Source organism: Manihot esculenta, chromosome 14, assembly GCF_001659605.2.
Source record: "Manihot esculenta cultivar AM560-2 chromosome 14, M.esculenta_v8, whole genome shotgun sequence".
Lineage (NCBI taxonomy): Eukaryota > Viridiplantae > Streptophyta > Magnoliopsida > Malpighiales > Euphorbiaceae > Manihot > Manihot esculenta.
Genome location: NC_035174.2, coordinates 9,975,571 through 10,115,073, shown reverse-complemented (window position 1 = coordinate 10,115,073; position 139,503 = coordinate 9,975,571). Strand labels below are relative to the sequence as shown.

Sequence of the window (139,503 nt, the reverse complement as noted above, 5' to 3'; positions counted from 1 at the left end):
GATAAAAAGAGGGCACCTGAAGAACTTCGTGAAGAAACCGGAAGGACAGAGACCCCAGCCTAATCCGGCAACCCAAGTGCCGAGGAAAGTGGGAGCAGTGAATGATGGGTCCAGTGGGACCATTAACATGATTGTGGGGGGAACAGGAGGTCGGATGAGCCGTAGAGGAAAGAAGAGGAGTCGAGAGGGGGAAGGCAGTGGCGCCGAGGTCATGCAGGTCGTCGAGCACTCTCCAGTGGCCATCGCTTTCTCTCCGGAGGATGCTCAATGTGTTCAAATGCCCCATGATGATGCCCTTGTCATTGAAGTCGTCATCCACAACTATCGGGTGAAGAAGATCCTAGTGGATGACGGGAGTAAGGTCAACCTGCTGCCCTACCGGGTCTTCCAGCATATGGGAATCCCTGAAGAGCAGTTGGTCCGGGATCAGGCACCGGTCAAAGGAATCGGAGGAGTCCCAGTACCTGTGGAAGGGAAGGTGAAGCTGGCTCTCACCCTAGGAGAAGCGCCGAGGACTCGCACTCATTATGCGGTGTTCTTGGTGGTCAAACTCCCTCTAAGCTACAACGCGATATTGGGAAGACCTGCACTATTTGACTTCGAGGCAGTCACCAGCATTAGATACATGGCCATGAAATTCCCAATAGAAGCAGGAGTGGGTGTAGTCAGGGGCAGCCAGGAAGAGGCGAGGGCAGTATACTTGGCTACCGTGGCAGAACCGAGTTCAGCCGGAGAAAAGCTATGTAATACCCGGCTAGACTCCGGTATCGAAATTCCTACCGTCCGGTGGAATCTCGGGTGTCGGAGACCTCTAGAAAGGTAAAACTATGTTTTCATAAAATGTTTTAATGTGTTTTATGTTTTAAGCATGAAAGAAAATGAGTTTTTGCATGAAAACAACCTTGGAGGAAAACTCAGGTTCGGCCGCCGAACCTCAGGTTCGGCCGCTGAACATGCATGCACTTCGGGAGTGCTTTAGGCCCCCGAAAGCATAAGTGAGGGAAGTCCAGGTTCGGCCGCCGAACCTCAGGTTCGGCCGCCGAACATGGCATGCATGCGGAGGCACTTTTGGCTCCCGTACGTGGCCTGGCCAGCCACCTATAAAGGGGTCCCTTAGCCGAAAACGGGCGAGCTTTTCTCCCCATTTTCGGCCAAGGTGAGCTCTCCGCCATCCCTCGCCGGTTTTGAGTTCCTTCCTTCAAATCTTTCTCGATTTTCATTAGTTTTACCCTTGTTTTGAAGGTTTTGAACATTTGAGCAAGTTTTGGAGCTTGGAGGTTCAAGGAACTCTCTCTCTCCCATTTTCCGAGCTAGGGTCATTCTCCTCTCGATCTTCAAGAGGTAAGGGTCGATCTTGAGCTTATGGCATGTTTTAAGTAAGTTTTAAGTAGATCTATGGGGTAGAATGCATGTTTAGCTTATGGTTAGGTTTATGGGTTCATGTTATGTTTTTGGTCAATGTGGATGTTTGATGTGTTGTAGATGGGGTTTAAGATAGTTTGAAGCCCCTAGGAACTTGTATGCTTGAGTATGTATGTTGTAGATTAGGAAAAATGCATGTTGGATGGTTTTGGGAGGCAAATGTGCATGAGGAACCAAGTTTCTGCCCTTTGGCAGAAACCAGGTTCGGCAGCCGAAGGACTTTCGGCCGCCGAACCTGCCTGGGAGGCCAGCCTTTCGGCTGTCGAAGCCTGCCCCCGAAAGAGGACTTTCGTCTCTGGAGGGCAGTTTCGGCCGCCGAAAGTGCCGCCGAACATGCATGAGTTTCGTCTCTGTCTGGGAGTTTCGGCCGCCGAAGGTGCCGCCAAACCTGCCTGACTTTCGGCTCTGGAGGGACTTTCAACCGCTGAACCTGCCGCCGAAAGTGCCCTGTTCAGCCTTCCTTTGCATGTTTTGCATGAGTGTTTTGAGGTGTTCTAGGGAGTTTTTGAGGGATGTTTTTAGAGTTATGTTCTAGTTGTTTGGTCCCTCATTTGTATCCACCTGTGTAGGTTCGGACCCGAGGAACCGAGGACCCCAGCAGTGAATCAGCTGCTTCAGTCATTGTCAGAGCTAGTTGAGGTGAGTAGAATAAACACTTATGTTTTAAAGCAAATCAATATAGATTTGAACATGTTCATGCATCACGAATGCTATGTGATATTCTAGGTTGTTGCATTAGAATTCATGAATATGTTGCATTGCATAATTTGATGATGATGTGGATGGTTATTGGATGATCCTTAGTCCTCGATATGATGCGATGTGATATGATACGGTATGGTACGGAAGTCCAGGTTGTACCCATTCTACGTCCCTGGCACTATGTAAGAGAAAGTCCAGGTTGTACCCATTCTACGTCCCTGGCACATTGGAATGTTATGTTATGTTATGTTATGTTATGTTAAGAGAAAGACCGGTTGACCCATTCTACGTCCCGGCACTTTGGAATGTAGAGGACTCTTGGTGACAATACCATCCGTGATGTGATTTGTCTGTGATGTGTTGCATTCCATTATAGCATATGATTTAAATGTTTTATTATTCTGCTCACTGGGCTCTAGTAGCTCACCCCTTTTCCCTAATCCCCCAGGGTTGTAGGTACAGGCTAGACAGAGAAGTCAAGGTGAATGAAGTCTTGAGTTGTAATAGTTAGAATGTGGACATGACAAACTGTAAAATGATGTAAAGTTATGAATAGTTATGTTATGTAAATATTGATTATGAGATTGAGGTTTAGAAGTTGTGCTTGACCGAGTTGCATGATAATCCCTCTTGTAAGCATGATCTATGTTTAAAATGTTTTTGTTCCACAAAGCTTGTGTATGATGAGATGCCCCATTGGAGTATTTGATGAGAGCTCCAGTGTGGGGTTTATGTTTATGTTTATGTTTATGCATATGTTTATGTGCATGCTCAGGTTGAGCTTGATAAAAGAAAAGAAAAGTTCAAATTTTTATGTATGTTCTTGATCATGTATGGGATTAAACATGTTTACAGGTTGTATGTCAGGCTTGCTACGGGTCTCGGCGGCCTTAAGCCGACCTGGATCCTAGCGCCGATAACGGTCCGATTTTCGGGTCGTTACAAGCTAGGCCCAGAGATACTAGAGGTCAGGGATGAAGAGAAAGAGACCAGAACAGAGCCGGTCGGAGAGCTAGAGACTTTTCCTTTATCAGAAGCAGAGACAGATAAGGTCTTCAGTCTCAATGCTGGCCTCACTGAAGAACAAAAAACTGAAGTCATGGCCCTGATCCGAGGTCACGCATTGAGCGTCGCCTGGAAGCCTTCAGACATGCCCGGAATTGATCCCGAGGTGATGACCCATAAGCTGAACGTCCTCCCCGAAGCCAGGCCGGTGAAGCAGAAGAAGAGGGTGGTAGGAAGGGAGAAGCAATAAGCCACCAGGGAGGAAGTACAAAAGTTAGAAGAGGCAAGCTTTATTAGGGAAGTCATGTACCCGCAGTGGTTAGCTAATCATGTATTAGTCAAAAAAGCCAATGGCAAATATAGGATGTGCACAGATTTTACTGATCTGAATCAGGCCTGTCCTAAAGATTGTTATCCCCTCCCTGATATTAATAAAATGGTCGACTCCACGGCTGGTTTCGATTACATGTCTTTTTTGGATACTATGTCTGGCTATCATCAAATCCCAATGGACAGGTTGGATGAAGAAAAGACCTCGTTCATAACAGAAGATGAGACCTACTGCTATAAAGCCATGCCCTTCGGGCTAAAAAACGCCGGGGCAACATACCAAAGACTGAAGAACAAAATCTTTAAAAATCAGATCGGCAGAAACGTAGAAGTTTATGTAGATGATATGGTAGTCAAAAGCCTAACTTTTCAGCATCACATGGCAGATCTGAGGGAGGTATTCGAGGTGTTAGAACAATACAGAATGAGGCTGAACCCAGCGAAATGTGCCTTCTTCATCAGGGGAGGAAAGTTCCTGGGATACATGGTGAGTGGAAAAGGCATCGAGCCCAATCTAGAGAAAGTAGAGGCTATACTGAATATGCCACAGCCAACCTGTGTAAGGGACGTCCAGAGACTGACTGGGAGAGTAGTGGCGTTAAATCGCTTTATGTCAAGATCGGCGGAGAAATGCTTGCCATTCTTCAAGAAGTTGAGGAAAGTGCTTCGAATGGACAGAAGACTGCCAAGAAGCTTTCAAAGAGCTCAAAAGCTATCTCAGCTCGCCTCACGTGCTTAGTAGCCCCTTAAAAGGAGAAGAACTTCTAATATACCTGGCAGCCTTTGAACAAGAAGTCAGTGCAGTATTGGTAAGGGTAGAAGAAGGAGAGCAAAAGCCTGTTTTCTACGTCAGTAAGGTGCTTAAAGATGCCGAGGTCAGATATTTGAATATTGAAAAGATGGCATACGCTCTACTGCTCGCAGTCCGGAAGTTCAGGGTTTATCTGAAAAGCCACCAGGGGGTAGTAATGACAGACCAACCCCTGAAGAAGATTCTTCATAGGCCGGAAACATCAGGTTGGATGTTGGCTTGGTCCGTTGAGATTAGCCCTTACTGCCTAAAGTATCGACCTCGGACTGCCATAAAATCTCAGGCCCTTGCTGACTTCATAGCAAAGTGCACATTCAGTGAAGAGCGGGGAGAGTCATCGTCAGAAGCATCGAGGAATGGGAGAGAAGGAGAGCCCTTCCAGGAATTCAACTAGAAGTTGTATGTAGATGGAGCATCGGGCGCTGGGGGCAGCAGTGCAGGAATAATGCTTAAAGGACCTGAAGAATTTAAGATCTGCTACGCCCTACGCCTAGAATTCAAGGCCTCCAATAACGTGGCAGAGTATGAAGCTCTAATAAATGGGATGTTATTGGCAATGGAGGTAGGGGCAACCGACCTTGAAGTGAATAGTGACTCCCAGCTGGTGATCAATCAGATAACTAGAGCGTATCAGGCCAGAGACCCAACCATGCAGAGTTACCTGGCAAAGGTAAAAGCCATAGAAGCCGAGCTCAGAGGTCGGGGAATCACCATCAAGTACCAAAGAATACATCGGGAGGAGAATGAGGAAGTGGACCTACTTAGTCGGTTGTCCAAGGAAGAACTAGAACAGCTCCCTGATGAAGTATACATACAGCATGTCAGCACGCCCGCTTTTAATAAAACAGCCACTGTGTTGCAGGTAGAACAAAGCCAGACCTGGATGACCCCATACCTGGAATATCTGGAGACGGGGAAACTCCCTGAAGACAAGGATGAAGCAAGAAAGATAGCAGCTCGTGCTGCTAATTACCAAGCAGTAAGGGGGACCCTGTATAGAAGGGGGAAATCCAGCCCATGGCTCCTGTGTGTGAGCCCGGAGGAGGCAATAAAGGTGATGGAAGAAATACACAAGGGGATGTGTGGAGCTCACAAAGGAGCAGGAACGCTGGCCAATAAAATATTCAGGCAAGGGTACTATTGGCCCACTGTTAAAAAAGAAGCAGAAGAGTTTGTCCAAAAATGTGACGTATGCCAGAGGTTTGCCAACACCATCAATGTCCCAGCCACTCCTCAGTCCAGCATATCCAGCCCGTGGCCGTTCTCACAATGGGGAATAGACATCCTGGGACCATTTCCTAAAACCACGGGGCAGAAAAAGTTTGTAGTGGTGACTGTGGAGTACTTTTCGAAATGGCCAGAGGCGGAGGCAATCCCCACAATCACAGCCCGCAAGATGATAGACTTTGTATGGGGAAACATCATTTGCAGATTTGGCATACCGAGGGTGCTCATCTCAGATAACGGCAGGCAATTTGACTGCAACGCCTTCAGGGCATTTACGACAAACATGGGCATATGGCACAAGTTCTCTTCAGTGGCCCATCCTCAGACCAATGGTCAAACAGAGGTTACCAACAGAGCTATCCTCCAAGGATTAAAGAAACGGCTGGATGGGGCAAAGGCGAACTGGGCGGAAGAGCTCAACAGTATCCTGTGGGCACTCCGAACTACCCCTAGAGCGTCCACTAAAGAAACGCTTTTTGCACTTGCTTTTGGCACAGAGGCCGTAGTCCCAGTCGAGCTGCAAGTCCCCACTCATCGAGTCCAATTTGCTAACGAGAACACTAACAACGACAAGTTAAGGAACAACTTGGACGCTCTCGAAGAAATTAGGGAGGAAGCTCAAGTCCGAACTGCTGCTTATCAACAACGGGCAGCCCATTATTACAACCAAAGGGTTAGGGAAAGAAGTCTAAAGGTGGGGGACCTGGCCCTAAGAAACTTGGAGGCTACGGGAAAAAGAGTGGCAGTGGGCAAGTGGGCACCGACCTGGGAGGGCCCATTCAGGATAGCAAAAGTGGTCAGGCCAGGAGTATACCGAATTGAAGATATGCAGGGAAACCCTGAGCCCCACGCCTGGAATATCCAGCACCTGAAGAGGTACTTCCCCTGAAATATTTATAAAGAAAAGCATTGTACTCTGAAAAACATGAATAAATAAAATAATACCATTCCTTACACAATGAGATTATCTCTATTATTGTGAATAATAATTCTCCGTGGAAAAGAAAGAACAGAGCTCAGAAGACCTCCTTGAGGCATAGAGACCTCCTAGAGGCAGAAGACCGGGATCCCCAAGAACTCCCGGGTTCAAGACCGGGATCCCCAAAATCTCCCGGATTCAAGTCCAGGATCCCCAATGTAACGACCCGGAAACCGATACTCATCTGTAACGGCCCGATCCGCTACCGGCGCTAGGATCCAGATCGGCTTAAGGCCGCCGGGACCCGTAGCAAGCCAAACATACTTCCTATCACCTGGTCAAATCCCATATATGATCAAAACTTTAACATAAAAACTTAAACATCTGATGTACATATCGAGCCTGACCTGTATGCGACATAACTGAAAACATAAAGAAACCCCCTACTAGAGCCCTCATCAAAACTCTAGCTGCGTCAACATAACATACATCAAGCCGGAGACACATCCAAAGAACTAGAACCTAACCTGTGCATGCATCAAACCACAAACATAAGACCTCTACTAGGGTCCTCAACAACTCTAGCATGGTAAACAGCACATGCCACAAGTTTAGTTCAACCACAACTCAACATCTAACATAACATACATCATGTATTAAAAAGGGACTAACCAAGTCTTAGGGCCAAGCACAGTACTAATCCATAAACATAACTTTACATTACAATCTCTTACAAAATATTATATCAATTTACAATACATGTCCACACTAAAAGTACTAATCTAATACTATTACATAAGCAAAACCTTTACTCTTGAGACTTCCCGAACGACCTCAAACCTGCAACACTGGGGTTAGGGGAGAGGGGTGAGCTAAAGAGCCCAATGAGTAGAAACAAAGAAAACAGTTCATTAATTACATGCTTTCATGAAATGCGTCACAGCACAACTAAATCATATCACGGATTGGACCCAACCACCAACATTCCTTCCAGTCTCAGTATGCCCGGCCCGGCCGGGTCTTACAACCTTCGTATGCCTGGCCCGGCCAGGTCTTACAACAACTGTATGTGTATGCCTGGCCCGGCCAGGTCTTACAACATCTCTAGGACTAGTGGGGTCGTCCTTGGTCCAATCTCCATCAACAGTAAATAATGCAATGCTTCATATTCGTGTAACTAGTGCAATCAACCTATTACATATAAACATGATGCATGAGCATGCTTTAGGCATTTGATTTCTTTAAAATAAAAGATTAAGTTAGTTCTACTCACCTCTGGCAGACGCTGGACTGACTCCGCAACAGCTAACACTGATGGCCTCCTCGATCCCTCGGGTTCAATCCTACACAGGTGGACTCGAATGAGGTGCCAACACACTCTAAACAACTCATAAACAACTCCCCAAAAACCCTCTAAAACATCACTTAAACATGCATAGAAAACAACCATGAAAAGGCTGGACAGGGCACTTTCGGCGGCACCTTTGGCGGCCGAACCCTCTCTCCAGAGACGAAACTCGGGCACTTTCGGCGGCCGAATCCTTCCTTCGGCGGCCGAAAGTCTGCTTTCAAGCCAAAACTCAACTTTCGGAGGCAAGGTTAGGCGGCCAAACCATGCATCCAAAGGCAGGTTCGGCGGCCGAAACCACCTTCGGCGGCCGAACCTGAGTTCTTCCCAGAAGGGTAGAACTCAGCTTTCATATGCACAACAGCCTCCAAACCTTCCAAAACCCCCAAAACAAGCACCCATCCTCCTAAAACATGCATTAACTATTCTACAACATGCAACCAAGCACTTAGGGGTCTCAAACTATCCTAAACCCCAACAACATTACATTTATCATGTAAAAACACACATTTACATAAAGGGTAACATAAACCGAAAACAACCAAAATCCTCACATACTCTCTCCCCATCATGCATACTCACTCCCACATGCATAGACTAGCTTAAACCTCCTACAAATCATCACATAAACATATATTTGCATAAAAACCCACATAAAGCCTAACATGCATATCTACCCATACTTAACCATTAAAACCTCTTAAAACTTACTTAAAACTTCATGAAACGTAAAAAAAAGCATAGATCCACACTTACCTCTTGAAGATCGAGGGTTTGTGCGAGCTCTAACTTGGAGATGGGAGAAACTAACTCCTTGGGTCTCCAAGTTTCCAAAACTTGATCTAAGCTTGAAAACTCTTCAAAACAGCCATAAAACTCATGAAAACATGAAGGAGATGAAGAAAAACATGAAAACGGCCAAGGGAGGACAAAAACTCACTTGAGCTCGAGAATGGGGAGAAAACTCGCCCATTTCCGATCTGAAGGCCCTTTATAAGTGGCCTGTTGAACCACCTTCGGCAGCCTAACGTGCCCCCTAAACTCATGCATGTTCGGCGGCCAAACTTGAGGTTCGGCGGCCGAACCTTGGCTCGTTCAAACAAAGCTTTCGAAGGTCAAAAGCGCTCCCAAAACCTTCCCATGTTCGGCGGCCGAACTTCACTTTCGGCGGCCGAACCTGGCAAATGCCTCCTTGTTCTTTTCTTTTCAAAACTCAATTCTTTTTCATTTAAAACCATGAAATCAGTAAAAACCTTTTAGAAAACACATTTTACTCCTCTAGAAGCCTCTGGCATCTTCAGAATTCTAGATTCCAATGGAGATTCCGCCGGAAGGTAGGGATTCCGATGCCGGAATCTAGCCGGGTATTACACCCAAGATCTCCTGGCTCAACAAGACCGGGATCCCCAAGATCTCCCGGAATTACAAGTCCAGGATCCCCAAGATCTCCTGGCAATGAAGACCCTGAGACATAAAGACCTCAGAGGTAGAAGATCGGGATCCCCAAGATCTCCCGGAATTACAAGTCCAGGATCCCCAAGATCTCATGGCAATGAAGACCCTGAGACATAAAGACCTCAGAGGTAGCAAACCGGGATCCCCAAGATCTCCCAGAATTATAAGTCCAGGATCCTCAAGATCTCCTGGCAATAAAGACCCTGATACATAGAGACCTCAGAGGTACAAGGCCGGCAGATCGCAAAGATCTCCCGGAGCGAAACGGCCGACGAAGATCTTAAAGATCTCTCGGAGCAAAAACGGCCGGTGAAGATCTCAAAGATCTCCCGGAGCAAAAATGGCCGGCGAAGATCTCAAAGATCTTCCGGAGCAACAAAGACCGGAATCCCCAAAGATCCTCCGATGTCACATGCTCACAGCCTCGAGAATTGACCGCTAGCACTAAACCAACTCAACTAGCCCAGAGAGAGGTCTAAACAGTAAAGAACCCGCAAAACGCTCGAGGGTAGGCAGCCCGGAAAACACTCAGGGGTAAAAAAGAAAGGTTAAAACTGAACAAACAAGCAGTCAGACGGAAACATAGCCCATATAAGGCTCGACAAGAAAACAAAAAATTAAGTCCGACTTCACAAAAGAGCTCGGGGCACCAAAGTGAAAAAAAGCAAAATTCCTAACTCCCGAGCTCGCAATACAAGAAGCATCACAGGCTATAGGCATAAAAGCCTAAGCAAAGGGCAAAGAACCGAGCTCCCAGCTCGGATAGACTCGCAACATGAAACACTCAGGTAGAATGAAGCTAAGTATGGAGGAAATAATAGAGAACCGAGCTCCCTCTATGAAAAGGCCCATAAATGCAGGAACACATAAGAGGATAAACGAAGGCAAAGGACCGTGCTTACAGCTCGAGTTAGTTTGCAATGAACAAACATTTAGCAAGAATAACCCTAGAAGAAGGGAACGACAAAAAGCCGAGCTCTCCATCCCAGTGGAGCACACAACCCAGAATGACAAATGGTCACTTCAGGGCGTCGACAGCAGAAAGAAAGGTAAAATCGTCTGAAATAAAGCCACGCAGTTACGAATGAAGTCTAGAGATTTACCCCCTCACCACTCATGTAATGAACTCTGAGGAGGTAAAGGGGCAATCCGGGGTCAACCCGGGGAGAAATCCAATGGCGTGAGCAGATGAGACATGAGACCCTAGCTTCAGTTCCTATCAAACCAGAACTAAAAGCAAAAAGGCCAGCCGTGCTCGTCACCTTAAAAGGTACACGATCTAACTTACTATTATTAAGCGAAGGCTATATGCCCGAGCTCATAGTAATGAAGTAATAAGAGAAAAAAATGAGAATGTCCTTACCGAAATCATAAAACTCGCGAGTCGAGAGTTCAGTCCACTGTTAAAAACAGAACTCGTGAGTGCGGCTAACCCAGCTCGGAAAGAGCTTACGGATAAGAACGCCTTGTGAAATTAGAAAAGTTTATGAGTCAGAGACTAAGTCCCTGGCTAAATTTTCAGCCTTGATTAGCTGAGAGACAAGGAATGAAAGACAATGTAGTCAATTCCTTACAAAGTTTATTAAGCACAGCTTAAGTATTTATTATCAAATCTTTAAATGAAGCTGAAATAGCAAGCAAAGTAAATAAAAATGAAATTTCATTAAAGGAAAATGAAGATTTACAGCCTAATCATCTATAACTATTGAAGGAAAAATTGTCTTTAGGGGTTCCACATTCCTAGGAGTTTCGCTATTTACATTACCATCATTTACATTGCTATCCTCTACACTACCATTTGCATTACTGCTTACGGGAGGTCTGGCACCCTCCTGCTCAAAACCTCCAGCACCCACAAAAGGTATGATCTCCAGCTCCTGAGGCCCAGCATCTTCGGGGGCCCTATCGTCCTCCTCTCCTAGCTCGGTATCCTCGTTAGGGGGCCCAGCTGAAGTGTGAGAAATTCCTTTGGGCAAAGGCAGATCATGCTCCCCATATAGCACGTCTTCGCCATCGGAGTCCACCTCAGCAGCTCGGAGTTTTGCTAGAGGGGTAGAAAGAGCAAGTCTGGAATCTCTTAAACCCTTGTTGAAACCATACACAAACATGCGAAAGCCTTTGTGCCAAATAGTGATCTTCATCTCATCAGAGGCTTTGTACTCCGCAAGTCGTGCCTGGCAAGCCTCAGCTATCTCTGTCTTATACTCAGAAGAATCTTTGTAAGCTTGAAGACGAGTTTCACAGGCCTGCTCAATCTCCTTCTTCAACTCCGCTGACTCCTTGAATTCCCGCAGGCGCTCCTCACACTCCAGCTGAATCATATCTTCAGCCAGCTTAGCATCCTCAAGCAGGGCTGAGCACCTCTTCTTCAGAGCCTCGACCTCTTGGCAGAGATATTGATTTTGGAGTTTTGTTGCCTCAGCTTCCAAGGTCAGACCTTTAAAATTTTCAGCCTGCTTGGCCAGCTCCTGCTCGAGGACCACTACCCGAGCTAGGGCTTCCTCTCTCTGAGCCACCACGACCTCGTGTTGGGACTGGGCTGCCTCAGAATCTGCCTTCAAGGTCTCATACTGGTGGCGGACTTCATCTCTCTCCCTCTGGACCTCTTCCAGAGAAGATAGTTGTTTCAGGGCTTCTTTACAACGAATATCTGCTTCAGCTGCCCTCTCATCCGCCCTTTTGACAGCATCCAGGGCATATGTCAGCTCTGCCTGTAAGGACTTGGAATGCTCCTGAGCTGCGGCTAGATTGCTTCGGGCGTCACTGGTGGCAGACAGGTTTTCTTCCAAACGTGCCTCCTCGACCCGGCGATCCATTGACTCCCGGAGAGCATGGTCGCGAGCGTCTACCTCCATAAAGAGGCCCATCACCTAGCAAAGAGAGAAAGCTGTCAGAACAAAGAAACGAAGAAAACTAAAGTATAGACAGAAGTCAGAAAGGACGACTTACCATAAGAAGCATCTCCCTGATAGTATCTCCTAGCTCCCCCCGGGAGCGAGATCGGAACGCTGCCTGCTCTCGAGTGGAGCTGGCCAGAAGGCCAGTGAGAGCCATCAAGCGAGGGTCTGAGGCTTCCGTGACCCCACCGAACATCTGCTCCTGGATTAACTCAGATACCACGCTTGCCGGGGACTGATGAGTGATGTCCTCTGCATTCAGGATGTCGTTATCCGGTGCAGACAGCAGGGGCACCACAGAAGCCTTCTCTTTTCCAATAGCAGGCAGGGCCGGAGCTGGCCTCTGGGAAGCATGAGATCTCTTAGGAATGGGGGCAGGTGCTCTAGAAGGAGGAGGGCATTTACTCTCGACCTCCTCCACTGTGGCCTCCTCATCAACTGGACTGGGCCTTACTCCTTCGATGACAGGGGAGTCTTCAGTAACGGCCCCCTGAATATCTCCCCCTGCCGGGCTGGTCTCTTTCTTGCCTACAGGGACGTTGACGTCGGCAGGGTGTGTCCCAGGCACCTCCTCAGAAATACCCCCGGAAGGCACAACTAAATCCTTCCTCTCCAGCTCGACGTCCTCAACAGGCCCGGCAGCGACCTGGGGAGTCCCCTCCGTCCTCGGAACTACAATTTGCGTAGATTCTGGAGCCTGGGAAGATTGAATGGCCGAGCTCGGCCTGCTACGGCTGGATGGCCTTGAAGATTTGGTACCTCGGGAGCTCGGCTTAAAAGCTCGGAAAGAAGCTCGGGCAGGAGGTCGGCTAACCGTCCTGGAAGAAATAACCCGGGCCACCTCAGCAGTAGCCTCTGAGATGCGTTGCCCAGCTCAGAGGGCATCCAGCGCGGCGTTTATGCTCTCTCTAGACAGAACTAAGTTCTTCGGAGGCTTAATTTGGTCCATCTTGGAGTCAGAAGCTGCAAAAAATAAAATCAAAACAGGATTAGCATATGCCCAGTAGAAATCACAAAGAAAAGGCAAAACGGCTGGGCAAGGTACAATACCCGCATCTTGGATATCCCTAAGATTACAGGCAAACATACACTTCTCGACGTCGTACTTCTTGTCAACAGAAGTCAATCGAAGGTACCCGACCTGTTCGGTAAGTTTTGAGAAAGTCGAAGGAAAACAGGGAATAAAGAAGAGCAAAAGTTTTGAGAAAGTCGAAGAATTTGAAATTTGAAACAGTAGCGAGATGAAAAGATGTTTTAAGGCAGACTGTACCTAGGCGGCACGGTCATAATGATCCTCGGTATTTACCCTCTCATCAGTCGGGCAATAACTGATGAGAAAGTAAAGGGGCAATTGATGACCGCTGGATTTCTCCACCCCGGACTAGGGACAGACCCATATCGTGAGCCCATCATTTGGGGGTCCAAGGCCTCCCCCGTGAGACTGGTCCAGCTCGTCCCTCTCCAGATCAGACTCCAATCAGTTTCCTCAATCAGGCCGGCCTAACCTCTTAGGCCCGATGAACAGATCCTTCTTGGGCTCAGCCCATGACTTATCTTCCGGTCCAGTCCGAAATCAGGAGGGAAACCCACTTGTCCGTCATGTGGGTCCATACGCATGTTCGTCCGGGGAGAATCAGGGGTCGTTACGCATGGGATAGAGATCTGATTCCCTCGTACGTCCGTATCAACGTAGCAGGGACAGGTGGTCCAATGATATACGTTCTGTTGACACGTCACTAGCAGACAAAAGAAAACATATAAAATGAGAAATACTCTCCTCTAGGTCTAGACTTTTTCCAGTTTTACAGTACCCATTGTAAAACCCTATTTTCTGGATCTCAGATCATCAACATTCAAAGTGCATATATATTAAATTAATAAAAAATAAAAAATTAAATAAATTTTTAAAAAAATCTCATTTTTACAATTATTTTATTCAGTATTTATTTTTTTAAGGAGATTTACAATTTAATTCCTGAATATTGCCATTATTAACAAGTCAGTCCCTGTATTTTTAAAAATCTATTAAAACGTTCTTATATTTTGTCTTTATCAATGAAATAGTCCTTCCGTCTATTTTTGCTGTTAAAAATATAATAAAAGACTAAATTATCCCCGTTCTTTTCCTCCTCCTCCTCTTCCTTTTTTTTCTTCATCAATTTTTCCTCCTCCTTTTGCTTCTGCTTCTTCTTCTGCTTTTGCTTCTTTTCCTTCTTTTTATGCTTCTTCTTCTCCTTCTTCTCTTTCTTCTTTTTTTTTTTCTTTTTTTTCTTCTTCTTCTTCTCCTTCTCCTTCATCATCTTTTTTTTTTTTTTTTTTGAGGAGGAGGAGGAGGGGCTATTTCATTGACGGAAGAAATGATAAGGACGTTTTAATAGATGTGAAAAAAGATAGAGACTATTTCGTTAACAAAAAGAAACGACAAAGACATTTTAATAGATATGAGAAAATATAAGAACGTTTTAATAGATTTCTGAAAATATAGGGAGGGACGATTTCGTTCATGGAAAGAAACGATGAGAAGGGACTATTTCATTGACGGAAAAAAAGATAACGACATTTTAATAGATATGAGAAAAGATAGGGACTATTTCATTGACGGAAAAAAATGATAAAAATGTTTTAATAGATATGAAAAAAGATAAAAATGTTTTAATAAATTTTTTAAAATGTAGAAACTAATTTGTTAATAATAGTAATATCTAATGACTAAATATGGAGTTTTATTTAAGGATAAAATTAGATTTTAAAAATTTTACCTTTCCTCTTTTATTTAATTTTAATGAAAAAAATAGAAAAAACTGTTTTATTGACAGAAAGAAAAGATAATAACCGTATAGAGAATAATCACAATATTCATAAATTAAATTATAATTTTTTTTTTATCGTCAACGATCAGCACAGACAAATTAATGGAAGGTTAGTGGAAAAATTTTGACTGATAAGGCCTGCTACTAATTTTGATATAAAATCTCCTGTACCTAATTTTCCCATCTTAAATACTGTTAAATTCACAGCAATTTAAGCCATAATTTCAGCACCAACGGCCATGGAGATTATCTTCCTTTTCTTATGTTTAGCTTCTGTGGTCCTTATCCTTGCTGTTGGTCTCTTTGCTTTCAAGCGCCGATCTAACGATGACGCCGAGAACCTGCCGCCAGGGAGTCTGGGATGGCCTGTAGTAGGGGAAACTCTGGAATTCTTGTTTGGGAACCCAGAAAAGTTTGTTTTTCACAGGATGAAGAAGTACTCACCTGATATTTTTAAGACAAAGATTCTTGGAGAGAAAACAGTTGTCATATGTGGTCGTAATGGGCACAAATTTCTCTTCTCCAATGAGCAGAAGCTTTTCACTGCATTTCGTCCTCATTCCATGCAGAAGCTCTTTCGATCATATCAAGCTACTGCTGCTGCCCCTATTCAGATTTCTCGTGAAGCAGAGTCCAAAATACTAAGGTCTCCAGGATTCTTGAAGCCTGAGGCTCTCGTGAGGTACTTGGGGGAAATGGATTCCATCACACAGCAGCAAATGAAAACTTATTGGGAGGGTAGAGATGAAGTCAAGGTCTTTCCTCTTGCAAAGACTCTAACTCTGTCTCTTGCCTGTCGATTTTTCTTGGGCACAAATGATCCTGAGCGAATAGCTAGGCTTGTTAGTAATTTTGACGATATAACACTGGGTATGCATTCTATTCCTGTAAATTTCCCTGGAACCATTTTTTACAGAGCTAGCAGGGCTGCAGATGCAATAAGAAAGGAACTCAAAACAATAATTGCTGAGAAGAAGGCAGCGATTGCCACAGGAACTCCGACGCAGGACATACTGTCCTACATGATCGTGGTCACTGACCCTTCTGGTAAGCACATGCCGGAGGCGGAGATTGCTGACAAAATTATGGGTTTGCTAGTTGCAGGATACAGTACAGTGGCTACTGCTATGACTTTCTTCATGAAATACGTTGGAGAGAGGCCTGACATTTATGCTAAGGTCCTAGCAGGTAAAAAGAAACTAACTTCACTCCTTTTTTTTAAAGTACTGCTAGTGCTGGGTGCTGGAACAATTAATTATTATATTGTAAAATGCAGAGCAAAAGGAGGTTTCATCAGCTAAAGAGGAAGGCAAGCTTCTGGATTGGGATGATATTCAGAAGATGAAATACTCTTGGAATGTATTGTATGAAGTGATGAGGCTCACACCTCCACTCCAAGGAACTTTCAGAGAGGCCTTGACTGATTTCACATATGCTGGTTACACTATTCCCAGGGGATGGAAGGTAACTTGTCCGAATTCATGCTATTTGATAGTATAATATATTCGAAAGATCAAAATCTAACCGTTGTAATGACTTTGTTTTTGCTTGGTATTTGAAGGTATATTGGACGGTGAGTACAACAAACAAGAATTCAGAGTACTTCAAAGACGCTGAAAGATTTGAGCCGTCAAGATATGAAGATGAGAAAGCATTTCCTCCATTCACATTTATGCCATTTGGAGGTGGACCTCGAATGTGTCCGGGAAAAGAGTATGCTCGGTTAGCAGTGTTGACCTTTGTCCATAATGTGGTCAAGAGGTTTAAATGGGAGTTGGTTTCTTCCAATGAAAAGATTATAGGTGACATGATGCCAACTCCTGAAAAGGGTTTTCCAATTCGCCTTCTACCCCACTAGAGTAAAAATCTTTTCTAGTCTTGCTTGCAATGTTAAATTGTTTTGGGTACCGAGTAATAGTTCTAGCCGTGGTTTGTTACTTTTTTTTTTTAAAAAAAATTAACTCTCTTAATCTACAGTGATCCGTTCGAGCCCAATATCAAATTGAACTGGATTTTCATCAAATTTAAGAATATTTTTTAATAATTTATTTATGATTCGAATCGACATTATAGCTATTAAGTTTTGGATATTCAGATTATAACTGAACTCATATTTGGAAGATCAAGTCATAATCCCGCCAAAATTCAATACACTGGTCTGACCTCCGGTCCAGACTTTGCTCGAATAAACTAAAAAGGGCAAAAATTAGATTTGAGTGAAAAAAGTCCAACTCAATTGACTTGATGGATTTATGGGATAATAGACCCGTAAACATTTAAAATTGTGTTAATAAAACACTAAAAAGAATTAAACGATTGTCTAGTAATAAAAAAAAAACAGTACATCTATATTTACAGTCTCACATGACAATAATAAAATATACATGTTCAAAATAACGGTTACTATGTCGTTACAAAATAAAAAGAAAAAAATATAAAAAAGACATAAATCAACCAGAATAATATTATCAAAATACACCTTAAAATTATTTTTTATTGAATCTCAGAACATCAATAAAAAATAAATTTTAGTCCCGTTAGCCATTAATTAAAATTTATAAGTTTACATATACTTTTCCTTTCTTTAATTGAAAAAAAAGAAAGCAAAACAGTGATTTATGAAAGTGCTATTTATGGAGTGGACTAGACTCACCCACTTGAAAACTTGAACTCTTGAACCGAACTAAATCCAATTCTAAATCATCTTGAACATAATTCTGTTGGACTTGGACGTGCTTAAGGCCAATCCGACTTCGGTTTATTTCCTTTTTCAGTCCTGAATCGTAGGTTTTAAAATGGATCGAACCAATGGCCAGGTCTATACCAGTGTAACTATTAATGAGAATTAATCTTTGTGATGATTAGGTTGTCAATTATATTAGTTTATGTGACAATAATATTGTCATGAACCATTTAAATTCAGATGACTATTAATTTGACAACACTGAGTTATATGTGATAATTATTTTGCCCTGATAATAATTGTTATTAATATATGATTAAATACGTATTTAAATTTTTATATTATTTAAAATTAATTTATTCAAAACTTATATCTGTACAAATTGTAGAAATTTATTTAAATTCCTCGTTTCAAATATGACTTGTAGAAAATTAAAAATGGCCATTTATTGTCTTCAACCGTTTAAATCATATTGGGCATTGGTGTAATTAGCTCAGCTATTTTGATAATTTAAAATTGAAAATGAATAAAATGAATTCATATTTTTTAAATAAATAAAAATTAAATTTAAAGTATAGCTGAATAAATAAATGATTACATTCTGTATATGCACCGAACAGATAATATTTTATCTTGATGATAGATGACTTATTTTCAGCTTAACATATATTTATAATGTTTTTAGGACAACGCTTGATATACACACGGTTTTTGGGGCGTATGTAGGTGGTCACTCTTTGGGTAATTCTGCAAATGTGTATAACCAGTATTTTATTAGCTTTTGGACCAATATTATCATAATAGAGTCTAAAATGCCAACATTACTTTTAAATTATTATTATTTTATTTTATTACATCTGAGATGTCAACAATATCTACAATGAGCATTTTAGAAATGTATGCAGATTTTATTTTTCATATTTATAATTTTTGGATTCATTATTCAGCTTCAGTTTATTTTATATTAATTGAATTAAATTATATTTATTCAGCTGATCTATTTTAGCTAAATATTTAGTACTATTAACTATTCAAATTTTATCTTTTTTCCTTTATTATTTATTTATCCGCTTACTAAGTACTCACCTTTATACTTTTAATATTACATATTCTTTTTGGTGATCTACTTCTAGCGGTCTACATCTTCTAGTTTTGTCCTTTCTTCCACTTCGTCCGCTCAGAGTCTAGTAGAGGTCAAACCAATTCTAAATTTCTTTTGTAACTTTTTGTAATTTTGAAAGATAATATATAAATTGTATATTCAAAGTGCTGAATGTATTTTGTTTGGTATAAATATATTATATAATTGATTAGACCATCTATCAGTCATCTGTTTTATATTTAATATTTTAAAATTATAGCAGGTTATACGTGTATATATATATCAAGTGAAATTCTGTCAGTTTTTTGAATTATATCCATCTCTATATATTAGAAAATGGGTGTGATAATTTTTGGTATCACAATAGTATGAAATTCACCTGTCTGCTTGGACGTGGAAAACGTTCCACATCTGCGATTTACAGCAAATCGAAATTATATATAATAGATAATACGAAACTACTAAATAATTTGGATTAACTATTTTGGACTAAGTAAAAAGTGGGTTTAAAAGTTATTTAGAACAGTTTGGACTGAGTTGTTTCAATTGGTATCAAAGTACTCTGGATCAGACAAATTGTGTAGAGTTAGTGGTGCTGTGAGGAAAGGGCTATCCGTGTAAAACGAGAGTTAGTGGAGCTGCGAGGAAAGGGCTATCCGTGTAAAACGAGGTGGAGCCGCCGAAATACTAGCGAATCACAATGCTCAAATGTTCAGTCCTGATTTAGTAATTGTATTTAATTTAATTGCAACGAGTACGTTACAAATTTAGCAAAAAATAATTCATATTGGCGGTTTACGACAAATCGAAATTGTATATAATAATTAGAATTACATATAATAGCTAATACAAAATTATTGAATAATTTGAGTTAATTATTTTAAATCAAGTGAAAAGTGAATCAAAAATTATTTGGATCAGTTTGGACCTAACAGTTTCAAAGTAATTTTTAATAATTTATTTTTTTACTTAAAATATTAAATAACAAATATTATTTTCTAAATTATTGCTGAACATAGGCTTGAGTTGGATTTGTATAACTACATAAATTTTTTTTATTTATATTCATTTAATTATATATATGTTTATTACATTAAATTATTTAATTAATTATTAAATATATACTAATTATTTTTTTATTAAAGTATATTAAATAAATTTACTTCATAAACTAGCACTACTAGATTTTTATGCATGATTTGTCACCAATTTTTGAGCCTGTCCAGTCATACTAAATAACTTGTTATAAAATTTTTTTATCAGATATGCAAACCTAAGGCTATAGAATAACCATACACATGTTAGATGTATATATTGGGAGATATTATTTATTCACTCACTCAAACTTCTTGAATTAAATTTCCAATAAATTACTAATTCATCTAGATTTTGATTCAATTATCTTGTAAATTATATTTTAATATTAAAATAATTCTTACCTAAATTCAGCTCATCATAGATTCAAATCCTTCATATAAAATTATATGAAATTCATATATTTGTACTGTATTTATAATATATATACCAAGTTTAATAATAAAATTAAAAAATTTTTAGGTGAACCTGATTCTCTATGAACTTAAAATATATGAAAGTTGATTTATGTAATTTTTTCATGATCGGACCCACTTGTCTATGTTTTTTATTCATAGTAGACTAATTCCCCTCAAGTATTTCCTGTCAAAATTGCAAATCAGGAAACCAATTTGCTTGTAGAAGCTATATAAACCAATCTCTCAAAATTCCTTGTTTCATATCTTCAATTAAATTACTCTTCTAGCTTTAATCATGGAATTTTTTCTCACCCCTTGGATATTATTCATCACTCTCATTGTTGCCTTTCTTCCATATTTTCTTGTCTTTGCATTTAAGCTTCAATCTAGCGGGGACAAAACCCTCCCTCCAGGGAGCATGGGATGGCCAATCATGGGTGAAACAATCGAGTTTCTGTTTGGCAACCCAGAAAATTTTGTCTTCAAAAGGATGAAGAAATACTCTCCTCACATCTTCAAGACTAAGATTCTTGGAGAAAAAACTGCTGTGATATGCGGTCCAAAGGGACACAAATTTCTTTTCTCCAACGAGCAGAAGCTTTTTACTGTGTTTCGTCCTCATTCCATGCAGAAGCTCTTCCGTTCTTACCAAGCTAAAGCTCCTGCTCCAAGTGAACCTGAGGCTAAGATTCTCCGGTCACCGTCGTTCTTGAAGCCAGAGGCGTTAGTGAGATACTTGGAGAAAATGGATTCCATCACACAGCAACAAATGCAAAGCTATTGGGAGGGAAAAGATACTGTCAAGGTCTCTCCTCTTGCCAAGACGCTAACTTTGTCCCTGGCTTGTCGCTTCTTCTTGGGCACTGATGATCCTGAGAGAATTGCAAAGCTTGTGAGGAACTTCGATGATATAACTGTTGGGATGCATTCTATTACTGTGAATTTCCCTGGAACCATCTTCCACAGAGCCAAAAAAGCTGCGGCGGCAATCCGCAAGGAGTTAATCGCCGTAATTAAGGAGAAGAGAGCTGCTATATCTATATCAGGATCACCTTTGCAAGACATTCTTTCGCATATGATCGTCGCCAGTGATACTTCCGGCAAACACATGACGGAGGCTGAGATTTCAGACAAGATGATGGGTTTACTAACTGCAGGATATAGCACCATCGCTACTGCGATTACTTTCTTCATGAAATATGTTGGCGAGAGACCTGATATATACAAAAAGATTCTTGATGGTAAATTTCTTCTCATCTACCCAATTCCAAAGCATTCTCTTTTTTTCTTTTTCTAGAATCGATTGGATCTCACAGTTATGGAAACGACTCTAGCGAAAGCTTATGCATGTTTCTGACATGAAAAAACTAAACCCTGCAGAGCAAATGGGAGTGGCCTCTGCAAAGAAAGATGGGGAGCTATTGCAGTGGGAAGATATACAGAAGATGAAGTATTCATGGAATGTGGTTTATGAAGTGATGAGACTCACACCTCCACTTCAAGGAACTTTCAGGGAGGCCATAGCTGACTTTACATATGCAGGCTACACAATTCCAAAGGGATGGAAGGTAAATGTTTACATCCTTAATTTCCTTTTCCAATGATCAAATTAATCAACTCCATATTAAATTAAAGCTCACGTATTAAGCACTAATAGGCTCTAACTCATTGGTATTGAAAGATTTTGAGTTCGAACTCTAATAACCAATTATATATATAAAAAAGATTACTTGTTAAGTAAGAAAATAACTGCTTGTTTGCTTACTTAAATGAAGAAAGACAAGTAGCTTGCTTGCTTGAAACTAAACTTGATTATTATATATCTTAATAACTTTCTTGGATTTTCTTGGAAAACTGCAGATATATTGGACAGTGAGCACAACAAACAAGAACCCAGAATACTTCCCAAATCCTGAAAGATTTGATCCATCAAGATATGAAGATGAGAATGAAATTCCACCATTTACATTTGTGCCCTTTGGAGGAGGACCTAGAATGTGCCCTGGAAAAGAGTATGCTAGATTAGCAATTCTAACATTTATCCACAATGTGATGAAAAGGTTCAAATGGGAATTGGAGTTTCCAAAAGAAAGAGTGATTGGGGACATGATGCCGATCCCTGAAAATGGCCTGCCTGTTCGCCTCGCAACACTCTAGAGTGGAGGGGCCATATCAGCCACCTTTCACTGCTAAAGAAAATATAAAAGGTTACATATAAGAAGATGGGTTTGGCTTTTCTCCTACAAGTCAAGCTTGATCCCTGTGTGTTGAATTCATTGATGTCCAGTGGATTCATATGCTCCCACAAATCTTCTTTTAAGGCATTTAATTATGTAATTATAGTGCTTGTAATAATTGAATGTAACCTTTCTTTTACATGTGATTAAAAGTAATAAACTTGTTAATTATTATATTTAATATCCATTATAAACCGAGTAAAATTTACTTAAATAATTTTTAAATTTATTTTTTATTTAATTTAAAATAATTAATTAAATTATTTAATAATTATTAAGCTGCCTATATATATTCAAATTATATCTTTCTTATAATCCTACTAAATTGAATTGAATACGATTGTTAAATCAGAACCAAACTCTCGGATATTGTTGTTAGTTAATGCTTCGTCTCACAAGTAGCTCTTTCTTAACTAGCTTACTAGTTTCATGCAAAATTTTTTTTATTAAGGTGATTTTGATATAAATTACATAAATAATCATGCTAGTTTAAATAATTTTGAACTCATCCATCCTACGTTGACTAAGGATAGGAAATAATTTTAACATATGTATAGTAAACTTAGCAATTACTAAATAATTTAAATTAATTAATTTGAATCCGATGAAAAATATATTAAAAGTTATTTAAATTAATTTAAATATAATTATTACAATTGGTGTTAGAGTTAAACTAATGGTTCTGTAAAAAAATTAAGAGCTGCTTGGAGTAAAATTGCACCTTGAGGCATGATCAAATCATAATATTTGCAAAATGCAAAGTAAAAGTTGAAAGGGATTTATAATAGACAGCACAAAATTACTAAATGATTTGAATTAAATTTTTAGCATAATTTTTATATATAATTTTTTTAAAAAATTAATAATACAACTATTTAAAAATATAATAATTTTATTATAATTAACGATCATATTAAATAAATATTTATCATACAATAATTTTATTCAATATTTTTTTATAATTTTGAGTTGATTTTTATTGTGACGGTATAATTTTATTTATTTCAATTTCACTGTGAAATCATATAAATTTTTTATAATTAAGTTGGTTTCAAGTGATTTTATTGGGGAGAATATTCTAGAATCTAACGTGGCATTCAGTTTAGGATTAAATTTGCAAGGTTTAAAAAAAATTGTATAACTTATATACGCCATGTTTGAATTTTGGTGAGCTTTCTTACAGGAGTCCAATAAAGATTATTAAACGTAACAAATTGTCTCCATCACTATAAATCTTAGTTCGAAAGAAAATATAAAAGTAACAAAAGAAATGTATAATAAAATTCAATTGAATTACCAAGTTGTAATATATTAATTTTATAAAGTCAGTGAATTTGTCGTAAAATTTAAGATAAAATCTCTACTATACTGTTTTTTAATGTGCAAATAATTTATATTAAGTACGGTAAAGCGTGCAAGTTACATCAACAACAGGCTAAAGCCATATACAACAAGAAGTCCAACCCATCAGACAAGATTTAAGGTCTATTAGGCCGAAACAAGGGCAAGAATAGAAAGCCCATAGAAGCCCACCTACTTAAAGCAGTATGGAAACTGCCTCAAATAGCCAGCACTATTGGTAGCCCTTTGTAGCAGTCGAAGAAAGGAGAGGCAAAAGCAGTCAAATCTCCTTGCATGTCTAGGAAACCAAGACATCAAAGGCACAATAATTGAGAACCCAGGTTCCACAGCCAAATCGTCTCATGGGAAGTCACCGAAGGAGAGCCATTAAAGACATCATTCAACACAAAATTGAAGGAGAATGCCATGAACAATAATTTCTCTTTCAAATGTCTTTCAATCAATAATGGACTAACATTAAGTAAAATCTAATACCATAATAGTTTCAGTCTGTCACAACTATGAAACAGCTGTTAAAAATTAATCTATGCTTTAGTGTCAATTCATCACTTTTCAATTGAACAAAATAAGTTCAAGCACTACTCTTGATTTCCGTAAAAATTTACTCGTAACTTATGAGGTTAAAAATTATATAAAATATTTTTAAATATATTAATATTATAAACATAATATTATTTTATAGACAATACTATAGAGTGGATTATTTGAAGTTGATTTTTATAGTAATAATTAAACGTGAAAATTTAAAATTAATTAATTTTCATTTAATGGTTCTTAAATCATTTCAAGATTATATATAAAATTTTAAATTTCAATGAAAATTAAATAATAAAAACTAATAACAGAATTCCCTCAGAGCCCTCCTCCGAAGAGGCAAAAATATAGATATAAACACACACCCTCTTAATGTAACATCATCATCATCTTCATTCTAAAGGAATATAAATAATTTTTAAAGAGAAAAGTGCAAAAAAATAATAAAATAATTTATAGAGGTTTAGATATATAAAGTGTATGTTAACAAGTATCGTTCATACTAAAGCAAAATTTAATTTATTTGGCTATATTATATACGATTATTTTTATCATGATTATTAGGGTAAAAAACAATTTAAATATAAAATTTGATATAATGATAGAAATAATAACGATACTTAAAATAAAATAAACGAGTTCATTATATAATATAAAAATAAATTAATTATTTTTTATAAAAGGTGTTATGTGGTGAGAAATAAAAAAAAAAAAGAAAAGAAAAAAAATAAGAACAGAGAAGGAGCCTCAGTCGATGTTAATGAAATCGTTGAGAGCAACGAAACAGAGGAGCCATGAATTGTGGGAAGGAAAAATAGCGTCGAGTGAGAGGCTTGTCGGGGTTCAATTGGAAGACCGAGGAGAAATGGCTTGTCGTCAGGTTTCTGTTAAAGTACAGGTGATGGAAGAGAAATGCTCATCATCCGGCCTTCAACCTAGAGTTGTTTGGTCAGATTGAAAGAAAGAGGGGGAGATCTGAGAGAAAGGAGAAAAGGGGTAGTGTTGCTGTAGGAACTGGGAAGAGCGGTTGAAGATGAAACAATTAACTGCCAATCAAATTAAATCAGTTCAATTTAATTTTAATTTAAACCTGTTATCACCGATGTACTTATGTGTACCAACAAATCTCAAATTGCTATCCAAATTCAACATGAAAATGAATAATCTAATAACAAAAATCATATACCATATACAACTCCGCAATTGAAACTCAGCATATTTCTACCTCCAAAGAATTTTCTCCCAAATTTAAATTAGTCCAAAAATGCTTCTAAAGATCCAGACTAGCTGCTGATTTAGACTGCAATATCATTTTAATTACACTTTAATAATGTAATAGTTTTAACATGTTATGAGAACTTTTTATTTATTTATTTATTTTTATGCTAAAAGAATGCTTTTAGATTAATAATTTGGTATTTACAAGGTGCAAGACCAGTCCATCAAATCCCAGAAATTACCACTTTAATTTAGCCGAAAACAGATCAAAGTTCAATTAAAACGCCTTTTTCGCCAAATTATCATATGTGCTAATATATCTTATGATTAAACCCTCATCACTTGGCCAACATAACAATAGTACTACTACAACACGACAAAATCCTAGACTAAAATAGGACACAAAGTTCAATCCTAGTGAATTCAAAATAGAAGTTGCAGAGCACAAAGGCAAAACCCAATAAAGACTTCACCACCTGAGAGAACCCTTTTACAAACTTTATCGGAGAACTTTCACAGCTCAACTGCAGCAATCCTGAAACAAAAGTAAAAATGATTATGGTTTTCAAATTGGTAAAAGTTTACTTATGAACACATGGCAAACAAACATATTAAAGCAATTTTTACACTTAGATGCACCAATATTGCTGAATAAAGCACAATTTGAAAATACATGTCCAATCCTGCATCCTAAACAAGGCAAACGAAGTTCAGACAAAAAAAAAAAAAAAAAGACAAACGAAGCAAGTCCTTGGACACGCAAACCTTAAATGAAGCCGTAATTTCAAATGGTCCAATTTGCCAAAATCTAAATGGAAACAGCAATCCATTGGCAAATGCAGGCAGTATACAAGAAAATAATAACAGTGTCTTTGCAATATAGATATCTCAAGAAGCTTCAGTATGACTAATTATGATCCACGAGTGTATAAACTCAATTTCAGTCGGATCCACTAACATGCCTAATAGAGAGAAAGTCAATCCTAAGGGTTACTTCAAAGCATTTTGGCTTAACAGACATCTAGAAATGATAACCCCAACATATAATACTCAACACATTTAAAATGTTAAAATACAACATCACGTAGCAAATTCTTTACACCACCTCCCCATTCTCTATTCTTTGTCATCATCATTTGTGATAAGCTACAATAATACAAATACAAATAGCTAAAACTAAATATATTGGCTCAACCATAGCAGTCAGACACATGAATAACCTGCATAGTTGGTTCATTAATCAAACACAAAAAGCAGATAAATTGGGACATGTAGCTATCACAGTTGATGAATAAGAGAAACAGCATTAAGGGTAACAGTCAGCCCGTTTCCCCCATAAGCATCCTGTTGACAGATACCAAAAATAGCTTATAAGATGCATGACTATTAGGTGCCCAAGATTTGAGCCAGGAAAGGGATCAGGTTTATATGATGATCTAGCAGATGGGCAGGCTTGGGTTGAGTTACCTAATATTGGATGAGAATTTACATCCCTACGCTTATTGATTATCTTAATCAGGTCCACATCAGACTGAATTTTGTTCAGGTGTAACATTATTCCCCCAAAATTATTTTGGACTTGGATTTGCCTTGCCAAGTCTTCTTGCCCCAACTTCACCTTATTGTTGTGAACATATTGCTATATGATTTATTTGTAATCGATAGGAGAGAAACTCTGCAGAAGAACATGAGGTCAAGCAAAGCAACTATACACTGCCATGGAACACAACATTTGCATCTGGTAGCTAGTTCACAAATGTTGTTCTCATTCCTATTTCCAATGCATTCTCCTATGCATCCGCATACTTGTTTAAGAAAGTCCAAGCACCAAATAAGACTTCCTTTATTTTTTACCCTTCTTACAGGAAGAATATAGCTTTTAAGATGGCTTTTAAGGCAAGGGTGGAGCAATCCTGTGATAGGAGAGAAGGGACTCCACATCTGTGAAACTTCATAGTGATAAGAGAGAATCAAAGTTTTAACTTCAATTTGGTTAAGTTACCTTAGTTCCTCAAGTTTGGTATTGCTAAGGGATAATACAGTGAAAAGAACATGGAGATAATTAGAAAAGAATGCATCCACTAAAAAGAAGTATTCCCTTCCTTTCCATTTAGCTTTCCTTTCCTTTTGCCCACGCACAACAAAGCCAAAAGCATCACCCACTCTTCAGTCTCTCACATAAAGCCCAATTTGGGTTGCCCTGTCAAAGACTAAAATATAACTAAATACACATTTTCCTAGCTTCAACAGAAATGGAAGTAGATAGTACTTATAACTTTGTTACTTCATGTTTGTAAGTGCTTTCATCCTTCCTGATTGACTTTACTATATGCAGTACTTATAACTTTGTTACTGCGTCTTTGTAAGTGCTTTCATGCTTCCCGATTGACTTTACCATATGCTATAGATTAAAACTCTTTGTTGCATAGAATGATGTTGATCTGAAATGTGTTTTTTTTATAATTTCTTCGCTAAAGTTAATTGATTCAACGATGTTGTTGTTTTTAAAATTTCTAATTCTAATGCATGTTATCCTTTACAAACAACATCTGCAATTAAAATATCCTTATTTAGCATATATTCCTCTTATATATATTTTATATTGAATCATAAAAATGTCCCTGGGTAGTACCATTATCAATAAGTTGATCTCTATATTTTCAGAAACTCAATAAAACGTCCCTAAGTTTCGATTCCTTCACACGCTTTTGTCTTTTCATCCATTAGCTGTTAATACTCAAGGAAAAGACCAAATTAACATTATAGAAAAGGGAAGTTTAGTATATGTTTAAAAATAAATGGATGAAAGTGATAATAATGCAAAAATTCAAAGGCTAAATAGCCCTCTATTTTGAAATTTGACAAATGACATATGCTGAAATATACTTAGGAAATGGATGAAAGGACTAGAGTGTTTAACAGAATCAAAACTAAGGATGTTTTACTGAGCTTTTTAAAATATACGGATCAACTTATTCATAAGCCTAGGCCTGGCCATGGTTTGCTTCAGACCATGAACCAGCCCTGCCATAGGCATACTTAGGATCGGACCTGTCAACCAGTTTCGGTTCCTCAATGAACCAAGATCGCCTAATAGGGGGGTTAGTTCCAGACCCCTCCCCCACCCCCCACCCCCTGAACCAGGATTGGAAAAGGCCAGTTCGAACCAGAACCAACCCAATTTAAACGTTTTTTTCCTTTTTAATTTGTATTGGTTGATTTGGTTCCTATAATTTTTTTTTTTACTATACATAAAGAAAATGATGCATCATAAATCAAAATTTATGTATTCTAACATATAAAATATTAATATTGTTATAGTTTTAAAAAAATTCAAATCAGGGTCAAATTGGAACAGAACTCCCCAGTAACCATTTTTGGACGGTTACCATTTTCAAACTGAAATCATTTGGAACCCAGAAAGCCTACGAGCTGGCAATTCTAGCCTGAAATCAGACCAAAACTACCAGTGTCCAAGCCCACATAAGAATAGTACTTCTTTTCAATTTAAAACTCTAATTTGACCCATGAAAAGTTGGCCATTGAAGAATTTTCATGAAGAAGCAACATATAGATTATGGTGGTTAGCTGCTAAGGAAATTTTTAGTATGAAATATCATCTAGTAACATAAAATTTCTATATGAAACACTTTATCCTAACAAGTGATGAGCATGGGCAAATGAAAGAGTGATAATTACCTTTCTATCAGCAACTAAAACACTAGTCACAGGGATGTGACACAAACATCAAATATTTTAACTAGAATTCATATCCTGTAGATGCTCTATAAGATCCAAAATGGCAATGTTCAATAGGTGATAATTTTACTTATCTCAATTCTCAAATGATTGCTAAACTAGAACAAATGAAACAAAATATGAAAACGGGCACAGAAAGTAGAATGCAACAATAACTTTCCGTAACCTATAATTTTTTGAAAGCTGCTTCATTTTTGTTTTTATTTTTGAGGGAGGGGGAGTTCGACTAACTAAAGATACATCAACTAAACCCATATTCATCAAAACTACATAATATATGGAACTTATATGTTTTTCTATTTCAAATGGAAAATAAAATGTGTGATTTTTAAATGTAGTAATTGCCACATCTAGAAATAAAAAAAAATGTATTGGTATTAGACTGTAGGTCTACACATAAACAAAGATCAATTAAGCTAGTCACTGATGGTTTAATATATTTTTTGGTATTCATACGACACGAGAAAATCAACTTCAAGGTTCACATAGACGGAACGTGATTGTCCATTCCAGTGTGGCACCAAAGACCATGTCATATGCAATAGTAAGCAAAATTTTCCTCTAAAAGGAATAACAATTAGCAAAGAAAGGGGCAACTCAAACAAGTTACCGAACAAAATAATGCAACATCCCAAACATAAAAATAGGCCATACCTAATCATTGTTGCTGCTGATTCTGCTGCTGCTGTTGGGGATTGAGAGGAGGTGGCATACCAGGACGAGGAGGTCCATAAACAGGAACACCACCAGCTGGAGGAGGCATCCCAGGACGAGGAGGAGGTGGCGCTTGCATTCCAGGTCTTGGAGCAGGAGGAGGAGGCCCCCTCATCATTGGTGCCTGTGGCTGGGGAGGCATTCCCATTGGTCTTTGGGCAAATTGTGGCGGCATTGGGTACCCCTGTTGTGGTGGCCTAGCGGCAAACTGAGGTGGAACCGGTGGAGGTGGACCCCGACCCATTGGAGGCGCTTGACCAGGATAACCAGGAGGAGGCATTTGGCCAGGCGGCCGTATGACAGGCGCGGTACCACCAGGTGGAGCCGCAGCTGGAGGGTAAGTCATAGGCGGAGCAGAAAGTTGTGGGACTGGAGGACGCGAGAGCTGTGGCTGCATCATGCCAGGTGCAGGCCCACCAACGCCACGGATAGGACCTGCAAGGCCAGGCTGGGCCTGAACGACAGGAGCAGTGGGAATCCCACGGCCAGCTGCGCGACCAATGCCAGGGCCAGGAACGGCAGTAGCAGAAACAGCCTTAGCGCGAGACTCTTCAGGAGGAGGAGGGCCCTCGACAGTCATGGAAATAACCTCTTCGCCACGGAGGAGAACGAGGCCAAGTGTACGGCGATCTTCCCGCTCCTCGTTGTTCTTTTTGCCCTTAGCAGGTGGAAGCTTGCGAAACTCCTCGCAATCTCCAAGGACGAGATTCATGTGGCGGTCGAAGGCCATAAACTTTCCGACTAGCTGCCGGCCGTCCTGGATGGTGACCCGCATCCTATAGTTGATATATTGGAGCATCTTGGAGCTCTTCGACATCGACATTTTGCGAATCTAGGGTTTTTCAGGTTCCTCTGATCTGTGAATTGTTTGATTTCTAGTCCAGATACTACCGTCTTGAGAAGGAACAAATTGGACTCGATGTAGAGGGAAAGGGGAGAGAGTGTGGGTTTTAGGTTTGGAAGGGTTTTATTAGGGCATGCGCGGCAACGAGAGGGAGAAAAGACAGAGTGGCGGACTTCTGTTCGCACTGTGGACAGCTCTTCTCAAAGCCGTTGATTTCTGAATGGCTGAAGGTTCGATTTCAGGACAATTTTGTATTTTCCAACTACATTAGATTTAAATCGAAATATTTGATTTGATAATTTTTTTTTGAATAAAGATTTGATAAATTTATATAGACAAATAAAAATTAAATTAAATTCCTAATAAATATAAATGTAAAATTAAGCATTAAACTATTTAACTAGATTTTCATCTAATGCTTTTTTGTGGATCATTATAGCTCATTCAAAGATATTATCAAAACCTCTTGATCTCTATATTTAATTTATAACACAAATAATTTATTAAATATTGGTATTATTTTTTTCATTTATATGTTATTTATTAAATAAGTAATTATCCGAATCAATATGGCAAAAAAAAAAAAGAAAACTCTTCTTTATTTGTCTACATATTTATTTCGTTCACATGTTTTTGAAAATTAATTATTTAGTTCACATTTAAAATCATTCTAATTAAGACGTCTCTTAATTTTTCTAAAATAAATATTTTAGTCATTTTGTGACATAAAATATTAATAAAAAATATTAATTACTATAAATATTTAAAATAATAAAAATTAAATAATACATAAAAATTAAAATTATATGAATTTTAATATAAACCGACTAATATTTTATTTTATAAAAAGAGTACATAGCTGAATTTTATAACAGGACTAAATAGATAATTTTAGCAAATATGATAACCTATATTAATTAATCCATTTTTTTTAAAAACAAAAGAAGTAAAACGGGCTATGATTTATCCCTGTTGGGCCTGTGGGAGTCCATTCCATGCTTTGCTCAACAAGAAGTCGAACCCAGTCGTAAAGACCATCTTAACATTTTCATTTCCCAGTGAGAACTGAGAATAGTCTGATATCTGAATCTGCAGATCTACAAAAAACTACTTTGAACGGAGCAATGGCAGCCCCAGATCACCTCTTCAGTCTTCGAAACAATTTTTACTTGGGAGCTTACCAGGCTGCCATCAACAACAGCGACCTCCCCAATCTCTCCCCCGACGACGCCGTTGAGCGTGACTGCCTCGTCTACCGCTCTTATATTGCTCTCGGCAGCTACCAGGTCTTTGGATTTATTCATTTTAAATTTCACTCTAATTTCTTTTTTTTTTTTTGCTTTTCAAAATTGATGAATAAATATATTGTGATTAATTTTTGTAGCTGGTGATCAATGAAATCGACAATTCGGCTGCCACTCCTCTCCAGGCGGTGAAATTGCTCGCCTTGTATCTCTCTAGCCCTGCAAACAAGGTTTAGTTCAATCGATCCACATGCATTTTTTATTGGAAAAATTAATTTGTCAATTCGATGATTTGTTGAGGCTGCTGCTTGTTTATTGGCTTTAAGTGCGAGATCTGAGTTTGATTTGGTTTTCCTTTGATTGAAAAAAACTAGTGGTCTTTGGTTTGGTTGGCGAGTAGGTCCTGAAATTCGAATTGGACGCTCCGAATTTGAGTAGCACAAAGCTTCACTGTTTCTGAAATTTTCTTCTATTGGATTTACGATCTATGGGTTGATTTTTCTTTGCTTCGTTTTGGCAGTGTTTGGTGTGTTATTTGGTATGCATTTGAATTGCGTTGCTTTGATTACGAACTGAGGTTTGCATAAACATTTCCATTGGGAATGTTAAGTTTTCATTCCACAATTATGTGATTTTAATAGTACTATTTTTCCACAGAAAATGAAGTTCAGTCTTGCACCTTGAAAGCAGTATATATGTATTTTTATTAATTTGGAAACTTTAAAGATATACAGTATTTACAATTGACTAAATGTTTCTGAAATTTTCAGGAATCCACAATTTCAAGCTTGAAAGAGTGGCTGGCGGATTCAGCCATTGGAAACAATGCTATTTTGAGGCTGATTGCTGGAACCATATTCATGCATGAAGAGGACTATAATGAGGCCTTAAAACACACAAATGCTGGAGGAACCATGGAATTGTAAGTATATTTGATTTGGGTATTATATTAGCTTTTCTAGATGCTTGTTCATTCTTTGAAGTGCTTATATTGAAACAGTTATATCTTGTCATTGTTAGTTTTCTTTTTGTCCGCAATGATTTATCCTTTTGTAATTTGACTTTTGAGTTGGAACAAAGGTAAATCAATTCTTGGATTAAACCTCTATCCCAAGCTGACTACTATGTATTTACTAATGGTATTTGTCTCTTTATACTTGTAGTTTTGCCAATTTAAGGAGAGGTAGTTTTATTTGGTCCACCTTGAACTTTTAACTACAATCTTTTAAAGATTTTTCTCATAAATAACAGTAGTATATTTTCATGTTATTTTATTATCATCTATAATAATGGAGTGATAGATGAGGATGTAATTTATAGGATCAAAACATAACGGATGAAATGGAGGAGTGTGAACGGTGTGATATGCAGCTGTAGGGTCCCTCACAAATGGAAAGGCAAGTTATATAAAGTTACCAACAAGCTACATGTGACTGAAATGTGATGGGATAAAATTAGAAATACCACGTCAGTTGTGGATTGCATGTAATGACATTAAAATGAGAGAGGACTGATTAATATTCAAATTCTGTATAGGGTATCAAGTGCCTCGTACTAAAGTGTGATAAGTTAGTAAATGGGGAGACCTAACATGATATGGAGGGAAGTAATATAAAATAAGTTACAATTTCGGATATTTGTGCGAAATTGAGTTCTAACAGAGCTAAATTACAAAAAGAATGCATATAACCAACTCTAACTAGTTTGGAATTAAGGCTTAGATGTTGTTGTTATTATTTGATAACAAAAATATTTGAAATTCAAATTCCTTATCATATTAGCCATATAGGATACACAAACGCACGATATTCCTGTTTTCAAGTAAGACATGTAGTTTCACTTTTGACAATTTCACTTATCAGGTAAAAGTTTTTCTTTGCTGAGTGATGGTGTTTTCATGCTATGTATTATCTTCAAATTAGTAGAATTTCTATCACCTATTTCATCTTTTACATACCAAGGGAACCAATAAACTAGAACTAGATTACTGGTGTAATCACTTATTGGTAGCTTTGGTGATCAAGGGAGTGTCAGAGTGAGATGGGAAAAAAAAGAATTAGGCATTTAGGGGGCAAGATATTGAGAGTGCAATTACAGAACAGAGTGGAAAGTAATAAGAAGAAAAGAAAATGGATCTGGTCTACATATTATTTTTCAAATAATGACAATTGCAGAATTGAACCTGATCAAAGATTTCAATGGATTTGGAGATTTGTATAATTTTTTGCATTCTTGATTTGAATCATTTTGGATCTGAATCATGGATCAAGCAATGCCAATAAGTACGATGTCAACTAGGAATTCTTTGCACATATACCATTCTACTGATCAAGCCTCAGTCTCTATGATACTTTTTGTAGAATCAAAGTAAACAGAATTTTGTTTATTGGCAACTGGCAAATTATCTAAAATTCTAGAAGATCAATGCATCTGATGAAAACAATAAAGATTTTATGAATAACTTAGATGCTTTTGACTTATGTAAAGCATGTCACGGTGGGATGGCACAATATTTAGGAACATTTTTTTTCTCAAACAAAACTTTTGGCTGGGTTCTAGCCATGTTTGGAATAGATAAACTTTTCTAAGAAGATTTTGAGCCTGGACATGAAAAATCCATGCAGTAATCTGGAAAGTGAGCTGTCAGTGCGTATATTTTGAATACTGAAACATGCTGTTTTGTTTGTCCAGGCATGCTTTGAATGTACAAATATTCCTTAAGATGCACAGGTCAGATTATGCAGAGAAGCAGCTGAGGTACATGCAGCAGATTGACGAGGACCACACACTAACTCAACTTGCAAATGCATGGTTGAATCTGGCAGTTGTATGTGGAATTGTTTAATTTATTATGAACACAAAAAGCAATTGGCGGTATTCTAATCATGTATTAATTTTGTGAATCAGGGGGGTTCAAAGATACAGGAAGCATATCTCATCTTCCAAGATTTCTCAGAGAAGTATCCAATGACGAGCTTGATCTTGAATGGGAAGGCTGTTTGTTGCATGCACATGGGAAACTTTGATGAAGCTGAAACATTGTTGCTTGAAGCATTAAACAAGGCAAGTTAAAAGTAGTGAACTGTGAACATCTCTCTCCCCCTCTCCCCCCCCCCCCTCTCTCTTTCTCCTTTGTTGATGTTAATATGTTATAACTGGTAGTCCTATGTCCTGTTTGTTTACTTATCAATTAGAAGTTCACAGCTTTCCCGAAATTTATATATGACTATAGCATATGCATATGCATGTGTTACTTGTTTGCATAAAGTGTGAACAATGCAGATTGCATACTATTGTCAATTTGCTCGATATGCTTTGTTAAAATTGTGCTTGAACTCTGTTTTTTCTGGACTGTTTTTAAGTTCTTTCGTCAATTTGTTTCTTCCCTACTTATCTCAAAAACTTTGATTCAACATATGGAACACTGGTTGGCATTTGTTGACTAAAGTCGTCTAGATCATGCAAGTGACTAGGTTATATTTTGCAATTGGCACAGGATGCAAAGGATCCAGAGACTTTGGCTGATCTGGTAGTATGCAGTCTTCACCTTGGTAAACCTTCTTCACGTTATCTCAGGTAACAATCCTTTCGTGTACTTTTTTCTTCATCCCTTTTTTGTGCGTTCATGTGTCATAAGAATTCTTCTATAAGCTAAAAAACCTTTCCTTAATGATTGTGCAAAACGTGAAATAACTGATAACTTCATTTGCAATATTACAATGTGCTTGTGTTTCTGTGGAAGCTAGAAAAGGTTGTTATTTTTGCCTTTGGTGCTGACTAGTGATAAGTATTTTTCTGATATTAGCAAATAGAAAAATCAATGCTGATTATTTTGCTGCAATTGGCATGCCAGTAGTTAGTCATCTATTCACATGTGACTGAAAGGAGTATGGAGGTTACTCCATTTTTATTGTTCAAAATATGTGTATGAAGACACCTTGTCATTTTAATTTACATAAAATGCGGTGCAACTTTTAGTTTTTGACATTTTTTATTTCACAAGTTTATAGGGTTTGATACTTCTGTCCATAGGGAAGTTGGGAAATTCTTGTACTTTTTATACTGAATCAATGAATCAACCTATAAGTGTATCAAACAGAGTTCATTTCCAGCTGGTGACTGAATATGACACTGTTATTTATTAGTTTTTCCTTGTCAGTCTATTGGTCTTAACTCTTAAATAGCACAATGGGTGCGATTGTCGATGATGTTGGATTATATTTTCCTATCTCTTTATACATACATACATACATATTTCCCATCTCTTTATATCTATATATATATGTTGTGATTTTTTAAGCACTTTTTGCCCCTTGAAACTCAATGCCAAGTGGGCCTACATCTACATGCAGTGGCGGAAATATTGTAAATGAGGGTCAATATTGACCCCTCATTTATTTGAAATGCTCCCCATATGTGTGGTTTTATGAATTAACCCCTTCTAAATTTAGTTATCGCCCTCTTCTCATTTTTTTTTCTGGAGAATATATTTGTATAATGAGAAATCAATTGGTCCCTCTAATTCTTACTTATATTATAGAAAAAAAAGGATTTAATGTGATTAGTTATGATGTAATTTTTTATAGTTCTGTGGGTATTAGACCTTATTGAGTACAATTGCAAGAACATTTTCTTTTGTAATATTTTGTTACATTTTTTACATGTTGACTCTGACAATTTTTTATTTTTCTTGATTCATAATTGTCTTCTACATGTCACTTTCTTGTTCTCATCTGGAATAAGATCAATGACATTTTCCCCCTCTGTGCGACTTTTTAATCCTGTTAATTGCAGCAATACTGCAGCCTGGAGGATTCTTGACAGTCCTCTTTTGTCTCATTTGCATATCTGTTGGCTCCGGCTAGTTTAGCTTCTTTGTGTATAGAGCAATTTGCTTGATCCTTGTGCCTGATCTGCCAAAACAAGAAATATTATTTGAACTGAAAAATCTTTTGGCTATCTGTTTTTATGTAGTGCTGAGAGCTTACACAAAAGCATCCTTGTTCCTCATAAATTAAAGGTTTATAAGTGGTTTCGGAACCCATGTTAGAGATATATGGGCATGAATTCTCATGAAAATGGTTGAAAACAGAAAGGATAATCATTGGAATAACTTTACTCTTCTTTTCCCCAAAGTTTACGAGGCAAGCTAACCTTAAAGCATAGAAAGTAACATTATGGTTGCTAGTTTTTTTTTTTTAAATAATATTTGAGTTAGGCCAATGGTATTTTTTTGCATCCTCATCAAACACAACATTAACCCAATTCTGAAATTTAAGCTGAAATAAGAAAAGAGCAAGGGAACCTTGTTACTGATTAAGGTGAGGTTACTGCTCATATTGAAAGCATAGCTGGATTCTTTACTATCTTGGTTACCAGGGATTTTGAGCTTTTACCTGAGGTTTATTGGGAAGTACTCGGTACTATGAACTCGACTATTTTCTTTTCAATGGAAGTAAAGTTTAGCATGCAGGACCTACATGTTTTGGTTTGCAACTAATTGAGCAGATGATAGCTTCTCATTTGTTGTCACTTTAATGTGTGTGTTGAAGTTCCAGGTATTAGTAAATGACTGTACATAATGATTGTTTTGCAGTCAATTGAAACTTTCTCATCCAGATCACATGCTTGTTAAACGTGCATCGTCTGCTGAAGAGAACTTTGAAAGAGCAGTCCAATCAGTTGCTTGATGTGCAGTTGATTTTCGGTAACTGGGTGGATGGTGTTGTCTCATATTTGTTAAAGCTATCTTCTCGTTTTTTTTTTTGGTGGGGTGGGGTGGTGTAGCCTACCAGAATACAATATCATTGGAGCTCAAGTCATATTAGTGATGGCGTTTCCCAAATATTTTTGATAAAAACAATTGAGATATTGTACGTTCTAGTGATCTCATTATGAATTTTAGTGTTCTTTAATATATTTTAAGGAGATATTCTTCCCTTTTGAATGTAATTGAAATGATGCCTTTTCTCATCTTCTAAATTTTGTTATCTTCCCCTTGGCTTATGCGAATTAATCGTTGTTCGTGCTATTGGAATGGATGATTTGCTTGTATTTGCCTTTCTGATGGATTTCCTAAATTCCCCAATTCTTTCAGAAGCATATGATTATTTTTCTCATTTTTTTTTTCTTAATAATTGAGACATTGAAGAATAATATAGAAAGGCATTTTTCTCACCTTTGGTGAATGGACCGGACATTGAAGAGCACACAAAATGCCACTTAGGAGATTAATTTTAATTTTTTTTTTAATGAAATTTGATTTTATTTATGTTCCATTTGAAGAAAGAACGATTTCAAAAAAATCAATTATTTAATTGCTGAATTTTTTTATTGAACATTTGATATTGTTGCAAATGAAATTGGAATGATATCTGAAGTGGCTAGTATATTTTTCAAAACTTTTAGAAAGTATTTTTGATAAAATAATTTTCTTTTTTAAATAGGTGTATACAATTACACGCTCAAAAACAAAATGGAGGAAGTATCTGAATATCTAAATTCCATATAAATTGAAGTGGATCTAAGCATTTTTCAGAAAATGCTCTTTCAATATATTTTTGTGCCCGGGACCATCAAATTGTTCAAGGTGAATTGGTATCGTTTTCTTTCCAAAATTATTTATTTAGCACAAATCACTTAATTAAAATATTTTTATTTTTTTTAAATTTTTTTTTAAAAAAAATAAAAATTAGAGAATAGAACCTGAAATCTCTCAAATTTATTTAGATGCACTTACTACGAGATTAAGTGTGTGAGTGCTCCAAATTAATATTTATACAGTTTAATCTTATAATTTTATTTTATATATTATATAGTCCATATAATTTTAAGTATTTGTATTATTTAGTTTTTGACATGTTAAAAGATTATTATTTTATAAAATAAGGAAGAATTTTTATGAAGTAATTTGAAAATAAAAATTAAACAGCTAATTTCGACGTAATACAGAAAAAATAGTGATTTTAAAATTTACCCAAATGTCAATAATGGACCTTGAACTTGTGAACTCCATATTTTAATAAGTCCTTGTTACTTCAACCAAAAAAAAAAAACTTCAATAACTAAAATAGTAATTGCAAATATTAAGTTTTTTTAATGAAATCCTAAAATTAGCTAGTGAACCATTCAAAGTGAACTAAATTAGAATTAACTTGTGCATATTTTTTATTTAACTTAATAAATTTATTAATTAACTCTCTAATTTATTAAAACTATATATATTTATTAATTTATTTTCTGGCTTATAATAAAAAAATTCAATTTTTATTGTATAATTTTATAATAATTTATTTAAATTTCTTTTTTCACAAAATGAATCATACTAAATAAAGGGTTATAAAGAAGCCTCTCTAGTAACTGAAATGCAGGGTCAGAATTGCCAAAAAGAATAAATAAATACATTAACTTTGTTCTTCAACATGAGCACAAAATCAAATAGAAGCTATACCTGCACCTCAGCAATGGGGCATCATATTATTAAGCTATTATGGTTTCAATACATATAATGAATTGGCTACTCCTACAACTATATATTAGACACTGAAAAAAAATTTTGTTTGAAACCCCTCTTCTCCAAGATAGTAGAAGCAGAGCTCAGAGTAGCTGCTACTGCTTCATGGGGTCTAGTTAAATTTCTGCACTGAACTTCTCTCAATGTTTCAAGCAGCCATTACCAAAGACGATCCATATCCGTTCCTATGCGACTTTTGCCATCTCCATGCAGTATGTAAGCTCTGCTGAAGATCAGTGTGTTGTGCTGTCCAGTTCAGCTCAAGCCTGATCTTTGTTGGGTCACTATAAACTTCAGCATAGTCCCCAGGTCGGCGAGGTAAGTAGTCGACCTTGATGTTAACGCCGGTTGCCTTCTTACATGCCTCTACAAATTCCTTGACAGAACTACCTGATGATGGGAACCAGAGAACAGTAAACAAACCAATAAAGGGAAGAAAATAAATAAAAATTTGGTGTTCAAACTGTTTACCACACCTTTTCCGGTTCCAACATTGTAGATACCAACTTTACCAGGCATTGCCTTTTCAAGGGCTTTCACATGAGCATCGACAAGATCTGTAACGTCAATATAATCTCGAATACAAGTACCATCATGAGTCTTGTAGTCTGTTCCTTTAACCTGCAAATGAATTGGAACACTAGATTAATAAATTTTGGTATTTCATGTATCAGAAAAAATTGCAGAACAAGGATGGATTATTGCATTCGTTTTCAAAAACAACTGCTTGCTCATATGTATAAGCAGGTAGACATTGGAAGAAGTTCCAGAGGTGTGAAGCCACACCAAATATTTTGCCATGAAATAATTTGGCAAGAAAGTTGCAATATTAATCTAAAAGGAAGAAGTCAAGGGAATATAAACAGCTACCTTCAAGCCAGGAATAATATTGCGAGCTGCATCGAAACATGCACCAGAAATTCTTCCATGCTCTCGCAGTTCAGGTCTAGGAGCCTCACCTAGTCTGCCCTCTGGATCTGAACCAATCACATTGAAGTATCTGGAAGCCGTACAAAGAAAGAAGCATCAATAAGATTTTTTTTTTTTTTTTGAAAAAAAAGGAAGAGTGGCAATTCCTTATTATCAAATTTTCAAACCCCAACCCCAAGTTAAGACAGTGCACTTATGAGAGAGAGAAAGAGAGCTATTTAACTTCAAATTATCAAAAATAAGCTCAAAATACCATCTTTTCACTTAAGTTTAAAAATAAGATGGAGAACATGTATGGGTCCCCATCAGCTATTTTACTAGCACTAATAGCCATCTGGCATTGTGTTTGCATTACACAGGTTGGCCTGCACATGCTCCTGTTCTGCAAGACAGCAGAGAGCTGCTTTGCAAAAAGCTGCAGTTGGCAAAATAAAAGGCCAAATACAGTATAAGCTATCTAAAGTGAATACCTTTCCAGAACGTTGTGAGAGGAATCAAACTCTATAATAACTTGATTAGCTAAATCATGATTAAAAAAATGAAAATTGGTTGTAGAGTTAAAACTAAATGAATAATTAAAAAACAAATCATGTCTTGAAGTTATCAGTTATCCTGATTTCAAAAATTTGATGTAGTCTCTGAATGGTGAGAACTTCTGCCAAATCCAGGTTTTGATAATAAAAGCAGAACAGTGGTTGACATTAGACATACTCGTTCATAATGCCATGAATATATATGTGTATGGTTTTACAGTGACCTGGCTGTGTGGCCAAAAAGTGAACTGTGGGAGGTGAAAGCCACCCGGCTAGTTTTAAAGGCTCAAGGGTATAAAATAGAATATATTGAGAAACCAACCTTAGTATCATAACTGCCATGTGAGAATTTTTAGAAAAATCCAGGATGATATCCTCTGCCATCTTCTTGGCTTTTCCATATGGATTAATTGGGACCTGATATGATGGAGGAATATAGATCAGTCATCTCACAATAAAATTCCATGTTCAGTCTAAGCATGTGAGAATAGAACTTTCTAGACATAAATTAAGAACTAAAAAAAATTAAGAATTCAGACTACCAAACAAGTAAATCATACTGCCTAGTCACAGATAATCAAGTTTCACAGCCACAACCTGTGGAGTGTCTTCAGTAATGGGCATCTTCTCAGGCTCCCCATATGTTGCACAAGTACTTGAATATATCAGAGTCTTCACTTCATGTGCAGCCATTGACTCCAGGACTACCAAGGTATTTGATGTAATGTTGTGATAGTACCTTTGTTACAAGAAAAAGAATATCGTAATTAAGGATAGACTATTCTATATTAAGTTTAGATAATAAAACAGCGTTGTTTCATTTCAATATTATTCAAAACCACATGAGAATGCCCTACAGTAGCTCTCAAGGTTACAGTTCGATGTCCATAATATCATATCAAAAGCAATTTTCTATGTTCTATAGCTTCTGATGGATTTTCCTGTGATTCCCAGAGTAAGGGAAAATGTATATGCAAAATTCAGAAAGAGAAAATCTCCTTCAACTTGGGTTTCCATAACTCATGTAGAATGTTTACTAATATACTTGTAGTTACTGATATTAGACAAAATGGAGAAAATCTTAAAGTTACTATTCCCCCATCACCATCAAATCATTGGCAAAGGTTCTTACATTCAAACTTCAGTATTTAGTTGTCCAACCAAATACTAATGTGAAACTAAGTTTCGGGGCACCTTATTAAGTCATTCATTATTGCTAACATCACCGCATGCTAACCAACGCACAAATTGCCGCAAGCCAAAAGATAATGCCTTCTACCTCCAATTTCAACAGAAATTTTCAAAGACAAATTCAAACCACGAACAAAACTTACTTAAGAGGATCCATTGTGCTTTCCCCAACATATGCAACAGCCGCAAAGTGCATCACAGCATCAAATGCATTTTCAGAGAATATTTTGTTAACCTGAGAAATTTTAGTGAAGGAAACAAATTGCTGCATTCAAGTTCAGACATCCACACACCCAAAAAAATATCTTTATGAATGGCAAAACAAGGATACAGCTTTTGCATCCCCCAAGTCAGCGTATATGAACTGAAGCCTCCCAGGTTCTGGAAATAATTCTTGTAGAACTTTGACAGCACCAATATTTCCCCGTGAGAGGTTATCCTGTCAAAAATTAAAAGCCTTTTTCATTAACAGATCCATAGCATAACAAATTAGCATTGAAGAGCTATAAAAGATACAAAGCAGAACTTTTACGTTGCACCAAACAAACATACCACTATGGTTACCCTGTAACCGTCCTTTAAAAGCCGCATTGCAGCATGTGAACCTATGTAGCCAGCACCACCAGTCACAAGCACATGAGTCACTCCTTCTTCATGCAAGGAGAACTGGAAAAGACCCACCAAAAAATGATGAAACATATTACGGAATTATCATAGAACTCCAATAAAAATTACCATGATAGCTAATTGCAACAAAACACGAGGGAAAATGGAAAACTAGATAAACTTCTTACTTGATATGCAACCAAGTTTCACTTCATTTTTCAACATTTCCCCAATATTTACAATGACCCAGGTTATCAATATATTATAAATAAAAAACCCATACCACCATTCCTCAATGATTCAAGTTAATAAATTAGGAAAAACAATCCATATTTTGACACACAGTTGGACTTGAAATTAGAAATCTTCCAAATAATTTTGTAATACAGCCATGTACATTTGTGCATGTGGCCATATGCTTGTTAAAAGAATAGATGAACTGCCATCAAGTGGGCAACACAAATAATAACCTAAGCAATAGGAGCACCCTGCACATCTCATGGACTAATAAGGCTGCTCAATGTTTAAAACGGCAAATCTGCAACCTCAAGCAATAGCAGAAAACAGGCACAATTCAATGAAAAAACAAAACTGGATTGTCATCTGATTTTCTATGCTGATGCCAATTCTATAAGAACAGAGTACCTAGTTAACAGATGAAAGTTGAACATAGAGTCCACGAATTACCAGGCTTGGAGCATTGAACGTTTGGGATTGTTTGAGCATAATAATGCATAAGGCTGTGAGGGCAGCAGCCAAAAGGATCTTCCCCATATGATTACCCTTCCTTTTAGGGTCTGCATAATCCAGGCCTGCAAAAGGAGAGATACGATACTCAAAATTCAATCCTAAAACCAACTTAGGTTTTCACCTAACTGGAGCAATTGATTCAAAATCAACAAAGTCCACAATGCAATCAAATGCTAACCAGTAAATCTTATAACAGCAAAAAGCCAAGAGAAGCATATTAATTTCAAAAGGTAGAAGAAAACAGACCTCCAAGTGGCATCGATCTGTTGGACCTCGGCTGATTTCTGGTCCTGCCAAAATTAAGCATTTGGGAGTTTCTCTACCTTCAACAGGATTTGAAACTACACTTCTGTAACAATGATCAATTAAGAATTCCCCCAAAATTTTGCCTTTTCTGCTCCAATCTTCTGCAACGAAAATCATGCAATAAAAAATCACCAATTCTGAAATAGATTTGAAAAAATAAGAACAAAAGAGAGAGAACATTTTTTTAATTAAAAAAATACAAATATGAAAAGGTAAATCAAAACCAAAAGAAAGTCTGGCTGGGCCCTATATCAAAGCAATGTATAAAACAACAGAAAGGCAAAAAGTTGAAATACTAGAAAGTATTAAAATTTTACAACAGAATTTGAGGGGAAAATAAAGAACCCGAAATTCAAATTATAATAATGAGAGAGAGAAATAAAGAAAGAGATGAAGTCGTGGAGAGGGAAGGAGAGTTTGAAGATCCAAAGAGATCACAAAAGCATTCAGAGAGCAAAAAAATCCAAGCTAAAATTTTGGCCAATATAATTACTTGTCAGGGCATGTCTGCCCAGAGAAAAAAAAAATGCAAGCAATCAGATTTTTAGCAAACAAATAAAACCCAGTAGAAGAAGAAGAAGAAAACAAAACCCAAATTTGAAAAATCAAAATTCCCAAGATCCAAACCACCCATCTGAAAATAACACTGGCAACCCACCCAGAAGAGCAATGAGAATGGCAAAGATTGAGAGCTCTCTATTCCTCTAAATATAGAAGGACAGGGAAGCTTGAAATGTCAAAATAAAAAAGTTTCCCATATAAAGAAACGCATTAGTTGCCAAAACAAAGCACCTGAAAAAAAGCAGGACAATTATCGCACTTGCAGATAAGAAAAAAACAGAAAAACAAATAATTCTTCAAGAATCACAAGATCCATACTTGCCATTTATACAAACAAAGCCATGCAGAGCACCCATCACAGAAACGCACATAAATACACACACAATACAGAACCCATAATCCAAAACTAAAAATAAAAAATACCCGTGACGATCGGAAATGTAGAGGGAGGGAAAATGAAAGAAATTTAAAGAATTTTACAGCGAGAGAGAGAGAGAGAGAGCACGTACGTAGGACAACCTAAAAACGACAGGACGAGGTCCCCTGTTGTCATGAGAGGGTACGGTTGAATATGAAGAAGGAAGAGAGAGAGAGAGTAGTAATAGGCGACGAAGTCTCTGTGCGCCCATTTTGTCAAGCGCGGAAGGGAAGAGGAAGGAAAATAATTTTCTTTTTGGACTTACTTTTTATTTTTTATTTCTATTTTTATTTTTGCCGGAGTCAGTCAATCATCATCTGAGCCGTCTTAGAGGCTAGAGCGACTAATGCGGGGATTGGTCCTCTGTGCTGTCACGAATTGCATATCGCCACGTTGCCCTCTTTCTTTTACTTTTCTTGAACTTGGTGGGTTCCACATGCTAAAAGTAGAGAACAATATTAGATACATCGCATCACTAAAATTGATTTTTTATTTCTATATTATTTGAAATTAATTCATTATTCGTTTTTAAAAAGAAATTAATTAATTGTTTTTCTAAAAAATAATTCATTAAAAATTTAATTATAATTAAAACTTATTAAATACTTAAATTTTTAAATTAATTATATTATCGATAGCTGCAATAATGATTAAAAATTTCTTTAACTGTATACTCTTATTTTTTTAAAAAATAATAGAATATTGTAAAGAAGACAAATTGATTCATACGATGTCATTCAAATTAAAGTATATGTCCCTTAAAACTTAATATATGTCCATTGGTAAAGAAATTGCCACGTGGCTATTTTCCTTTTGAAACTTTTCGCATAATAAAATACAAATTATTTTATATTTTATAATAAAAATTAATGATATTTTTTATTATTTAATATATTTAGAAATAATAAATGAGAAAACCTTAAAATTTTAATCACTTTTTACACTTTAAAAAAAAAAAACAATTGATCACTCTCTTTTTTATTTATATTAATATTTTATCGACATCTTTATATTATTTAAAAATAATAATTTACATTATTCATTTAATTTTTATTCACTTTATATTATTATGATAAATGAATCTTTTTTATTAATTTTATAATTATAATTATCTTTAATATAAAATTTTGTTGAAACAATAAATTTATTATCAATAATAATATCGTTTGAATTAAATATTAATAAATGGTTTCAATAATCATTTAAAAATAAATTATATTATAATTAATTTATATTAATTATAATATAAAAAATATAAAATAAAAGGAGTTTTTATTTTAAAAATAATTATTATAATTATATTAATTTATAGGTGAAATAAAAAAATATAATAAATTGAATTAATGCAATTAGTAATAAAGTGTTTTTGGGAAATTATGATTGATATACTATAGAAAATCCAACTAATTACTCATTCTCACGCAACCCTATGGTGGTGTTACGCTCAAGTCAACTAAAAAAGCTGAAAGCTACAAATGATAAAAATTACTTTTATATTTAAAAGAAAAGAAGAGGAAACTAAGAAGAAAAGGGCGCTTGTTTAGGGTTTTCGTTTCATTTTACAGAGTCGTGCTTTCTTTTGCCTCTCAATAAAGAAAGCTTATCCCTTATCAGCAGTGGATTTCGTTTTAACAGCTTTCCGTTGTGATTTTATATTTTTATTTCTTTTTATTCCAGATGTGTTAGTTGAGAATTTAAATTTAAATTTTATTTTTATTTTTTAAGTGTATATACAGAATTTTAAGATAACGATTAAATTTTATATTTGTATTTAAAAAGTATTTAATTAGTTTGATTTAAAATTAAATCGAATTAAATTAAATAAATTGAAAATTAAAATTTAAAATTTTAATATTAATGAAAATTAAACGAATTGATTTTGATTAAAAATTAAATTGAATCGAATTAATTTAATTCGATTTAATTCAATTCAATTTGATCAATTTAAATTTTTAATAATTTTTTTATTTTTTATACTTTATTTTTAATATTTTAAAATTTAATTATAATATTTTAATTTTAATATTATTTAATTTATTTATATTATTAAAAATAATATATTATTATTATTAATTGATTCGATTTAATTTTTTTAATTTTTTTATTAAAATTAAATTGAACTGAAATAATTAAAATTTTTAAAATTAAAAATTGAATCAAATCAAAATAAATAAAAAATTAAATTAAATTTTAAATTAATTCAGTTCGATCAATTTTTTAAGTTTAAATTAAATATTGCTCACTTCTATTAGACTGAAAATATCGTAGATCAGTCTCAGAGATAGTCGACGGTGAGTTATTGTTAGTCATAGGAGTCTTCTTTGTGCATATGGTGTGTTAGGTTCTGTTTCTCTATCATTTGCTGCTAAACATTAAGTTAACTTTATGGGTTTTGGAGTTTTTCTTTCCGCCTTGGTTGCTGTTTTATATTATTTTTTAAGCTTTCATGTCTTTTGGGCGACGTCCTTGATCGGAAATGGCCTTCATTTCTCTGCTTTGTGCGCCCGTTGGTGGCCAGCGGTGGATGAAACGGTGAGAGTTGGCTTTTTCTAATTCTTTGGTGCAGAGAGTAGGCTTTTTAATTTAAACTCTATAAACACTATGTGGTCTTGTAATTCTGTTCATTATTAGGCTTTTAATGTAAATGGATTTACATTTGTAAAAAAAAAAATTTAGTTTTATAGTGCTATTTTTTATATTAATTTTGAAAATATAATTAATATAATATATTTTATACTACATTTCATAGTATTATTTTTCATTATTAATTTATTATTGTCCTATTATTAAATTATTACTAAAAATAATAAATTTTATTTTAACACATTAAATAAAAGTAATTTAATGAACAATGCACCGTAACATTCTTGTTAAAAAAACAATGTACTAAAATGAATAGATATAAGATCAATATTAATTATTAGCTTGTGTTGTGTTGTGTTCCAAAATTCAACATTGGAGGCTACGAAAATAGCTTCGGCGAGAAGCTTGAAAGACAATAGATTCTCGAAAGAGTTGACTTTTTTTTAAGGTACTATTAGTTGACTTTTTTTGGAAAGGTACAATTAATTTACTTAATAAGTAAATTAAGTTATAGTAACCTTTCAAGAAGTCTTATGTATATTTATATATTATTTGAACAATATAAATATTGATTTAGTTAAAATAAAATTATGTTTCTATTGGATAATTTATAAAAAAAAGAAAGCGATTTGATTAACGCTTATAGTAGCCATTCTGACTTTCAAGAGTAATTATGTAAAAATGCGTACCTTAATATCTATGTTTATCAATTTTTATACCGTAAGAAAGTAAAGTTGGTTATCAAATTTTTTGAAAATTCGACTAGTACCGGTTAGTAGATAGGGGACACTACAATTATAGGTGTAATGAAAATTTGTTTAATTGTATTTTCTAATGGTAACTGTGAAGTCTCACCTTATAGTTGAGAGGGCGAATCTTGATGAAAAGTCGAGACATATAGCGTCCAAGTCTTCTTTTCTGTGTTTTATCTGATCAAACCCTGCCACTCAACTTTGTCTTCAAGTGACAACTTATAACTTACTTTGAACGATTATTGTTTTATATCAAAGGTCCCCGTAGGTCTTTGATTTTTTATATTCAAAAATGACAGTTGTCTTCACGATTTCAGTCACGTAGCACGTCTAAATTAGTCTCCTATATTTGTATAGCTTGCTTTTGATTATAAATAATAACTGCCTGGTTCATCGAACTATATTCAAAGTTTGTCGTTGAAACCATCGTATAAAAGCCCTTTTTCTCCTTCAAATATCACCTTTACTCTTATTTGACTTTATGCTTTAGAAAATACTTTACCACTCTTCTTTTTCCATTCATACTTCCTTGCAAGGTAACTCTTACTTACTTTCCCTTTTATAAAAGTAAACACGAATTTTTTCTCCTCTTCTTCTTCTACCTTTGGTAGAAGTTTCACCTTAAGTTTCGACTGTTCCATGCGCACTCCTGCTTCTATCGTTCCACTAAGGGCAGTCTATGAGAATGAAAGCATCCTAGTTAACGATATAATGAGTGTCAAAACTATAAAAAATAATCTATTAAAAACCAACAAATATGAATTACTTACAGGGAGAATATGATCAAATCTACAAGGGATTGATATTAAAAATTTCCAAACATGACTAGAAAAATAAATAATAAAAATAAAATGGGGTTTTGATGATCAATTAAAATAAAGATTAAAACAATAAAATCAATGTAAATAAGTTCTAATTGAAGTTTATGATCTATTTCAGTTTGAGAATCGATCATTGAAATAAAAATATCTTTATTCATTTCAATAAATTTGTTATAGTTATGGAATACGCTACACATAATTAATCTCTCATTAGATTTAAATTAATTAGAAACATTCGCTAATTAATCTTAACAAATCGCCCAAAGAACGTCTTTGAGATTTTATTTATCAACTGTCTTCAGAATTAGAGAAATTTAATTCTAACCAACAAACGAAACCGCATTGTGAGTTCAAGTTAGATTATTTAATTTTTTAGTAGATTATACTAATTGTTACTTATTAAATAATCTAAGCAATTACAGATTTTAAGCATTTAAATTAATAATATATTACTTTAAATTATAAAAAATGGATCCTATTAATAAAATAACAAAACAATAATAATATTAATAACTAAATTTACATAAATATTGGAAAAATAAAAGATGAACAACTGTGTTTAAATCTTAAAATTTATGTATAAACTGAAATTTTATCCTAATTTCAACTAGAAATAAAGAGTTTAGCCACTCATGATAGTTTTTAAAGAAAATATAAAAGATAAAAGAGAATTCAAGATGACAACTAGAAATAAAGAGTTTAGCCACTCATGATAGTTTTCAAAAAAAATATAAAAGGTAAAAGAGAATTCAAGATGAAGACTCAATGCGGACGAAAAGATATTTCGACTGTTATCAATAATGGACTTATATAGGTATTTAACCCTAGTAAAGCCTTTTTAGAAATAGAAATTTTTCTTTATTTTGAATTAAGAATTATTCTTTTAATTTATTTATTCTATGGATAAAACTCATTAATTTACAGGGAATATGGTATTACACTAAAAAAAAAGAAAACGCGTAAATCTTTAACTATTTTTTTTTTGTTATATATCTTTTACGGTTTTATAATATATAAGAGAGATTTAGTACTAAAAGCGCCAAGTATTTTGGTTAAAATCATTTCATCGATTTTGAAATGTTACTTGATATGATTAAAAAAAATCAATTTATTTTATATGCTATCATGCCTTTTTTATATATTTTTTTAATGGGGAAACATTAATAATGGGGAAATTTGTTCTCTTTCCATATAGATATTATAAGGCTGGTTGTCTTTGCCATAAGGTCAGGCTGTAAGGAATAATAATATTATAAGAAAAAAAAATGCTTTATTTGATTATATATATATATAATATTCATACTTGAAAGCATGTTGTGGGTATCCAACTTGATGGTGATTATTGGTCTTTAGCCAATTGAGAGAGGGTTTAGCTGTGGAAGCATCATCCAATCAAAACCCACATGCTTTGACCTTTCTATTATACTATAATCATAGGTAGAGCCAACTCTAATCCACCGTTTTGAATGATTTATTTTATAAGAATAAATTTTTATAAAAATTATATATGATTTTTTTTAAAAAAATTAATTATTTTATTTAAAATAAGAAAAATAAATTGAAATTAAATTTATGTAAAATTTTTTATTTCAAGTAGAGAATAAGAATTAATTAAGTTGCTTCAAATTATAAAAGGAGGTAGCTACCCAAAGACTAAAGGAGAGACTGAATTCTCAAGATACTTACATTTCTAAAAAGGTAAAGCAAGTAAAAGAAATATTATTTAATCTAAAATTTATTAATTAATTTTGTAATTTTAAAAAATATATTAATTAATTTATCTATTAATTTTATTGTTAAATATTAAAAAGTCTTTAATAATAATAATGTACAATTTTAATTTTAATTAAAATAAAGTTTTAAATAAAAAAATCAAGGTTTTTAATTTCAAATAAAAATTATAAAAATAAAATAAACAAACTGAATTCTGGCATATTTTTAATTAGTTAAATGAAATTGTTGTTTCTTGTTTTTTTTTTTTAAATTTTTTTTTTTGTGGGTACATGTTGACCTGCTTAATTCCAACAACAAGAAGTGTTGTGTTGTCCAGCCGGCAGCCGCCCCTTAATGCTTTGGACCTTGAAATTTCAGTCCCCAAACTTTTTTATTATTATCATATCATATTTTTAATATTTTAAATGCCAAAAAAAATTTCAATAAAATTATTTTTCATAAAGAAACAATTAAATCATTTTTAAAAAAATTACTTTTTAAAATTTCAAATATTATTAATATAAATTTATTTAAATCATTTTATTTTTAACCTTACAAGCCATTTCCTTCAATTTGATAATATTATCAATACCACGTATATAAATTTATTAATATTCTTTTATTTAAAAAAAAAAAAGGAAAAAAATAAAAAAGAGAGGGTATTTTCTATTTTGAACAAACAAGCCCTAATTTTAATTTTAGCGTTAACAGGCTTATTTATCAGTCATTGGGTGGGCCCATCTAGTTAGGCTTGGACTTCTATGTCCCCTACTCTCTCAAATCTAATTATTATAAATAATAAATGTGTGATATATTACGTGGCATTTTCTATTTTCATTGTGATTTATTTTTATAATTTCTAGATTTTTTTATTGATAATTATCTAAAATTAACTATTTAAATTCATTAGAGTAATTAAATGAGTTTGGTTTTTTTAAAATAATTTAATAAAACTAAACTATTTTCTTAAACTTCGAATTAAATAAAAAATAAAATTAAGAAAAAAATTATTTTTTATTTAAATCATATTAAAATTTAATAGTATATATTTTCCCATTTTTGAAGGGTATGGTGCGAAGGAGAGGGATGGATTGAAATTTGATGCCATAATTAATGTGCTGCAAGAACAGCTGACGTTTGCACCCAATCCCAAATTTTCTATTTACATTCCCATTGCCGTCTTCACCGACAAAATATTAGCTCACTGCTATTTTGACAAATAAAAAAATAAAAAAATATCTCTTATTATATTATTTTTTTTAAGTACTAACTAATAAAAATTATGAAATTTTGAAAGAAGATATAAAATTTATAATTTTATTTTTGTTCATATATAAAATAAAAATTCGTCTTAAAGAATATTAATTAAGATACTTTTACTTTTTATTGACAGTAAAAGTTAAATTGAAATGGGTAGGGAGATGAAAGTGTATGACTATTAAAATTTTTAAAATATTTTTATCTGTTTTTTAAAATATAATAATAATAATAATAGTAATATATATAGAGATGTAAATAATATTTTTAATTTTAATTTTGAATTTTTTTTTTTTAAATGTCCTCAGTGCATCACTTTCCAGGTGGAAACAGCAAAAGCAGCGGAGGGAAAGAGAAAAGAAGGGATCCAAACGTCTCCTTTGTATGGATTCCTTATTACAAATTGTGACTTCGACAAATCATATACATCATAAACAATGTTGGGTTGCTCACGATCGCTTTTCCATGGACCACCCACCTACTCCTTTTAGATATTCAATTTTATAAAATAAAAAATTATTATTTAATTTCTATAATAGAAAAGAATTATTAATTTTAAAAAAATATATTAGAATATTCTTTTAACACTTTAAAAATCTATTAAATAATTTTTTTATTAATTTTAACCATTAAATATTATAAAAAAATTTAAAATATTTTTAATATAAAGAAATTACTTAATAATTTTTTTTAAAAAAATTAAAGATTAATTAATAAAAATTTTTAAAATTATAAAAATTAAATAATAAAATATGTAATAATAAAATTAATAAAAAAATTAATTAATAGATTTTTTAAAATATTAGGATCATATTAATATATTTTTTAAAATTAATGAGTTAATTAGTAAATTTTTTTATAGAAAGTAAATATTTTTTTTATAAAATATAAAATAATCCATAAATTACAATTTTATATTATTATTAAAATAGTCTTTAAAGTTCAATCATTTATAAATTTATGAAATAGAAAATTAAAAAAATAAAAGACAAAAACCATCCTCTGAAACTTCAATCACATTAATTGCTTGAATTTGGACATGAGAAGCATAAACAAGAGAGAAGGTTGCTACAGTTCCATGAAAGAAATTAAAATTCAATATGAGTTGAATATTTGTTTTCCTTATCTGGAAAGGAATCTGAGTTTTTGATTTCTCTCATTAATGAAGCTATCTATTAATAAACCTAGCATTTAATGGAGTATGGCAAATTAGCATTGTCCATTGCTATCTTAATTTGCTTCTCTGGATTTTGCATATGAGAAAAATGAACCATACTTTTTATGGATCTAATTAATTGAATGATTTTCAACGATTAAAATTTATTTAAAATAAAAAATTCCACAAAAATTCATTTCAATTCAATTTTTTTTTTTATCAAATTAATAAAATTTTTTTGAACAACGAGAAAATGTTACACAACGCTTCCACAGAAGGTGTAATTTGATATTTGCTACAGTAATGAGTATGAAAAATTTGTTTCATTTAAAGATCAAGAAGTTGTTTAAGATTGAACTGCACATACAATTTCTGCAAGGTTGCCTTCAGGAACTTTCCCAGGAGTCTTGAGAAAATCATTACAAGCCGTTAAAAGATTTTGCAATACAGGATTTGGTGGGTTGCTTCTGGCAACGAGTACACTCGCCTCATGCGCCAGGTGGATCAGAGTATCCCTTCTAAACCGTTGAGCATTGTCCTTCAAAAAATTCAACCAAGATTTCTTGGAAAATGCATGCAACTCTTCAATGGGATTACTAGGAGTAGTGGCTATACAGGCAAGAGCAGAACTAGAGTTGCATTTCTCAAGCATCCGACAAAACCTTTCTTTGACGAGAGGAGGTGGAGGAATCCGATCTGTTCGAGCCAAGTGCTTCCATGTCAATTCCAATGGTTCTTCCTGCAAGCATGAAAGTTTATATAAGCCTCCAATGGACAGAAACATGTGCAGTATAAGTTGTTTTTGCTGGAAACCTATCATCTGTAAGAAAAGTGTAACACAACATTAGCCTTACACATCACCTCCATCCTCAATGGTTATTACTTTTATTATCATTGTTATAAGCAGGCCCTAACACCGACATCATCTCTTTTGCCAGAATTGTAATCAATTAATCACAACCATGATGAACAGTGTCACCATCACCACCATTATCCTAGCCTGTAGTATTGACTTCTTTCTTCATCGATACTGTAACTCCACAGCTACCATTATTGACACAAACAGTATCAATACTGTGAATTGCTATAACCACCACTGATGGTAGTACCACTATCCTCAATAGTTTTTCAATGGGAACTTTTTTGTTCATCAATTATTGCTTTTGGTGTGACCGTTACAAACAATATCACCATCACCATCACGAGCATTGCTGCTATTTTTATTGCATTTTTTTTTATCACAGCTACGCGTGTGTTTCTGTGCCTTGCAGAATATCTACGAACTACTAATGCAAATTTTCACAGGGTATGATGGGAATTCGGATTCGTAAACATTCTCAGGACAAAGGATATACCTATAAGTTTTCAATTAATAGAGCATCTAAATGGCCGGCAGAAAGACAATGACATCATTATTCTCTTCAAGCATTAAAAAAGTATCCATTCCATTTCCTTTTTGGGTTAATATAATAACACCTGAAATCAAGCTATTCATTCTGGACGGAGCTACTGTTAAGGGCCTAAATATCAACATACGACCTGTGAACTCCATACAAACCCTAACAATGTAGCATGATAATGATACAACAAAATACCTTTCCAGCTCTTGAAGCTTCCAGTATCATCCGAAGATGACGTTTTCCATTGAAGTGGAATCCATGCTGCAACATCCTTCCATAGACATACTCAAAATCATCCCAACTCTTCTCGGCAATGCAGGCATCTAGCATGGTGTTAAATGTATAGATATCTGGCATTACCCTAAGCTTGCAATCAGATCTACTCCGGATAGAGTTGCTATCTTCTGACATATTGTGGAAAATCTCCTTTGCATCTGCAAACAATCCATGGTCAATATATGCTTTCAGCATTATGTTGCAAGTGACGAGATTTGGGGAGCAAAACTGCTTCATCTGGTTGAAGATGTAAACAGCATTTTGAATGTTTCCAGAGTCCAAGCAAGCTTGAATTAAGCCAGTGTAGGTTACCACAAGAGGCTTATTAGCAACCCTGGATATTTTCTCAACCTGTGGAAGAAAGCATTAAGTGAAACTGTTTGTCCACAAATATAGGAATAATATGCATCTTCAGTATGAGCTAGTGAAGCACCAGCAGATGCATTGTAACAATAGAATGGTAAGCAAAGAAAGTTGTATTAAGAAACATTGTACTAAGATCATCACCTTTTCATGATTTTGTGAAGTCCTATGGTATATTAGTTTCTCTTATCCATTCAGTAGCTATATGATCTCAACATTGAGTTGGTAATATCAAGTTTTCCCATAAAAAATGTTGAGAATTTCCCAAACTTGCGTATAACACAAACAATACTGATTGACCTTTTCTGAACTGTTTGGTCAAAAGGGGCTTTAAATACCTGAAGTAGTGCTTCTTGGCACCTTCCAGCACTACAAAGACATCGAGCAAGATCATAATACAGAGCAGCAGAGCCCACTATTCCTCGTCTTTCCATGTCTTGCACAGCCAGTACAGCCTCGTCTATTCTACCTTCTTTCCATAGAGTACTCACAAGAACTGTATGCAAAAAGAATTTACTTGAAAATGAAATTTTATACAATCATGTGGGAGAAAGAACTGATCAGTCAAGTACCTTTATAGACTATAGCATTTGGAATAGATGATTTCTGCGCTTTCCTAAAAAATTCATGAACCAAGTTGTACTTGCCACATGCATACATAACCTGCTCAAGTAGAAAAATCATTTAAGTCAAATTTGTTATCCTTTCTGGGTCTCTCTCTAATTGAAATTGATAAGTCTTCCCTTCTCGGAAGCGCAATAATGATTTTTCTTTTTAGTTATAGAATAAACACGCAAGATGTTAGGAGTTCTTATAACTACATGAGTAAAAGAATGATTATTTTATCAGTGAAAAGAAGTTTATTTTATTAAAGTACAGAGAGTAAAACCCACCAACAGTCCAGATTATCGTTCATAAAATAGGAAATAACATCAATGAGAAGCTGTTGTTAAATTAGGAAGATAATAGAGAGAGATTATTCCTCTCCCTTACAAGCCTTTTGATTCCTGTTCCTCCATACAATCAAAAAATAGTACAAGAGATTAAAAGAATTTTCCTAACATTCACACTTGTGTCTTATGATGGAATATTGTGAATATTGGGGTTTGGATTTAAAGAAGAATGGATATAAGCTGAGTCTAACAGTAATTGAAGTGGAAGAGATTTGAGGGAAAAGGAGGAATGAATTTGAAGATTCAATTACTAGAGATCTCGCCATAGCAATGAAAGAGGAGAATGAGAAAGGGAAATAAGAATAAGTGTGAATGCAAGAAGAAGATTCTCAAATTTTGAAATAGTGCAAAAATTTTATATGTGCATTGGAAACTTGAGATAATTGACAATCAAAGTAGTCTCCCAAAATCCCCTGATCTAGTTGGCTGGTAGTCAAATGAAAACACGCAGTACAGAAATCAAGAGTTGAAAGTCTTGTTTTTTCACCTACCTCCCTCTCAACTGCAAAAGAAAAAAAAGCCTCCAAAACATAAGTTTTCAAAAAAGTGTTGATATCTATATTGCTAAAAATTTCTGGCATTACTAATAAGCATGCAATAAACAATTTGTGTGTGGATGATGACAGTTATATATGCATAACCTTAACCTGCCACATTGAAATAATAAATGCACATGCAAGCAACATTTTACGGTACCCACGGATACAGAACAGAGGTATTTTTCTTTGCAACAGAAATATTTAGACAGGACAATCAGCAATTGATATCAGTTCGAAGCCCAAGCAGAACCTCTTTACACAACAGAAAACGCTATGTAGCATCACCACTGATCACACTACTCAAGCCCTTTCCAAAAGAGTGGGCCTCATGCTGGGCCAAAATCATAGTAAGGAACAGAGCAGAATTATGGTCCTCCTGATTAAAGCAGAAAGAACATGCATGTATTACCTCCATGATAAGTCCATATGTTGAGACAGAGGGTTGGAGACCCTGTTGCTTTAATTGCTGTAAAACCCAAAATGCACCTTCCCATTGTTTCCTCTGAACACAAGCATTTAGGACCTGCATAATGAGAAATTTCAAAATATAATTTATAGGCACAAAAGGCTTATATACTAAATTTAACTATATAAAGACAACTGCTCGAGGTTGTATACATCCATTTGTTGATGGCAAGGTTAGGAAAACCAAAACCTAATCTTCATGTTGCATTCTGAGAGACTGCAGATGCAGTAAAAACTCATCATCTAACAACTCACAAAGTATATCACTTCATAGACCATATACATCTGGCTTGTGAATTGGTGGCTTCCACCTTGATTGCAAATATATTGAATCATGCTAAAGCACAACCTGTGTGGACACATATGGCATGTATATAAATAGTGTTTACTATAGACTGGCATGTGTGCAAAGAATATAGAATGTTGCATACACACATGAGCAACATGATTTCCTTGATGATTGGGACCACCAGCAGTCATGATCATGGGTCTTAACATAACCAGGAAGACTAGAGATTATGGAATATTATTTTCCAAATTAAGCTACTTGTTTACTGCCAAGTATTTCTAACCGCATTGAAGACAACAATATCTGGTTCCAATCTGGGGTCCCACTTATCGAGCAAAGCCATTTTAAATTTCTTCTTGGGAAGAGATCGCATGCTATCAATCACATCAAACAGCTGCTCCATATGGCCTGCTTGTCCAAGAGTGACGGCAATACAATGATAAGCTACCAAGTCGGGATATGAAGACATTTGTTGCTGGAAAGAAAATAAAGGAGAGTTAGGAAAAGACTAGGTTTTATGGTGTTTATGAGGACAAAGAAGCAAGCCACACCCCAAAACAGTTGCACATTACCAGCATTGCATGAAATATATTCAGTGCCTCCGTTGGTCTCTGTGCCTTCCCTAATACATCAAGTGCAGTTGTGTAAATGTGTCTACATCAAAATAAAGAAGACATGTCACCACTGCTACACAATAAATAAATAAATAATAAAGTTGAAGCTATCCCCCGCCCCCCAAAAATAATTATACATATATACATATATATAGCAAAATTAATACAAAAAGAAGCAAGCTTATAATATGAAGCTTTTAAAAAAACATACAAGTTGAAGAGTACTCATGCAATGACCATGATATTTCTCCAGTAATCCTAAAGCAAGGAATTTCATCTAACAAATAATTTATACAAACGAAAGTAATAATAAATAATAGCCATGTTCTGTAAAGAAAATAAAGCATTTTAAGTACTCCGAAGCACTAAAATTCAAATCCACCAGCATCCCTAGGAAGAAGAATCCTAGAAGAGAACCCATACAAACACCAGTTCCAAATTTTTTATTGCATTGCTCAAGCTCTGAAAATGTTATCTTTTGCTTTGCATTTGAAAATCAAGAGTCGACAGGAACCAGGCACTAAAAGTTGTTCACATAGCAAAAGGAGCATTAAGACTTTACATTAGTGCAGAAAGAACAAATGGTCATTCAAATGACAGTATGAAGTAATTAATCATTTAAGTTGCAACCAGATGCATCTTTCGGTGTTGTAAATTAGATAGTAATAACCACAAAATTCCTGAAACAGTCAAGTCAAATTTCAAGGACAAACATATCACAGACAATAATATAGGGGTTTTAAAAGAGGCTATAAGTTTATTTTACCAAAATAAGGACCTTGTTGGTTTTGGCATGCAAATATATAAAGAATCAATATTAATTACTCATTCAAGATGTGGAGGACCTAATTAATCATGAATCCCTCATACATATATTATGAACTTCAACAAAAGTGAGTCACATTCTCATCCTTTCCTTTGCTTCAAGACTTCATGGTGTATTTGGAATAGGTTCTTTTGCAACTTTTAGGAAGTTCAGAGATGTTGAGAAGGGTTTTAAAGTTTAGAATCTCTGATGAGAGGAAAGAGGCTCATATGATGAAATACTTCCTTTCCTTTCCTTCAAACTCATCATCCACTAACTTGTGTTGCAAACTATTTTGGTTATAGAAAACTGCCTAGATTTTAAGAATCAAGGCCTGACTTTGCAGTTATCATGAGACACTTATTTTCTTGGCTTCTTTATTGGTGTCCAATTCAGGAATATTAAGCTCTAATATTCAAATTTGAAGAAATAGAAATGAAAAGCATTACTCTATTATCCTTTTTCTATATTTCTTACATCCATGAGAGGAGTCTCCTATCCTTCCAGTCAATTTTCTCACTCTTTGAAGATCTCCTTTTAGAAAAAGAAATTGGGAGGGGGGGGGGGGGGGAGCAGGGGCTAGAGGGAAAAATCATCAATATACTTTTGAAATTTGACATATTTTTCTCCATTTTGTTTCTATTTATCAGTTTCTTTCTTAGAGGCAACCCAGCAGTGTAAAATAGCATCGCTATTGCCATCAGCATTTGCATTTTTGCTAAAACACGCCTGACTAACTTAATTTTAATTGCTTCTAGTACTTCCCATAATCCAACCAACTCCATTTTTAAAAGCACACATTAAGAAGAAACCCACTACGGTACCCGTACTTCCAAATAGATCTTCAAGTCTATTTGACACAGAAAAGTAAGTGCCACTCCAACCATGTCTAGTTACATTAGATAATGGAATAGGGAACAAGTGATACCTTAGCCTATAAGATTTAAATCGTTCACGCATTTGAAGCCACTCAATGACTTGTAGCACTCGCCTCCAATTTCCCAATTTACCCAATATTTGAATAACCCTCAATATAGTGTGGTCTGTGTATTTTATTTTTGCGCTGCGCATCATCTTAGAGAACATCCACTCAGGCATATCAACATCTGCACCATTTAGACTATCAAAAGAAACTACTTCAACTTGAATCAGATCATAATAAGATTGTATTAAATAAATATGCAACAGATATAATATAAAACGACTAAACACATAACAAACAAGGCAGGAAAAGATATGGCATTGCAAGCAAAATAAGCAAACAAAATTTCAATTGTGCTCAGACCACCAGTTAATTATACCCATGCTGGAGCAAAAGACATTCATGAAAAAGAAAATATCGCTGAAAAACAATTACAACTTGTAAAATGAAAATTATTTACTAGAGGACTTCTTCTAATTTTCTGCTGTTTCTAACTGAGCTTCTCCTTCTGGTTTTATTCATTCTTGTAGGATAGCTTATCATCCATTATGCACACTCTTCATAAAATTATTCTTCTGTCCAATAATACCAATAATAAGTAAATAAAAAATGGTTTATTATCTTTCTCAGTTCACATAGCTAAATCAGATATAAATAGAAATCGCAAAAGACAAGTTCATTCACCTAGGATTTCTTTTTTACTCAATAAGGCATGTGTCATGATTCACACACACACACACACACACATGATGATGATGATGATGATGGTGGTGGTGGTGATGATGATAGGTCCTAACACATATACAACTGTACAACATTGTACCCAAAATATCTCAACATAGTAAACATCTCAAAACATTTGTTAATTACAAAATAAAAATGAAACATAAGCCATCTTATGGAACAAAACATTAACTTCTGCTAACAATTTTACTAGAGATGAAACTCAAGAGAAGTAGCACTCTAAAAGCAAACTCTAGTTGTGAAAATTTTCATCACATGATTGACAGCCTTAACATGTTCTATGAGAATTTAGTTAACTTCTATTATATGTGAGCATTCCCCCTTTTTCTTTTACTTTAGGGTCAAAAATGGGGAAGGGCCTGCAGCTAGTTTTGGCAATGGGCTGTTTCCAATCCATTTCAGGCCGGAACCACGGGTCTTCATGCTTCATGGTCCAAATCAGTTCTGGTTCGACAATTCAAGGCGGTTTCGGCTGTAATTCTGATTCAACTCCCATTCGAGATTTTTTAAAACTACAATAGTACAAGTATTTTATACAAGAATATATAAATTTATAAGATCTAGATTCATAATACATCATTTATTTAATTTCTAAATAAAAAAAGATAAAAGTAACAAAATCAACTAATATAAATATATTTTTTTAAAATAATTGAAAGAAGCCAGTTTCGGATTGGAACCAGCGATTGAAATTAGCCTACTCCGGGCGCAATTCTAATCCCAGTTCAAGGAGGGGAGACTCCTAATTGGCTCCTTAAAGCAGTTCCTGTCCCATTCATGAACTAGAATCATTTGACTCTGATCCGCTTCATAGTTTGTGTTGAATCCCATGTCGGTTTGGGAAAGGGTAATGTGCCCCTTAATGGGCCATGGACAATCCTCCCTTGATATAAAAGAGTCTGACCCAAATTTAATATGTAGCCTTCCCTAATGTTGGGCCTCCCATGAATGTATCACACTTCAGTGTGGTCCTGGATGTGAGGTGCGTATTGAATCCCACATTAGTTTAATGTATCCCTTATATGGGCTAAAGAGGCTAGGTTCTGAGGTGAGTTAGGTTTGGTCCATATTTAATATGCTATCAAAGTCTCTCACCGATGTTGAACCTTTCGTGAATGTGTCATACTCCATGGTTCTGGACGCGAGTGAGGTGTATTGAATCTCACATCGGTTTGAATCACACGTCAGTTTGGAAGGAGGATAATCTACCCTTATATGGCCATCAACAATCCTACCTTGAGCTAGTTTTAGCGTGAGTTAGGCCTGATCCAAATTTAGCAGTTTGAAACAGACTGTGGCTAAGTCTGCCTGGCACCCTACCCCACAATAAACACTTGATAGCCTCATAATTCTAATGCCAAGGAATGTCATGCAAGACTTATAGGGCTAAGGCTATCACACCACTGTGGGCTCTAAGGAGGGTTGATATATGTAGTAATCCCTTCTTTACAAAAAGGCTATTTCTGTAGTTCGAAACTATGACCTCTAGGTTACACATGGAGTGATTCAATATTACACCAAGGCATCCTCTTTTGCTCTCCCATACAATGACTGATAAATTACAAACAATAATAGATGCATAACAGGTTTATCCACCTACAAATCTATATGCAAGCATAAATGAATATTTATAATGAAATAAGCAAGTATCCAAGACAGCTAAACTATAAGGATAAAGATAAGGAAGATTGATTACCACTTTGCAAGCTTTTGGATTCTCTCCTCCATCTCCATCCTTGAAGCTCGTGGCCTGATACTAACATCCTTATGTTCCTCAAAACTTTTGAAGGCAGCTCTTTCAATTTCCAAATCATCATCACTATCATCAAGGAAAGCCTGATTGCTTCCACTTGAAAATCTTTTTTTTTGCACAATTTCATTGTAAGTGTTTTTATCAATTTGGGCATGATTCCTTACAAGTCTGCCACCCAATTTATTGCCTCTAGCACCAACTTCCTCTCTTTCAAAGGCCTTCCCCTTCCTTTCCGATAGTTTTGGTAAAATTTTACTAGAAGGTAACCCATATTTTGTGCCAATAGTGCTTTTACTCTTTTTAATGTCATTCACAACCATATGTATCCTTTGCCCACTTTGAGTTTTCTTACGCACCTAGGATTTCAATAGAAATCGCAAAAGACAAGTTCATTCACCTAGGATTTCTTTTTTACTCAATAAGGCATGTGTCATGATTCACACACACAGACACATATGATGATGATGAGGATGATGATGAGGATGATGGTGGTGGTGATGATGATAGGTCCTAACACATATACAACTATACAACATTGCACCCAAAATATCTCAACATAGTAAACATCTCAAAACATTTGTTAATTACAAAATAAAAATGAAACATAAGCCATCTTATGGAACAAAACATTCCTCACTGAACTACAAGCTATGAAGAGGTGTTAACACTTATAATAAGAAATACACAAGATTTAAATATGAGCTTTAGGCTCAAAACTTCTGCTAACAATTTTACTAGAGATGAAACTCAAGAGAAGTAGCACTCTAAAAGCAAACTCTAGTTGTGAAAATTTTCATCACATGATTGACAGCCTTAACATGTTCTATGAGAATTTAGTTAACTTCTATTATATGTGAGCATTCCCCCTTTTTCTTTTACTTTGGGGTCAAAAATGGGGAAGGGCCTGCAGCTAGACTTGGCAATGGGCTATTTCCGATCCATTTCAGGCCGGAACCACGGGTCTTCATGCTTCATGGTTCAAATCAATTCTGGTTCGACAATTCAAAGCGGTTTCGGCTGTAATTCTGATTCAACTCCCATTCGAGATTTTTTAAAACTACAATAGTACAAGTATTTTATACAAGAATATACAAATTTATAAGATCTAGATTCATAATACATAATTTATTTAATTTCTAAATAAAAAAAGATAAAAGGAATAAAATCAACTAATATAAATATATTTTTTAAAAATAATTGAATGAAGCCAGTTTCCGATTGGAACCAGCGATTGAAATTAGCCTACTCCGGGCGCAATTCTAATCCCAGTTCAAGGAGGGGAGACTCCTAATTGGCTCCTTAAAGCAGTTCCTGTCCCATTCATGAACTAGAATCATTTGACTCTGATCCGCTTCATAGTTTGTGTTAAATCCCATGTCGGTTTGGGAAAAGGTAATGTGCTCTTTAATGGGCCATGGACAATCCTCCCTTGATCTAAAAGTTTGACCCAAATTTAATATGTAGCCTTCCCAAATGTTGGGCCTCCCATGAATGCGTCACACTTCAGTGTGGTCTTGAATGTGAGGTGTGTGTTGAATCCCACATCGGTTTAATATATCCCTTATATGGGCTATAGAGGTTAGGTTCTGAAGTGAGTTAGGTTTGGTCCATATTTAGCATGCTATCAGAGTGTCCTATCGATGTTGAACCTCTCGTGAATGTGTCATACTCCATGGTTCTGGACGTGAGGGAGGTGTATTGAATCCCATATCGGTTTGAATCACACGTTGGTTTGGAAAGAGGGTAATGTACCCTTATATGGCTATGGACAATCTTCCCTTGAACTAGCTTTAGCGTGAGTTAGGCCTGATTCAAATTTAGCGGTTTGAAACAGACTGTGGCCAAGTCTGGCACCCCACCTCACAATAAACACTTAGATAGCCTCATAATTCTAATGCAAAGGAATATCATGCAAGACTTATAGGGCTAAGGCTATCACACCACTGTGGGCTCTAAGGAGGTTTCATATATGTAGTAATCCCTTCCTTACAAATAGGCCATTTCCGTACTTCGAAACTATGACCTCTAGGTTACACATGGAGTGATTCAATATTACACCAAGGCAACCTCTTTTGCTCTCCCGTACAATGATTGATAAATTACAAACAACAATAGATGCACAACAGGTTTATCTACCTACAAATCTATATGCAAGCATAAATGAATATTTATAATGAAACAAGCAAGTATCCAAGACAGCTAAACTATAAGGATAAAGATAAGGAAGATTGAATACCACTTTGCAAGCTTTTGGATTCTCTCCTCCATCTCCATCCTTGAAGCTCGTGGCCTGATACTAACATCCTTGTGTTCCTCAAAACTTTTGAAGGCAGCTCTTTCAGTTTCCAAATCATCATCACTATCATCAAGGAAAGTCTGATTGCTTCCACTTGAAAATCTTTTTTTCTGCACAATTTCATTGTAAGTGTTTTTATCAATTTGGGCATGATTCCTCACAAGTCTGCCACCCAATTTATTGCCTCTAGCACCAACTTCCTCTCTTTCAAAGGCGTTTCCCTTCCTTTCCGATATTTTTGGTAAAATTTTACCAGAAGGTAACCCATATTTTGTGCCAATAGTGCTTTTGCTCTTTTTAATGTCATTCACAACCACATGTATCCTTTGCCCACTTTGAGTTTTCTTACTTGTACCTTGATACAAGTCCTCTAACTCAGCATCCGTGCTATGAGTTTGATCAAGCAGCCACTGCCTATCTTCTGTTACTCTTCTCTCCCTCCTCTTTACACTAGCATCTGCTCTACTTTCTCTGCCAGCCAATCTAACACTTGATTCAATGGTTTCCCTTTCTTTGTTATCAAGTTCATGGCTATTTACATCCCTTTGGCCAATGGCTCCATCAACATTATCCCCTAACTCATCACTTTTCCTGACTTTGGACATATTTTCTTGATCCATGAACCCCTTATACCTCAATTTGGCAGACCTCTCAGTTTTTCCCAGTGATGTTGTACTGCTTCCCCTCGAGTCATCCTTCAACTTACGCCCACTTAATTTACGCACTTGCTTCTTTTCCTGAGCAGTTTTAACGGACTCCATAGCTTTCAAATACTCATCAAAAGCCGGCTTGAATTCAAACTCTTTCTCAAGAAATCCAACCCCAACCAACCGATTATCCAAATCTTCATTTGACATAGCCTTAATTCTTAAACCAAAACCAAAAACTCTAGTTTTCTTACTACTAATTGTGTTTAAAGGAAAACAAAAAAGTGGTCGCCGAGAATTAAAATGTGGTTTCCAACTATAACCACAATTGAAATAAGGACTTCCTTCAAAAGAACAGAAACCCATTTGTCCATTTGTCATAGTTATGACCTTCATATCAACTCACACCCAAAAACTCCCCTACACCAAGTTCAAGCTATCATGGACTGCACAAAAAACGCTTCCTAGCTTCACCTATAATTGCAAAAAAAAAAAAAAAAGATAAACTTCCTACTCATTGATCTTCTAACACTTGAAAATGAAAACGAAATTCACTGAGCCAACAAGAACCAATAATCCAATGAACTTACAGGGCCTTTCTGGGCTGGCAGCAAGTTAATTTCGAGTGCTAAATAGAATTTTCCAGTTCCCAAATCATGGAAAACATCAAACATGCTCCAGCTTTTTACGATTCATTTTCTTCACTGCTACTGTCACAAAGAATTAACAAGGGAGAGGGCGATAATCCTCCATGGGTTTATCGTTGTAACGCCTAATTTTACGTTCTACGTTTCGGCAGGATAGGATTTGCGATTTGGATATTTTATGGAAAATAACTACTCGTGCCTTGCACGTGCTAATTTTTAGGAAAACTAGTACATGAAGGCAAAGATCAGCAAATAGGCTAAGGCCTATATTAGAAAGAAGCCCAATACCTATATTAATTAAAAGCCTGAGCCTTATCATAGGCAAATAATCAAAGTAATAGGCCTAAAAATAATAGATTGCAATTGAAACTCACAACTTTACCAACAATTTTTGAATTTTAAAAGTATCTCATCCTCCTTCATTAACTTCAATTTAAATTATAAAAATCATTTAATTTTAATTTTAATTAACTAAAGTCTCCCTTACCTATTTTTTTATACTTAAAACATATAAAAAATATTATTATTTCTTGACTAAAACTTAAATTAAATTAAATTTTGAAAGATATTTATGAATGAGATTGAAGTTGAAAAACAATTATGAAATATTTCATAAATTCATAGATGAAAGTGAAATTTACCCTACTGGTGAATTGGACAAGGGTTGAAAGAAGGAATGTCTTCCATGTCCAGCTGACTAGTGATGACAACTGAGACTTTTAGCCCAGAAAAAAAAAATGGAGAAGAGATGGCGTTTTTTCTCTCTAAAAATACTAAAAGGAGAAGATTGGATTTTGAAAATATCAAGATGCTAAAACAAAATAATTTGTACTTAGTCCTTATCCCATGAAAGAGTATCACATATAAATAATAAAATATAATTATATAATTTTTTATGCATATACTTGTTTAAAGAAAAGTATTTTATTTTTTAGCATATGTAATATTTAAAAAAAATAATTCTTAAAAATATTTTCCAAGTACAATCAAATAATAAAAAATAAATTACTAGAAAATATTTTGATAATGTATGAACTTTTTACGAAATTTTTATAAGAATTTTATAATTTTTGCATAATTTTAAAGTTAAAAAAGTAAAATTTATATTTTTAAAAAACAGTGCAACTTACAAAAGGTTAAATTACTAGAAGCTACACTTTTGTAAATCCTATTTGTCTTTTAATTTCTAAATCCATTTGTAGTGGCCGGGTGGGCCCTCTGGCGAAGAATACGACCGTTGCACAGTCTCCTTAGCATCCCTCAAATACCAAGAAAGAAAAAAAAGAAGAAACAGAGACGCATTCAAATTTCAAATTTTCAAATTGTCGCAATAAAGAAAAGCTGCCACTTTGCACATCCCAATTCCATTTCGGGCACTAACCATCCGCAGCTCTTCAAATTTCAAATCCAATCTCAGCACCTCATCTTTCTTTTGCCCAAAATCCACATGAAAAGCCAAATATTTTTAGCTTCCGCATGGCTTCAAATGATCAACATACTTTCTTGAGCGTCATTTCGAGCTCAGAATTGTTTTTGGGTTTTACTTCTTAGAGCTTGAAAGGCTAACATTGGTATTGAATTGGGTATATAACACAGAGCCAGAGGAGCCTTCGTATGCCCATTTGAAATTTTCTTCTACAATGAGGGAAGAAAACCCTTTTGAGCACAAATCTAAAGCATCTAAATTTGCTGATCAGAATCAAGCGCCGAAGCCACAGAACAACGTCAAAGGAAATAGCAACAATGGTTCGAAGCTCCGATCATCGTGGGGTTCACACATTGTTAAAGGGTTCACAGCAGATAAGAAGACTAAGGCGCAGACGACTGCAGTTACGAGCAAGAAACTTCCGTTAGCAAATTCAGATACTGCAACCCAAAAGAACCCTTCTCATTCACGTGTCAAAAGATCACTTGCTGCTGATCTTTCTTGCTCTTTAACAGCCACCCAAGTCCACCCACATGCATACCCGGCTACTCACCGGAGACAGTCTTCTGGGTCCCGTGATTTGTTTCTGGAGTTAGACCATCTAAGAAGTCTGCTTCAAGAATCGAAAGAAAGGGAATTCAAGCTTCAAGCTGAGGTATCAGAACTCAAAAGAAATGGAAGGTTAGTGGATCTTGAGAGGGAGCTTGAAAGAAAGAAAAATGAAGTCGATGATCTTTCCCAAAGAATTGGGCATTTGGAATCTGAGAAAAGTGTTCTTTGTGAACAAGTGGCTGAGATGTGTTTGATTTCAGAGAAGAAGCATGAAGATATATTGAAAAGGGAAGGCAATGAGAATTCAATGGGAAATTTAGAAATGGAAGTTGTAGAGTTAAGGAGGTTGAACAAGGAACTGCAGATGGAGAAGAGGAATCTTTCTTGCAAACTATCTTCTATGGAGACTCAATTGACTTCTCTTGCCAAGGCTTCTGAGGTATTACTACTAACATCTTTTCTTTAATTCTATGCTCTATTACTGTTATGCATTTTTCTAACGAACTAAAGCATGGCTTTATAAGATATCTCTGCTATGAATTTTTTAAGTTTCGGCTTGATGATTAACCAGTTTGGCTCTTTTTGCTTACTGTGTGCTGAATTCTTTCAGAGTGAAATTGTAGCGAAAATTAAAGCCGAGGCATCTTCTCTGAGACTGACAAATGAAGATTTATGTAAACAAGTTGAGGGTCTGCAGATGAGCAGGTTAAATGAGGTTGAGGAGCTTGCCTACCTGAGATGGGTCAATTCATGTTTGAGAGATGAGTTGAGGAATTCATGCACAACAAATTCTGATAAGGCCTCAAGCCTGAACTCAGAAGAGAAAAGTAATGAATCCGTCGGCTCATACTCTTGGAGGAGTAATGAGTGCTTAGAATACAGTAGTGCAAAGAGATTAATTTTGATTAAAAAGTTGAAGAAATGGCCTATTACTGATGAGGATTTGCCAAACTTGGAATGCCCTGATAAAAACTGGGTCCATTCAGAGGAAGGAAGAAGCCCAAGAAGAAGACACTCCATAAGTGGATCTAAGTACAGTGTAGAAGAGTGGGTATCAAGTAGGAGAAGGCAATCTGATGGATTTATGTGTGGTAAGGAAGTAGAAAAGGAAGCTGAGTCAGTAAATTCTCAGAAATACGTTTTGGGCATGGATCAAAGACCTCAAATATTTGAAAATTGCTTAGAGAATAATAAGATAGTTTCATCACTAGATGTTGAAAAAAGGGCTTTGCGTGTTCCTAATCCCCCTCCAAGACCCTCTAGTTGTATTACCAGTGGACATAAAGAAGAAGTTTCACGTCAAGTTCCACCACCACCACCACCACCTCCACGTCCACCTCCCCCTCCACCTCCCCCTCCCCCTCCTCCAAAGTTCTCAGTTAGTAGTACTACATCAGGAGTGGTGCAGCGAGCACCACAGGTTGTTGAATTTTACCATTCACTAATGAAGAGGGACTCTAGAAAGGAATCTTCAAATGGAGGAACTTGTGATGCCTCAGATGTTGCAAATGTTCGTAGCAGTATGATTGGTGAAATTGAAAATCGATCATCATATTTGCTTGCTGTAAGTGGACGTTCATTTCTTGTTCAAAGGTCGTTTTTGCACCATATTCTTTGAACAAATTTCAGCTTGAAAATTCTATACTATATGACTTAAGCTTGTTTTGTTTCCCAAGAAAATAGAAGAGATAAGAAAGGAATGCTTAACTTGGATCCTTGCATATTCCAATATTGAACTTGATGCTCTAAGAATCCAAATCCCCTTTCCCCCTCTTTTAATTTTGAAATGAATATTAGTAATTATACTTTTGGCTTCATGATATATTCTACAATACTATATGGTTTAAATGCTTAATAGTACTAATGCCAACCTCTTTGTAGATCAAAGCAGATGTTGAGACTCAAGGAGAATTCGTCAATTCACTGATTAGAGAGGTCAATAATGCTGTTTACCATAGCATTGAAGATGTTGTGGAATTTGTGAAGTGGCTTGATGATGAACTTGGCTTTCTGGTAAGTTGGCCTTTTTATTTGTTAGAGTAACTTAATATGATTGAACTTCTTCAAAGATCTTAACTAAGCTAAGTTATTATTATTACTATTTAAAAATCATGGCCAATGGATAAAAGAAAATCTTGTTAGTAAGAAAATTTACAGTAGAATATAAGTTACATAACATAAGCTTGCCTTGTAACTCAAATGGGGCACAATCACCTTGCCTGTTCCCATCTGTTCAACATGGAACTACATTTTCCAACTTGATAATCATAACGCCATTAGGGTTGTTAATTGTTATACATGAATTTGAATAGCATTCTTTATTTTTATCATGCAACCAAATAATAGAAAAGAAGTCATTGTATTGCCCAAAAAAAAGGAGCATAATTGGAGTAATTTTCTAATGATGCTTCTATGTGCATAGGTGGATGAAAGGGCAGTCCTGAAGCACTTTGATTGGCCAGAAAAGAAAGCAGATACATTGCGAGAAGCAGCATTTGGCTATAGAGATTTGAAGAAGTTGGAATCAGAAGTTTCATATTACAAGGATGATCCTAGAATGCCTTGTGACATTGCATTAAAGAAAATGGTCACTTTATCTGAGAAGTAAGAACCTGAATTTTTTCTTGCACAGTTTGTTTTCTATAAAAGACTTATCCTATATTAAATAATGTCCATTTTGCTCTAAAAATTTATTTTCTTAATATCCTCATGCAGAATGGAACGTACTGTTTACAACCTTCTAAGAACAAGAGAACCCTTGATGCGTAATTACAAAGATTTCCAAATTCCTACAGATTGGATGCTGGATGATGGCATTGTTAGCAAGGTAAGCTACATTTAGCTGTTCCATTCTAAACTGGTCTTTTATATTTTAATATTAAGTTAGAAATTTTTTAGAATAATCCTATGTTTCCCAATAAGATGAAACATAGCATAATTCTAGTTTTTGTCAAATTTCTACTGGATCACACAATTTCCACTGGCTATTTTATTCCTGAGGTCTTGTATTTTCTCGATGCTTCACATGGCAAAATAAATTGACCACTCCATCTTGCAGATTAAATTTGGGTCAGTGAAGTTGGCAAAGAAGTACATGAAGAGGGTAGCCATTGAAATTCAGTCAAAAGCAGCACTAGAAAAGGACCCTGCATTAGACTATATGCTTCTCCAAGGAGTTAGGTTTGCTTTCAGAATTCATCAGGTTTGTGACAGACAACCAATTTTATTTTATTTCACCAATAAGATGATCTGGTTTTACAACCCATATATAAAGATTTAATTTTTATTAATTTGTGAATTTGTTGATGCAGTTTGCTGGAGGATTTGATGCAGAAACAATGCATGCATTTGAGGAACTTAGAAACCTTGCTCATCTTCTCAACAAAAAGTAAAAGTTATTATCAACTTGAGTTTACCACCAGTAAGCAAAGCTTTCAATAGTTGAATATATGTGGGCACTGGGGCAGAGTGTGTGTTGCTCCCTGGGGCTTTTAACCAGTGAAAATTTTAAGGTTTGATGTGTGAAATAGGAAGCAATTTTGTCAGAGATTTTTGCTCGCTTCTTACTATAGGAAGCAAATCACGTGTGGTGTTATCCACTTGGGAACCTGGGCTCATAATTTTTCCAATAAAAGCACCTCACTCGGGAGCTTAGAATCTCGCTTATTCTATGCATTGAGGAAAGAAAAAAGAATGTTCAAATTAAAAATTGAATTGAATATGGAATTGTAAATCGAAAAATAGCCGATGAAAAATTTCAGAAGCGGCCGGTGGTGAGCGATGACAACAATGCTAATAAGCTCATGGCAACACTTGGAAGAAATGTTAAAAATGCTAAAAAACCCAAATTTCAATTATGGTTCATAATAAAATTAAATATATTTCTATCAAAATAATTGAATTTTATAGATTTAATTAAATTGCTACGTTATAATTGAGTTGGGTTGAGGAGAGCAGCACGTGGGGAAGCAGACATATGGAAAAGAAAAGAAAAGAGCCTGCCCTGAGATTAGACATATGGAAAAGATGGAACATTGCTGCCATAACCCTATAAATAGCTAATAAACGCAAAACCAATCGTTTCATCCAAACTTCTTATCAAATGTCTTCTCTTCACTGCTCCCTCCCATCAACTTCAATCATTCCCTATTCTTTTGCCTTCCCTTCATTTTCACCCTTTCTTGTTCATTTCTCCGTTTCTTTTTTATTTTTTTTTAATTATAAAAACAAAAAATAAAATTTACTATTTATAACCTGGTTCAAAAGTTTTCAGAAAATAAATTAAATAAAACAAATAAATACTTATCAGAAAATCAAGAAAAATTATCCAAATAGATATAATTTTAATTTTTTAAATTTCAAATTATTTAATTTAATTATCCTCGACCAAATATTGTTTGTATTCATATAAATATAATTTTTTATAAATTATTAAAAAATTATCAGAACATATCTATGTAAATAAAAGCTAAGAAATTTCATATATTATATATATAATTCATACTTCTCCATGACCATTAATATATGGGTGATATCAAAAGGGAGGATAATACTTCACTTTTGAAATTATGGAAATGCAAATTTATTTCACTCGTGCCAAACCCAACTACCTAATGTCGTTAGCTTTAATGAATTTAGCCAAGTATCGTTTTGTTTTTTTCTTTGCTTAATTTGTCAGCTGAGCAGACCAAGCATGCATGGCGGTGTGGGGGTCTGCTTTGACACTTCTACTTCTGCCACCTATAGGTTAGGTTTGGATAATGATAAGTCTTTCTGTTGAGTCTTTGAACATGCAATATCAATAATTGAAAGCTGATAAATTCAGTAAAAGCAAAAAATACTGTAAGAATTAGGACGTGCACCAGTTAATTAACTCATTAATTTCAAAGGAATAGGACTATTAAAACTTGTATGCAGCTGGTACAAGTACTCGCAGGTAGCTAGCAAAACAGAGATCAATTAGCATACTTAGTTAATTACAACATTAATTAAGGATAGAGCTACACATTTTCAGTGAAACTTCTTATCAGCTATCATCCAATTCCAAACTGAGAATCTCTCTTCTGGGCCATGCATAGTAGAGCTATGGTCAAGTTACTGTCTTGAATTTCTCTCCTCTGTCACTGCGTGTAGAGAGAGATCTTTGGGATTAGTCTCCTCTTTGAATTTTCCCCCGTGCTTTTTGCCTCACTAGGAGGAGCCTCTCCTGCCTAGCTGTGGGTTTTTCCCTTCCCACAGTGGGTGGAGTGTAAATAGGTTTTTTGGTGTGTTGGTAGCTGGGTTCGTTGCCGAGGGTTTTTGGTGGAGCTGTCTTCTGTGTTTTTTTCTTTGTCTCTTTGTTGTTTTTTTAGTTGTGCATGTTTTTGGAAGCCTTTCAGCCCTGGTTTTCTGTCCGATGAGGAGACGTGAGGTGGAGGCGCATAGAGTTAGTTTGAAGGGCGCATTCACTTTGCCATAAGAGCGCTTCATCACCTCGTTAGTCAGTTTTTCTCTAGCTGCATGAAGCCTCCCTTAGTTGTGGATGAGCAATTGTGTCGCTTTTGAGGTTGATATCCTCCAGTCCAACTCCTTATATTTTTATTGCTTGGGCCCAATGTTTGTTTGCTTATGTAGGTCATAGACCTTGTACTCACCTTTCCCTATCAATCCACTATTACCTTTAATTTAAAAAAAAAAAGTTACGGTCTTGCAGGCCATTGAAATGGTGGATACTGATTAATTACATCTTAAAGAAAGAATAAGATAAGATAGATCATGCGTAGATGTGTTAAAATGGTGGGAATAGGTGAAATATATATATTGAAAAGACGTTTGTGAAATGATATTCAAACTGTCATCACTTGCTCGAAGTGGGTTTCTTTACGTGGGCCCTCTCCTGTCTCCTCTAACCTCATACGGATTATTACTGTCCTAAATCATCTTAAATCAATTCTGTTAATACTGTCGTAGTTGACTGTGGAACAATTTTATTAATATTTAATGATAATGATGAAAAAATTTAACATAAATAAAAGGGTTGCTATATTTATCTAAATACTTCTGTTATTATGAAAGATTTTTAACTCAAGTGAAAAGATCAACGTGGGTTAGATTTGCCCTCATAATTGATTGAATGGCCATTGTTGTTTTCACCTCCCTCCCCAACTTTTCTTTATATGCTCATGTTTTTCTTCTCTTCAATTCCATGTAAAGCTTCTGTCTTTGTCTCCCTCTTTCTCTCTCTCTCTCTCTCTGCCCACCATTCTGTGCGATTCTTGTGTGTATTTCTTTCCTCTAATGAGGGAAAAAGTTCTCTATATGCTTTCCCTAGTGAGCATCCTTGTTTCGCCAATCCAAGCTAGCTAGCTGCAGTACTATTTTCAAAGATCGCATATATATGTGTATGCATAGAGCTCCAATTCTCAGTCTTCTTTTTCAGCTCCTTGACCAAACATTTCTCACCTCCGTATAAACTCCAACATGTCAGCTGCCATCGCCGCCGCTGCTGCTGCTGCCGTGGTCTGCAATTCTACAGGCTCATCAAGAAATGGGAACCATCATGAACTTCTGCAACAGGTAACCTTACCATCACCACCGCCGCCACTGTCACTGCCACTGCCATCGCTTCCATTAAGTCGTTATGAATCCCAAAAAAGACGAGACTGGAATACTTTTGGGCAGTACCTAAGAAACCACCGCCCACCTTTAGCACTATCCCGGTGCAGCGGGGCTCATGTGCTTGAGTTCTTGAGGTATCTTGACCAGTTTGGCAAGACAAAAGTGCACAATCAGGCTTGCCCATTTTTTGGTCACCCTCACCCACCAGCTCCCTGCCCTTGTCCACTTAAGCAGGCCTGGGGAAGCCTCGACGCGCTGATCGGACGCCTCCGAGCAGCCTTCGAGGAGAACGGCGGGCTGCCGGAGACCAACCCATTTGGAGCACGCGCCGTGAGACTATACCTGAGGGAAGTAAGAGATGCACAAGCTAAGGCAAGAGGGATAGCCTACGAGAAGAAGAAAAGAAAGAAACCACAACAACAGCAGCAACAGTTGCAATCTTCAAATACTTACCCTAATCAAATTCAACAAGGTGATGGTAGCGGCGGCGGTGTTAGTGGTGGATTTGCTGAAAGAAACATGGTAAGTAGGGGTCTGGTTAAATTGGGGAATCTGTTTGTATTGAACTAAGGGGATGTTGATGATGATGGGTTTGGTGGTGTAGAGGGTTAGCAATGCCAGGGTTTATTTTGTAGTGTGTGATCGTGCGTCTCCTTCCTATGCTTGTGTGAGTAATTAAAGAGAAGTCATTTCCTTTGTTTTTTTTTCTTTTACTTTAATATTTATTTTTTTTAATAAAAAAGTAAATTTATTAAATTTTAAAAATATCAACTCAAAAATAGTAGGAATCAGTATGCGAGGAAAAGACTTTAATTAGCTTAGAATATCATAATTAAATCAAGTGAAATATATCATCAACTGACCTACTAACAAAATTAATAAAAATAAAAATCATTTTTGAGATAAGAGACTTACAATTAAAATTTTGGTGATCGATAATAACTGAGAACTACCCATCATTCGCGTTGAATCAATTTTAAACTTTTCTAAAAGTTATGATTTAGAAGTATTAAAATTATAAAAATTTGTTATTGACGAGCTACAATTAACTCATCATTCCTTTCCCTAAAATATAACTCACTCTCATACTCATCATTTCTTCCTCTAAGATATAACTCACTCTCAAGTCTTGATATAAGAATAACATTTAACTTAAAACTTTCAGTAGGTATTTTTTTTTATTAGATGCAAATCGAAACATTAACAATCAGTTCTCTATAATTTTTAGCCGCCTTCCTATATTGAAAAAGAGATTTTGTACGTCTAAACACAATACGAGGTAAACACATTTTCTGTTTTCATACCACAATGTTTTTATTTTTCCATAAAATTCAATCTACTATAACCACCATATATAAAGTAAAAATAGAAATTAAATTATATACTTAAACAAAATAATTTAGTAATATAAAATGAGAGTATCTATATATAATAAAATACGAAGAAAAAATTAATTTTTTGTTTTCAGAAGTTTAATAGTATCTAACAAAAATATAACTTTTTTGAAATTAATACGAAATTAAAATTGTAAAATTTATTATATTATGTTAATATTATTTATGATATTACAAATTTAAAAACTAATCTTATTGAAAAAGAAGAGAAAGATTAGATGTCCACCATTTTTTATAAGGGAGTGCAAAATCCTAAATAGTATATAATTAATTAGTGATGTGGAACGAGAATTTATATTCGAGAGATCATTTATTTTCTCATAAAATAATTTTTAAATAATATCAAGGATGATAATATATATAAACAACTATTTCAATTATTCTCCATCTTCCATCTAAAATAATTTCACTATAGTGTTCAATTTTAACAACCAAATAATTGGGTTAACTTTATCTAATTTAGCGTAATTTAGTTAGTCTTCAAAAACCTGTATTAATATGAGATTGTAATTGGACTACTCATCTAGAAGCCAAGTTAATAGTTTTGGCATACCAGTGAATATGGCTTATGTAGCACGTGTGCATGGCGGCACAAGTCCAACAGTGTCTCTCTCGTGCAGATACAGCTGTTTGATTAAAATATATTCGCATTCAGAATCAGATTAAGACAGAAAGCCATAAAATTATTCCAGTAAGATATGGAGATTTATGTCCCAAAAAAATGGAGCCTGCTTCTTAAACTAATCAGAAAGATTGGTTCTGGTCCTCACCTTTAAGCGACACAACATGGTGGGATTAGAATACCAATACCTACTAAGCAATTTTTATATATTTTTGTATTTTCAAAAAAGTCTCCTAAAGCCCTTGGATATTGACCTGGAGGACCACCCTGGGGTTTACACAACATTGTAGCAGACGTCAAAGCTGCTGCTGCTTCTTTTTTCACAAACATCAAAGCTTCTTTTTAGGGCAACAGGTTTCCTGCTTTATTGTAACAAAAATATGTTTCTCCTCCTAAATACAAAGATTACATAACATGGATCAAAATTTTCCAATTATCACAACCCAAAAAGTTTGTTGGTGCATCGGAATGTAAGATAAAGGAGCATAGCCCTCTCTCTTCAGCTCTAGGAAGATATTATTCAGCAATGAATATGAATAAATATGAGCAGAATGGGTGACTTACCATTCCGACAACAAAAATGTCATTCTGGGCACAATAATTCAGTCCTTCCATCCTTGTTCCAAATTTGAAGAAAATGATGAATGGTTTCGTGTGGTTTGCCTTTCTGGGAACAACTTGTGGTTGTTGCATTCCAACAAACAAAATCCTTTTCGGGCATTCTTCTAAAAACTTCGTATGCCAGATCCAACTTTCCCATTATTTTGCATACAAGTCCTAAATTGCAGTTCCCACTGACATTTCTCAGGATGTAAGCTGTGCAGAATGAATAAGTGCACTTGGACTCATCTTCTCTTCAAGTAACCACCTTAAAATATCTGAAGTACCATTGATCAACCCATTGACCACACAGCTAGAAATCATAGCTGCGCAGAGAACGATATCAGTTGTGGTATTTCGGTTAAGCATCTCAACATCCCTGCACTTAAAAAATATGCCAATAAGTGCACTCTTCAAGAACATAAATAAATAAAGTTGCACAATGTCTCACTTGACAACTATGAATTTCCTTACCTTGCATGAGATCTGCAGATCCAATAACTGATGGAAGGAAACCAGCAAATGCAGTAGAGTCTGGTTTAACACCAGTAGCTGTAATCTCAGAAAATGGACGAGAGGCCTCGGTCATAAATCCATTTTGCCTATACTCATTCCAAGTCACCACACTAGGCTAAGCATTTTATGTGCATTCTGCATCTAGTATATACGGCCCCAGCGTGTAAGCCACTAGAGGATTAAACTCAAACCCCCAACTAAACAACAAGCCCATGAAGCTGAGTGCCAACATCAAGCATTGCACCTGAAGCACAGACAGAGAACAGAATTAAAAGTTAGTGAATCCTCTTTTCCTCAAACACCTACATAGCACCTTTTGATTTCCCGAATTTCACAAAATTGTTAGGCATCATGTTTCACAAAACAGTCTTTAAAAGGCATTTTACTGAATAAACAATATGCATCATCCATATAACCATTCTCTGCATACAAAATTTTACAAATGAACTACGGACACACTCATCCGCATTAAACCCATCAACAGCTAAGTGTCATGAACAACTCTAACCCAATCTCACATTATTAAACCACCACAAGCCTTAATAATTAACCAAAAGTATCAGTATCAGTACAAACTTCACAATCTCAACAAGGAAAAAATAGAGTGACCCCTTTTCAATAAACCCTGTGATCAGGGGCGAACACAGGATGAAACATTAAGGGGGACCAAAAATTTAAAGTTATATGTATCAAAATTCAAATAGTTATATAATTATTATAATTAATAAAATATACACATTACACTTTATCAAATAATAACCAATATCTTCTAATAATAACCAATATTTTTTATGCATCATACGCTATATTAATTTTAAATAACCTAGAAAAACTTAATAAAGAAGATCTATAAATTATAAATCATGATAACATCAATGGTAATATGTTTTTAGTCGATTAAAATTTTATTTTTTAGAAAATTTAATTTCGTATTTGAGAGTTAAAGTATCATAGAAAATTAAATTTTAAGTTTTAAGAGCTTAAGTGTGCTTATAAATAATTTTAAATTAATAATTTAAATAATTATTATAATAAATAGTAGTTAACCCATTTTGTGGACAGGGATAAAAACAAATTTTATATCACCAAAACTGAGATTATTTACTTCAATATTAATCTATTTTCTTCAATGGTGGGAAATTAATTTAAAATACTAAAATTAATAAAATTATTATTCTTAAATTTAGAGGAATAGTTTTAGAGATAAACTAATAAAAATAAATTTTAAAAAATTAAAATTTTATATCTTATCTTTTAAATTAAAAAGGAAAGCAATTAAAAAAAAATAGAGGGGGGCCAGGGCCGCTCCAAAGCTTAATGTGAGGCTGCCCCTGCCTCTAATTACCCAATTCAAGGCATAGCGAAGTATAATTCAAGCTCATGAAACATTTTCTGCAAAACTATCGCAAGTAACTTGCATGTCAAAAATCTTGGCTCCTAGCAGGCCACTGTTGGTGATGCCATGAAGAATGGAGAGGGAACAAATTTGTTTGGCTTGTAGGAGATTGGAAGGATCAGAACAATTTCGCAAGAGTAATTAATTCATGCTCTTTGGCATTCTGGAATGAAACTAGGGGATTAACTAAGCAGCTTTTTTCTTCCTTCTGTAAATTGCATAGAGAGGTTTGGATTTAAAGGATGATAGAGAAAAGAATTTGTACACCTAATAACAGAGAAAATGAAGGGTCAGGAGAATCCGGAATTCATTCAAGAAGGACTCAATACAATTTCTCAGGGAAGAAAAATACCCCCTTAGTAGACAACTCTACCCTTTAACAGCTAAGAATTTTTCATAGCCCCTCTCTGCTCGATTTTCTTATTTATAAACAAAAAGATTCCCTCCCTCAAACCATTCATGCATATTCTGTCATCCAGAATATATGCCAGCTCACCAAGGACTACCTTGGATTTTCTAGAATACACCTTCCACTTGCTTCTATTCCTTCCCCTTTCGTTCTGGTCATGCTTAGGTCCCTCTTCAGATTGTTTTGGCTCATCAATACCACCTCCATTAGACACAGCCTTGTCCTCAAGACTAAATTCTAGAAATTGACCTCGAAAATCTGCTTCATCGATCCAAGTGGCTTCATCCACAGTATGGCCTTGCTATTTAATTCGTAATTGTGGAACAGTAAAACCATTTTAATCCAGGCTACAGCAACTTAAGATTTCTTCAGGCAAAATAGGAATGGATTCCTCTATAGCCAACTCAGGAGGTAATGTAAGGAGTATGAAATGATTGCCAACAACCTTTTTTAGCTGATAAATATGAAACACCAGCTGCACCCGGGACTCTGCAGGAAGCTGTAACTTATATGCTACTGCTCCTATCCTTTCAGTGATGAGAAAAAGTTCATAGAATCGAGGTGACAATTTAGGACAGACTCGAGATTGGAGAGAGAGCTGTCTATAAGGTCAGATCTTTAGAAAAACCATGTCACCCACTTGATATTCCACCTCTCTTCTTTTCTTGTTGGCATATTGAGACATGGAGTTTTGAGCATTTAGAATATGATGCCTAAGCTGTCTGATTATCTCATCCCGATCCATCAAGGTTGTGGAGACTTCTTCAATTCTAGTCTCACCAGGTAAATATTGTAGCATAGCAAGTAGTGCCCGACCATACAGAGCTTGAGAAGGAGTTTGTTTTATAGCGTTCTGGTAGGAGGTATTATACCAATATTTGGCCCAATATAGCCATTTGATCCAGACCTTTGGCTGTTCAAAAGTGAAACAGCGTAGATACTATTCCAAACTGCGATCAAGGACCTCTGTTTGTCTGTCTGTTTGAGGATGGTAAGCAGAACTCGTTCATAAAGAAGTACCCATCAACCAAAAAATCTCCTACAAAAAATTACTAATGAATATGGGATCTCAATGGTACTTGGCACCCTGTGTAGTTTAACTACTTCCTTAACGAATAATTCTACCACTATTTTCGCAATATAAGGGTGCCGAAAAGGAAGAAAGTGGGCATACGTTGTCAAACGATCAATCACAACAAGAATTCGATCAATTCCATGTGACTTAGGTAAGCAAGTAACGAAATAAAGATTTATCAAACCATACTGCAGTTGGAATAGGAAGTGGTTGAAGGATGCCCGTAGGGGAAAGTGCCTCATATTTGTTTCTTTGACACACTATACAGGAAGTCACAAATTCTTTGACACACTTCATCATTCCTTTCCAATAAAAGGAGGCTGCTAAACGCCTATAAGTCCGAAAAACGTTAAAATGGCCACCTATTGGTGTGGAATGGAACTCATTAAGGAATTTAGGAACCAAATCAGACTTAGCAGGTATCACTAACCTGCCCTTGTAAAACAGAGCATTATGGGTGGCTTGAAGAATCACGTTGAAGAGCAATGATTATACTCTGTAATTTTGGGTCATTGTGAACAACAACAATTAATTCATCAAAATCAAGCCAACGAAGATGACTAAGTGCTGTTAATTCTGCTGGTTGCTCTTTTCGGCGAGATAAAGAATATGCCCCTCGATTAGCAATGCCAAGCTTGTATTCCACTATAAATTGATACCCCCACCAGAAGTATCACATTCCAATTCAAATAGTTTGGAGAAATCTTGCATAGTCAGAACAACCTTTTAAGGCATCATTGAGCCTCTGTGGACCGTTGAAACTGCTGTTGAGCTTCTTTTGTACTGATTTGGATTAGCGGATATGCAATCTTACCGTAGTTCCACGAACCCCTTTGATAGACTGAGGAAGAGGTCAAGCATTACCACAGAGACCTTGTTGGGATCCATAGCTACCCCATTCAAGAAAATTAAATGATCCAAACACTCCAACAATTTTTTGCCCAAAATACACTTCTTATAATGGCAGAAAACTGATAGTGCTGTAAGGTCTGTAATACTACCTCTAAATGATGAGGATGGTCTTCCCAAGTCTTATTGTAGACAAAAATATCATAACAAAAAATCAAAACAAACATCCGCAAATAAGACCGAAAGATATCATTCATGGTGGTTTGAAAAGTTGCCAGAGCATTTGAGACCAAACGGCATGACAATGACCTCATAGTGCTCAAAATAGATACAGAGTGCTGTCTTTGGAATGTTTGCCTCTTTCACGCGTATTTGGTGATAGCCCGAATGAAGATCAATTTTAGAAAAAAAAAAGGCGCCATGTAATTCATCACCAATCAGGTACGGTGGCCTTGTTTAGTTGGCGGTAGTCCACACAAAATCGCAACTCCCATCTTTTTTGTGAACCAACAGTAACGGACTAGAAAAAGGACTGGAATTGGATCTGATGATACAAGCAGCCAACATCTCGGAAACCATTTTTTCAATTTGATCCTTCTGGTAATGGCTATAGCGATAAGGACGCACAGAGATGGCTGTAACATCTGGTTATAATGGAATCTGATGATCAGACTTTCTAGCGGGAGGTACTCGAAGAGAGTCAGAAAATACCATGCCAAATTTCTCGACTAACTGGGTAAGCCACTGAGATTGAGAGTTTGAAAAAGAGGATGCAACAGTAGAGGATGGTGACTTGGTCATCGAACAATCCCATAAGAGTAGAGAAAAATCAATCTCAGTTATTTTGAGCAATGAATGTTGGGACACTGGAGCATGAATCAAATAAGAGCTGCTGCAAAGGGTGACAGGGGTCCTGTTATAGACAAATTGCATCGTCACTTGCTTCCAATTGACCTTAACATCTCTCAATGTCTCAAGCCAAGTGACTCCAAGAATTACATCAATGCCACCCAAGGGAAAAACATAGCATTCCGGGGCAATTTGTATGGGTCCCAAATAAAGGACAAGAGAAGAGCAAGTAGCTGAGGCAACAACTATCATCCAATTTCACTCGAAAGGGAGGTGTGGTTTTGACAGGCAAGGACATTTTTTGGACCAGGACTCCGAGACAAAATAATGGCCGGCACCGCTATCAATCATAAGAATAATTTGGTTGTGGAATAACTGACCATGCAATTTCATAGTTTTGGGTTGAGAAATACCGTCCATTGAGTATAACGGTAAGTCCAATTAAGCAAAATGAGATTCAATGTTCAGATCTAGAAGGGGTTGCATGCCAAATATTCAGATCTAGAAGGCCAAGTCTTACCTTGCATTTAATGAAATTGAGTACTTGCTAACTTCTGATTGAAGTTAATCAATATCAACCCATCTCCTAAATTTCTGAACAAATTCAAGCCTCTTTCTTTGAACCTCATTTCTTGCCTCTGATAATCTTACACCTTTGTATAGATTTTTATGAAGCTTCAGGAACTCACATTTATACATCCACTTGTCAGTGTACATATTCTGATCTTTCATGTAACCAACAACCTCCATCACCCTCTCAAAGTAACCACCTCGGATAAAATTCATGAGCAAGAGTTCATAAAGGTCCCTGCTCACCACTATATTTCTGCTCTTCATGTGCCTCTTAATGTCCCCCCATAACACTGTAATATCTCGGTACCTTTCCAGAGAAGAATATCCATATACTAGAAAGGAAAATGTTTGCACTGTGGGTTGGATTCCCATCATCTGCACTTTTCGGTATGACCTCAAAGCATCCCCCATCATTTTAGCCTTGCAAAAGAAGTAAATAGAAGAATTTAACTCGTAGATAATAGGAGGAATCGCCTTCTCCTCTCTCACTTCTTGAACCAAGAAATCAGCCAGATCTGATGCAGTAACAGAAGATGATATACTTTCAGTTGTTTCTGAAAGGCCAGCAGAAGCAGCTATCTCACCAGGCAAATTTGATTCTAAACCAGCCTTCCTAAGTTGTCTCAGTACGGCCTCTGCTTCTTTGGACATACCTTGACTGTAATAAGATGTTAAGAGTACCATGTATGCAGTCAAGCCCACTGGAATTCCAGCTTCTTCTGTGTCTTCCAAGACATCATGAGCAGTCTCCAGCCAACCTAAACGAATGCATGCATCAATAACATCAGAGCATAAATTAGATCCACCAAGTGTCTGAAAGACCTTTTGCATGCTCACTAAAACTTTTGAAATCTCAGTAATTCTCTGATGTCTCTTGTAACAGTGGATGAGCTTTGCCAGGGCTCTATTACTAGGAAGAAGCTTCCCATTCTTAAAGATTACAAATTCAGTTTTATCCTCCAGTTGGATAGCAGAATCCTTCTGCAGCAGCTCAGGCACAATTTGTAACTTCAACCCAGCCCTCAGATTCTGAGATCCTATTGAGACAAGGTAAGGTTTTTGCATTTCCTCTCTAGGTTTTGTACTAGGAACGGAACCCCAGAATCCATTCATATCTAATAGAAGCTTAGTGGCAGCATCAAGGTCATCAAACTTAAAGTGTAAGTTCAACAAGCAATCATAGAACTGCCTGTAGTGACAAACAAAAGGTGCAGATACTCTATCAATATGATCTTTCAATTTCTTTATCTCATCTCTCAGACCATTTATTTCATATATCTGTGAAATAATAATGATTGAGTGTGCATCAGCTATGACACTGATTTGCGACATCCATTCCAAGATCTCTTGGCCTTTTAGAGATGACTTAAACCTCACACAGGCATCCAAAACAAGGTTGAAGGTCATTGTATCAGGCTTTATCATCTTTCTATGTTCACTTCTTTTTGCACTTAAATGCAGAAAATAATCACAAATTTGAATCAAGAAATTGGATGCAAGGTATGCACCAATCTCTGTCTTCACCATATGCAAAAAGATTAACTGCAATACGCTTACCGGGGGTATATTCTCTCTCTCTAGCATCACTCTTAGGATCATTGAAGCAGGAATAGGCATCTGTGCTCTTGCCAAAGAGATTGCAAGTTTTGTTAGTACTTCAGTCTTAAGCAAGTTGGCTTTCTCTTTAGAAATTTGCAAGACTAAAGTACATGCCTTTTGTAGCCAATAAGGATCAGACGAGTAGGACAGTTCAGTGATCAACCTGCTCATCAAAGAATCTATAGGAAAACCATACAAGCTTTTGAAGTCATTAAAAGTCACCCATGCTTCATCTAACTGGCGATCCTCCAATGCAACTTCAAGCTTTCTCAAAAGAATAGCATGAGAGGAAACTTCCCAACATATCCTTTCAGGGTGAGTGCTACTCGAAAAAGGTTGAAAATTCACAAACTGATTCAGCTTACAGAATATATCTAAGACCTGAAACCTATGAAAACTTTCCTCAACTGAAAATTCACTGCCATGCCACGAGATTAAGGCAGTCTTCTGGATAGCAGAAGCCATAACACATCCATGCAAATAGCTCTTGACGATGTGTGGTTGCAAGAAAACTTTCCTTGTTGAAATTAGTGCCATCCAAATATTTATTACAGCTGCAAGTATAATATGCCAAATAAGATCAGTAGAAAAATACATATTGGATAGAAGACAATTCAAATATGGTTCCAGCAGCTAAAGCCTAGAGTTATTATGCTTGCATTTCTCATATATCATCTATTCCAATGACTGAACTAAGACAGACATTACACACTGACCGAAAGAAAACTATAACCAATATTAAAAGAGGAAATTAGTCCTAAGAATATATGATGAGAAACTTATTATCAAATCTAATGGTATCAAACATACCAAGGACATGAACAAATATCTTGAAAAACCAAAAGGCAGACCATGGGATGCCCATAAGTCTCCAAATTTTCTCAATAACTTTGTTTCTTAAGTAGCATCAATGTTTGCAAGAATCCTTTAGCCTTTTCCATTGTAGCTACTGAAGCATACTTTAAGCACATAAGCTTGTTATGCATTTAATCTAAAGAAAATAATAACTACGAGTATTCAATAAATGTATCACCAATTCAATATGCTCAACAAATTTCAATCACTCAAAATCTTAATGAAACAAAAAAATAAATTAAATGATTTTGCTAATCCAAATTAATATTTCTAAACCATGTCAAAATGAATGATAAATTCAAGTTTTCAACCCATGTCATTCTAATTTCCAATAGTCTTATTCTGGCATTACTCTCAGTTGAGAATGAGACCCACAACTAGATACATGCAATTTTTTCTCAAAAATAAAAAAAGAAATCCTTAGAATTTGATCATAATAATTATTAATTCTTTGCTATTTTAAAATGAAATTAAAATATGCTTAGTTGTCATTGTAGAAATTTTTGAACTATAAAACCATTTTGTTACTAAATGATTCTTTCTATCCTTAGAACCTAAATTACTAGCTCTTTAGCTCAACCTTTGATGTTCAAATATTAATTAAATCAAAATAGAAGAAAAAATAGACAATTTCAAGAATTAGCAAATAATTAACAAATAACAATAAGCCACATCCTTTGAGGAGCAATTATTAACACTATGGTTTCATGTTTATTGTTCTATAGAAGAAAATGCACAATCATTTCAGCTACAAGCACTGTGATAATTTTTTTAACCACAAGTATCTCAGACCACTGGACTAGGACAAAAATTTATTTGCACCGGGTTGGCTCACTGAGAAGTAAGTGCTCTTAGCAAATATTTGCTCCATCAATAAGCATAAAACCCTCGACATCACTTAAGGAGAAGAGTACTGAATCAGTTATCACAACACTCATGGGTAGCATTGTGATTTCTATTACATCACTTATTTAATAATACTTTTAAAAGAGAAAACACTAAATCAAAAACCACACATTATGTTTTTCTTGCCATCCTCTGATTCTCTCTTAGAATAAGGTCACCTTTTCTTTTTATGTGAAAATTATTACTAAATCAACAAGAATATCAAGATCTCATCCTCACCCAAATTATGGATTTTTGCATTCAGAGAACTAAAATTTTTGGCATTGTTTCTTGCCAAATCTCATACACCTGCTGAGGTAGTGCATCGGAATATAAGATTGAGAAACATAGCCCTCTTTCCTCAGCTCTAAAAAGATATTATTCAGCAACAAATATGAATAAATATGAGGGGAATGGGTGACTTACCATCTGCAACAACAAAAATATCATTCTGCTTAAAAGTAATTGAATTATGTTACAATTATATTGACAACAGGATGGGTAACCTTCACTACTTTTCATTCATGGTATCTTCTCTTTTTTTTAAGACTACATGCTTTACATTTCATATTTTTATTATGCTTAAAAGTAATTGTATTATGTTTGTGTTTAAGGCTTAGTTATTGTCGCATTAGGATTAGATGTCATTAATTTTCAGTTAGAATTAAATTTTATTTTCTATGGAAATAGTTTGAGTATTTTTTTTTTCTTTTGTGATCTAACCCATATCACATATTAGAGCTCTAATTGAATATAGTCTCATTGGCATATATTATAACCAAGTTATACAATTATTTGAACAGATTTTCCATTGTTTCTTTGGATGATAGCCAATGATGTTAAGTCTTGCTAATTTCTCGCTTCCATTTAAAGCTTGATCGTTAAGTACTACTCCACTGTAGGAATTTGTTGTTTGCAAAAAAGATTTCAGGTGAACATGTTGACAACTAGTAACATTTCCATTGCTTAAGATTCATGATGGATCATATTCATTGGTATGTATAGACCTGGCAGGAAGAGACGGTACAATGACCACTAAAATATTGAATTAAAAATATTATTCATGGATACCATGATATTTCATGTAATGCAGTTTTGTTTTAAGCCAGCAATAGATATAGTTCCTTGGACTTACATTCAACAAAACTAATTGCATGCTTACTTCCGTCTTTTAATTATAACCTCCATTTATAGTACACTTGATTCACAAAATCCATCAGAATTTGTTAAATTCATCTGTCAAATGCAAAACCAGAATAAAATCTAGTTTTTGCAAATGCATCCACACCATCTACAAACTAATATTAGAAGCATATTCTTCGCCATACGAAATAAGCTATAAACCAATGATTGATACATAACATAACTTTTTATTCAATTTGATGATCATATTACTGCAGAACAGGTTTTAGCCATTTGCATCACTTCGGACCATGAATTAAGTAGCTTCAATATTATTATCAACTTCAAAGTCAACTCCAGCATGACTACTTGAGAACAAAAAACTAAAAGAACAGGTGATAATCCTCCATAGCGAAACTAAAAGAGAAATGGAAATAATTTATGGCATACCTCTCCCATGTACTTCCTCTTGGCCAATTTTCAAAAGCCAGTAAACGCTCTACAAAATTGATTGTATACATTGTTACTATACAGTCACAGGGTAGAAGAATAATCACATGTAACTGAAATAGACTTTACAGTGGGGTTCTTACTTCATTCTTTAATGAGATAGGGTAGGAACTAAAAGCTCTTTAACTGGCCACATATGACCAAAGTTCTCTTCAATTTCCAATATATATATATGTATGCAAGGAAAATTCACGAAATTTCAACCCTAATTAAATTACATTCAATAGCAAATAAATAAAAATTTTAACCCTAATTACACAAGAAAACAAATGAAGACAAAAATGTCAAGAAAAAACAAAAAGACAAAATACCTAAACAGAGGCCAAAATTACTGAAATTTCCATGACATGAACTTTGCCCGAATAAGATTGAGATCAATGGGGAGAGAGACAGCATCAACGATCAAGAGGGAGAGGGAGATAGAGTAACGATTGTGGTTGTGCCCAGGACAGAGAGACCAGAGCGGGGAGAGATAGAAGAGGGAGGCAGAGTGGGAAAAGCGCCAAAATTGAGATAAAAATTTCTCTCCTCGAGCACGGTATCACCGAGTTAACTCGGTAGTAATTACATTAAAAATAAATTTAGGAAATAAACAATTTTCACAAATAAGAACATCTCATTGAAATCATCCTCTTTATTTGGTTTAAATACTTTATTTTCTATAAAATTAAATAACTTACTTATTTCTGATAAAAAAAATTAAAAAAATATATAAACTAAACAAACTGAATGCATTAACCCAAATTAATAAGTCATCAAATTGGTAAAAAAAATTAATAAATACAAAGGGTTGAGATTCAATCAGATTTCCATGAAAAAGTTTGGCATTTTAGTTGAGATTTTGATGGATTATTTTAGTATATCATTGGAATAATTCAAATTTACAAAGGCAGAAAGTAAACCAGTTTAGATTTTAATTATTTTTTTATATATAATTATTAAAATTTTTAAAAAAATTTTTTTTCATTGAAACTAAATAAATTTTTTATTTAAAAAAGCTAAATAAAATTTTCAAAATTTTAATAAAAATTGTATAAGAAGTATGGCCAGTTATCATTTCTGAATATCCACTCCTTTATATAAGAACTGGTCTCATCGAAGGCCCATAAACTGGAGGAGGGGGCTTTGATTTAGTTGGGCCAATACGGTTTCATTTAATTTTTAATAAAATAATATGAGTGATATATTATTTTTAATAAAATAATAAAAAATATGAATTTTTGTTTTAAATATATAATTATCCTATTGTATAAACTAAAAAAAAAAATAGAGAAAAAGAAAAAGGGTGTGAAAGCACGACCATGGTTTTAAAAGAACTTGAGTTGCACATAAAGGGAAATTTTGAATCTCTAAATAATCCCTCAATTAAAGGCTAAAAAAAAGATATTGAAGTTATTATAATTGGAAGCAAAGTAATATAAATCACATGGGACATGGGCAAGGACAACGTGCCACGCAATCCAAGGGTTTAATTATCCATTAAATCTTAATTACTTTAATATAATCCAATGTTAATTAAAATCATGAAATTTTGGCAGTTTCCAGTGCATGGTCTTATCTTCTGAATACATGGCTGATGATGATGAGCATCACCCACTAAGATCAATCTTGTTTCTGCAAATGGGCAGAAGCTTCCTCAGATGATAACATTATGTCCATGTTTTATGGCCCTAGCTACTTCCAAGTTACTACCAAAATCTCCATTTCGTAAAGCCTATGTGTAGCCACTGTGGTTGGTGCTAAGTCACAATAGCCCCACCTCTAATACGATGAGAAATTATTCAGTGCAAACACTTGTAGAATGTGGTAACCACTAACCAATCGTCACAATAGCCCCACCTCTAAGTTTCAAGGATTTTTCTGCTAATCCAGACCGTCCATGTAGATAATCTAGACGGCTAATATGAACGTAACGGGTAAAAGGATGACGTCGAGAGGCGTTACACGCTTAGGCAAAGTGTCTGGCATGCGTTATACAGCTTTGAGACCAAAACAAAGACTGAAAGAATTAAATAAGGCTGCTCTTCGTTTTTGGATTAATATAATTAAGAAGCAATCGTCAGCGAAGAAAGAGGTATTTGGCATTTTTACTGAGTCATGAATTTAATTAATTAATTATTAGGATTAAGTTTAATTAATTAATTTTTTAAAAAATAAGAATAATACTGTGTAGATTAAAATAGGGGATGGTTCACATGGTAGGATTCTTTGTGGGCATGGGAAGATAAAAGCCCTGTAAGAGTAATGGTCAGAGAATCCCAGTTCAATTTGTTCTCTGGTGGGGACTGGGGAGTGTGTCATGCTGGAACGTGGGGCAACTGTCTTGTATGGACCCTATCACTGCTTATTTTCTTTAAATATATATATATAAAATACTATACTAAATTATTTTTTTATAAGAGATAATTAGAGTTTTACTTTTTATTTATTTTTATGGATAGGAGCAGGACAAAAAAAATCCCAGTGATGAATTTATATTATGCCCTAATTATAAAATTGAGAGCATGAAAGAGACAAATAATAAAACTGGGGGAGTAGAGGACCACCTACCAAGTACCCCATTTGCTAGCTAGAATTCTATTAGTTTTTTATTTCTATGTATATCAAAATCAGCTGGCCCTTAATTAATTAACCCTCCTATATTCTTTCTTGTGCCAACTTCATGTGGGGAATTTATTAGGCTTTTCAACTAAATCTATTATTGGAATAATAATGAAATTACTTGTAAAGACTAAAAATAAAATGTACGATGATGAATGATTATAGTATTTGAAAATAAAAAGGGAAGGGTGGGTGTTCCGCAACTATGGTCTTTTCAATGAGGGAGAGTGAGAGACGAATTGATTGAATTCACTGTTCTAAGACCCTTGAAAAAGAGAAAGATTAGATAATTGGTAGGCAGTAGCCACCGGAGATTCTGAAAATGTCTCATCAAACACAAGAGGTCGGTGATTCCCTCGATGATCATTGGCCCATTGAAAGCTTCAATCTTTTATCATATACTAAGCAACATCCCATCTTTAAATATCTACACATTGATGGACAGGTGGATACATGTACGTATAGATAGATAGAGAGAGATATTATATAAAAGAAACGTTTCTCATTAACGTTTCTTCAATGTGTCTCATCAACCATGGCTGCTTGCACAATTATGAACGAATCACGCCCACCTCTATGTGAAAAGCAACCTCACTTTTACACTTTTAAGACAAAAACCCATTTTAATTTATATTATTTGAAAGTTAATTTCCACTAATTAATCACTCAACCACTTGGGTTTTATTAGACACTAATCCTAATACTAAAAATTAATCCTTGTCCTTAATCATTCCGACATAAATATAAGATTACACTCTAACTGCCTTGTTTATATATCATGATAATCAACCTTTTCAAAGCTTAATCATCATTAAAGGTACTGCATAATTAATTTTTTTAATCTAATAAATACTATGGATTTAGCATTCTTACAACTCAATTGCCTATTGTCTTAGTCTCTAATAATATCTAGAGATTATACTGGATTGAAAAGTTTAAAGTGGATAAGGTTAATCAATTTGTTGTATTATTTTTTAATAGTAGGTTAATTTACAGAGTAGATGTATCATTGGATTATTTTTTTAAAAATTATTTTCAACAAAATATTCATAAGAAATCCTCCTATATGCTTCTAGGGTTAGCTCTCCACATGTGTGTGGCTGTCCCCATATATGGTGTAGTTAATATATAGTTTGCATAGTTCAGTTGTAGAACATATAATAAATCAATCAAGCATGTTATGCACAGAGACAAAACAATCAAAGTACAGAAATAATTAATATTTTAGATTGTTTTAACATATAATAATCAAGGTAGGCTATAAAGAATGGTTAAGGATATATAGCTAGGTAATGATAATTCAATCCTACTCAATTTCTGTAGTTAATTAATATTTTTGTTGCGATATTTAGAATAATTATGATATTAATCACAACAGTTTAAACTTAACTTTTTTTTTTGAATCAGGGAGTTGGGGGAGTCGAACCTTAGATCTCTCAAGACTACAAGGATGCACTTTCCACCAGGTTAAGCCTCGGAGTGCACAGTTTAAACTTAACTTAAAATTATAAATTCAAATTATTTAATAGTTTTGTATTACTATTATATATCATTATATTTTTTTTTTATAAATTATCGTGGTAGAATGTGATATATAAAATTATAATAATCTAACTATACTCAAACTATAAATTAAAATTTTTTATTATTTATTTTAGTGTGAATCATTCGGTATTTAAAATCTAAATAATAATGTGTAGACCTATTAAAAAGAAAGATAATTTTAAAGGTATTTTATGCTTATGATTTAAACTTGAAATTAATAATAAAATTTATTTTTAATTTTATTATCATAATTTTTAATTTTAAATTAAAAAATTAGTAAATTAATTCTCTTTGAATAATAGGTCTATTTATTGTGATTTTTCATTTTGTTGCTTGTTTTTAACTTGGGGAATGTGGGTAGAGATAGAGCACTCTTCTTTGCACAAATTGTAAGCATACAAAGAGAGAAGTGCTCATGATTAGGTTAGCGAATGGGTCACAGAGAAACGGGTTTATCTCAAAGTTTCGAAACGTTTTCCGAAGAATGCGGCTACTTGCCGCCTCTTTAACTTTAACTTTCCCATGGACACTTTGTTTGTTTTTGAAAGATAAGACCCTCTATTAAATTTTATCACTGTTTTTTTCTTTTGTGTAACAGAGAAAATGAGCTAAACAACAAACCTAACACTAAACTAACATTAAACAGTTGCATAATTTGACCCTTTTTGGTTCAGTTTAATTCTAAGACTTGGCTGCATCACCAGCAGGAATTATTTAATTAATCCCTTTATTTTTATATTAATTTAGTAAATGAATGTTGCCTATTTTCAATGAATGAACTCATCCATTCTTGGCAATCTTTTATCTAAACTATAAACTCTGGTTTTAGTTTAATAATAAAATAAACACTCTCTCTTGTTGCTGTTGCGTATGGAGAGATGGTTGTTTTGTTTGTATTAAAAGTCAGCGACTCTCTCTCCCCCCCTCTCTCTATCTCTCTTTTGTTTGGTACTGTAGGCAAGAACAAGAAACTCCCATAGTTCAAACCTTGAAAAGCTTCTTCATTTTATTTTATTAGCTTTGCTTTCTTCCTAATAACTGAAAACCCATCTCCCATAAACCTTAATAGAATGAAAAATCAATAGAAAAAGAAAGTTAATCTTGCATGCCTGCCTTCTTTGTCTTTTTGGGTGCAAGAAACTTCACATCTTTCACCAAATTCTCTCACTCTCTCTCTGTCTCTCTCTCTCTGTCTCTCTTCCCATTATGCATATCTCTCTTATCTTTACTCGCTTCTTGATTGTGAATTAGTGTAGTATGTGCAGCTTCTTTGACTCGGAAATGGACAACTATCACGGTGATTTAACAGATATAGTTAGAGGCAGCGCTGGAGGTTTATGCCAATCAGATGCTCCTGTATCCAACTGGGAATTCCCATCTGATCCGCTCAATCTTTCTTTTTCTTCTTCATCTGCTGCTATGGAGGATACCAGGGATAATGTATTTGGTGATCCTTTTTGTAACATGAGAGATCCACTTCTTCATGAGCTCAACGTCGCTGCAAGTTCTGGATATTTCAGCAGTCCAAATTCTACAGGTCGTGTGCTTAGTTCTAGTCCTGATGATACAAGTAATGATTTTTCCCGTGCAAATGCTAGTAATATTCTTGCCCATAAAGTCTTTGAGGAGGAGATGAATAAAAATCCGTGTAATATATTTTCAAGAATTCAGATCTCGCAGAAGAATCCAACCAAGTTGCCTGTTTCACCTTGTAATTCTCCTGTTATTGCTGCTGCTGCTGCTGCTTCTTCGCCTAGAGGTTTTAAAGCTTCTTCTATGGTTTCAATCGACATGATTAACACTAATAGTTCTAAAACTTGCTTGATTGACAACGCCGGTCCGGTGCAGATCTCATCTCCAAGGAATCTAGGTATCAAGAGAAGGTAAGATCAGTACTATTATTTAATTTAATTTTGTTCACTTGCTTCAATGAGTTAATATATTTAATATAACTGAATTATGATTTTAATGCAACTTTACTGTAATTTTCCATTTTATAACCATTTTTTTAATATTATTTCACTAATCGAAAAAGAAGATGATCATCATCTTTATCATCATCATCATGATCATGAGTAGAAGGTGAATGAATTTTCTTGAAACTTGAGTTGTACACAATCATTTACAACAAGGATCTGAGGAATTAGGGTTTGACAGAAAGCTGTAATGGGTGACTCTAAGATTGATTGTCTAGTTCTTAGGGTTACTGTTTTCCATTAATGTACCAAAAAGAAATACAATCAACCTGAAAAAAAAAGCTAGCCAAATTGTGTTGTCATAATATGATTCGCAGACTTAGCTTTCATGAAAGCATCTCAATCTCCAACACATTTCTTATCCCTCCTATGACAACTGAAAGTTGCATAACTTTGACTTGATTGCTATTTGTAATCTTTAGAACTAATAATGTCCCATCTCTTTCATCTTTCTCAAAGAAAATAATCCAAATTAAGATAGATATTCTTCCCCAGAATGGAATTTAATCATTCTTAATTTTCATTGTATTTCATTGTATTTTCAAATTTGATTAACAGTTATTGATAAAATAGTCTTCAACTGGTGTTGATTGTCCTCAGTATTTGGAAATTTGTGTTGTTGATTCAGGAAGAGCCAGGCAAAGAAGGTGGTTTGTATTCCGGCACCGGCAGCTGCAAACAGCAGGTCTAGTGGAGAAGTGGTTCCGTCGGATTTATGGGCATGGAGAAAATATGGTCAGAAACCCATCAAAGGTTCTCCTTATCCAAGGCAAGCCAAAGAAAAATTTTGTATTGTCATTTCTAGATTCATAACCTTTATAAAGTTCTTCAGACAATGAACAAAAAGCTGAATTCCCCATTTTCCTTTTCCTCTGACATATCATTACCTAAAAAAAATTCTTGCCTTTTTTTCCTTTAAAGAAAATATTGTTTTTATTTTCCTGTTGAGCATGAAATACCATCTATATGTTGCGAATTGTTGTTCATATACTTGATGGAGGATTGCTGTGATCGGTAAGTAGCAATTATATAATAAAGCGGTGATATTATGTAAAATTATCTTCGTGGTACAACAAGATAACTAACTATATAGGCAATTCTGTATTGTATCACCGCTTCAATGTATAATTTTTTGATGGGTAACCCTTTTGCATTATATTTCAGGGGATACTATAGATGCAGCAGCTCAAAGGGTTGCTCAGCAAGGAAGCAAGTGGAGCGTAGCCGAACTGATCCTAACATGTTGGTTATCACCTATACTTCTGAGCACAACCATCCATGGCCAACTCAGAGGAACGCTCTTGCTGGGTCAACAAGGTCTCAGCCACCAAAGAACAATGCTGGTGGTTCAAAGAGTTCACTGAGCTCTCAACCCCAAAATTCAGCAAATGCTAAGGAAGAACAGAAGGAGAACAGCAATGATACATTGTCTCCAACAATGCTTGGTGGTAGTTCAACATCAAGTGCACCTGTAAAAGAAGAGACTGAAGACGTTGAGAAACAAATGGAGGTGGATGATACTGATCGATTCAGCGAAGGATTTCCTCAGAGTTACAGGCCTGCAATGCCTGCAGAGTGTAACCAATCTGAAGATTTCTTTTCTGATTTGGGAGAAATAGAAGCAGACCCGCTTGATCTTTTATTTAGCCAAGGATTCAATGGAGATGAACAGAAAGAAGGCAAGGCCTTGGATCCATTCGGTTTCTTCGATTGGTCAGAGGACATAAACACCAATAGGGGTTTATAACAAGAGCTATAAAGAGCAAGAATCATCCCCAGCCACCAATAAAGAAAAATTTGTAGTTATTGTGGTCCTGGTATATACCCTTGTCTAGCTAGCTAGCTTTGAATTTCATGTGGTGAGGGGCTTTTTCCTTTTCTTTTCTTTTTCTTTCTAGTTTCTACCTGCTATGTTTTTCTTGTTAAATTTACCAAGAAGGGTGCTGAAATTAGGAAAGAAAGAATTGTGAAAAAGAGAGAAAGAGAGAGAGAGAGAGAGAGAGAGAGTGCTGGTTGATTGGAAGCAGACCCAATGAGTCCCACATTCCTTTTGGAATATTGGTGGACGAGACAGAAAGCTGAGGAACAGAAGGTTTCAACAGTGAAAACAAGTACATCCATCAGACATGAACCGAAAGCTCAGAGCCGTGTAGATTGATACACGATGATAGGACTTGCCCTCTCATCTTTTTCATTTTCAAGTCTATGCTCACATGGCCAGAATTAATTCTTTGATTGCTTTTAATGGGGGAAGAAAGGAGAAGAAATCAAAGAAGGTGACAAAAGAAAACACAAAATTACACATTCATGTGATTATAATTTAAAATTAAAAAACAACCCAGAAATTAATTACTTCCTCTTTTTCTTATCTAGAGATGTGTAAAGAGAGAAAGAGATCTATCTGTATACAGCCTTTAGGTTCGTCAGCTTTCTGTCTCTTTTATTATTTAATCCACCAATGGCAACTTGTGATTTCATTTTCAGTTGTTTACTCCAAGTGTTAGTTATTAAAAAGAATGGATTTGTGCAACAAATTTTTTCTATCTGCAGACTTCTTCTGTTATCATCTGCCACTTTTATCTTTGTCTTGTTATATTTTTTAGGGTTTTATACTACCCATTTGTGCATGTTTACTATATATCATGGTACGTATTCATGTTAACCAAGCTTGTGTTTTCTTAACCCTTTCTAGTAACTTTCAGCTTTCTTTACTGTTTTTTGTTTTTCGTTTTTACTCTCTTGTAAATGTTATATTAGAAATAATTAATTAAAATAATTAGTAAATGGAAACATAAATTAATAAATACATAGTTAAATTGTTAACACGTGTAAAAACTTTGCATGTTATATTGGAAACTTTATGGGCAATTTGCAGTTATGGAAGCAACTTTTTTGTTTGCTGAAATAGTGACGCTAAGTTCTGTCAAATCCATCAACTTTAATGAAAATTTCATACACTTTCAAATGAAAGTCACTTCAATGGAGAAAACAACAGTATAAAGTTGCAGGGAAAATGGGTTTTCAATTACCACTTCAAATTCTCATTCTTGATTGATGGGGTGATAGTCATAATGTATATTTGAAGGAAATTAATGACCCAATTGGGGTTATGATAGTGAATTTAGTAATGATTTTGAAAAGAAAGAAAATGGAGTCAAGAAAGACTTTTCAGGAAATTGAATTATTGATTTTGATTAATTTAAGATTCAAAACGAGAGAGTAGTGGAGACTAATGATCCAGCAAATACAATGATAAACCATGATGTGTTTTGCATTAATAATATAATATCGATTTGATTTAATATTTAAATTTTTTTATTACGTAAAAAATAAGATTTAAATTTAATTTTATGTATTTTGATTTGATTTAATTTTTATAAATTTAAAAATTTTATTATTTTATTTTTTCAATTCGATTCAATTTTAAATTAAATATATAGGATTCCATGTAATAAGTCTGACATATTGAGAGGTAATAGGGTGTACTCGATCGAATTTGGACCTATAGAGGAGAAAAACAAACTTATTGGAAGAGGACAAAAGCACAATAAATTGAGATAATTGTTATTGTGGAGATTTAGTTAATCATTTAACCGTCCAAATTTTTTCTGATTGAAAGAATTTTCTTATCCCTTTTAGCCTTATATGCCACTATAATTTATTGTGTAGTGACTAGTGGGTCCAATTAATAATTTCTATTGCATTGGCAGCAATTGGATGCATCCTCATCTATGATTATCATTTTGCATGCTTCATCAGTGTTTTTTTGGCTATAATTTATTTTCTTTAAAATTATACTATTTTCAAAGAAAAAAAATATCAAATTATTTTCGCATGAATTGGAAAAAAAAAATATGGGTCATTAGGTATGGTGATCCACGAGTTATCAATTTAGGTCTACCAATATCCTATACGAGACCAAATTTTAGGGTATTTATTTATATATTATTAGCACTAATTATGCTTGTTTTTTATTCTATCGCTTAAAGTTGAATATTTATTTAAAATCGAATCAAACTAAATAAATCAAAAATTAAAATTTTAGTATTTATAAAAATTAAATTGAACCAATTTTGATCAGAAATTGAACCGAACCGAATCAATTTTATTCGATTTGATTAATTTCAATTTTTAATAAATTTTTTATTTTTTACACTTTATATTTTAGTATTTTAAAATTTAATTAAAATATTTTAATTTTATTATGATATAATTTCTCTATATTATTAAAAATAATATATTATTATCATTAATCGGTTCGGTTCGATTTTTTTAATTTTTTTCTAATCAAAATCGAATCAAATCAAAATAATAAAAATTTTTTAAATTAAAAACCGAAACGAATTTAAATAAATAAAAAATTGAATTAAAATTTTAAATTAATTTAATTTAGTCAATTTTTTTAATTTGAATTGAATACTACTCACTCACCCGTTTTGTGGTCTAATTTAGCAATCAAGTGTTAGATATTGGGTATTATTTGAGAACATGCAGATCTTGGACTTCAAATTCTGTGGTTGGGTTTATGTGGATCAGCATTGATTAAGGTTAATTTTGAAGTCAAGTTTGATCGGACATATATGCGTACTTAGGATCACTTTTTAGGCATGCTTTGTACTTGGATAAATAGAATCAAGCCAAATTGAAATTGTGCACATGATATTAAAAACCCTAATTGAATTTACCCAAATCATGATGCTCACCAACTTTAACTTGTTAATAGATCTTTATGATTACTCTTTTTATTCATGATATGGGAAATGGGCAGCAACACTTTTATATGTTATTATTACTTTTATAAGCGAACATGCTATTGTAAATATCTTCGAGAATTAGCGTGTGATCAATATTTAGTTTAAATTGAAAAAATTGATCGAATAATGAATATTTAGTTTAAATTGAAAAAATTGATCGAATAATGAATATTTAGTTTAAATTGAAAAAATTGATTGAATAATGATCAATATTTAGTTTAAATTAAAAAAATTAATCGAATAATGAGCAATATTCAGTTCAAATCGAAAAAATCGATCGAGTTAAATTAATTTGAAATTTTGGTTTAATTTTTTATTCATTTATGTTCATTTCGGTTTTTAATTTTAAAAATTTTAATTATTTCGATTCGGTTCAATTTTAATTAAAAAAAATTAAAAAAAATCGAATCGAACAGATTAGTAATAATAGTATATTATTTTTAATAATATAAAGAGATTAAATCATACTAAAATTAAAATATTTCAATTAAATTTTAAAATACTAAAAATAAAATATTAAAAATAAAAAATTTATTAAAAATTTAAATTGATAAAATTAAACTGAATCAGACCGATTCAATTCAATTTAATTTCTGATCAAAATCAATTCGATTCAATTTTTATAAATATTAAAATTTTAATTTTTTATTTATTCATTCGATTCGATTTTGAAACGAATCGTGCGAATGCTAACAAAATTAATATAATTATTTATTTTAAATTAATTATAATATAATATCAATTAAAAGTAACTCCATCGAATCTTATTAACTTAGATTAACTAAGAGTTAAATTAGTTTAAAGAAAACTAAGAGTAAACTTCTGTTTGATTAACAAATTTTAAACTTATTTAAATAAACTTGAATTAAATTATTTCATTTTTAGCTTTTTTAACACAATGTATATATTTTTTTCTAAATTGGATGAAACTACACAAATGGGCTTAAACGAAATTGGGCTGATGAATTTTAGTTATAATTGGGCTGAAAATGGAGCTTTCACTGCCATGTCTGTCGGCAGATTTATGCATTGCTGTTTCCCTTATCTTCTTCAATGGCATCAGCTGACAGGTCTTTCGCATCTCTCAACGCTATATCGCTGAGAAATGAAGCTTTTGCTTCTGAATTACCGTGCATTCTTGTCCACTCCAGTGGCTCTGACTTCAGTAAGAAGGGCCTTTTCTGCTGCTGCTGCTCCTTTTTCTGCTTCCAAATGGGAAGGTGGGGTAGCGATGGTGCAAGGAGCTTCTAGAGGAATTGGCCTTGAATTTGTGAGCTGATTTTCTTCTTTTTAGTTTATTGTTTTGTTTATACCTCTCTCATTACCATTTAGTGGTTTCTTTCTGGCTTTTTTTTAAGATTCTTCATGCATTTCCAAAAATGCATTCTCCTTCCTCAGAAAATGAGTTGCTCAAATTTATTGCATTTGACGTATTATTTTGCTGATTTCTTAATTTTGAGAATTTTTATATTCGTATCATATATATCTTTTTCAAGTAAGTATATCGAGAGAGTTTTGGAGAACAATGTAGCATAGGGCCTTAGGCGATGCACAGCCCCTGCAATTGAAATGATAATTAATGGATCAGCATTACTAATATATTTAGTGAGACTAATCAATTGACGGGAAGTCCTGCAATTAGGAAATGCTGGATTAGAGTTACAAAGTTTGCGGTTTTTTTTTGCCTTTTTTTTTTTTTTTTTTTTTTTTTTTTTTAATTTCCATTTGATTGATGGAATGTTTCTTTGATACCCATTGGAAAATTCCTATATCTATATGATTTTATCGCCTGTTTGGAATTAAGAATTTCTTAAGAATTTAATTCAATTGATTTGTTTTCTATTAATTTTAGAATGAAAGAATTCCATTCATTTTAACCTAAAAAAGTCAATTTAAGTAAGTCATGTGAATTCTTTTCTTACAAAATGAATACTTCCAAGCAAAGTAGTAAGTTTTAAAGGCATTGAATTCTTGCTTTTGTCATCGAACCAACCAATACACTACATCATTTGTCCGCATACGAAGGATTATTTTATTGTATTTGCATGGTTTTAAAAGCATTGAGTCACCAAGATCTATCAAATGCTGTGGAAACTTTATTGATCCCACTTTCAAGAATTGTTGTGAGCATCCATTTTTTTTGTTGCCTCTAATTTGGATGGATATTCCATTAAAATTTACTTCAGCTTAGCTCAAGCTCCAATGCCAAAGCCTGAAATTATGAGCTCATCTAAAATTTGATAGAGGGCCTTAGCTGTTCATGCTTGACTTGGATTGGCTCAATTTTTAGGCTTCTAATTTTTCATAGATTTCTCAGCCAGGTTAAGTATCATGTTGTGTTAGAACCCACTGGAATGGTTTGGTAATGTTCATAGGATAATTATCTTGTCATGCTTCTTGCATTCCTATTAGACATGAATTATAGATTCCATTTTATATATTCCTTCTCATTTTTGCCTATGTTAGAGGATTGCATTGTTTACGCATTAGTTTTTCTTATCCTTGATGGCATCAAAATTTCTCTGCATATTAATTGCTATGTTACGTGGACGTGGGTATTAGTATCCAAATTGGGCCTGTGTCTGCTTGTTGAACTCAACCTATTTTAAAAAATTCATGAGAATTTCCTACTAATATGAAGGGTTAAATATCATTCCCCCATGCTTGATTATCCTTGTTTGAAGCTGGTATTTAAGGCCCTGAAGTACTGGTTCAGGGTAAAATGAAGAGCTATGATCAGAAAAACCTCTTATCATGATTTTTTTTTCTTACTGCCTGAAACAGGTTAAACAACTTTTGGAAAAGAATGAGAAAGGGCATGTTATTGCCACTTGTCGCAATCCTAATGGAGCAATGGGACTTCTTGATTTGAAAAACAAGTTCCCTGAACGCCTTGACATTTTACAGTTGGACTTGACCATTGAAAGTTCCATAGAGGTTAATGAATCCATTGTAATACCGACCTCTTGCTTTTATTTAAACCAGAAGAAAATTCACCTATTTTCCATGCTTATCATCAGTTTAACTTTGTTGTGGTTTCCACATAATGCTTAAATGAATTTACTCCAAAAGTATTTATCTTTCTTAATTACAAAAAAAAAAGGGGGGGGGGGGGAAGGACTACTACTTTAGGGTCAGAAAGATCAATTATTTTGGTTTCTTTAATTTCATGCTAGTTCTAGTCACCTGACATTAATGTCATATTGCAGGCAACTACAATGTCCATAAGGGAAAAATATGGCTCTTTGAACCTTCTCATTAATGCCTCAGGCATCCTTTCAATACCAAATGTGTTGCAACCAGGTTCGGTTATTGCATTATTGCTTCCATACAGTCGACCTGAGTAGTAGACTTTAATGTTTGCAATATTTTGTACACCAGCACTCTTTCTATATACTCAGACCCAGGAAAGGGAATAAAGTTAATTTCTTTGGTTTCCAGTGCAGAAACCACCTTGAACAAAGTAGAGAAATCATCATTAATGCTTGCCTATGAGGTCAATGCTGTGGGTCCAATTCTAATAATCAGGGTATGTGGAGACGATTTTTAGTTGTTAACTTGAATAGTTTAATTCATGCTCCATGGAGTGGTTTGTGAAGAACCCCAGTTTCTGTTTTTGTTTTGCCATAGCTGCTTTTGCATGAAAACTGACATTTTTTGGGCAGTGAAATTTGATATACAAAGAGTTTGCCATTTTCTTATATATAAATTTATGTACACTAGAAATTGGGAAGAAGAATTTTACCCTGAATTGATCTAGAGGATAAAAGCATATGAGTCTTGCATTAAGAGTTTGCATGTATGTGCGTTTTCCAAAAAAAAAAGTAGCACCTATATATGCTTTTGCTTTGTTATTTTGATGCCAGTACACATAATATGGATTTTCAAGAAATAATTACTATATATACAAGTGGCTTAACTGTGCTATCTTCAAAAGCAACATTTGTATTCACACAATAAATAAAGAAGTTGGAGATCTTATTTCACAATGTTATGATGCAATCGTGTTTCTTCCATCTTCCACTATTCAGTGGTTCACATGAAGATAAGTATTGTTATTGTTTGCCATTTGCAGCACATGTGGCCTCTTTTGAAAGCTGGAGGAGGCTCAGGGACTCAGAGGGATGTTGCAGTAGTGGCCAATTTAAGTGCAAGGGTGGGATCCATTGGAGATAATCGCCTAGGAGGTTGGCACTCTTATCGCTCTTCAAAGGCTGCCTTAAATCAGTGTATGCTTCTTCTCTAGGCTTCCCGTCACATTAAGTTTCATTATTTATGACTTCTGTATCTAAACATCTGGTCTTTCTGCATAATGAGTCCATAGGTTAAATGTGAAATTACTCTTGCTAATGGAGTATGCTAGTTTGTTTACTTTGGACCAGTCAATTTATACGCTAGATAAAGCCTATGAAAAGGCATCTGGTGCCTGAAAAGCACGCTCCATATGTCTGTTTTTGTGAAGAGAACAAATGAAGGGTAAATTATATAAAGTCTCTAAATTTTTATGAAATTAACTAGTTTATTCTTATTTCAAAATCACTCAATTAAACTGTCCCTATATTTTATAAAATCCAACTCTTTAATTCTTCTGTTAAAAGAACCCGTAGCAGCCTTAAATGATTTATACTATTTAGTCCCTATAATTTTAATTATACATATTATTTAGTTCATGTTAATTTTAAATATTAATACTATTTAGTCCATTTAACTAATGTTAAAATGAGTTGACTAATGATTTTTTGACAGAAGGACTAAAAGGTTTGGTTTTACAAAATACAATGACATTTTAATTGAGTGAGTTTGGAATAGGGATGAACTAGTAAATTTTAAAAAAATTCAGGAACTTGATAGTAATTCTCTCATGAATGAATGCTAGAGGAATGGGGTTTATATTGTCCACATACCTATATGCAGTTTGTGCATTTCGCTTACTATTATACTTGTTAGAAAATAACATAAGGGATCGTGTTAGAAATTTCATTACTTGCATTTCACTTACAATTATACTTCTCTTTGCAATTGCGGGCAGTGACAAAGACGGTGTCTGTGGAATTTGCACGAAAGAAAGATCCAATAATATGCATTCTTCTGCACCCAGGCACAGTGGACACTGACCTCTCTAGGCCATTTCAGAGAAACGTTCCTGAAGGCAAGCTTTTCACCAAAGAATTCTCGGTACAAAAACTCTTAAACATTATCAACAATGCCAAGAGTCATGACAATGGCAAGTTCTTTGCATGGGATGGCCAGGAAATTCCATGGTAAAATTGATCATACCTCCTTCAAATTTCTGTTTTTGTTACCCAATTACGTATCAACTCATACAGCTGATCGTAGTTGCTGTGAAAAGCTAATTGCACGGCCACTGGTCTCTGTCATAATTTTTTCAAATGCAATTTCCTTTTGCGTTGTATTTGTATATTCACTCTCTCAAAAACCCTATTCAGTCAGCTCCGAAAACATTATACATTTTATTTCTTTGTTGTGCTGTTCTATTTTTCCCTTCCTCTTCTCCATTTGCACCCGTTAGCTGGATTAATCTGCAAATTCTTTGAAAATGAATGTGTTCTCAATGATGAATTTTGTGTTGTATGATGCAACAAGAAGTTTATGAGTGTACATATATATAAGGTTTAACAAGTGAATTAATCACTTTGAATCCCAGGCCCCCCATCTCAAATCCTCAAAGTTATATATAAAACTTATTTAGAATAAAAAATTGTATACCGATACCTGATGTTTGGAAGGTGGGAAAATGGGGTGCTGTGATCATTAATTTTAAAAATAAAATATATTAATTGCATAAAAAATATAAAAATATATTTTTCTAAAAAATAATTTTCATGAGTTTACATTTAAGGTTCAGTCGAGAGAGAGTTTAAAGTCCATGAGATGAAAAGGGAAAACCCCAATTGGGCTTACATGATTATTGAGTTTCCAAAGGATAGGATCACATTCATAAAGAAGAGGACCTATTCTATTTTATTGCAACTCCCTTCTTGCATCTCTCTACTTCCCTTGCAGTTAATCTAGTGAATCCTGTAAAATCAATCACAATTAAAATCCAGTGAATCCTCTTGGCTAGTCTAGATTAATTTCAAGATTGTTTTCTTGGGCAGTCATGATGGATTTAATGATTAAACCTAGTGTAATGCAAGAAAGTCAAAAACTGAATTTATATTATCAGCACAAGAACAACTTATACTCACGTTTCACAGTTGGTGCTGGTGGAGACTGGGAACCCAACATTGATGTTACAATCTCCAGGAATCTTGCTCAAGAACTCATCTTTAATTCCCAAAGACTTGGAGCTAGTCTTCAAGCACCTGCAAATAGCTTTCTTGTCATCAACTGTTTTCACAGTTTGAACAAGCTGTTGCAGCCCACTGCAGCACGCTGGAGAGGGCTTTGGGTCCTTCCCTGTGGCGAACCCAACGCAAGCAGCAGCCTTGGCATCCACGGTGCTGCATGGAACTGAAGCCTCGCTAAAGTTGGCGAGGCAGAAAAGGAAGGAGAGGAGGAAGAGGACAGAGAAGAAGATGCTCTTCATGGTTATAGGCTTGAAAGTAACTGTATAGACAGAATCTTGTGTACGTAACAGGAGAAGTAGAGACTAGCTAGCTTTTGGGTTGGGTGATTATGATGTGAGTGATGAGTTTTTATAGGAAAAATGGAGTTTTGAATTGGGTTGATGTTTGAGTTTTCCAAGAAGATCTGATCGAATTGCATTGGGATTGATGAAAACAGTCCAGTGATTTTGGGTTGAATAATTTCCTCAACAAGTATTTCTTATTCTAGCTACAATGCCATTGCAAATAGTTTGTTATAATATGCATAATTACTAGTTTAAATGTTAAGTATTTTATTCTCTTTAATAATTTTAAAATATGTTTAATTGTTCCTGATTTTGTGCAAAGGAGCAATTAAGCTCTATTAAGAAATTTTTTGAAGCTGAAAACTTGTCCCAATGATGCACATGATAATTCTGAAAGCTGCCTGATTTTTCAATCCATCCTCTGTATTTTTTCCCTATAATTCTGCCCCTTATTCTCAGAAAATTGATTATTTTCAGGATTTAAGAAGGTGTCAATCTTACTTTTCTAAAGATTGCATATGATTTCATTGAGTGACAATTTAGAGTTTAACAGATAATTGCCATTCTAACCACTACCTGATGTCTCGATTCAATTCCTGTTTCCCCTTTTTCAAACTTCTACTTATTTTTTTAGCAAGATGATCACTTTCAGGATTTTCAAAAGGTTTCCATTTCTATTTTTCAATGCTTTGAGGAACAAAGATCGTAATTTTTATTATGATAAATAAATGTTTTGAGGGATAAAGATTTGGCAAGGCTGGCTCATACTAGTTCTTTTAACATGATGTATATGGGTGTAAATGAATTTATGAGCTATTCAAAATTTGATTCGATAAAAATTCGATTGGTCTCGACTCGATTCTAAATGAGCCAAGTTCAAGTTTAACTTTTAGAGTCGTTTAGTAACGAGTCAAGTTAGATCTCCACAGTATTCAGCTTTTTAAGACTTATAAACTCACTCGTTCTGGAGTTTATGAGCAGACTCATGAACAAATTCAGCTAAGTTGTTTAAAATACAACTTTGTATAGTTTAATTACTCTTAGAACTTGTAGATATTCGAATCATTAAAATTTAAAAACTCATTATTTATAGATTTACGAGCTAAGTGGTATATATATTTATTTAATTAGCGTAAACTAAAATTTATTATATAAATAAATTGAATTGTTTATAAACTATTCACTACTAAACTCAATAAAAACTCAATTCGTCTAATTTGATTTTTGCTAAAAAAAATCAAGTTTGAACTTATTAATATTTCGTTCAAGTTTAAAATAAATAAAATTCAAATTTAACTCGAACTTAAAAAAATTTTAACGAACCAAAATTAAGTTTTTCAAAATTTGGCTCCACTCGATTCAGTTTCCACTCCTACTGTGATGCATGAACGTTGATCTGAAGTACAATGTGCAATGTTGTATTGTAGATTGCATATGGTCCCTTCAAGTGCCAATTTTAAGCCTGGAGGATAATTTCATCCTGAAAACTAACCAGTAATTAATGTACTGATATAATAACTTCTCATCATCTTAAAGACGTATGAGGCAATGTTGGATTATTGAAGATGAATTGAATTGATATAGGTTTATGTAGAGGATGATTCAGGTAAATTTGGATTTGGGTGTCCAAGAAGAGCTGATAGATACATGGATAAGTTAATTATGGCAGGTAAAAGAATCAATGGAATTGAATGAGAAGATGATATAGCAGGCAATTGCCTAGGGATCAGTTAAATTGATCATCTGAAGAAATCTTCTTGGGTTTTGGAAATGGGTGTGAGCATCCTTGTTTCCTCTGACAAGAGCTTCTTCTATATGCTTCTAGGCTCCTGGAAGAGTCAGCACATGTTTAATAGGTTAGAAGTCAGCATGTGAACAAGCTCATTTAATCAAACATTATTTTAGTATAAACTTATTATCTTAAACTTAAAACTCATTAAGTTATACATGAGTTGAGTTGTTGGCTAGTTGTTTGAGATTTTTCTATAAAAGCTTGGCTTAGTTCAATTTGCATTCTAAAAGAATTAAACTTGAGTTGATTGATATTTTGCTTATTTAGAAAAAGAGCTGAGCTTGATCTCCAAAAATATATTTTGCTTTAGAATATTCATCCCTGCTTTGTACCTGGTGGTGATAGTTAGATCTCTATATTACCATCCACCTCAAATTCATCCATTAAACTTCAAGATGTGTCAAGCAATCATTTGGGGAGGAATCAATTCCTTGGAATCGGCCAGAGCCTTAAGAACCCTGAAGTGCCTCCACTGGAGAAGGTTGAAGTGTTAAGCATGGTTTTTCTTGGATCCCTGAGCTTCTATGAGAATAATCCTCTCTCAAGATTGTTGATGAAGTAAGCAGTTACGCTTCTCATCATAGCGCCAAATATATAGCACTTCATTTACTGGCAAATCCAGTGGAGGCACTTCACTTACCATAGAGACAAATACTTGACCTGGTATTCGATCAACAAAACTGGTTAAATAGCAATATTAGATTGGCTTGGAGAAGTATGGAAAGAGAAGAGTTTGGGGGCTCCAGGCGGAAGTCCTCTGCTGTTTTTTTGCCAACCTGCCAACATCACATTAAAGTGGTGTCTACAAGAAAAGCCGAATCTCCCACGGACATGGACTATCTTCATATGGAATCTGATCCACCAATAGTTCTGCTTCATGAAATTGACCACAAGCCAAAGCATAATGATCCAAAAATGGTTTGACTCCATGGTCTTGTTGCATTGGGTCAAATATTTCAGCTGCTGCTTCTCAAAAATTAAAAGGAAATCCACTGCTGAATCAACTGATCTAGCTATCATAACAAAAAATTATCAAGCCGCATCCCCCACACCACATTTACAATACAAATCAATAAGAGAACTGCCAACATAGACGGCATTCATAAATCCTTCTTTTGATATCTAAGCATAAGCCAGCCTCCCTTGAAGCAACTAAAATAATTTTTCACAACAGCTCAAATTAGTAGCATAAGAGAAATGAGTAGGAGACATGCCATTTTGTTGCATCTGCTGAAACAAATTAAAAGCTTCCTTGTCCAAGGCATTAAGGGAAAACTTGCAATTTATAAAGCTCAACTGACAATATCCATGTCTATTTTCTCAAATACGCATTTTGCCATTTCCATTTCTCGAAACTTATATTACGTACCAATATCTACACTAGCAACATACTTGCTGTTATGAAAGGCAGCTCTTCGATAGATGGCATGGACCAGTTTTCCAGCCTCCAAAAGTTCCATCCCTGCAGGAACCAAGTGTAATAACTGAAGTATAGTTCGATCAGGTTTTACATTTCGTTGCTGAATTTCTCTAAACAATTTTATTCCTTCCTAGTGATCTCCAACCTGGATATAGCCAGATAACATAGCTTACCAAGAACTCACACTTAGGCATGCCATGTAATCAAACATTTCACCAATCTCCACATCTCCAGCCTTAACAAATGTTGCAAGCATATTAATATAATTGAACTCATCCGTCTCAAACCCACAAGACAGCATTATTTGCAGATATTCTGTAGCTTTGTCACTTTTGCATTTCTGGCCATGGCCATGCCACCAGAGGTGACCCTAACTTCCGGCAAATGGGCATAAACCTCCTCAGCAGTCAGCACTGTCCATATCACCATTCTTTGTAAACATATGAGGTAATGAATTTCACAAATGAAGATCGTTTTCAAATCCAAGTTTGATTGCAAGTCCTTGTACTAGTTTCCAAGTGCATCCTCAAAGAACCAGCAGTTAGATTACAAAAGCCTAAATCTTCACCTCCTCCTCTGGGTACAAACACCCAAAACAGTAGACAAATGACACACTATCTAACAATAAATCGCCTGTATAAATCAATCTAAACGTTCCCAATGTCTCCACAGCCCATCCGTCTCCAACCCTCCCAAATCGTTTTGCTGCGAATATCCAAGCGTCTCGCTCTATCCGGTGGTGTAACAATGAGCTAATCAATTTAATTCGCCACATGGTGTTTCTCAGGCACCTCAGCGAACAATTTGGGCGCACTATATGTAGTGGGGTTTTAAACGCTGTCGTTTTAGGTTCAACCGCACGGGTATGTTCATGGGGCATTGGACCTCAATGGATACGGACCTATATGCAGCTGCCCATATCGTACGGCCTCTCTTTCCCTCCAAAGTTGGTGTCTTTCCCCCTAGTTACCACCTCGTTTCTACAGGAGTCTGCATCCACTATCCAGTAAAGGCGTCTCAGATGGAGGTCGCTGGCTCCGATTCCGATGGCCGCGAGTTCAGGAACGCAGATGAGATGTGGAGGGAACAGACCGGTGACGACAACAAGAAGACCCAATGGTACCGCGACGGCGTTGCCTACTGGGAAGTAAGTATACCTTAATAATTTTTGCAGGATTGTCATGAGCTGAGATGCAAGTTTTGGGATTTGGAATTTATTTGTTTGTTTATTTTTGGTTGGGATGGGAAGGGTGTGGAGGCGTCGGTGGATGGAGTATTGGGTGGTTATGGGCAAGTGAACGATGCTGATGTGAAGGGCAGTGAAGCTTTTCTTCAGACCCTTTTATCTGAACTTTTCGTCGACAGTGGAATTGGCCGGCATCTTGTTGCTCTTGGTACTCTCTTCTTCTATGCGCATATTCTATAAACACATACGTTAAAATATGTTTGCGTTACACATTGTTCACAACCGATGTAAAGTTGCAACCTGAAAGGTAATTTGCTATAGTTTAACATGGTTGAATTAATGATCGGATGGTTTAAAATGAAGAATGTGTTCGTGTTAAAAAAAATATGAAATAGGATTTTGCTATAGTATATGCCATTTGGAACTTCCCCCCAGTTTTGCAGTAAATTTCTTTTCACTGCCTTGAAGACTAGAACTGCTAAGTCCTTGAGAAGTTCGATGGGGAGCTTGAATGAATTAACAGATTTTATACAGTATCTATATCTTTTTTTTTTTTGTGAACTGTCCAGTTGAAAGAACTAAATCACATCTTAGATGCGTTGTGAAAGAGAATAAATCTCAAAGCTATATCTGAAAATGAGAATGCTAATATGCTCCAGATCATTCAGTTCTTAAATCTTTAATTACTGATAAAGGATAGGAAGTATTTAATTTTGTGTTGATAGCACATCTAATCGGAATTCCAGCTTGTTAAGAGCTTGTTTATTAAGCCTCTTTTAGTTAATAAGCCAAATTTGAGCTAACCTCTGGTCAGTTAGTTTAAGTTTGTTTATAAGAAAACAAGAATGAATGTGATGCTCAAGCTGGCTTGCAAATCATGATATTCTAAATTGTCGCTGAGCTCAGCTTATTTGCAGACCCATAGGTTATCGGTTAATTGGTGTGCATTTTCAATTACTAACATAAAGTACTGATGCAGATTGTGGTTCTGGCATTGGGAGGATAACCAAGAATCTTCTCATACGATATTTTAATGAGGTAAAGCCTTTTTATCCTTGAGTTCCTTGCAAAATTGGGGATATTGCCAACCGTAGTTTATTTTTTTTTGTATATCACCGATGATTTATTTATATGCCTATGGAAAAATCCATTAAACTTTGAGTTTTGAGTTTTCACTATTGAGTTTGTTGATAAAATAATTCTACCCCAAAATATACATGGTTGGGGGAGGATTTCTCAAGTTATATATGAAGCAAATTTTCCTTATACTTGATAAATGTGGAATAACATACCCCTTCACGCCTAAGACTGGACATCTGGAGTGTGAAGATTTCTGATGAATATTGCAGATGGTGCTTTGATACCATGTTGATAAAATGAATCAGGCCTAACTCTATTCTAAAAGGCACATTGTAGGGGGGCATTGCCCAAGTCTTATATATGAAGCACTTTTACCTTACATTTAGTTGATATGAAATGACATAGTTCTGCAATTGAAATGTGCTTCACTAATCCCTTGAACTATTGATGTGATGCTATTGGGTACTAATGTCATTGTAGCAAATCGAAGGGCTTAATTACTTGTTGAAGTCAATTTTCCATTTTCCATGGAAAACTTGGAAAATGTTGTTCATATGTTAAGAGCAAAAGATCATTTCCAATAAGGTAGCGAGTTAGATAGAAAGTTGAAATTTGTACAGTTACCAAATACCAATTTCTGCACATTATTTCTTTACTGTTGGCCCCCTTTATTTTTTTACATTAAACTAATTATCTATGTAAAGTGAAATCATTATAACATGAAAACTAACCAAAAAGAAAAAACAAGACAAATGAGAATATTGAAAGCTAAAATGCAGTGAGAATTATCAAAAGGAAGAATGAGAAATAATGAAATGAAAAAGTGAAAAGTAATAAAGGAAATAAAGGAAACAAAGGAAAACCATGAAAAAGTGGCAGACATACTGAGATTTGGTTTCATGGCTAATATGCCATTTTCCAAATGGAAGATGAAAGGAAACAATAGAAAACATGTTGCTCTTGTTTGCCAAAGGTTAGTTGTAACTTGGAGTAAGGATAATGGACTTCCACTTCTCTATATGGAGAAGTTTCAAAATATCAATCTCTTTCTTCTAGTTTTTTTTTTTTTTTAATTTCCAGAAAGCAAGCTTATTTTTATATAAGTACACACAACCAAAACCTTTTAGTTTCTAAGCCCTTTGGTATCAATTCTTGATGCCTGCATATATAATGCAATGCATTTTGCAGCGACATGTAAATGTCATGCGTTGATGATATTAATTTTTAAATATTTTATCAACTAATAAAGGATTGTAATACTTCATAGTCAGACTGAATTCTCCTCTTTTAGCTTGCTTCTTGCTCGTATTTGAGCAATATATTTGTTCTATTAAGCCAGTATGCAATAGCCCCAAATTGAAAAGTTCAAGGCATTATAGAGCACAACTTCAGTTGAAGGCTAAGCGGTAAAAACTCAAATGCATAGTATCTATGCTTGCTAAAATTGTAAATTGTCTTTGCAGGGAAATCACTAGAAGCCTATTTATCTTGTTATAAGTGTCAAGCTGAAATAAAATGGACATGAATTTTCTAATGTATCCCTATATTTAAGTTGCATATTGGCATTTTAGTCTTTATCAAAACTTATCTATGCACCCAAATCTATGAACTATACTTTGTTTCATTTACCTTCTCTTAGTCTCTCTTTCTCACCCTTTTCCAGGTTGATCTTCTTGAACCAGTATCACATTTCCTAGATGCTGCCCGTGAAAGTTTGGTCAATGAAAATCATATGGCATCAGATACACACAAGGCCACTAATTTCGTTTGCACTCCACTTCAGGTGATGTATTATAAGCGTATTTTATACGTGCAGGACAATCTTATTTACATTTATGGATTTGAGAATGCATAGCTATGCACTTAATCCTTAATGTGCAAGATACACATGAGAACAGTGCATGCACTTAATTATGCAAATACTTTGTTGTCCTTAGGGAATTGAGAACAATTAGTTCCTAGAGAATCTTTATGCACTTGAGAGATGGAATTGATGAAATCAAATCAAAATTGCATTTTAGATGTATAGAATTGCATTTCTTCTTCTCCTCCTTTTTTCCTGCACTTTTATATGCAAAATCAACCATCAGAACTGAACAGTTGGATAATTGCAAACTGAGCAGATCAAACTTTTGGCCAATGGGTGCTTGTTTTATAAAATGTTCAAGTAAATCTTGCACTCGATTTTTTTCTTCTCCAAATCTTTTTCCTGGTGAAAGTTGTACAGAAGTACCTGCCATTTGACTTTTGGAGAAAAGATATTGCTATTTGCATTTAATTTTTTAATTCAATTGAAAGCCAAGAATTGTTTATTTAGTGAACAAGTGCACCAGTAGCTATACTAGAGTCCTCATCTTTGTTTAACTGGAGCACTTTCATCTTCTCATGTATCTTCTTTCATACAAGTGAAGTTTCCCCTAAGGAGTATAAATTGAATTCAGGGATCAAATTCCACTTCCAATCAACCAACCACAGTTTCAAGGAAAAGGGTGACATTGCCTCATTCATGATCATTGTTTCCTTAGGCTTTTTGTTTTCTTATTATTGACTTTCAATGCAAGTAAAATCAATTTGATCGATTTTGGAACATGTAACCAATTATTTGCTTTTAGATGTCCGATCTTTAGCTCTAATTCCTGTGCAAGTTAAATTTGATTCATTTAATATGCTGAACAGATTATGTGGCGTCAACTATTTGCCTCTTCATTATTATAGCGTGCTTGTTTTTGGTCTATTTTGGCCACAACATGAAGTTCACTTGCCTTTGGCTTCAGGAATTCACACCTGATGCTGGAAGATATGATGTTATCTGGGTTCAGTGGTGTATTGGACATCTTACAGATGATGATTTTGTTTCATTTTTCAAGAGAGCAAAGGTAAATAAGAATATCCTTGTAGTTAGGAAATAAGAGCTTTTGGTAGCACAATCTTTGTGATTTACCTTAGAACAATAGCATATGAGTGGAAATTTGTTGACTAGCATATGCTGCTCCTGCTTTAGTTCCAGTTCTTTCAATACTATTGCATTCTTTGTACTGTATTTCAATAAAAAATTAAAATGATTCAGCATTTCAATTTAGCTATAAACTTCAGCATTGAAAGTGCCACGAATATGGTGGTTGAGCACTTGAGATCTAACAATTATTCTTCTAAGAAAACTATTTCTTGCTACAAAAAGAGCTACTTTTCCCCCTTCACTTCTGATTTTGAGTGATCATTAGGTTTGAGTGAATTAATGTAGGCCAACCAGTTTAATAATATCCTCATTATTCTTGCATCGTAAGATTGTAAAAAGTTACTATGAGTGTTTCTATAACGTGCACTGTCATTTCTTTTGTTTAATGATAATTGCAGGTTGGCCTCAAACCTGGTGGTTTCTTTGTCTTGAAAGAGAACACTGCACGAAGTGGTAATTTGTTTTATTTTCACAGAATACAATAGGTTGTGCTTAAATGTTTATTCCTGTAGTGCTTTCTTTCTCTATTTTCATTTCAACCACCAATTGGTGACTCTCAGATCTCATTGTTACCTTCCCAAACAGAAATTTATTTCCATTGTAGAATTTATTTATTCAAACTCAAAGCAAATGTAATGATAAAGTTTTTTTGAATAAAATAATGATTTGATTTGGATATAGAAATTAATTTAGAGATAGCTTTAGCTAGTGTTTATCTAGAAATTACCTATAGTTATAACTGCTCCCGAAAATGATTGGATATGGAGCAAGTTTTTCTGTGAGAGAGAGACCAAATTTGGGCAATTGGACTGCAGTTACATGTTCCATAGTGATAATCCTTGCAATTGCAAGTTTGAAAAATGTGTGAAACAATCGGTATAGTGTACTCAATTCTATTTGTTCGTCTCTCAAGTGAAAATTTTTACTACACATTTTACACTTGAGCTTATTTTGGAATTTAAATATGTAGGGAGCCTCACATTGGCAGAGAAAATCCTGTTGTAATTGTTGTGGGTGTAAAATGATTACTTCTGTGCTAAAACTGCATGTTTGCAGGATTTGTATTGGACAAAGAAGATCGAAGCATCACTAGGTCTGATGCGTACTTCAAGGAGCTCTTCAGTCGATGCGGGTTGCATCTTTATAAATCAAAGGTCAACTCCTCTCACATGTGATACACATTCCCTACTAATGCTTAATCCTAGATTAGTTAAGTTGGCTATATGTATTGTTTCTCTATTCCACTTGATTTTGGGTTACATAAGATCTAGAGTCACGACTTGAAATAAAAAAAAAAACACAATTTCTCTCATGCATTTCAAATTTGAAACCAACAGAAAAGGATGCAATAGATTAAATTCAAGCCAAAATTCCAAAACAGCTGTCTGTGTATCATGAAAGTGTGTCAAGCCAAACATCCTTGCTTTCAGTGAATTTGCTATCATATCTCACCCTTATACTTGGGTCCTTCACAAAAGAGCAATGCATGCATTCTTGTTGAACTTGAGCACCTGTTTGTGCTTTGGAGATGAATCATCTTTTGTGGAATCAAATTCTGGAGCTGATTTTGTTGTTTCTGAAAAGAGAATATGTTTGAAGTTGGAGAAGAGAACAGAGGACTCAAAGGAAATTCAAATCGTTGAAAATTCTATATCAGTTACCGAATTGGATGCCTTTGTTTAGCAAAATTTGAGTCCTGGTGGTCGAACTTTGGAGAACCTGTCAACATAGGAAGGTAGAACAATCCAGTCTCTGAGATTTAGGGATTTTGTTGATAGAACCGACTAAATGAAATCGAATTGTTTGCTATGGTGTTTATATTTCTTGTTTTTCAGTTGAATTTGGTTTACAACTGAGCCAATCAAATGATAATTCTATGGTGGCTGCATTGGCAAAGTAAGATCTTCTGATTCCTGCTTTAGCAATATTGTATCTTCACCAAAATAAAATAGATTGCTAGGTTGAATAAGTATAATGACTGACTTGACACAAACCTTAATCAAATTACTGGAATAGCACACTCATAATTGTCTTTGGTGTGTTAACATTTCAAATAGGAAAGCCACTATGATAAGGCGTGTATTTCTCATTTTTGAGTTAAAAGTTAATTATTAATAGTTGCTGAAGTTCAATACAAGTCTTCTAGGTGGCACTAATAACAAAAAAATTTTTAACAAAATTCTGCTTAGACTTCCCCATTTAAATTTCATGACATATGATGCATGTATAATACAGAAGCACACATTCCAAAGTGCAAGACGACACATCCTAAACCAAAAATTTCTAAATATAGTATTGTGTGCATCACAAATCGTTATGGCTTATTCCTTCAATTAACCAACATGAAGTTACAATATTAATATAAAGCAAAGGCAATGAAAGTAACAGGGGGAGGAAACCAAGAAAGGCAAAAGAGGGTTCAGGTGGGGGGTGGCACAGTAGTAGTGCAACAGAAAGATGTTAAAATTTCTGAATGGTCATGTTTACTTGCTCATTGTGTTCTGAAAACAGGATCAGAGGGGACTTCCCAAGGAACTATTTACTGTGAAGATGTATGCTTTAACACCGGATATGCCAAAGAAAATCGGTAGGACTAGATCCAGAACACAAGCCAATAGGCCTGGCATCATCAAATGAGGACTATTCTCTCAGAGCTTCTAAAATTGTTGTAAAAGGTTTTGTACGTTTCCAGTGGATAAAAGCAGGATGTACATGCTGTGAGACCCATGTAAGAATAGCTGGAGGCTGCATTTTCTACATTCTTCATGAATCCGTCTTCTTTGTCCTTTTGTTCCTAATCACCCTCAGTCCTCACCCTTTTATTTCATGATGTACTCTATTAGTTTCATTTTATTGCATCAATCTCAGTAATGTTTTTCAAGAGATTGTTCTTTGCAATACTAGGGCGACAGGCTTCAAAAGTATACTGTGGCTAATGTTGGCAATAGGCCTTTTGATTGTCCCAGGTAATCTGTGTTCTATATAAGGCTGGAATTTGGGATAGTGCTCTTGTTTGCTGTTCATCTGTTATTTTTTCCTTGTTTTTGTGGATCTTATACTTCGAAAAAGAAGTTAGTTCATTTAAAACCAGGGGAAGAAAATCGTTACTTCAGGTGGTACCTAACAGAATAAAATAATCATAGCTAAGTAACCTTGATTTTCAAAGATATACTTTTTTTATAGTTTCTATTTTACAAGGAGGGAAAGAAAAAATGAAGGATGATATATTCGATTATTTTGCTGAGGTTGTCTTGGAACATGTCGGAAGTGTTAGCATTATGAAGAAGTTATATTTCTTATAGCATCTGCAACTACCTTAAAAGTTACTAGTGCTCTTATCTAGATGAAGCACATTTGGCTTTTGTCTCCATATCCACGAGTTCTCCTCTTGTGTCCCTCCATGCCATAATCAGCCAAGATTCGCTCGCAGTTGGGGTGTATATGAACCGAATCTGCGGAGTTTTAAAAGATTTAAATTTAATTTATTAATTTTTTTTTGAATTTAAGCTGAGTTTGAACTTTATTTATTTTAAAGTCAAGTCGATTATTAATAAATTTAAATTTAATTTATTTAATAAATAAATAAGTTGAATTTTTATCGAGTTTAGTTTTGAATAGTTTATAAACGTATAATGAGTTTTAATTTAAAATTTATAAGTTTAATATTAAATAATTTTAATTAAATAAATATATACAAGTTAGTTTACAAAACAAAAAAAAAGTGATTTTTTAAATTTTAGCAATCTAAATTTTAAGTGTAATTAAAATATGCAAAAATTTTAGAAATTTAAATTTGGCCTATGAAAATTATACATTTAATTCTCCTATGACATTAATCTTGCATTACTAAATAAGGCTGTTGAACTCAGAGAACGAGCCGATATTATAAATCAACTAACGAGAAACTCAAATTTAATTGATTTATTAAATGAGTCTAAAAACTAAATTAAAAATTGACTCATTTAGAAATTGAGTCGAACTCGATCGAGGTTTTATCGAACTAAACTTTAAATAATTCATACTTATATCCCGTATTCGCAGTTATGCACACTCTCTTTTATCATTTGAACATCTGATTCAAGCATGGATGTACTTTATAAAACCTGATTCATATTATCATATAGCAGCCTGTTCTATTCCTTAGATCAAACCGTACTTCATCGCATTGTTCGTGCAGATAAGACATGCCCTTGGCAACACCCATTACTACTTTTAACCTTTGCTTACATGGGGAACTGCCCTGCAGATTGCACGTTTCAAAATTCTCTTCTCTGTGTCCATTCTGTAAAAATCGCCGTCAGATTTTAGTAATTACACCAACCAAAGACTTGAACTCGGCTGTCGGGACATAGTTGAACAAGAACCTTGCATTCCTTTACGAATCTCTTGCAGTCTTCCCTTGAAATGTTGTCTCAGTGGATTTCTATCCTAATACCAGTTCCATCTCCCAGAGTTCCTTCATACATACTCATTTGCTCTTCATCAATTCTTTCTGGCAAACCGATCGGTTGCAGCCTCTAGCATAGCTGGTGTGGATTTGTGCTTTCTTTGGAAACTGCCACACAAATCAAATCTTATAGCTAGTTCCTATGACTGGAGTTGAAGAACGAAGAGAATTAAAAGCATTGAACTTCCTGAAGAACTGAGATCTGAGATTACTCCCAGAAACACAGTCGTAAGCCAGAATACAATTCGAGAAATGTAAGGTTAGAAAAAGAATTGAAGATCTCTACTGCAGGAACGTCACCTGTAATGGCAAGGACTTCGATGAATTTAAATTATTTTTTCAAATAATATCATCCTTACTAATTGGATTTAAAATTATAGTTATTAATTAGATTAATTCATTTACAAATTTTACTAAATTTTGTTGATTATGATTAAAGTACAATGAATTTTATTCATATACAAAAATAAAAAATTATATAACTTCGATTAAAGATTATTATACTCATCAAATATATCAAATACTTGAATGTAAATTTATAAATAAATTCTGAAAATCTTAGTAGAATTAATGTATATTTAGATAAAAATTAAGCTCTAAGAGATCCACTCTCTAATATCATTATAAGGGGTTAGAAATTTATAACGTTTTTTTTATTAAAGAAAATTACTTAATTTATCAATAATCGTTACAAAATAGTTTCAGGGTAACAGCAACATAAAATTGAGACAATAAAAATTAATTATTAGATAAATATATTTAATTTCAAGGTAAAATAATTATTAGATAAATATATTAGTTTTATGATAGTATTAGATTTTCATAATTAAGAAATTCAATAAAAAAAAGTTGCTAAATATTTTTATTTGTGGTTTTAATAGCTTGGATTTTTAATATTCACCAATAATTAATGTCATTTAAAAAGTTACTAATAAGAGAGAGAGAGAAAAGAATTTACAAGAAATTGATTAGATTAGCACCTAAAACTAAGGAAAATTGATTAGCACCAGGCTACGTACAAGATTAAAAAAAACAATTAGCATCTAAATTAAGACATGGATAATTAGAAGTGGGATCAAAACAGACAACAAGGCTAATCATGTCAATGATGAAAAGATTTGATTGAATCTATTCATCATTTGCTATGGTTTGAAGAAACTCTCTTGGAACCAAGCACTTCTCCTGTGAGTATAACTTCTCTTGAATCGTTGGAGATGCAAGAAGAATCTGAAGTTCACTTGTCTGCAAATGCGATTCCTCGTTTTCCTGCAAGTACAATATTATTGCACCCAAAAATCAAAATTTTCATCATAAGAAAAAAATTAAGAAAAATGGGGATGTGAAGTTAATTATATATTTACCTGACGCCTTGACTCCATAAGCTGAAGAAGCTTAACTTGAGCCTGTAAGAACTTGACGTACTGGGAAGCAGCTTGGAGCATTTCAGCTGTGTTCATCTTACTCCCACCAGGTATCAGCTTTCCAAGCTCTTGAGTCTTCTCAGTTATCTTCCTTCTCCTCTCTCTCGCCGCAATGCTCTGCGCAGACAAGCTCTCTCCGTTTGGTTTCTTCGCAACAGCACTGCAGTCGCTTCTCCCTTCATTAAAAGCGGCTTCTGGAACCTGAAACTTAGGCAGTGCTGGAGCTGGGAATTCTGGGAGTAACAGATCAGAGTTCGCAACAAACCCATCAAAGAAACTCGGAGCAGAACTTGAGCGGCTGATATCTGCATAGCTCTTCTGTCGTTTCGGGTACTGGTAGGAGTCGAAGTCTTGGAGAGGAAAGATATCAGGTGACAAAGACATGATATTATCCGAAGGAGAAGAAGAGAAATATGGAAGGAGATTGGTGTAGCTATCAGAGTAAAAGAGCTGATCATCAAATTCAAACAATGGGTTGATGAAAGAATCTGAAAATACACTCATGAAGTTGTCATTGAAACCAAGAAGCTGATAATCATCAGTTAACTCTTGGTGGTGGTTACAGGAACAAAAACTCAAAGCCATGGATGGATAGAATTATAATCTAGAATTCAATCTAAAACACAAAACAATAAAAACCCAGTTAGCTAAAGAATTGAAAAACGAAAAGTTGGCCAAGCAGCCAAAAGGACAAACTTAATATCAACAAGAAACGAAAAGAAAATAAGAATCCATAAGACATGGGATACCTGAAGAGATACTGTCTTTTTTGCTTGTTGAATAGCAGTAGACTTGAGGTTGCTAATTAACAAACCTTATCAAACTAATTAACAGTGCCCTGATCAGCTGCCAAAATGGCAATATATGAGAGAGAGAGAGAGAAGTGGGGAAGTGGGAAGTTAGGGTTTGAGCGGAAATATATGAGGTGATGATTTGATGGGGTTGGCCGAAAAATTGGGTAACCAACTTCCTAATAAAGGGGGGCACATACATTCCTAATAAAGGGGGGCACATACATTTCTAGGGTTTCCCATTTATTCTAAAAAACCGTTAAAAACCGTTGCTTAATTTCCATGGCGGCTCTCTATAACGCAGTGTAGTAATCATTTTCCATTTTTAAGGAAATTTATATAATAAATTTATCCGATTGCGAAACTAATTCAATTATTAATATTATAATTTTCTGTAATTATTTTTATTCAGTATATAGTTTTTTTTTTCTGTCAGACTTTCATGTATACTGTTTATTTTAAAAAAAAAACATCCTGATGTTCTTTTCAGTAAGGAGAATGGCAATAGCAGTGTGTGTATTTTTTTAGGTGTATAATTAATCGGTTTAATTTTAAATCAAATCGAAAAAAAAAGAAAAAAGACCAAACTAAAAAGAAAATTTCTCAGCCAATCTCTTAATGAAATTATCGACAGTTCCGCAAAATGCCGTTCAAAACTTTCCCAACTCCAAATTCCAATTCCAACAGGCACCGCAATGATCCAATGAAGTATTAAAAAAAAATCAATTATCAATTGGAACCCCTATTTAATTAACTCTTCGTAACAATAATCCAATCAATTATTAATAAAATACCTATTAAATACAAAGGCACAATAGGATCATAAAAGACTCTTCAACATTAAGCAAGAAAAACGTCCAGGATCGGAGACCTAATCATCATCTTATATCTGCAAACCCCAATTACCATCTTAAAAATTTCAAATAATCTATATTTCAGATTCATGAAGGGAGAGAGGCCAAATTGAGTGAATGAGGCAAAGAAAAACATTGTGTTTGAGCGAGACCAAATGAACCGAGGCGACTGCAAGGTGTGGCGATAGACCAAGCCAAATAACGATAGATCGTTTTTGAAGAATGAAGAAGGCGGTATTGAGTTTGAAGATCTAAGAAGAAGAAGAAGAAGAAGATGCACCAATTTGAAGAGAAAATAGGGTAAATAAAAGAAAGTGTTTTGACGAAAGAGAATAAAGGTTTTTATACGTGTGAGCCTTAAAACGATGCAGTATAGGTAAAAGGTTGATCTAGTTCCGTTAGCTTGAGTTTTTATAGAATTAATCGGATCCAATTCAATTGAAAATTTGAAATTTTATAAAAAATAAAAATCCATATTAAACTAATTTAATTGAAAAATCAAATTAAAAATCAAAATTAAATAGATTTGATTTGATTTTTCATTTAAAACCAATTACTGTTCTTCCTACATTCATGGAAGGGAGTTGATGGAGCTAGAATAATATTTTATTATATAAAGTATTATTTTATTTAAAAATTTAAAAATAATTCCATTTTTTATTATATAAAGAATAAATTTACTTTTGTCAAAATTTAATAATTATTTTTCAAATTTATTTTTTAAATTAGATAATTCTAGGGTTACATTTATTAGAAAAATTCATTTTATAGTCAATAAATTAATTAATAAAATAGATTATTTTCAACTATCGGTTTGTAATTCTCTTATATTCTAATTAATTAATTAGTACTTAGTTCGTAGCATCATTAATTTATTAATTAATTTTAAAATTATTATTAGCCATGTAATACAATGAAATTATTTAACTAATTCATATATTTTTAAGAATATATTAAATATTAATAATAACAATTTTAAAAACTCATTTAAAAAATATTTTTCATTTAGTATTATTACTGTTATATTTTTATTCCATTTTTAATAATAATGTTAAAATTTAGCGGGAGAATTTTTCAGTTGAATTTTTAAAAATATATTAATATAATTTTAAAATATAAAAATTATTTAATTAATTTTGTAATAATAGAAGAATTAAATAGTATTATTTTAAAAAAATTGTTATTAACTCTCATAATTTTTATAAAATTAATAATTTATCTTTATTTTAAACTAACTCAATTAAAATGCCTATAAATTTTATAAAATTTAATTATTTAGGATCTTTTTAAAAAATGTTATTTATTTTAAATTATTTATATTATTTAATTACTATAATATATATATTATTTAATTTTTAAAATTTTAAATATTTATATTATTTAAATTTTTTGATCAATGTAAAAATAAAATTAATTAATAATTTTAAATAATTTGATTTTATAAAATATAAAATTTTTTAATTGAGTGATTTTAAAATAAAATGAATAAAAAGATTTTTTAAAAATTAAGGGGTGAGATAATAATTCTCACTATTATTTTTGTCAATAAATTGAAAAAAAAAAGAAAAAAAAGTAGAGGACAAGAATACCGGAGGTGGGAAGGGAGGGGAACTCTTTAATAAAACCCTCATAAGCCCTCAGCCTTCTCTACTCTTTTTATCCATCGCCATGGAGCTCTGTTGATAGTCTATGTACGAAAAAGCGTAAGGGACCAACGGAAGGATGCTTCGTCTTGCTCATTACAATTCTCGAACGCATCTCCACAAGCTCGTCTTCTCCTCCTCAAACATTGGTCTTCTACATATGAGTTCCAAATTTTTGCTCAGACCTGCAACACCACCGCCTCCTCCTTTTCCTTCAAGGAGACACCTGTGTAACACACGTAAATGTCTGCTACCAGTTTATTGTTCTAAATCCATCTCTAAAATCCGCCCTTATTTCCTTAAAACTAACGGCTTTGCCTCAAACGCCACTGTTACAGCTCCAGGTATGTATCTCTCTCTCCCTCTCTGTACATATATATGCTTCTTCGGTTTTGGGTTTCTCTTGGAAGGAAAGAAAGCAAGAATAATCATTTGAATAGGTAAATGCATATTATGGATATCTTTGTTCAATTTTCAGTTCATGGTGGGGAATCGGAAGTGAAGAGCTTAAGAAAATTGGACATTCTAAGGCGGAAATTGGAAGAGTTGGGTATTGAACTGGACACGTTTACTCCTGGTCAGCATAATCATTTACTATGTCCAATGGTAAGCTTTATTACATGCTACTTTGTTTGCATGCCAACTTTACCTTTGTTTGGCATCTAATGGGCATTGAAAGGAATGTCATAAGTGTTTTCTTCTGCATTTGTTGTTTTTTGGTTTATTGTGTGATTATTTTGCACAAATATTTTCAGTTCTCAAGATTAATTAGAAATGTTTGGTATCACCTTAATCTTTACAAGTGGAAAATTTCTTCTTTTTCTTTCCTATGCAAAGTGGAGCATAAGTAAAAAGTTTTGGCATTTGTTTTATTTCTTTTTCCCTGTACTAAAACTTTAAGTGTCGAGGCAGTTATCGTGACTATAATCTGGTAAAAACTCAGTTCATATGTGCTATTAGGCAATCGTGTTCTTAACTTTGGATCCTAATATTTATGCTGTAGTACTTATATGTCATTATTGTTTCCATGTTAGTGCAATGGTGGTGATTTGGAGGATAAAAGTTTCTCCCTTTTTATCAGTCCAGATGGGTATGCTTTGTAGTTTCAATCTATCAATTTATACTTGTAGCTTTTTAACAGATTGATAGCTTCGCTCCTCTTTGATTTATAGGAGTGGTGCATCCTGGACTTGCTTTCGAGCTAAATGTGGATGGAGTGGTAGAACCAGGGTAAGACATTTGCTCATCTGGGATGTGACATTTTTATGACTTGTTTTGCGATTATTCCCTTAACTCTGCTCCCCTGGTTTCAGCCCTTTGCAGGAAGCAGCTCTACATATGAAAGCTCAATCCAAGATAGCAAAGTTAAGCAGAGAAGGGAAATCACTGTGGAGAGTCTGAAATTGGAACCACTATGTAGTGAGGTTGTTAGGTTCTCTTTTCCTCTCCTTTTCCGCATTTATGAAATGGTTGTCAAGTTAGATGACGCCTGATGTGCTTATTTCCTTCTCATTACATAGTACCTAAGATGACTTGGAGGAAATAATCAGAAATGATTAACAAACTCTAGATCTTGTAAGAAGTAGCCCTAAATTGGTTGGAATGGAGGAATCCCTGTAGTCAACTCCTACCAGTTTGTGGTTAAGGATTAATTTGGTTGAGTTGACTTGACTAGATATTTGAGTGTTTGTTTCCAACTACTTTCTTATGCTGACTGCACTGAGGGTTGAATTTATTATGGGGCCAAGTTAATTGCTCAATTGTTCTGTACATATGCGAACTTGTTTCTCATGTTTGAGATGTGAGATGCCCATATTTGATTGATGTAAAATACTTACCATGATCCTTACTCACCTAAATTAGTATTTGAAGTATGTATAATGTGTGCACATGTCTGAGCAACTGTCTTAAATATGTTTTATTTCATCCTGTTCAAGTTGCTTCCAGCTTGCATTGGGTTGCATATGCTGATTCAACTGCATTTTGGCACAGTTATTTGCTAGCACTCATATATATCCTTTTCTGGTCTTTTTTCAGCTTATTGGTTACTTTGCAGAACGGTTAATATCAGCAGAGACATTGCAGAGAAATCGTGTTATGCAAAAAAGCTATGGTTCTCAGGTGCATTATAATGCTGGATCAAGAAAAAGTACCTATGGTCTTTCTTTATAAATTATGCTGTTAGGGTTTAATTGAACTGCAATCAAGTGTCAACTGTCAATGCTAAATAGTTTTATCAATTATAGAAGTTCGCTATTTCCTTGTAGTACACAATTAATCCGTTTGTGTCTGGCAGGCATGTGTATTTCCTAAAGTGCATTCTGATGGTAATATCTTAAATAAATGTTTATGTCATGTTATAGAGTAGATCAAACAGTCAAGAACTTTGTTGATAAAGGAGAGAAACAGATAGCCTCTATTGATATGTAGAAGAAGAAATTGAAATACTTCACTCATTTTCTATTTGTACCTCTATGTACATGGGTTGTGCCTCTTTGATACTATGTAGTAAATCCTCTTATGATTTTTTATAAAATTTTTATTTGGGAGGGGTTGTGTGGTTGTGGGCAGTAAAGTCCTAATGGAATAGCGGCCCTTTGCTGATCTTTTGTCAACTCAATCTAATGTTTTCAACAGTTCTGCAGCTTCTGCTTTTCTAATAACTCTTTGAGTTCTATTGGCAGATTATGATAGCATTTACATATTGGCGAAATGGAATGCTTACCAGTTGCAAATATCGAGATAGCAACAAGAAATTTTTTCAGGTACATGTTTCAGGCTACTATTGCAAAGAACACGTAGAAAGTTTGACAATTGCACAAGACTCTCTTGTTTATTGTGAGAGCAATAAATAAATAAAGAAAAGATTTTGGCAATTGCCATTCCATTCTAGACCAATAATGAGTTTTTATGTCATTTTATGAATTTGAGCAACTTGAGTTTGATATTTTATTGTTCACTTATTCCAGGAAAGGGATACAGAAAAAATATTTTATGGGCTGGATGATATCAAGGAAGCTGAGGACGTAATTATTGTATGTCTTCTTGTCCACCATGGGAAATCTTTTACTTGTTTACTTAGCAACTTAACCTGAGATCTAATATTTTTATTTCTGATTATAGGTTGAAGGCGAAATTGACAAGCTTGCAATGGAAGAAGCTGGATTTCGTACTTGTGTGAGTGTCCCAGATGGTGCACCTCCAAAAGTTTCTTCAAAGGAATTGCCACCTGAAGAGCAGGTCTGTGTCAGCTTTAATATTTTGAGTATTGTAGCACGAATATTACTATTGTCATTGCAGTTTTTATTTTTATTTTCTAGTAACTATTGTTGTTTTAGTTGAATCTAGATCCTTATTTTCCCCTCACCTATAAGGGTTTGAGTGTTGTCTCGTCAATATAAATTGTCCACTTTCAGATAAGGATATAAAATTGCCATTAGATTGTAAAAAGTTTGCCCACATCTGTATAAGAGACATGTTAACAAGACCAAAAAGATCAATGAATTCTATGGCATCTTTCATAACCCCAAGGTGTTCCTAGTTTCCTACTAACCAAGAACTCATTATCTGAAGTCACCTTTCTTTAAGTGTTTAGGGAGACAGCTGCTCCCGTGAAAATCACTCATTAAAGTTTCTCATGGAACCAAAAACCAGTGGTAGGGATTAAAGGTCTTGTTTTCCATGGCCACCCTTAACCTTTGAAGGCAAAACAATCATAGCAGAACTTTATATCCTCAATAGAAAATATGCATTCCTTATTCTTTGTCAGCACATTCGATGCAATATTTATGTCAGCTCTCTCTCTCTCTCTCTCTCGCAGGCTCTCTCTTTAAAAAAATATCTTTGAGTTTTTTTAGATTAATGTGATAGCTTGAGATTATGTCAAACATCTTGGGCGATGGTAAACATATCTCCCGTGGTTCACTTACAATTATCATATGGGTACCACATCCAAGTGTGTGGTATGTACAAGACCAAGCACACAATTCTCGCATCAAATGAAGTTACATGTCAATATATTGAACTTTTGGTGTGGAATGGTCATCCAATATTTATTTGTTCTTTAAACCTCCTTGTATAGGAGTGGGATAAGCTCCATCTGGTCTAGCAATCTTTGGAGCAGAACAATAAAAGAATGCAAAAGTAATATCAGAACAAATCTTGTTGCATTGCTCTAGGGTTGGTGTGTGTTACAAGATAATTAAGTAGCAGTTTTAATTTAGCCACTAGCATCCTGAGGGCTTGCTTTGCCAAACTCACAACTACAGAGTCAACTTTAAAAAGGCAATATGTCTTTGTAATTTCAATGATAATAGTATTTGGTGCTCTTTATATTGGAAACTCAACTGATTCTTCTTAAATATTTTTTGTGAAGCTAGGACACAAAATATCAATATCTGTGGAATTGCAAAGAGTACTTGAATAAGGTTTGTAGAAATTACTCCAGTGTTTTTGAATGTAACTTTTCAATGTGAAAGGATTTGGATTTTAAATATGATATCAAAACATGGTCTGACAGGCGTCTCGCATAATACTTGCTACTGATGGAGATGCACCTGGTCAAGCTTTAGCTGAAGAGATTGCACGTCGTATTGGAAGGGAAAGGTTTGTCATTCTCTGGTGATAATATTGTGGAGCTTCATCTTGTGAAGCAATAATATGTAAGTTGTTAAGATATTCTTTTGTTCTCTATGGGGACATAGGTGCTGGAGAGTCAAGTGGCCAAAGAAAAATAAAGAGGAGTATTGCAAAGATGCAAATGAGGTCTGATCTCTAATATGGAATTTTTTCCCATCTGATATGGATGTTACACATCTTTATACTGTACATAATGTTAAATGAGTTTTAACTATGATAGTGATTCATATGGCACATCATTTGGAAAATGGGAAGAGTACTATTTTTCTTGTCCCTTCTGGACTTCTATACTTGAATGAGCTATATGTTATGCATCATCCCATGAGATCAGTTTATTTTTCTTTTAATGTTTAAAGAACAATATTCAAAAGAAAACTGAAGTTACTCCTATAGCTCATTGTTTCTGGGATAACTCTCACTATATGTCAAAATATGCACAGGTTCTCATGTTTTTAGGTCCCACTGCACTGAGGGAAGCAGTTGAAAATGCAGAGTTGTACCCTATCCGTGGATTGTTTAATTTCAGGGATTACTTTATTGAAATTGATGACTATTATAATCGGACTCTTGGTTATGACTGTGGTGTCTCAACTGGGTGGAGGGCTCTAGATGGATTATACAAAGTAAGGATAATTTTCTTTTTCCCGAGCTTTCATTTCTTTAAACCTTTGTTTCTCTCTTTAATAATGAAGAACACTGGTTGATATTATGTCCATATGTTGTATTGGGATATTAATATTATACTTCCTCCGTCTCATAATTTTTTTTCATTATTCCTTTTTTCGGTTTTTCCAAAATTATTATCCACATTCTTTTTTCACATTATGGTTACCATATAAATTGGTCATTATAACCCAATTTAATTTGATCTTATTTCTAATATAATTTCTTATTAATTGTTATTTTTCTAAATAAATATTTAAAATATCTCTTAACATTTAATAAAATTTAACGTTATTAAGATGGGTATACTTGAAAAGTTAATAAAAATATTAGTTTTTTTAATATGTGTGAAAAAGCAAATTGAATAAAAATTATGGGACGAAGAGGGTATTACAAAAACAAATTACTTCCGCAAGATTATTTGAATGAATATACAAGTAACTAAAGATGGTTTTTGATGGTACCTTATTATTTTGTAATTCTAATTATTTTTGAACATTTGATTGAGAAAATTATCCATATGCATAATGATGGTATAAATGGCCTAGATATATTTGTAATTTTCGAAATAATTATGCTGACTGTTAAGCTTTTTTCATGCTCATTTAATCATTTGGAGTTTCTCTCTCTTTAACTCATTGCACTAAAATTCAATTGTTTTAGTAAGTCACAATGTTAATATATGTGTGTGTATTTTAAACATTGAGATAGCTTAGTAATCATAGTACTCTAAAATGATTTGTTAGATGGGTAGACATTTTTTGTGAATGAGCAATAATCTTCTATTTTTGAACAAGTATTTATTTAATTTTTGGAGATTCCTACCATGTTTGATTTCATGAATGGGTTGGCACCCTATTGCTGTTGATTAACAGATTTTTGCCCATGGTGTCGATGAATACATTATTTTGTAATTATTATAAATTTATAATTAGAGACCTAATGTAACTCTAATACTTCAAAATGTAACTCTAATAAGTTCTTTTCTTATCTTTTTAATTGTTTTACTATTCCGAAAGATTTAAATTCTAGAAGTTAAATATTGGGGATTTGGAATTGGTTCTTTCAATCTTAGTACATGTATATTGTTGAATCCCACATCGGTTGTGGAAAGGGGTAATGTGCCCCTTATATGGGTCATAGGCACTCCTCTTGAGTTAGCTTTTGGGGTGAGTTAGGCCTGGCCCAAATTTAACATGGTATCAAAGCCTCCCATCCGATGTTGGGCCTTCCATAAATATGTCACGCACCAGTAAAATTTTGGGCGTGAGGGATGTGTTGAATCCCACATCAGTTGTGGAAAGGGGTAATGTGCCCCTTATATGGGTCATAAGCACCCCTCCTGCTTGAGCTAGCTTTGGGGGTGAGTTAGGCCTGGTCCAAATTTAACATATATAATACTTGTATCTTTTCTCATTCTCTTTCCTTGAATGGAAAATCTTGCTAAAAATTTTTAGATGTAGTTTAAAATGCATATGTACTTCTGCATTGTATTGCAAGTAGAGGTGACAAAAGTGGTGGGTTTGTTTTGGGTTGTAAATGACCCATGCACCTACTCATTACCTGTTTAAAATTTATTTGGATAACCATACCCATTTAATTGAAATTAACTCTAGGTAATCATTTACCCTGTTAGTGTTTAAATTGGCTGTGTTATTGACTACGATGACATTCTCCACTGATACCAGTTGTTTGTAGCTTTGGTACCACCTTGACCACCACCCTTTTGTCACCACCACCACCAACCTTGCCGTTGCAGTAGTGGCATAGCAGGTAGGGAAGTGGTTATACTTGCAAAACTTAATTAGTAATCAAAATGTGTACTCATAAGCAACTGTCTTTTGATCCCACAATAATGGATGGGTTGGGTTAGGGTCATGCTGTTTTTCATAATCAAATGTAAGGCCATTTGCAAACGTGCCCTTTATGGTGGGTAAATGGGCAGTTGATCAATTTTGCTACCTCTAATTGTGAGTACTTTCACGTTGCCATATTATAGGAGCTTGATTGTAAGGAAGTTGAAAGTTTAGATTATGATATTAAAGGCATAGTTTCTGCCATAAATTTTAGTGTATATAACATTATATTGAAAGTGTATAATGTGTCTAGAAATATGGAAACATGGGTATAAAAATTGGTCATTCAGTTCAATTCAATCAGGTTCTATGATGTGGTTCCCATATTCTTAGTGAAAAATTTGAAGTGAACCAAAACTGTATAATAAGTTCGGTTTGAGACCTTCAAGAAACGTCCACATCCCTAATTTTATTTGTATTGATCTGAAAACCTGCAATAGCAGGTAACAAGGACTTTAATGATATTCAAATTAAAGTTGAAGAATTTTCAAGAAAGAAATTGAAGTTGAGTGACTACTTTGAAACATATCCAAAGTCAAGAGACTAGGGATGAAAATTACCCATTAAGTGATGATACATCCATTTCTTTTTCAGGTGTTTATAAATTTGAATTCCAAATTTCTAATTTAAGTTGTAATGATAGAGTGTATATTTGGAGTATTTGTAATGTTGTTTTCTCAGAGAAATGAGTTCACTCTTATGTTCTGTTTTGAAATAAACAGGAACTTGTGTATTTCACTCTTCTGAAATAACCATAAATACACAAACTGATAAGTTCTGAATGTATCATTTTTTATCAGGTTATGCCAGGAGAATTGACTATAGTAACTGGGGTTCCCAATTCTGGTAAGAGTGAGTGGATTGATGCTCTCTTATGCAATCTTAACAGCAATGTTGGCTGGAAATTTGCACTTTGCTCTATGGAGAACAGAGTAAGCTAATTATTAATTTGTATTTTCACTCATATGGCATTAATAGTGTTTGTTCTGTCTCCATCTACGTATGGGCAACATGTTGCATATTTAATCCTTAGTCATCTTGCTAAATTTGAAATGTTACTGAACATGGATTTATTGTAATAGCTTGTGATGAACCTGAAATATCATCGTCTAAGTCCCATATTTACAACCTGTTTGCTTTTTTGGTGTCTGTAGAATCTGTCCCCCCAAATGATAGTATGGGAAATGATCTGTAAATATTCTGACGTGTCAGCATTGAGCACCATATTCCTATGCTTTTACTTAACTATACATCACAATTGTTAATTCTACTTTGTCCTTGTGCAATTTATTATGGACATTTGTTAATGAACCATTTCAACCTTCTATACTATGTTTATGCACAATGTCATTGTGGCTGAAGACATCTTACTCCCTTCCCTTGCCATTTCACTTATAGGTCCGGGAACATGCTAGGAAACTTTTGGAAAAACACATACAGAAGCCCTTTTTTGATGCACGGTGAGTTAGGGACAAATTTCTTTGTTATTGCTGTGTTTACCCTTATGATTTTGCATTTCCAATAAAGCAACAGCCGTTTAATTCTTTGCTTTAAAGCACAGTTTTTGATCAATAAGACTTTGATCAGTTATTTTACAGTGTCATTTGGATGGACCGGTCCTTAACTCTTTATCATGTGTACCTTGCCCAAATCACATGCTCCCACATTGGAAATATCAGTTGTTCTCTTGTAGTATTTCTGATTGTTTATTTTGTTGATGGTTATGTTTCTCTGTTGTGAATGAAAAATGAGGATTGTCTTTGGTGGAAAAATGGCACCCTTGATAATAGATCAATTTTTTGTTGAAAATGCTGTAGCTTGAGCTTTTTACTTGTCATTTCTACTTTTCTAATAGCTTTTAGCTCTCATGATACTTATATTTTTAATTTTGTTGTTTGCGCCAATCATAGTTATGGAGGGTCTGTTGAACGAATGAGTGTTGAGGAGTTGGAGGAGGGAAAAAAGTGGTTGAATGATACATTTTACCTCATAAGGTAAGTTTCACTTTAGAGTTTCCTGTCTATAGTTCATAATCCTATCCTGCTTGGTTATTATGATTGTTCTGCCCTGGGTTTATATTTGGACAAGGTTACAATACTTTCTTTTCATCAGTGGTTTCTTGCTGTGATTGTTAATATGTATGTATTAGCAAGCCAAGCCTATCTTTCAGTAGGGTAATATATTGAAGGTCTTCAGCTTTTACTTTTAGCCAAGTTACCATTTGGATCTCACTGTGATTGTTTTGTAGATTAGCAAGCAAATTCTTTTGTTAGTTGGAGAATATACTGATCTGAAGGTTTTGGCTTATACAGTTGCATCTCTTTGGGAGGTGTAATTTGAAGTTTTGGTCATTGGTGTCAAATGAAGAATATTTTTCGTGTAGTTGCCTTAAAGAAATGACTTCAGCTTTAAATCAGAGTATCAGACGCTTGTTTCATAAAGAAATGACTTCAGCTTTAAATCAGAGTATCAGACGCTTGTTTCATATGCCAGTCACTTTGTTATATGTGCTACATGTATATATTGTGCACTATGTTCTATGCACGTAAATTATTTTCTCTCCCAATTCTAAGCGACCCACAGCATGTACTTGTGTCAAATATTTTGATACTTTCTGGCAAATTCTGTTTCCTAGAATTTACAAATTACTTAAACTGAGCTCCTACATACAGTCATACCAAATATGTATACCCAAGCTGCCAAGCCTCAGCAACATAACCAAAAAATTTGCCTTTTGCTTTCTATATCACCATTCCAAAGCTCATTATCTAGACTACTACTTTCCCTGTGCTTCCCAGGCTTGGTCTAGTGGCCAATTATATATGAACAAATGCGGATACTGCCAATGTTAAAATGCCTTTGCATCTTTACTGATGTATTCTGCCATATTGAATATTGCATGTGTAGAAAGAAGCATGCTCATATTATCTTAATAGACTCCAAATTAATATTTCTTTTTCTGACTTGGGAGCTTGACGTGCTACTTTTTAACCTTTTTTTTTTTTTTTAATTTTAATTTTTTTTATTACTGGCTTACTGCTCAAAAAATAATATGAGTTTTCACTCAGATTGGATCATTGTTATTATTTTTTTCTGATTGAATTTTAGCAATCTCATATTGATGTCTTTTCATGTTTGTTTTTCCTCTTACCATGAAATAGATGTGAGGATGATAAACTTCCAAGTGTACATTGGGTTCTTGATCTTGCAAAAGCAGCAGTTCTGAGGCATGGAGTGCGAGGACTTGTAATTGATCCTTACAATGAGCTTGACCATCAGCGTCCTATTAGCATGTGAGATTTGAACGCTGTCCATCTTCATTGTCAAGTTCTTTCTAAATTTTCTGCTTCAATTTGTATTCTTTGAAGTTTTATTATTATTTGCAATTTCATTCAATCTTTGAGGTGTCTCCAAAATTTAAGATAAATCTTGCTTGCTGGAAATTAGATTGAGAAAATAAGTTCCTCCAAAATGTTAAATTGCATTATTTGTATGAGATCTCTTCTTGTGATAGTTGGTCTTGGTCCTCTGTTGGAGCATATGAATTTACAATTTGTCCTTAAAACATGAAATTTTGTGGTGACAGGACTGAAACAGAGTATGTGAGTCAGATGCTTACACTGATCAAACGGTTTGCTCAACATCATGCCTGCCATGTTTGGTTTGTAGCACATCCCAGACAGGTTAGTTTTCATGAGCTTTTTTTTAGTCCAGCTATTCCTGAATTATAATCACTGTTCTTACTTCTTACCCGTATGCTTCATCCAACAGTTGCAAAACTGGGCTGGGGCTCCCCCTAATCTTTATGATATAAGTGGTAGTGCCCACTTCATAAACAAATGCGACAATGGGATTGTTATTCACCGTAACAGGGATCCTGAGGCTGGACCTGTTGATCAAGTACAGGTGGGTTACATTTTTGTTTTCGTGTTGCAACAGTTGTTTATCATCAAGATTGTCATTGCTGTTGTTATTTGGGATTTGAGTCCATGTTCAGCATATGCACGGACACAGACAAATCCAAATGTCTTTGCATATCGGGCAAACACACATGTGAATGTGTTCTTAACACCTCAAACATTTTTTTTTTCAAATTGTCCAGTTACTTGTCATTATTGTTAGAAGCGTGAATTTCTGTGTTCTATTACTTGCAGGTTTGTGTTCGGAAGGTGCGAAATAAGGTCATTGGAACCATAGGTGATGCCGCCTTGTCCTATAACAGGTATGAGAAACTATTAACATGCTATGAACTTCCAAATCTCACAAACAGTATCTAGCATGTTGTCGTCTTCGCCATGGACTGTGGATCAACATATTTTTTAATAGAAATTTTGTAGTCATCGGATCCTTTCTTCAGCCAAGACTTAAAACCAATTTGCATGAGCAAAAGGTTCTTTATTGTTGTTGTTGTGGTTTGATTATTGTTGCTTCTATGCCCTCCATGGATCAAGTGCTGATGAATCCATGACATGTTCTTTGGCAGGGTAACTGGCGAATTCATGGATATTGCTTAAATCATCTGGGAAGAAAATAGGCAATTATGCTATCACTCAGAAATATACTTGTATATATTAAGCTGATTGTGTTATTGAATTATGTATCCAGACCTTTAACTTTTTATTTTGTAAATTTTTCCTAGATTAAGATGGTCATCATCCAAAATTTTGTGCTTGCACAACTCAATCCTTGTCATCTATTGCTCATCAAACGATAAAATTTTAGAATTTATGAGGATGGGTATCAGATGCTTACTATCCTACCACATGGAGCAATGACTTGTGCTGGCCCTGAGAGCCACAACATTTTCTAAAATTAGTCTCTTGCACTGACAGCCCATGTTTGTCTTGAAACAGAGATGCTATGCTGCCAGTTCCAAGAATTGGTCAAATACAGAGAGTTGTAGCAGTTAGCAGTTCAAAGTATATAATTGGGAAATTCATACACACTCGCATACAGATCAGTGACAATCAAATATTGATTTTCTGATCTTCAAACGGTATTTTTTTATGAAAAAAAAACCTTAATTATTAGGTTTTTTTCAATTTAAATAAGATTAGAATTGAAAATTACAATTCAATTGAGATAAAAAAAAGTTAAAACTTTAATAAATTATAATAAGATTGCTAGATGATTGCATATTCCTGTGGGATTGATTTCTATATACTATTATTGAGATGGCAAACGTGCCGACCACAGAGCTCCAGATTTCTCTCTTAGTTAACAATTCGAAATTTTCTATAAAAATGTATTCTATTTTATATTTATTTTTTTCTTGTTAAATCGTAATCAAATGTGCAACCGACAAATGCTAAGATTTAATGGCCATTTATGGCTTATGTAAACTTTGTTTGTCGAATCTTAGAAGAGTTAATGGTAAAAAGAATTTTATTTTTTATTTTATTATAATTATATTTTATATTATTTTTATCCATTAAAATTGCATATATTAAAATTATTTTAATTATATTATATTATTTTTATATCAATAAAAAATTAATAAAATTATCATCTCACTTTATATATAAACACCATGTCACAGACCACGTTAAATATAAAATTAATTGTTAAAAAACATATGTATTTTATTTTTATTATGATTTTACCCTATATTTTTATTTTTTATTAATTAAATTTTAATTTTTTAATGTCTAACCAAATGGATCTTATTAACTTACTGTTAATGTTATTCGTATGGATGAAAATTTATAAAATTATCAAGTTATTTTTTTTATTATTAAATATATTTAAAAATTATTATTATTATTATTTAATTTTATTTTAATTTTTATCAATAATTTTATAATAATAATAATTTATCTTGATTTTATTTTAACTAAACTTATTATCAATCAATTTTTCTTGAATTTATCTAATATATTTATTATTTAGGATTACTTTTAAAACTATCATTAAAAAAATAAACCTTTTAAATACATTAATTATGTAATACTAAAAAATAATTTAAAACAATATAATAATAAAATAATTTTTTAAATTTCTTTTAATTATTATTTTTAACTATCAATTATAATACTAATTCACTATTTTTTAAAAAATTATATTAATATTTAGAGTAAATTTTTTAAAAAATAATAAAATAAATAATTATAAAAAAATTCTATATTTTTAATTTTACTGTAATTCTACTCTAAACTTTTAAATTGTTATTAATTTTATTCTAAAATTTATTGACGTGTTATTGATGTGGCGAGTGATATCACAATTTTATTAATTTTTAACGATAAAAATAAAAATAAAGTATAATTTGAGTAACTTTAAAATATTATATTTTAATTAATAAAAAAATAAATATAAGATGTAATTATAACAAAATTAAAATCATAAATTTTTTGACCGTCAGTTCATCATGAAATCACTGTTCAGAGATTTATGACTTATCCTAAAATATATAGCAATTTTTGGGGTAAATTTTTCAATATAAAATTATGAATATATTATACTTGAAAATTTTTTGTTTAGTTAAATTCATATGAATTTATAGGATAAATTATGATATTAATATAAAATCTCATATATTTAACCTATATTTTCTCCTTAAGTTTTTCAATACGGTATTTTTTTTTTAAAAAAAAAAATTTGGAGTTAAAAGAAATGCATGATAAATAGAACATATTCTAGAATGTTTTTAAAATATTAACCCAATCAGCATAGGAAACTTTGTCAAAGATGATGGAGCCGATCATACCATATCAATGCTAGGTAACTGTGGGCCCAAAAGGATTCTCCTAAACCAAAACATTGCTGGCCTCCAGGCTAGCAAAACTCTTGGGAAGGAGAATCATCCCAACGGCTACCACATGTGGTGGCTGGCACCTCATTAGTGACCGTTGGCGGTGTCACCCTTTTTAAATATATAACCAATTGCACTTTCATTCAAGAAACCAAACTCCGCCTCTCTCTCTCTGTCTACAGAGCAGATCAAATCCAAGAAAACAACATCCGGGGCTCGAGACACAGGTGGGTTTCTGCTTACATCCTCTTTTAACTTAATTTCTTGCATTTTCCTGTTCTTTCTTTGATGTCTTGATGTGTGCTGCAGCAGGTAACTGATTGATACAATGACTGTTGAGGAAACCCAGGTGGTGGCTGAAGTTGTCATTCCTCAAGAAGATCCTAAAAAGGTTGTTGAAGAGAGCAAGGAAGATGTCCAGGAGGATTGCAAAGTGAAGGAAGTGGAAGATGATGATGGTTCCAAGCCCAAAACAGTTCAGAAGAGCTCCTCTTATAAGGAAGAGAGCAACTTTCTTTCTGATCTTAAGGAGTTTGAGAAAAAGGCCCTGAATGAGCTCAAATCGAAACTTGAAGAAGCAATTCTTGGAAACAATCTTTTCAAGAAAGACGAGCCGAAGAAGAAAGAGAAGGAGAAGTCGGTGAATAAGGAAGAGACAGAGAAGGAACAAGAAGCCAAGGAAGGGGAAGGGAGTGAAAAACAAGTGCAGGAAGAATCTGAAAAAAATGAAGAATGTGAAGAAGAGAAGAAACCTGAGGTGGCTGTGGAAGAAAATGGAGAAGGAATTGACAAAGATATCTCCATTTGGGGAATCCCACTTTTGCCTAGCAAAGGAGCAGAGGGAACTGATGTTGTTCTCTTGAAATTCTTGAGGGCTAGAGAGTTCAAAGTGAATGATGCCTTTGAGATGCTAAAAAAGACCCTTCAATGGAGGAAGGAATCCAACATTGATTCAATCTTGGATGAAGATTTAGGAGTAGATCTAAGCTCTGCCTTCTACATGAATGGCATTGATCGTGAAGGTCACCCAGTGTGTTACAACATTTATGGGGTGTTTGGAAATGAAGAGCTTTACAACAAGGCGTTTGGAACTGAGGAGAATCGCAAACAGTTCTTGAGATGGAGATTCCAGTTGATGGAAAAGGGTATTAGAAAGCTTGATTTGAAGCCTGGTGGTGTCACATCTTTGCTTCAAATTAGTGATCTGAAGAATTCTCCTTCTCCATCAAAGAAGGACCTCAGGCTTGCCATGAAACAAGCTGTTGGGCTTTTGCAGGACAATTATCCTGAATTAGTTGCCAGAAATGTGAGTTTCTTTTGGCTGTTAGATTTTCCCTAAAATTTCATTATTATACTATGCTCTTAATCTGTTCTTCTATGGTTTTAATTGCAGATATTTATAAATGCTCCATTCTGGTATTATGCTCTGAATGCCTTGTTATCTCCATTCCTAACCCAAAGAAGCAAGAGCAAATTTGTTGTTGCTCGTCCTGCCAAGGTCACGGAGACCCTGCTCAAGTAAGTGGTCTCTTTCTTTTCAACTCTACTTTGTTGAAACTTTCTGCAGATAGCCCCCTAAATTTCTGACAAATTGGTGATTGACAGATACATCCCAGCAGAAGAAATCCCTGTCCAATATGGTGGCTTAAAGAGGGAGAACGATTTTGAGTTCTCTACAGAAGATGGTGGAGCTTCTGAGCTTGTCATCAAAGCAGGATCCACAGAAACCATTGAGATTCCTGCAGCAGAGGTACTAAATGAGACTAAAGATTTTAAAAGTTCCTGTTAAGGAAAAAAAGAAAAAAACTTAATTGATTGGTGGTTCATGACAGGTTGGAGCTACATTGATATGGGATCTGAGTGTATTAGGTTGGGAAGTGAATTACAAGGAAGAATTTGTACCAAGCGAAGATGGATCTTACACCATTATCATTTCCAAGGAAAAGAAAATGAGTTCTGCAGAAGGAGCCATTCGTAATACTTTCCGGACTAATGAACTGGGAAAAGTACTTCTCATCATTGAAAATAGTTCAAACAAGAAGAAAAGAATTATGTATCGCTACAAAACCAAAAAGAGTGCTTTCTTTTGAAATTATTTTATTATTTTTTCTCTTGTTTAATTTATATTTTTTAAATTTTATTATTATAAATTGATTTATATATGTATGAATAATAAATAAAAAATTGATTGAGTTAATTTTATATAGTTTATGGGTTCAGCATCTATAGAAGTTTATGAATATAATCTCAACTCCATTCTATGCTGGTTTGTCCAGGGCCTTAACAAACAGGCATTCCCGGCCCACCAAGAACGACACAGCTGGGACCTCTTGGTATTGGTTGATTCAATTGACTTTACAAAATCCTGAGAGTTTTGGCATATCAATATCAAATACAATCGAATCAACCCACTTGATCATTTTTTTTAATGGAATAATTTTTTTTTAATTTATAACATTTTTATTTTTTCAAGAAAAATAAAATAATGTAATTTTTTGTTTGAAAATAATTAAACGGAGGATAAAAAATAATTTAATATTATTATTATTGACGGTTCAAATGTATTGCAAGTGACATTTAATTTTCAAGTTTGAGAAATGTTTGTCCATAGTAATATAAATTGAAACTAAAAGTAAATTAATTTATTGTAAAATATTTTTTATAGAAAATCTTATTCACAAAAATTATTTTGTATGGAAAATATTTTGTAAATATAAGTTTGATGAGGTTGAGATATAAAGATTTACAAAATGGCGACAGTGAATCAGATGAAAGGTTTAGAGTAG

The 139,503-nt window shown here is 34.4% G+C and overlaps 16 protein-coding genes across 33 annotated transcripts; 10 read left to right on the top strand and 6 right to left on the bottom strand.

Annotated features, from left to right (window-relative positions):
• Positions 1-15,109: 15,109 nt before the first annotated feature.
• Positions 15,110-16,873, top strand: LOC110631281 (beta-amyrin 28-monooxygenase). The gene is made up of 3 exons (XM_021779050.2): positions 15,110-16,114; positions 16,203-16,390; positions 16,488-16,873. Exons 1-3 carry the CDS (start codon positions 15,166-15,168, stop codon positions 16,782-16,784), a joined length of 1,434 nt encoding a protein of 477 aa, XP_021634742.1. The 5' UTR covers positions 15,110-15,165; the 3' UTR covers positions 16,785-16,873.
• A 3,517-nt stretch (positions 16,874-20,390) lies between these two features.
• On the top strand, positions 20,391-22,615 carry LOC110631302 (beta-amyrin 28-monooxygenase). The gene is made up of 3 exons (XM_021779073.2): positions 20,391-21,445; positions 21,585-21,772; positions 22,065-22,615. Exons 1-3 carry the CDS (start codon positions 20,500-20,502, stop codon positions 22,359-22,361), a joined length of 1,431 nt encoding a protein of 476 aa, XP_021634765.1. The 5' UTR covers positions 20,391-20,499; the 3' UTR covers positions 22,362-22,615.
• A 3,169-nt stretch (positions 22,616-25,784) lies between these two features.
• LOC110600171 (small nuclear ribonucleoprotein-associated protein B-like) lies at positions 25,785-31,089 on the bottom strand. The gene is made up of 2 exons (XM_043950644.1): positions 29,969-31,089; positions 25,785-26,090 (listed from the first exon to the last, which is right to left on the bottom strand). Exon 1 carries the CDS (start codon positions 30,849-30,851, stop codon positions 29,973-29,975), a length of 879 nt encoding a protein of 292 aa, XP_043806579.1. The 5' UTR covers positions 30,852-31,089; the 3' UTR covers positions 25,785-26,090; positions 29,969-29,972.
• Positions 31,090-31,802: 713 nt separating this feature from the next.
• On the top strand, positions 31,803-38,089 carry LOC110600232 (coatomer subunit epsilon-1). Its single transcript, XM_021737031.2, has 7 exons — positions 31,803-32,158; positions 32,257-32,346; positions 32,887-33,038; positions 34,808-34,943; positions 35,024-35,179; positions 35,613-35,692; positions 37,713-38,089. Exons 1-7 carry the CDS (start codon positions 31,997-31,999, stop codon positions 37,804-37,806), a joined length of 870 nt encoding a protein of 289 aa, XP_021592723.1. The 5' UTR covers positions 31,803-31,996; the 3' UTR covers positions 37,807-38,089.
• A 1,405-nt stretch (positions 38,090-39,494) lies between these two features.
• LOC110600359 (putative UDP-arabinose 4-epimerase 2) lies at positions 39,495-45,168 on the bottom strand. 8 transcript variants are annotated; one of them, XM_021737200.2, is made up of 11 exons: positions 45,016-45,168; positions 43,886-44,046; positions 43,577-43,701; positions 42,836-42,949; positions 42,615-42,722; positions 42,427-42,518; positions 41,690-41,831; positions 41,415-41,509; positions 40,500-40,629; positions 40,106-40,250; positions 39,495-40,019 (listed from the first exon to the last, which is right to left on the bottom strand). In XM_021737200.2, exons 2-11 carry the CDS (start codon positions 43,944-43,946, stop codon positions 39,778-39,780), a joined length of 1,254 nt encoding a protein of 417 aa, XP_021592892.1. In that variant the 5' UTR covers positions 43,947-44,046; positions 45,016-45,168; the 3' UTR covers positions 39,495-39,777. The 8 variants fall into 8 exon arrangements, with proteins under 8 accessions (XP_021592892.1, XP_021592893.1, XP_043806706.1 ...); XM_021737201.2 differs by having other exon boundaries at positions 43,886-44,043; positions 45,016-45,141; XM_043950771.1 differs by having other exon boundaries at positions 43,886-44,082; positions 45,016-45,137.
• An 8,342-nt stretch (positions 45,169-53,510) lies between these two features.
• Positions 53,511-66,086, bottom strand: LOC110599659 (pentatricopeptide repeat-containing protein At1g30610, chloroplastic). 2 transcript variants are annotated; one of them, XM_021736163.2, is made up of 11 exons: positions 65,863-66,086; positions 64,950-65,746; positions 62,273-62,656; positions 59,839-60,030; positions 58,064-58,145; positions 57,775-57,966; positions 57,147-57,260; positions 55,818-55,908; positions 55,584-55,741; positions 54,802-55,233; positions 53,511-53,945 (listed from the first exon to the last, which is right to left on the bottom strand). In XM_021736163.2, exons 2-11 carry the CDS (start codon positions 65,666-65,668, stop codon positions 53,553-53,555), a joined length of 2,757 nt encoding a protein of 918 aa, XP_021591855.1. In that variant the 5' UTR covers positions 65,669-65,746; positions 65,863-66,086; the 3' UTR covers positions 53,511-53,552. The 2 variants fall into 2 exon arrangements, with proteins under 2 accessions (XP_021591855.1, XP_021591856.1); XM_021736164.2 differs by lacking the exon at positions 62,273-62,656 and having other exon boundaries at positions 64,566-65,746.
• Positions 66,087-67,216: 1,130 nt separating this feature from the next.
• LOC110630772 (protein CHUP1, chloroplastic) lies at positions 67,217-71,568 on the top strand. The gene is made up of 7 exons (XM_021778345.2): positions 67,217-68,336; positions 68,508-69,461; positions 69,779-69,910; positions 70,320-70,501; positions 70,613-70,724; positions 70,956-71,099; positions 71,209-71,568. Exons 1-7 carry the CDS (start codon positions 67,560-67,562, stop codon positions 71,287-71,289), a joined length of 2,382 nt encoding a protein of 793 aa, XP_021634037.1. The 5' UTR covers positions 67,217-67,559; the 3' UTR covers positions 71,290-71,568.
• Positions 71,569-73,993: 2,425 nt separating this feature from the next.
• LOC110630773 (protein LIGHT-DEPENDENT SHORT HYPOCOTYLS 4) lies at positions 73,994-75,194 on the top strand. Its single transcript, XM_021778346.2, has one exon. The coding sequence runs from the start codon at positions 74,357-74,359 to the stop codon at positions 75,062-75,064; it is 708 nt and encodes a 235-aa protein (XP_021634038.1). The 5' UTR covers positions 73,994-74,356; the 3' UTR covers positions 75,065-75,194.
• Positions 75,195-76,683: 1,489 nt separating this feature from the next.
• On the bottom strand, positions 76,684-88,304 carry LOC110600108 (pentatricopeptide repeat-containing protein At4g17616). 5 transcript variants are annotated; one of them, XR_002485639.2, is made up of 5 exons: positions 88,060-88,294; positions 87,689-87,737; positions 82,725-84,930; positions 77,585-77,870; positions 76,684-77,489 (listed from the first exon to the last, which is right to left on the bottom strand). XR_002485639.2 is itself a non-coding variant. In XM_021736841.2 (2 exons), the coding sequence occupies exons 1-2, from the start codon at positions 88,142-88,144 to the stop codon at positions 82,769-82,771; spliced, it is 2,247 nt and encodes a 748-aa protein (XP_021592533.1). In that variant the 5' UTR covers positions 88,145-88,304; the 3' UTR covers positions 79,306-82,768. The 5 variants fall into 5 exon arrangements, 1 of the variants encoding a protein (XP_021592533.1); XR_002485638.2 differs by lacking the exon at positions 87,689-87,737 and having other exon boundaries at positions 76,684-77,494; positions 88,060-88,304; XR_002485637.2 differs by lacking the exon at positions 87,689-87,737 and having other exon boundaries at positions 88,060-88,304.
• Positions 88,305-92,814: 4,510 nt separating this feature from the next.
• On the top strand, positions 92,815-96,419 carry LOC110631303 (probable WRKY transcription factor 14). Its single transcript, XM_021779074.2, has 3 exons — positions 92,815-93,777; positions 94,499-94,639; positions 95,035-96,419. Exons 1-3 carry the CDS (start codon positions 93,152-93,154, stop codon positions 95,615-95,617), a joined length of 1,350 nt encoding a protein of 449 aa, XP_021634766.1. The 5' UTR covers positions 92,815-93,151; the 3' UTR covers positions 95,618-96,419.
• A 3,222-nt stretch (positions 96,420-99,641) lies between these two features.
• Positions 99,642-104,104, top strand: LOC110630936 (C-factor). 2 transcript variants are annotated; one of them, XM_043950041.1, is made up of 6 exons: positions 99,646-99,894; positions 101,409-101,561; positions 101,834-101,927; positions 102,071-102,153; positions 102,700-102,853; positions 103,654-104,104. In XM_043950041.1, exons 1-6 carry the CDS (start codon positions 99,730-99,732, stop codon positions 103,887-103,889), a joined length of 885 nt encoding a protein of 294 aa, XP_043805976.1. In that variant the 5' UTR covers positions 99,646-99,729; the 3' UTR covers positions 103,890-104,104. The 2 variants fall into 2 exon arrangements, with proteins under 2 accessions (XP_043805977.1, XP_043805976.1); XM_043950042.1 differs by lacking the exon at positions 101,409-101,561 and having other exon boundaries at positions 99,642-99,894.
• Positions 104,105-104,777: 673 nt separating this feature from the next.
• Positions 104,778-105,226, bottom strand: LOC110630729 (non-specific lipid-transfer protein D, cotyledon-specific isoform). Its single transcript, XM_021778282.2, has one exon. The coding sequence runs from the start codon at positions 105,172-105,174 to the stop codon at positions 104,830-104,832; it is 345 nt and encodes a 114-aa protein (XP_021633974.1). The 5' UTR covers positions 105,175-105,226; the 3' UTR covers positions 104,778-104,829.
• Positions 105,227-109,298: 4,072 nt separating this feature from the next.
• On the top strand, positions 109,299-116,656 carry LOC110600139 (alpha N-terminal protein methyltransferase 1). 4 transcript variants are annotated; one of them, XR_006348520.1, is made up of 10 exons: positions 109,299-109,578; positions 109,681-109,825; positions 110,597-110,655; positions 112,361-112,480; positions 113,472-113,573; positions 114,052-114,106; positions 114,710-114,807; positions 115,238-115,388; positions 115,489-115,549; positions 116,165-116,304. XR_006348520.1 is itself a non-coding variant. In XM_043950538.1 (8 exons), the coding sequence occupies exons 1-8, from the start codon at positions 109,303-109,305 to the stop codon at positions 116,199-116,201; spliced, it is 909 nt and encodes a 302-aa protein (XP_043806473.1). In that variant the 5' UTR covers positions 109,301-109,302; the 3' UTR covers positions 116,202-116,656. The 4 variants fall into 4 exon arrangements, 2 of the variants coding, with proteins under 2 accessions (XP_043806473.1, XP_021592588.2); XR_006348519.1 differs by having other exon boundaries at positions 115,238-115,549; XM_043950538.1 differs by lacking the exons at positions 115,238-115,388; positions 115,489-115,549 and having other exon boundaries at positions 109,301-109,578; positions 114,710-114,824; positions 116,165-116,656.
• Positions 116,657-119,176: 2,520 nt separating this feature from the next.
• LOC110631374 (transcription factor bHLH52) lies at positions 119,177-120,025 on the bottom strand. Its single transcript, XM_021779182.2, has 2 exons — positions 119,462-120,025; positions 119,177-119,366 (listed from the first exon to the last, which is right to left on the bottom strand). The coding sequence occupies exons 1-2, from the start codon at positions 120,023-120,025 to the stop codon at positions 119,229-119,231; spliced, it is 702 nt and encodes a 233-aa protein (XP_021634874.1). The 3' UTR covers positions 119,177-119,228.
• Positions 120,026-122,777: 2,752 nt separating this feature from the next.
• Positions 122,778-134,725, top strand: LOC110600112 (twinkle homolog protein, chloroplastic/mitochondrial). Its single transcript, XM_021736853.2, has 21 exons — positions 122,778-123,153; positions 123,288-123,415; positions 123,844-123,899; positions 123,982-124,039; positions 124,123-124,233; positions 124,847-124,930; positions 125,494-125,574; positions 125,779-125,844; positions 125,933-126,049; positions 127,189-127,236; positions 127,329-127,414; positions 127,513-127,573; positions 127,888-128,070; positions 130,767-130,898; positions 131,365-131,426; positions 131,877-131,960; positions 133,128-133,259; positions 133,553-133,649; positions 133,738-133,872; positions 134,121-134,188; positions 134,450-134,725. Exons 1-21 carry the CDS (start codon positions 122,889-122,891, stop codon positions 134,478-134,480), a joined length of 2,085 nt encoding a protein of 694 aa, XP_021592545.1. The 5' UTR covers positions 122,778-122,888; the 3' UTR covers positions 134,481-134,725.
• A 2,021-nt stretch (positions 134,726-136,746) lies between these two features.
• LOC110630979 (patellin-4) lies at positions 136,747-138,921 on the top strand. Of its 2 annotated transcripts, none has more exons than XM_021778649.2 (5): positions 136,747-136,944; positions 137,027-138,023; positions 138,111-138,235; positions 138,323-138,467; positions 138,550-138,921. In XM_021778649.2, exons 2-5 carry the CDS (start codon positions 137,046-137,048, stop codon positions 138,805-138,807), a joined length of 1,506 nt encoding a protein of 501 aa, XP_021634341.1. In that variant the 5' UTR covers positions 136,747-136,944; positions 137,027-137,045; the 3' UTR covers positions 138,808-138,921. The 2 variants fall into 2 exon arrangements, with proteins under 2 accessions (XP_021634341.1, XP_021634342.1); XM_021778650.2 differs by having other exon boundaries at positions 136,750-136,944; positions 137,030-138,023.
• Positions 138,922-139,503: the final 582 nt, after the last annotated feature.

Excerpts from the sequence above, each read along its gene's own strand:
- LOC110630773 (XM_021778346.2), top strand. The coding sequence starts at position 74,357 with ATGTCAGCTGCCATCGCCGCCGCTGCTGCTGCTGCCGTGGTCTGCAAT.
- LOC110600232 (XM_021737031.2), top strand. The coding sequence starts at position 31,997 with ATGGCAGCCCCAGATCACCTCTTCAGTCTTCGAAACAATTTTTACTTG. Across the intron at positions 32,347-32,886 it reads TCTCTAGCCCTGCAAACAAG|GAATCCACAATTTCAAGCTT; the intron begins GTTTAGTTCAAT and ends TGAAATTTTCAG. Across the intron at positions 35,180-35,612 it reads TGCTTGAAGCATTAAACAAG|GATGCAAAGGATCCAGAGAC; the intron begins GCAAGTTAAAAG and ends CAATTGGCACAG.
- LOC110630936 (XM_043950041.1), top strand. The coding sequence starts at position 99,730 with ATGAAGCTTTTGCTTCTGAATTACCGTGCATTCTTGTCCACTCCAGTG. Across the intron at positions 99,895-101,408 it reads GAGGAATTGGCCTTGAATTT|GTTAAACAACTTTTGGAAAA; the intron begins GTGAGCTGATTT and ends TGCCTGAAACAG. Across the intron at positions 102,854-103,653 it reads AAAGGCTGCCTTAAATCAGT|TGACAAAGACGGTGTCTGTG; the intron begins GTATGCTTCTTC and ends AATTGCGGGCAG.
- LOC110631374 (XM_021779182.2), bottom strand. The coding sequence starts at position 120,025 with ATGAGTGTATTTTCAGATTCTTTCATCAACCCATTGTTTGAATTTGAT. Across the intron at positions 119,367-119,461 it reads TTATGGAGTCAAGGCGTCAG|GAAAACGAGGAATCGCATTT; the intron begins GTAAATATATAA and ends TTGTACTTGCAG.
- LOC110630729 (XM_021778282.2), bottom strand. The coding sequence starts at position 105,174 with ATGAAGAGCATCTTCTTCTCTGTCCTCTTCCTCCTCTCCTTCCTTTTC.
- LOC110631281 (XM_021779050.2), top strand. The coding sequence starts at position 15,166 with ATGGAGATTATCTTCCTTTTCTTATGTTTAGCTTCTGTGGTCCTTATC. Across the intron at positions 16,115-16,202 it reads TTATGCTAAGGTCCTAGCAG|AGCAAAAGGAGGTTTCATCA; the intron begins GTAAAAAGAAAC and ends TGTAAAATGCAG. Across the intron at positions 16,391-16,487 it reads CTATTCCCAGGGGATGGAAG|GTATATTGGACGGTGAGTAC; the intron begins GTAACTTGTCCG and ends TGGTATTTGAAG.
- LOC110599659 (XM_021736164.2), bottom strand. The coding sequence starts at position 65,668 with ATGAAGGTCATAACTATGACAAATGGACAAATGGGTTTCTGTTCTTTT. Across the intron at positions 58,146-59,838 it reads TTTAAATCTTATAGGCTAAG|ACACATTTACACAACTGCAC; the intron begins GTATCACTTGTT and ends ATTTTGATGTAG. Across the intron at positions 55,234-55,583 it reads GCCAAGAAGCACTACTTCAG|GTTGAGAAAATATCCAGGGT; the intron begins GTATTTAAAGCC and ends TTTCTTCCACAG.
- LOC110631303 (XM_021779074.2), top strand. The coding sequence starts at position 93,152 with ATGTGCAGCTTCTTTGACTCGGAAATGGACAACTATCACGGTGATTTA. Across the intron at positions 93,778-94,498 it reads AATCTAGGTATCAAGAGAAG|GAAGAGCCAGGCAAAGAAGG; the intron begins GTAAGATCAGTA and ends TTGTTGATTCAG. Across the intron at positions 94,640-95,034 it reads AAAGGTTCTCCTTATCCAAG|GGGATACTATAGATGCAGCA; the intron begins GCAAGCCAAAGA and ends ATTATATTTCAG.
- LOC110600139 (XM_021736896.2), top strand. The coding sequence starts at position 109,321 with ATGGATACGGACCTATATGCAGCTGCCCATATCGTACGGCCTCTCTTT. Across the intron at positions 109,826-110,596 it reads CCGGCATCTTGTTGCTCTTG|ATTGTGGTTCTGGCATTGGG; the intron begins GTACTCTCTTCT and ends GTACTGATGCAG. Across the intron at positions 110,656-112,360 it reads TCATACGATATTTTAATGAG|GTTGATCTTCTTGAACCAGT; the intron begins GTAAAGCCTTTT and ends ACCCTTTTCCAG.
- LOC110600112 (XM_021736853.2), top strand. The coding sequence starts at position 122,889 with ATGCTTCGTCTTGCTCATTACAATTCTCGAACGCATCTCCACAAGCTC. Across the intron at positions 124,931-125,493 it reads AAAAAAGCTATGGTTCTCAG|ATTATGATAGCATTTACATA; the intron begins GTGCATTATAAT and ends TTCTATTGGCAG. Across the intron at positions 130,899-131,364 it reads TTTGCTCTATGGAGAACAGA|GTCCGGGAACATGCTAGGAA; the intron begins GTAAGCTAATTA and ends TTTCACTTATAG.
- LOC110600108 (XM_021736841.2), bottom strand. The coding sequence starts at position 88,144 with ATGCTGTCTCTCTCCCCATTGATCTCAATCTTATTCGGGCAAAGTTCA. Across the intron at positions 84,931-88,059 it reads TAATTTTGGCCTCTGTTTAG|CTGTAATAAATATTTGGATG; the intron begins GTATTTTGTCTT and ends TTATACTTGCAG.
- LOC110600359 (XM_021737200.2), bottom strand. The coding sequence starts at position 43,946 with ATGCTTAATTTTGGCAGGACCAGAAATCAGCCGAGGTCCAACAGATCG. Across the intron at positions 42,950-43,576 it reads CGTTCAATGCTCCAAGCCTG|TTCTCCTTGCATGAAGAAGG; the intron begins GTAATTCGTGGA and ends GGTCTTTTCCAG. Across the intron at positions 40,630-41,414 it reads ATGGCAGTTATGATACTAAG|ATACTTCAATGTGATTGGTT; the intron begins GTTGGTTTCTCA and ends TACGGCTTCCAG.
- LOC110631302 (XM_021779073.2), top strand. The coding sequence starts at position 20,500 with ATGGAATTTTTTCTCACCCCTTGGATATTATTCATCACTCTCATTGTT. Across the intron at positions 21,446-21,584 it reads ATACAAAAAGATTCTTGATG|AGCAAATGGGAGTGGCCTCT; the intron begins GTAAATTTCTTC and ends TAAACCCTGCAG. Across the intron at positions 21,773-22,064 it reads CAATTCCAAAGGGATGGAAG|ATATATTGGACAGTGAGCAC; the intron begins GTAAATGTTTAC and ends GGAAAACTGCAG.
- LOC110630979 (XM_021778649.2), top strand. The coding sequence starts at position 137,046 with ATGACTGTTGAGGAAACCCAGGTGGTGGCTGAAGTTGTCATTCCTCAA. Across the intron at positions 138,024-138,110 it reads CTGAATTAGTTGCCAGAAAT|ATATTTATAAATGCTCCATT; the intron begins GTGAGTTTCTTT and ends TTTTAATTGCAG. Across the intron at positions 138,468-138,549 it reads TTGAGATTCCTGCAGCAGAG|GTTGGAGCTACATTGATATG; the intron begins GTACTAAATGAG and ends GGTTCATGACAG.
- LOC110630772 (XM_021778345.2), top strand. The coding sequence starts at position 67,560 with ATGAGGGAAGAAAACCCTTTTGAGCACAAATCTAAAGCATCTAAATTT. Across the intron at positions 69,462-69,778 it reads GATCATCATATTTGCTTGCT|ATCAAAGCAGATGTTGAGAC; the intron begins GTAAGTGGACGT and ends ACCTCTTTGTAG. Across the intron at positions 71,100-71,208 it reads TTGCTTTCAGAATTCATCAG|TTTGCTGGAGGATTTGATGC; the intron begins GTTTGTGACAGA and ends TTGTTGATGCAG.
- LOC110600171 (XM_043950644.1), bottom strand. The coding sequence starts at position 30,851 with ATGTCGATGTCGAAGAGCTCCAAGATGCTCCAATATATCAACTATAGG.